The 144179-nt window shown below is 41.7% G+C and overlaps 4 protein-coding genes and 1 long non-coding RNA gene across 9 annotated transcripts; 2 read left to right on the top strand and 3 right to left on the bottom strand.

Moving 5' to 3' along the window:
• Positions 1-22384: 22384 nt before the first annotated feature.
• Positions 22385-40471, bottom strand: xirp2b (xin actin binding repeat containing 2b). 2 transcript variants are annotated; one of them, XM_024404838.2, is made up of 8 exons: positions 40234-40471; positions 39149-39277; positions 38190-38282; positions 37857-37914; positions 36155-36243; positions 25821-35745; positions 24023-24153; positions 22385-23612 (listed from the first exon to the last, which is right to left on the bottom strand). In XM_024404838.2, the coding sequence occupies exons 1-7, from the start codon at positions 40291-40293 to the stop codon at positions 24062-24064; spliced, it is 10446 nt and encodes a 3481-aa protein (XP_024260606.1). In that variant the 5' UTR covers positions 40294-40471; the 3' UTR covers positions 22385-23612; positions 24023-24061. The 2 variants fall into 2 exon arrangements, 1 of the variants encoding a protein (XP_024260606.1); XR_006082546.1 differs by lacking the exon at positions 25821-35745.
• Positions 40472-74533: 34062 nt separating this feature from the next.
• Positions 74534-107043, top strand: LOC112236229 (cysteine/serine-rich nuclear protein 3). 4 transcript variants are annotated; one of them, XM_024404817.2, is made up of 7 exons: positions 74534-74630; positions 74739-74804; positions 75563-75606; positions 99111-99290; positions 102446-102705; positions 103322-103618; positions 103927-107043. In XM_024404817.2, the coding sequence occupies exons 4-7, from the start codon at positions 99140-99142 to the stop codon at positions 105031-105033; spliced, it is 1815 nt and encodes a 604-aa protein (XP_024260585.1). In that variant the 5' UTR covers positions 74534-74630; positions 74739-74804; positions 75563-75606; positions 99111-99139; the 3' UTR covers positions 105034-107043. The 4 variants fall into 4 exon arrangements, with proteins under 4 accessions (XP_024260585.1, XP_024260598.1, XP_024260578.1 ...); XM_024404810.2 differs by having other exon boundaries at positions 74552-74804; XM_024404830.2 differs by lacking the exons at positions 74739-74804; positions 75563-75606 and having other exon boundaries at positions 74548-74630.
• Positions 107039-123432, bottom strand: LOC112236218 (polypeptide N-acetylgalactosaminyltransferase 3). Its single transcript, XM_024404801.2, has 12 exons — positions 122655-123432; positions 122247-122520; positions 121331-121906; positions 120436-120608; positions 118224-118373; positions 117543-117777; positions 117264-117381; positions 116867-117067; positions 109810-109941; positions 109486-109587; positions 109221-109373; positions 107039-109009 (listed from the first exon to the last, which is right to left on the bottom strand). Exons 3-12 carry the CDS (start codon positions 121828-121830, stop codon positions 108896-108898), a joined length of 1878 nt encoding a protein of 625 aa, XP_024260569.1. The 5' UTR covers positions 121831-121906; positions 122247-122520; positions 122655-123432; the 3' UTR covers positions 107039-108895.
• Positions 123433-125965: 2533 nt separating this feature from the next.
• LOC112224147 (tetratricopeptide repeat protein 21B-like) lies at positions 125966-142897 on the bottom strand. Its single transcript, XM_042320086.1, has 10 exons — positions 142692-142897; positions 134375-134532; positions 133585-133669; positions 133350-133448; positions 131307-131484; positions 128244-128303; positions 127916-128066; positions 126862-127057; positions 126261-126499; positions 125966-125990 (listed from the first exon to the last, which is right to left on the bottom strand). The coding sequence occupies exons 1-10, from the start codon at positions 142728-142730 to the stop codon at positions 125966-125968; spliced, it is 1230 nt and encodes a 409-aa protein (XP_042176020.1). The 5' UTR covers positions 142731-142897.
• Positions 140728-142148, top strand: LOC112236213. Its single transcript, XR_002951194.2, has 3 exons — positions 140728-141043; positions 141141-141214; positions 141366-142148. It is a non-coding gene; the product is annotated as an uncharacterized LOC112236213 (long non-coding RNA).
• Positions 142898-144179: the final 1282 nt, after the last annotated feature.

The raw sequence follows: 144179 nt of genomic DNA, 5'->3' as shown, positions 1-144179 counted from the left end.
GGGATATAACAATTGTTCACTTGCTGTGCTTTTCTTACGGAAAATAATGCCGTTTTGTTGCATTGCTTTGTTTATTAGTGTATTACAATGACAACACCTGAAGTCCCTTTGTCTTTTCATGGCTGCTTTTAGACTTCCCGTCATCTCAAGGTCACGGGTTCAGATGACTACATGAAAGGGAAAGCTTTGTGAAATCCCTAAAAACATGGTCACAAGGGAAATCAAGTCAATCATCAAAAGCCCTCAGACCCACTCTTCTCCTACCAGGCAGCTGGGACAGGGAGAGAGGCAGACCAATATTCTGCAAGTGCCCCATTCCCATATCGTTCTCCTTCAAATTCAGCATTTCCTCCATTCCTTATGAACATTTGCATATTTATTACTGAATGGAGACAGAGAACATACATAATTCTGTGGAAAATGTGATTACTAAATAAACGGTTTGCCAGTTATTCTAATGTGAAGTGAATCAATCAAATCAAAGGAAAACAAAGCAAGGTAAATAACGATCAATGATTTAAGCCTCTCTACATAATATAACATTTTTATCAGAGAGGACACACATTTCAATGATTATATTCTGCATGTTGTGGCTTCCTATTACATATTAACGATACATCTAAACTTGGATGACAAATAGCGTCTGCTCCAAGCTATGTTTACCGACTTCGAGTGCTGATGTAAACAACCAGCCAAACGATTCCACGGAAGCAACATAAAGTTAATTTACACTTTAGCAGATGCTCTTATCCAGAGCAATTTACAGTAGTAAGTGCATACACATTTGGGAATCGAACCCACAACCCTGGCATTGCAAGCACCAACTAAGCCACAATCAATGCCGTATCTTTGTCTATTGCCTTTTGAGTAGCAGTACACAAGCGCAGCGCTTCAGTCAGTTAGCAGCTCATCAGTATGCACTGAGAGGAACACCTGCTGCGGGGGTGTGTGTTTCCTTCAGAGAAGTAATGAGACCTGTGCAGGGATGATGAGCACAAAACCCAGGATGCAACAGCTGAGGGAGGGCCTGAGATGTTGTTTAGAGGCTGGGATGTATTCTGAGCCCATTTCTGCTGTGCACAGAGAGTTATTGCTTTGATTTTAAGACCACTCTTGCCACCACACCTCCCAATAAATTGCGTTGCCCACTATTGTAGCAGGGAGGTGTCAGAAATGGAACAGAAGTTGGCACAAGGTTTGTTTTCTATCTATTAAGCCCTACGCAGCTCTCTGAGCATTGATTGCACTCTCCTCGTGACGAGATATTGGGGCAGCTAAAGAGATACATACAGTAAGTAAGGGAAGTAAAGACGGGACACTAAACCTACAAATACAAGCACATTTCTTTTGCCTGTAAATTGCCTGTAAGTAGCCAGGCATGGAACGTTTCAACATTGTAAACCTGCATACTCTGCATAATGAAAATCAGAATTCCTAGACTAATCTTATAGTCCCATGTCCTTGGATGGCTTAGTAAATGTTTATATTATTTGAACGTGATCCAAGCACTGTGATGGATGCTTACAGCACAACTTTTAAAATGCATTCTAACCATATTCTAGATAAGGCATCTTCTCTGAATAATTGCACTTCACCATTTTCATTTTTAAAAACGTGTGCAAAGTAAAAAATATGAAAATAACATTTTTGAAATAGAAAGAACTTAACAGTGCAGTGATTCAGAGTAACACACAAGGCTTAACTGGGATTAAACTTTAATGAAATCACCATAAAATTCTAGATTGCGCAAAATAGATGAACCACTGAGAATGCAAAATACTATCTTGCGTACAAGATAAAAACTAAGCAGGTTATGTTATCAGAAGATGCATACTTCCTAATCGAGTTTTGGGACCAACTATGGAATCAATATTTGAGACCAGAGCTAATAATCAGTATAGTGAACATAAGCTCATAGAGTTTGTTCACAACTAGTGCCATCAAATTTAGTTAATGATACACTCAAACCGACAATATCAGGAAAATGAGTGGCGTCAAATTTAGTGAGTGATTACTTTCAAACCAACAATATCGGGAAAATGAGTGCCATCAAATGTATTGAATGATACAATCAAAATGACAATATCATGAAAATGGGTGCCATCAAATTTATTGAATGATACAATCAAAATGACAACATGAAAATGAGTGCCATCAAATTTAGTGAATGATACAATTAAAACGACAATATAAAGAAACATTTGCCAAAATGTGTAATTATGTCTGGATGCCAAAAACATGAAAGAACTGAAGATGTGTTTTATGAAACAGTACTCAGTAAAGACACAAATGATATATACTGTACAAGCATGGCAAACCAGTTTGAAACATGCTGAGATGCCTAAAAGGAGACTGGAATTTTAATAACAATGAGTCTGTGATCCACTTGACCAAGAGCTGTGGAACACCACACTCCACAATGACCGTGCCAGTGTGGTAGAGAGCAAGCAAATCCCCTCAGAGAAACCCCAACTATAGCTCCAGTGCCTCTACAGGAACGGGCTTTAAATATATACTGTACCACCCAAATGGAACAGGGGAAGGCGAAGTTCAGCAAAAGCTCTGCAGAAATACCCCGTCCTATCTTTCATCAAATACTAGCCTTGATTTGGTGAAAAAAGAACATCATGAAAAGGCAAGGGAGGATTCAACAAATATCCAACAGTATTACCCTGCTCAAACCTACTTCCTCTATATTGAATCTGATAAACCAAGGTTCTAAATGTGTTTTTGAATTCATAGGGCTGCAGATTTTCATATTGACAAACTAAAATGATTTCCTTGGCATTTTATTTTCCACTAGAAATTCTGCAGGGGTAGTGAACCCAACCAGACCCAACATTGGAAACCATTCCTTGGAATTCATTTCACAAGTCACATTCATTCATATTAAAGGTTGTGCGGTACCCTGCTTAGCCTGCTGGTGCAGCAAATGCCACGGTATGTCAACGCAACCAGAAGAATCAATTAACTACCACTATTACTGAAGTTGCAATCAATGCATCAATGTCAAGGAACTGGATTCAAAGCTGTAATTAAAACAGGTGTAAACTCCATAAGGTAGAAATGGGAATACGATAGTGTGTGTGTGTGTGCACACAAGGATTTGTTCACACACCTGTGTCTATATGTCCCACAGATGTGCAGGTTTTGTCAGTGCATGTGTGGCAAGAATGAGCCAGAGTTTTGACTTGTATTGATGTCATGGCTAAAGGGATGATGTAATCCATTCAATTGAGCGCAAATGGCAATGACAACGATTATTACAGTGGAGCTCTAAGGAAGATGGATGAGGTGCACAGTAGAATTGGTTAGATATCAAACCAATCCATTCCCTGGAGGGAATTGGACACCACACACACCACATCAAGGTTAAGGCATACCATACAGCACATGACTGACAGGGATGAAAAGCCAAAGGGAGAAAATGTATCTTTTGAAATACGCATTCCCCCTCTGTTGCAGTCATCAACAGGAATCTAGAATAAAATAGTAGATTTTATTTATAGCAGAGTGTCAAAACACTGGTTTAAATGTCCAATTAAGTCAAATCAAATCAAATTTTATTTGTCACATACACATGGTTAGCAGATGTTAATGCGAGTGTAGCGAAATGCTTGTGCTTCTAGTTCCGACAATGCAGTAATAACCAACAAGTAATCTAACTAACAATTCCAAAACTACTGTCTTATACACAGTGTAAGGGAATAAAGAAATTGTACATAAAGATATATGAATGAGTGATGGTACAGAGCAGCATAGGCAAGATACAGTAGATGGTATCGAGTACAGTATATACATATGAGATAAGTATGTAAACAAAGTGGCATAGTTAAAGTGGCTAGTGATACATGTATTACATAAGGATGCAGTAGATGATATAGAGTACAGTATATACGTATGCATATGAGATGAATAATGTAGGGTATGTAACATTATATAAGGTAGCATTGTTTAAAGTGGCTAGTGATATATTTACATAATTTCCCATCAATTCCCATTATTAAAGTGGCTGGAGTTGAGTCAGTGTCAGTGTCAGTGTGTTGGCAGCAGCCACTCAATGTTAGTGGTGGCTGTTTAACAGTCTGATGGCCTTGAGATAGAAGCTGTTTTTCAGTCTCTCGGTCCCAGCTTTGATGCACCTGTACTGACCTCGCCTTCTGGATGATAGCGGGGTGAACAGGCAGTGACTCGGGTGGTTGTTGTCCTTGATGATCTTTATGGCCTTCCTGTAACATCGGGTGGTGTAGGTGTCCTGGAGGGCAGGTAGTTTGCCCCCGGTGATGCGTTGTGCAGACCTCACTACCCTCTGGAGAGCCTTACGGTTGTGGGCGGAGCAGTTGCCGTACCAGGCGGTGATACAGCCCGCCAGGATGCTCTCGATTGTGTATCTGTAGAAGTTTGTGAGTGCTTTTGGTGACAAGCCGAATTTCTTCAGCCTCCTGAGGTTGAAGAGGCGCTGCTGCGCCTTCTTCACGATGCTGTCTGTGTGAGTGGACCAATTCAGTTTGTCTGTGATGTGTATGCCGAGGAACTTAAAACTTGCTACCCTCTCCACTACTGTTCCATCGATGTGGATAGGGGGGTGTTCCCTCTGCTGTTTCCTGAAGTCCACAATCATCTCCTTAGTTTTGTTGACGTTGAGTGTGAGGTTATTTTCCTGACACCACACTCCGAGGGCCCTCACCTCCTCCCTGTAAGCCGTCTCGTCATTGTTGGTAATCAAGCCTACCACTGTTGTGTCGTCCGCAAACTTGATGATTGAGTTGGAGGCGTGCGTGGCCACGCAGTCGTGGGTGAACAGGGAGTACAGGAGAGGGCTCAGAACGCACCCTTGTGGGGGCCCCAGTGTTGAGGATCAGCGGGGTGGAGATGTTGTTGCCTACCCTCACCACCTGGGGGCGGCCCGTCAGGAAGTCCAGTACCCAGTTGCACAGGGCGGGGTCGAGACCCAGGGTCACGAGCTTGATGACGAGCTTGGAGGGTACTATGGTGTTGAATGCCGAGCTGTAGTCGATGAACAGCATTCTCACATAGGTATTCCTCTTGTCCAGATGGGTTAGGGCAGTGTGCAGTGTGGTTGAGATTGCATCGTCTGTGGACCTATTTGGGCGGTAAGCAAATTGGAGTGGGTCTAGGGTGTCAGGTAGGGTGGAGGTGATATGGGCCTTGACTAGTCTCTCAAAGCACTTCATGATGACGGAAGTGAGGGCTACGGGCGGTAGTCGTTTAGCTCAGTTACCTTAGCTTTCTTGGGAACAGGAACAATGGTGGCCCTCTTGAAGCATGTGGGAACAGCAGCCTGGTATAGGGATTGATTGAATATGTCCGTAAACACACCGGCCAGCTGGTCTGCGCATGCCCTGAGGGCGCGGCTGGGGATGCCGTCTGGGCCTGCAGCCTTGCGAGGGTTAACACGTTTAAATGTCTTACTCACCTCGGCTGCAGTGAAGGAGAGTCCGCATGTTTCCGTTGCAGGCCGTGTCAGTGGCCTGCTGAAATAAGTAGTGATATTTTGAAGACATAAAAAATACTTGCACACATCACATCTCTGTTCAGATCATTTGTATTTTGCTAAATTAGTACCTTATAAACTGCTCATCCACCAATACTTACCAGGGGGTCACTCTAGACTGGAATTGATTGGCTTGTTCTTCTGTAATCAATAGGGCGCTAATGAATCACTCATATCGATATTTGTATTGAAATCAATGAAACGGGGACATTAACTGGGGCGACAAGAACCGTTGGTGCTCTTCTAACAGACAAACCTCAATGAACTTGGGTATACTACATGCAGTATACCAGTCAAATGATGAGAACCTGTAGTAGCCATTTAACAACTCACACGTCTGTGAGAAAATGTTTACGACAGACAGCCAAAATAAAAAGAAGGCAACATAACACTTTTTTGACTGGATAATTACAACAAATCACCACTTCACATCAGTTTCTAAATAGCGACAGGGATTGGCTTTCATTTGGGTGATAGCTTAATCCTCAAATCTGCAAATTCATGTGAGGCCTGAGACATCCCCGACTATAGAGAGGCGTAAATGACTAAAACACTGGTACTAAACCAAAGATATTGATCCGTTTCAAGTAATCAAATCAAATACATTTTTATACCACTAATTTCAGGTAAAAATTTAATTAATGGAACGGTATCAAACACATCAAACAAATGGAAACCACATGTTTGACTCCATTACATTTATTCCATTCCAGCCAATACAATGAGGCTGTCCTCCTATAGCTCCTCCCACCAGCCTCCACTGGTTGACACTGATGTCATGTACAGGTAACAGTATGCAACGAATGGGGTCGAGAAGGTCAGTGTGCAAAATCCAGACCTGAAAGATTGCCGCGAAAGAAACAATGTTTTGTAGATCAAAAACGTCAACAAAGGAGAGAGTTTTCCATGCAATTTGTTAACCTTTTTTTGATTCATGAATTCTGCTGGAGGATTTAGCATAGGTAGTTCGCTAGTGTTTGGTAGCTAACTAGCCTAGTGTTGGTTAGCTAGCTAACTTTTGTTGAGCCTATCTAGCCTAGCTAGCTAGTTACCATCTACAAAATAGACTTTCCATGAAATCTGTTTAGTTTTTTTGGATTAGCCACATGCTAGCTAGCCTGCTAGTTTTCTAACCTTGACTAGCTAGCTAGCTAAAGCTGGCAAATATGCTATGGTTGCTATTCACTAACTAGCTAGCTAACATAGGCTGGGCTCAATGGTCTTATCTTCCCTGAACCGTGTTCTTAGGGTATCCATTACTCAAGGGTTATACATGAGAAACACCCAGCATGTTAAAGTTAGCTAGCTACTTGCGTCAACACACTTTGAGTAATACAAGTTCCTTTATCATGTAGCTAAACACTAGCAAGTAATATTATAGCTAGCTAGATAAGACAGAAACTAGCTAGGTAGCTAGCTAGGCCTAGCTAGCTATATGCCTAAGCTATAGAAATTATAATGATGATAACTAGGGGTAATGTAGCCCTTGATCATGACTCTCAGTTCCATTGGACAAAGGCCTCTTCTGTAGGGAGGAGTTTTGTTTACAGCCGTGAACCCTGGTCTGAACATTAACAAGCATCGCTTGCGGTACGGTTTTGGTCGAATAAGGACATTGTCCTTCATATCGGCGAGAAATAATTTTCAAAAACCTAAGGTTAAATTGATACACACCTTTATAGGGTTAGGGTTAGGGGTTCCACAAGGCCCTAATAATTCCATGTTACAGTGCTTGTTTACGGAAAACAGACAGAAGACAGAGTGGACTAATTAGCTATCTGCGTCTCCGAACACCTGTGTGTAAACGGAAGACAGACGCCTCAAACGTGTTGACACTGAAAAATACTGTCGGCTGCAACTGTGTTAAAACCGGTTAAAACAGTTTACAGTAAGTGTATATTTTGCATTTTGGAAATTATTTTTATGTCATGTGAAAGTAAAGGGATTTATGTTTCTAGAACCGTATTGCAATTGAGAAGCAATTCACGTTTAGATGGAGTATTTGGCTGTTTTGACATCCAGGGCCAATTCGCCCTTTAAACAGAACATGTAAGTTCCTTGGACTAAGGAGTAACATTTAGGCTCCTTGATTCCAATATTGGGCTAGGGGTAATGTAAAGTGTCTATGTTAGATTGTTATACATGCTTTGTCTCTACCACATATTAACAATGGCACCGGAGAAGAAGGCTGACGTTTTACGCGTCCTCAACGGATTGTGTCTTTTGTTTGTTTTTGTTTGTAACGTTGCTGCTATCGTCTCTTATAACCAAAAATAACTTCTGAACATCAGGATGATCAGACGATTACTCACCACGTACTGACAGAATCCTTTTTTTCCCTTTAACGAGTCTGACGAGGCCGATGAGAATGATATACTACTTTCTCGGGAACAGGCCTATTCGGTGTCCTGTGTGAATTTAAGTGTGCTCTCTCTAATTCTCTCTTTCTCTCTTTCTCTCTCTCTTTCTTTCTTTCTTTCTTTCTTTCTCTCTCTCTCTCGGAGGACCTGAGCCCTAGGACCATGACTCAGGACTACCTGACATGATGACTCCTTGCTGTCCCCAGTCCACCTGGCCGTGCTGCTGCTCCAGTTTCAACTGTTCTGCCTTATTATTATTTGACCATGCTGGTCATTTATGAACATTTGAACATCTTGGCCATGTTCTGTTATAATCTCCACCCGGCACAGCCAGAAGAGGACTGGCCACCCCACATAACCTGGTTCCTCTCTAGGTTTCTTCCTAGGTTTTGGCCTTTCTAGGGAGTTTTTCCTAGGCACCGTGCTTCTACACCTGCATTGCTTGCTGTTTGGGGTTTTAGGCTGGGTTTCTGTACAGCACTTTGAGATATCAGCTGATGTACGAAGGGCTATATAAATACATTTGATTTGATTTTGATTTGATTTTGCTAGCACAGACTGGAATATGTTCCGGGATTCCTCCGATGGTATTGAGGAGTACACCACATCAGTCAATGGCTTCATCAATAAGTGCAACGATGACATCGTCCCCACAGTGACCGTATGTCATACCCCAACCAGAAGCCATGGATTAAAGGCAGCATATGCTCTGAACTAAAGGCTAGAGCTGTCGCTTTCAAGGAGCGGGACTCTTTTTTAATTTATTTTTTTTAAATATTTTTTTTACCCCTTTATCTACCCAATTTCGTGGTATCCAATTGTTAGTAGCTACTACCTTGTCTCATCGCTACAACTCCCGTACGGGCTCGGTAGAGACGAAGGTTAAAAATCATGGGTCCTCCGATACACGACCCAACCAAGCCGCACTGCTTCTTAACACAGCGCGCATACAACCCGGAAGCCAGCCGCACCAATGTGTCGGAGGAAACACCGTGCACCTGGCAACCTTGTTTAGCGCGCACTGCGCCCGGCCCACCACAGGAGTCGCTGGTGCGCGATGAGACAAGGATATCCCTACCAGCCAAACCCTCCCTAACCCGGACGACACTAGGGCCAATTGTGCGTCACCCCACGGACCTCCCGGTCGCGGCCGGTTACGACAGAGCCTGGGCGAGAACCCAGAGTCGCTAGTGGCACAGCTGGCGCTGCAGTACAGCGCCCTTAACCACTGCGTCACCCGGGAGGCCGGAGCGGGACACTTAACTCGGAAGCGTATAAGAAATCCTGCTATGTCCTCCGACAAACCATCAAACAGGCAAAGCATCAATACAGGACTAAGATCGAATCGTACTACACCGGCTCTGATGCTTGTCAGGTGTGGCAGGGCTTGCAAACCATTACAGACTACAAAGGGATGCACAGCCGATAGCTGCCCAGTAACACGAGCCTTCCAGACGAGCTAAACTACTTCTATGCTCGCTTCGTGGCAAAAAACACTGAAACATGCACGAGAGCACCAACTGTTCCGGAAGACTGCATGATCACACTCTCTGCAGTCGATGTGAGTAAGACCTTTAAACAGGTCAACATTCACAAGGCAGCGGGGCCAGACGGATTACCAGGACATGTACTGCGAACATGCGTTGACCAACTGGCAAGTGACTTCACTGATATTTTCAACCTCTCCCTGTTCTAGTCTGTAATACCAACATGTTTTAAGCAGACCACCATAGTGCCTCAGGGATGCATGTTCAGTCCCCTCCTGTACTCCCTGTTCACTCATGACTGCACGGCCAGGCACGACTCCAACACCATCATTAAGTTTGCAGATGACACAACAGTGGTAGGCCTGATCACCGACAATGACGAGACAGCCTATAGGGAGGTTAGAGACCTGGCCGTGTGGTGCCAGGACAACAACGTGATCAAGACAAAGGAGATGATTGTGGACTACAGGAAAAAGAGGACCGAGCACAACCCCATTCTCATCGACGGGGCTGCAGTGGAGCAGGTTGGGATCTTCAAGTTCCTTGGTGTCCACATCAACAAAAAACTAACATGGTCCAAGCACACCAAGACAGTCGTGAAGAGGACATGACAAAACCTATTCCACCTCAGGAGACTGAAAAGATTTGGCATGGGTCCTCAGATCCTCAAAAGGTTCTACAAATGCACAATCGAGAGCATCACTGGTTGCAGTGGTTGCATCACTGCCTGGTATGGCAACTGCTCGGCCTCTTTATTTGTTTTACTATTTTCTATATTGTAGAATAATAGTGAAGACATCAAAACTATGAAATAATACATATGGAATCATGTAGTAACCAAAAAAGTGTTAAACAAATCCAAACATATTTTTTTAAATACTTCAAAGTAGGCACCCTTTTCTCTTGATGACAGCTTTCAACACTCTTGGCATTCTCTCAACCAGCTTCATGAGGTAGACACCTGGAATGCATTTCAATTAACAAGTGTGCCTTCTTAAAAGTTAATTTGTGGAATTTCTTTCCTGCTTAATGCGTTTGAGCCAATCAGTTGTGTTGTGACAAGGTAGGGGTGGTATACAGAAGATAGCCCTATTTGGTAAAAGACCAAGTCCATATTATGACAAGAACCGCTCAAATAAGCAAAGACATACAACAGTCCATCATTACTTTAAGACATGAAGGTCAGTCAATCCAGAACCTCTCAAGAACTTTGAACGTTTCTGCAAGTGCAGTCACAAAAACCATCAAGCGCTATGATGAAACTAGCTCTCATGAGGACTGCCACAGGAAAGGAAGAACCAGAGTTACCTCTGCTGCAGAGGATACGTTCATTAGAGTTACCAGTCTCAGAAATTGCAGCCAAAATAAATGCTTCACAGAGTTCAAGAAACAGACACATCTCAACATCAACTTTTCAGAGGAGACTGTGTGAATCAGTCCTTCATGGTCAAATTGCTGCAAAGAATCCACTACTAAAGGACACCAATAGGAAGAAGAGACTTGCTAGGGCCACCACAGCATTCTGCAGCGATACGCCATCCCATCTGGTTTGTGCTTAGTGGGACTATCATTTGTTTTTCAACAGGACAATGACCCAACACACCTCCATGCTGTGAAAGGGCTATTTGACCAAGATGGAAAGTGATGAATCAGATGACCTGGCCTCCACAATCACCAGACCTCAACTCATTTGAGAAGGTTTGGGATGAGTTGGACCGCAGAGTGAATGAAAAACAGCCAACAAGTGCTCACCTTATGTGGGAACTCCTTCAAGACTGTTGGAAAAGCATTCCAGGTGAAGCTGATTGAGAGATTGCCAAGAGTGTGCAAAGCTGTCATCAAGCAAAGGGTGCCTACTTTGAAGAATCTCAAATATAAAATATATTTTGATTTGTTTAACACATTTTTGGTTACTACATGATTCCATATGTATCATTTCATAGTTTTGATTTCTTCACTATTATTCTACAATGTAGAAAATAGTAAAAAATAAAGAAACGCTGGTACTGTAAGTACTGTTTTATATATAATCTGAGATGACACACGTATGGTAGACCCCAGTCAGTGAGGTTGACCTATCTATATCTGATCTGTTTTTGTAAACTCAACCAAGTTAACCCAGATGGTACTCTTTTTGAGTGGAGATTTTGAAGATTGCGCAGTCACGGGTAGGTAATTAGGGCCTATTGAGCCTCCAACCTTTGTAATCTCAGACGCCCAGCGCATCTGCCAACAAGAGATTACAACCTTGTGACAGTTATACTGAATCGGATGCAGCTGAGAAGAAAATGAACACTAATTTGGGGAATTTAGTGGAAACCTTCACATTTGTAACAAGCATTTGTTGTTACACCTGTGTAATTACATGCTGCAATTACCACCAGTTACATGTTGTTATTACAGTGTAACTATGAGTTACTACAATTAACTACAATACTTGTTAATGTAATTACACATGTTTTACACTGTAACAAGGACACCTTCAAATGAATTGATACCAAATAATTTAATATTTAGATTTAACATGATAGTACATGAAGCACACTCAACTTACTTTTACAACAATGACATCTATATCTTGCTAATTTAACCATGGAGAGAGTTGCTCCTAAACACAATTTAACCGAGCGCTCTAGACTAGACCTTCCATTGTGACTGTGCAGCAGGCTGAACGTCGCACGTCTCTTCTAAACGCATAATCATATGCATGGCCATATGGGATTCATCTGGGCACGATTTGTTTAATAAACACACTATAAAAATTACTCAACTGCAACGTAATAGAATTTTGCCAAATTGCCATGATGAACACAGCCACAGAGTATGTAAGGGACAGTTCGAAAATGTGGATATCGACTGCCACTTCAGCACGCTTTTGTAGCACAGTCGATGCCATGCAGGGCTAGGGGCCATAAGGATGAGGGTTCGCCGACCACCACGGACGAGCCCACTCTCCCTGCCTGTTTCATTAGGCCTGCACTACGATCAGAGCCGGCTGCAGACAATGATCAGCTAGGGGGAAATACGATTTTCACCATTTTGTACCATATTTATAATTATATAAAATATAATCAACAAATGTTCCACCACACAACTAATAAACAAAGCATACTGACTTTGGCACTTCAATATCATGGTTTGCTGCGGTAGTTTGTTCCACTCAACAGCGCCGGTGTACAAAAATGTGTTCTTACCAGATAGACTATGAGAGTCTCTGGCTCTGTTATTATGCTGGTGGACATCTCTAACAAATGAAAAATTGCTGAATAGGTACCTGGGGGCTGAGTCCATGATCATTCTGTGGACCAGAACAAGTTGAAGTAATACTACTCTTTTTTTCTACAGATAGCCAGCGTAGCAGCCTAAAAAGCTCGACCTCCAGATGAGTATGAGGGGGGAGTTTAAGTACAATTCTTACAAGCTTGTTTTGGCTGGTCTGTATCTTATTCTTTAGGTGTTTGGGCCTGCTGGTGAACCATGATGTGCAGGCATAATCAAACTGACACTGGACTAGTGCATTTGCTAGGGTCTTTAGGGTGTCTATAGCTAGGCTTCCATCCAATTGGCGACAGATTATTAAAAAATCTGCATAAAAACAATATGCCCATTTTCCCATCAGAGTTGGATTTCCAAAAAATTGACTAGTGCACATAAAAATTACTTTTGCAGTTAAATTCCCATGTACCGTATATAAAATACAAGTTAAATGGGTTTTCATCTCATTTTCAACTCTAAACCTACTGATGATTTTGTCACAAAAAAATGTTGTGCAGGTATAGCCAATGTGCCCACTCTGGTATTGGCACGTCAGCCAGCAGCTCGCAGATACAATGTGGGTAAAGCCTACATGATGAGATTATTATGGACAAAAGTGCAAGATTATTTTGATTTGTCAAATGGCAGCCAAGCATCAATCATCATGTCACCAGAATAAGACCCTCAATATTTATAAAAGGAGCATCAAGCTCATCACCTTGCACTTTCACCACCCTGTGAAGTTCATCATAACTTATGGCATCTAGCCTAATAAACTGCACGCTTTCCCATGATGTCGTGACATTTTTTATACAACATGTACATTACTCCCATAAAAAGGTTGGATGTAAAGCCATTTTGAGGATGCTGGAATTAGATTTTGGACGGACGAGACTTTTGAAGAAGTCTTTGTGACTGGTTTGGTTATGCTACAATTAAAAGGTAATACATTTTAAAAGTTAAATGACAAATATACTGATAAAAATATAAATGCAACATGTAAGGTGTTGGTCCCATGTTTCATGAGCTGAAATAAAAGATCCCAGAAATGTTCCATACATACATATATTTCTGTCATATTTTGTGCACAAATTTGTTTACATCCCTGTTAGTGAGCATTTCTCCTTTGCCAAGATAATACATCCACCTGAAAGGTGTGGCATATTAAGAAGCTGATTAAACAGCATGATCAATACACAGGTGCACTTTGTGCTGGGGACAATAACAGGCCAATCTAAATGTGCAGTTCTATCACACAACACAATACCACAGATGTCACAAGATTTGAGGGAGCATGCAATTGGCATGCTGACTGCAGGAACGTTGACCAGAGCTGTTGCCAGACAATTCTCTACAATAAGCCAAACATCGCTTTAGAGAATTTGGCAGTATGTCCAACCGGCCTCACAACCGCAGACCACATGTAACCATGCCAGCCTAGGACCACCACATTTGGCTTTTTACCTGTGGGATCGTCTGCAACAGCCACCTGGACAGTCACCTGGACAGCTGATGAAACTGAGGAGTATTTCTGTCTAATAAAGCCCTTTTGTGGGGAAAAACTAATTCTGATTGACTGAGCACCTGCCCAGTCATTTGAAATCCATAGATTCAGGCCTAATTCTTTTATTTCAATGTACTGGTTTTGTTTTATACGAACCAGAATATATCAAATCTTTGAAATTGTTGCATGTTGCATTTATATTTTTGTTCAGTATATTTAGATTATAATATATATATATATTGAAGCGTTAGGTTCTAGGTGGGTCGAGGATTGGAAAGGAGGAAGAGCGTTAAACTTTACTGGGCCTGCCCGTAGCATACGTGGTCACATTATTATAGGACGACTTTGGAGAATGAGCATCTTCAACAGACGGCGCATCTCAGTATCAGAAGTAAAAATACAGCCAGACTGGCCTGGTACTGTGCCTTTCTAGACCTTATAAATTGACAAGAGTACACCTACAATTGATCCAAATGGAATTAAACATTCAATTCATAGGGCTTCAAATGCGCCGGTATTCAAATGACATTTTCACTGCGCCTAGAGTAGAATTTTTTACTCACTTGAAAACAATAATGCAATTATTCATTGCATTGTGGTGTTGTAGGCTAGTCTAGGATAATTGTATTGTCCCGAAACAAGATCAATAGGGGAGCTTTTTGAGCTGTGTGTCTCATATCTTCACTGTTATTACAATGTTGCATCTGGCCTCTCCGCTGCCTATGAGCTATTCCTATTTGTTCTTGTGGCTTCATATTGAAAATGTATGCAGGTTTGAATGCGTGTATGTGTTGTATGATTGCCAATTAAACATATGTCTTCTATAACCATACCAAATGTAACATATCATATTAATTTGAGTCTCCCGGATTTACGTTGACTATATTACATCTAGGCTGATATACATATACACAGCATAGACACTGAGTGTTCAAAACATTAAGAATAATGAGTTGCACCCCCCCCCCTTTTGCCCTCAGAACAGCCTCAATTTGTCTGGGCATGGCCTCTATAAGGTGTCGAAACCGTTCCACAAGGATGCTGGACTATGTTGACTCCAATGCTTCCCACAGTTGTGTCAAGTTGGCTGGATGTCCTTTGGGTGGTGGACCATTCTGGATACACACAGGAAATTGTTGAACGTGAAAACCACAGCAGCATTGTAGTTCTTGACATAAATCATTGCGCCTGGCTTCTACTATCATACCCTATTCAAAGGCACTTGAATCTTTTGTCTTGCCCATTCACCATCTGAATGGCACACATACACAATCCGTGTCTCAAATGGTCTCAAGGCATAAAAATCATTATTTAACCTGTCTTCTCCCCTTCATCTACACTGATTGAAGTTGATTTAACACGTGACACTCATAAGGTATCATCGTTTTCACTTGGATTCACTTGGTCAGTCTATGTTATGGAAAGAGCAGGTGTCCTTAATGTTTTGTACACTCAGTGTATATTGACCTATAGTAAAATTTTGCGCACAGAAAAGCATAGTGCAAATGGGAAGTACCAAAACAACTTGATATAGGGGAGGTGCGTGCAAGCATATGAGGCCATTTGGCTAGGATGGAATAAATTATATAGTACAACCTGCAAAAGAGCAAATGTAAACCGGGGGAAAAAGACACAAAACCTCCCCTGTGCCCAATAAAAAAACACAAAACCCTGCCCAAAACAAAAAAAAGGTATACAAACCCTTCTCTATTTTGGACCACCTCCCCCACCATAGTAAATTTCGAACTGTCTCTAACATTATGGTAACACTTTACATGAAGTTGCTCCAATACCTGTGTATAGGCGAACATTGCAATAACTTAATACCTAAAATGAGGGCCATAGGCATTCCTTTCTTTCAGTCTTTTTATCTTTGTGTATGTTGTACATAGGGAGGGAGATATAAGAGACATGACGGTATGAGATGAAAATGCCTCTGTATAACCAGGAGTAAAGCAGGAGTTCTAGAGCTCCAGTAGTTCTTGAGCAGTCAGAATAAAGAGAAATAAGCAACTGCTAGGTGGCCCCCAACCAAAAATAATAATAAAAACACGGTTGTGCATCAGCAGTTTTTCTCTCATTATGACAGTCACTCAATTAGCCCATGTCAGCTAAAAACGTTTTGATTGATAAAATAGTCTAGCCAGCTGGGCACATGCCCAGAATTGCAGGAAATTAGCTTCAAAACTGCAAAAAAAAAATCTCCACCACATGGCAAAACTTGTAGAATTGCATGAAATTAGTTATTAACTTGCTTAGGATCCCCAAAAGGCCAGGGCCCGCCCTGTACACAGCACATAGATAGATAGATAATAATACCTAGACAATAAGTCAATTAAACATGTCATGTGGCAGACAGGACCAGAAAGACTAGCAGATTCCATTTTTTTAACGAGATAATGATGTTTGTAATGCTTTTTCACTGGAGGCATGAGTGTACCAACAGCCAGAGAAAATAATGTTCCGTCTAAAGTCCCCTCCTACATCTTGACCTTAACATCCGAGGCAACAGACATTTGTTAGGCTACTATCAAGGAAAAAAATACGTGGAATACAAAATGAAAGCCCGTGTGTCAAGGTCACGACTACCATGTTCAAATGTGTCCCAACATCTTAAAGTGTTCATGTAAGTATGGTGGATTTGGCAACTCAAGCTCATTTCAGTATTTCGGCTATTGCTAAATAAAGTTAAATGCTTCTTCATACCAACTTTCTAGTCTAGACTAGTATGAGGGGACATTTGCGGCAATAAAAATCATCCAAAAACTGTTAGGCTGGTTTTTTTTTTATTACCATGGACAGTTCATTTTGAAGCAGGCTAGTCCATTATCATTATCAAAATATCCCCCATAATATAATAAGAGATGTGCCCAGTGCTGCACAGCTGAGCAGAAATCCTATTGATGGGCTCGCATCCATCGTAGGACACAGGAACACGCGGATCCTAAAGCTACACGGTGAATTTAATGAGTCAATGAACGAAATACCTCGAGACCGAATAAAAACAATGTGAACAGTAGCCTGTGAGGTGGTTGGGATTGTGAACGCAATCGTGTACCCTAAACATTAGGTTATGGTAAACTCATTAACATGTCATAATAAACGGGAGTGAAATCCCCGGGATAGGCTAGTAAACAGCTGATTAAAAAGCCCCGAAAACAATATAACAGACGGCAGAAACAAGCAAGCTGAGCTTACCTCTTTTATCGTCCCCATCCCATTCAGACTTCTGGTCCTGATGCGACAGCAGTACCTTGTTCAGCATCCTAAAGCGATGCCTATTTGTCTCGAGGAAACGTGATCGTAGAGCATGGAGCTGGAGCTCATGCGTTGGTTGACAAGAGACCGCTCCAATCAGAGTAATCCGATGGGGTTGTAGCCAATCCACTTGAAAGAAAGACAGCTACTTCACATACTGTAGCAAGGTGGATTGACGTTATAAGAGTATTTCCAGGCAACCCTATTTATTTATTTATTATTTTTACACATTTAGCAGAATTAGGCTACTGGCTATATAGCCCAGTTCTTTCTAAATGTAACACCAGAGGCCTAGTCTACTTGATTATGGCAGAAATTGTGGAATATTTTTTATGTATAGAATATGTATAGCTTTACAAAGACTAAAGACTAAAAACAAAAAACACAAAAATAATGGAAAAGTAATATCCACCTTGATTTCTTAACTTTACACATTTGGGGAGAAAACCCCCATACATTTATTCTCCGTAGCTACCCCAGTGGCAGCTCCGTTACAAAAAAAGATTGCAGTCAGAGTGCAGTATAAACTGCAGTATGCTGCAAATACTGCGTCCAAAATAACACCGATTCTTTTTTTTTACTGCAGTAATTTTGCATTGTAATTGCAGTTAGAGTGCAGTATATTCTGAAATTACTGCTCCAAAATACCACAGTCGACTGCAGTTACTGCAATTTTACTGCAGTTTCAAAACGCAATCTTTTTTTTGTAAGGGCCAGCATTACAGAAGTATCAGCTCACACTGTGCTCAAACCTATACAGGAAAAATGGCATGAATACAGCTTGCCTTCTTGGGAAAAATTCTGGGGGGGAAGAAAAAGTAGGGAATACTCAAAGCTGTGGGGGTGTTCAAAAAGCAGTTTGACGCTAATTGTCCCGAGTCTTGTCCTGGAGGCAGAACTGAGCGAGATATGCCGTCTGCAATGTCAAAATTGTGTAGTTTGTAAAGATTCATGAAAATGTTTTTTATTTTATTATTATTTTAAGGTTAGGATTCGGCATTAGGTTTAGCAGTATGGTTGACGTTAGGGTTAAGGCTTTTATGACTTTGTGGCTTTGACAGCTAATGACCACTCTGCAGAGCAGCTTACAGAACAAGATTCATGACGAAATACGCTAACCTGCGTTGAACAATCGAAAATGATTTGCACATTGACAGGAGTGGATGGAATAGCTCGACAGGGTGGAGTCCGCATTGTACGCATGCCTAAGGAGGTAGGATGACCTGCAACATTTGGTCGTAAGCCTATTTTAAATCGGTAGTTGCATGTATTTTAAGACAGGGATGTGATGAGCTATCCACATGCTTGTCTCACGAATGTCTTGCCTCTCTTGATTCCTCAAAATACTTTTAAAAAGTAAAGAAAATTTAAAAAATAAATTTCAGTGTGAATGGGATCTTAACTTGAACTTGTTTCTGGCACACCTGGGGATTGAGTTAAATTTCTTGTTCCACTTAATCACATAGGTTAACTGCCAACATGGATAAGGATTAAGTTAAAATTACATTACATGCCTTTATTTAAAGCCTGTGTTGTCTGGAGTGGATTGAACCATAGGTTCAACATAGTGTATGCAATTATTTTATTATAGTAGGCTAGTTATCAATCAGTTTATCAATCGATGTGATTATAAGCTTTATAGGGAATTTAAAAGATGCAAAACAAGCACTTTCCCACAGCAAACATTTCACCTGTCCGTAACAGCTGACCTACATGAGAGTTTCTTTGCAGCAGAGAACATGTTATTTGGGTTGTTAGGGAGTTACAGTACAGTATCAATGTGTTTGTAGGCAGGTCCTTCAGCAGTTACAGCTTTATTACACCAAAATGGCAAAATGTATGTCATATGTGCAGTCAAAAAGGCCCAGTGCAGTCAAAAACGTGATTTACCTGTGTGTTATATGTATTTCCACACTGTGAGGTTGGAATAATACTGAGATTGTGAAAATTATAATAATACCATTTTAGTGTAATTGTTTATATTTTATATTTAACCTTTATTTAACTAGGCAAGTCAGTAAAGAACAAATTCTTAATTACAGTGACGGCCTACCCCGGCAAAACCCAAACGACACTGGGCCAATTGTACACCACCCTATGGGACTCCCAATCATGGCTGAAAGTGATGCAGCCTGGATTTGAACCAGGGACTGCAGTAACGACCTCTTGCATTGAGATGCAGTGCCTTAGACCAGCGGTCCCCAACCACTTGGCCGCAGCAAATTCGCTTCCGGGCCACACAGAAAGGATTTTAAAAAATGTTTTAACCATTTTTTATCTGTAAAATAAAATAATAATGATATACAATTATAGGCTATTTGTGCAGTCATTACATTGAACTTGGTGCAGTCTGTTGGTCCTTTTCTCACCACTCTAACATCTCTGTCACACCCACAACAGTTTACAGATTTTGAACTTGAGTAATGCGAGTTCATCACGGTCTGCATGAGCTGTGTTGCCCGCCAACTTTGTACTAGCTAGCTATGTTAGCTGACATGAATAAAAACAAACAAATGTCGCCGGAGAGCTTCTTCAGAAGGAGTAAGGGAGATAAAAGGCCTAATGACGATGTCGATAATGCAGAGACAGCAGAGTCCGAGACTACAAAAAAAACGGAAAGCCTCATTCAATAGAAAATATGATGAGTCCTATCTAAAATATGGCTTTATTGCGACAGGTGACTCACATGCTCCAAGCCCCCTGTGCGTAGTATGTGGAGATAGGCTATCTAATGAGACAATGAATCACTCAAAACTGCTTCGGCACATCGAATCCAAGCACTCTGCACTTAAAGACAAACCTGTTGAATTCTTTGAGCGAAGAAAACGTGAAACAGAAGGACAGAAGCAAGTCTTGAAAGCCACCGCATCAACAAACGTGGCTACACTTAGAGTGTCATACTTAGTGGCTAGCCGTATTGCTAAGGCCAAGAAGCCTTTCACTTTTGGCAAGGAGTTGATTCTACCTGCTGCTAAGGACATTTGCCGTGAACTCTTAGGAGAGGCTGCAGCTAAAAAAATAGCACAGGTTCCTCTTTCAGCTACCACCGTCACTAGGCAAATTGATGAAAGAGCGGGAGGACGTTGAGGCACAATTGTTAGAGAGGCTTAACGAGTCGCGGCGGTATGCAATCCAGGTTGACAAATCTACCGATGTCGACAACAAGGTAATACTGCTTGTTTATGTGCGATATACATTTCAGGATGATGTGCACGCGGATATGTTGTGTGTGCTATCCCTGCCGACTGACACAACAGCCTCAGAACTATTCAAGTCTTTGGATGATTACATGTCAGGAAAATTGGATTGGTCATTCTGTGTTGGCGTATGCACAGATGGGGTTGCTGCCATGACTGGACGGCTGTCTGGTTTCACTACCCGGTTAAAGTGGTTGCGCCTGAATGTGAGTCTACGCACTGTCATTCACAGAGAAATGCTGGCTAGCAGAAAATGTCGCCTGAATTGAACCTTGTATTGGGATGATATTAAAGTTATCAATCACATCAAAGCACACGCCCTTAACTCGCGTCTGTTTGGGCAGCTTTACGAGGAAATGGACGCAGAGCACAAATGCCTTCTCTTATACACAGAAGTCAGAAGGCTATCCAGGGGGGAGGTCACTTGCCAGAGTGTTTGAGTTACGAGAGCCGCTGCAGAGATTTCTGCAGAGATTTCACTTACCTGTGCGACATATTCAACCTTCTCAATGAACTCAGTCTGTCACTTCAGGGGAGAAGGACAACTATCTTTAAGTCGGCAGATAAAGTGGCTGCAGTCAAAGCTCAACTGGAACTGTGGGGACAGCGAGTGGACAGGAGCATATTTGACATGTTCCCAACATTAGCATGGATTTTGGGAGAGACTGAGACGGGGCCATCTTTCTCCCATCTGGTGCGCGATCCTCTAGCTTCGCTGTCAACGGAGTTTGAGCGTTATTTCCCAACCGACAAAGACCCACGAAGTGCGAAGGAATGGATCTGCGACCCATTTGTGAATGTCCCAGGTGAATCGTCCATGTCCGGGCAGGAAGAAGATCAACTCCTTGAGGATGCAAATGACGGTGGCCTTAAAAGTATATTTGAGATAACTTCATCTCTGCCGACCTTCTGGATTAAAATCAAGGCGGAATATCCAGAGATAGCCACAAAAGCACTGAAAACGTTGCTTCCACTTCGATCTCTGCGAAGCGGGGTTTTCCGCAATGACGGCAACAAAAACGAAATCATGGAGTAGACTGGACCTAAGGAACACGCTTCGGGTGTCACTGTCTCCATTCACCCTTAGATGGGACCATCTTATTGCCGGGAAACAAGCTCAGGGCTCCCACTGATTCAGCGACAAGGTGAGTTGTCATGTTTTTATTACATATATGGTCATTAGAGAAAAATATGCACTTTATGTTTCTATAACATCATCACGTTAGACCTAATTAAACTAAAATGTTATGAAAAGCGTCTATACTAAACTTATAGGCCTAATCAATATTCTGCTCGTATCGTGACCCCTCCCCCAACGACCTATCTGGTAAATTATTGTCTTTACGAGACCGGTCTGTGGTGCAAAAAAGGTTGGGGACCGCTGCCTTAGACTGATGCGCCTCTCGGGAGCCCAAAAGCTTACACAGCTTTCGAAAAGACCACCTGACATTTAAGCATGTTTTGGTGGGATTGAGTTTTCGCCTTCCATTCTGACATCACCATGCGATAAATTAGTTAATAGACCAATAGGAAAAAGAGTTCCAGACCTCTCTGCCAATAACAACACATTTTCAGCTTTACCCTCCCACTCAGACCACTCCCAGACACTTGTAGCAAAATTCTGTCTTGAGAAATAACTCTTTGCTTCAGAAGCTATTTTGTTTCTTTTGGACCATTTTAATTGAAAACAATCACAGTAAGGTACTTAATTGTTACCCAGAAATGATTTGATATTGATATAAAAACGTTTGCATTGGACCTTTAATGTGAACAATGTTGAAATTCATGTGAAAGAAGGCGATTGAGACTGACCAATTCAATGATTTTATTGCCCATGGATCAGCAATAAATGTGAACGAATTGTTGAGTAACCAGTCTCTGCAAGGTAGTCTAATCTAAAAAAAATATATGTGCATTGCAAAATATGATATAAATGTCCAAAACAAACATGATTAATACCAATTAAGAGGATATATATTGTATATATTGTATATATTATAAAGAAAGTATTTCCAAGATAATTTTTACTAGGCTGCACACCAGGTGCTAGAAAAAGGTCAATTTAAAAATGTTGATATGTTGAAAGAAAAAGCCAAGACAAATTTATGACTGTGTCTTAGATATCTACAATACTCTCTCCATGGACTTAAACTAATTGATAGATGACTGAACAAGGTAAATTTAACAAATCAATTACCCCGAAGATGTGAGCCCCGTTGAACTTATCAAAATGATATTTTATAGATCAATTAAACGTGACTAATGTGGGTCAATTCCATGTGAAATACAGAGCTAATGTCTTCAATTATCAAACTTGAAAGACCAATGAGGTTGGCCTCCTGAGCAAATTTCTAAGCATAACATTTCATGTTTCTCTCTGTCATTCTAGTCATCTTTGCCTCTAACCCTAAGCACTTTCTGAACCATCTTCTTCCACTCTCACACAATATAAATATATACACAATTTCTACCATTCACATCTCCTTTCGTGTCTATTGCACTTGTACTTTTGTCCTTCAGTCTCAGACTTTTTCCAATTCCAACTGTCTCTTTGCCCTCATAGGTTGCCTTACCATCGACTGCTTGAAGTTTCTTCAGTTTTCTCTGGCATACATGATGCCTTTTTCTACCTGCCATGGTGGTGGAAATGCTCTCTTTCAAAGAGAGCTCCTGGAAATAGCTTTCCTATGTTGTTGTTTGGGTGACTTCGGGGAATTGTCCTGCGGAGGCCATGGCGGCTTAGTTAGTCCTCACCTACTTTAAATGATTTTTGTGGGGAGTGGGCTTGTAGAGGCCACACAACAGGTATCTTATTACTATTTTGTTTGTTCTCGTCATTTGATTTCATAAATTATTTTTCAAAGCTGTCCTTTTCAGTTGAGCCTATGCTGCTGTGAATTCCTCCAATCGAGTTGCTCTGAGGTGATGAGTCAGTGGTAAGTGTCTGTCCATATCCATTATCGTAGTTCCCTTTGGAGTTGTTTGTAGTGTGGTAAACAGCACAGATGTCCATGGAGAGAGACATAGTTGCCAAGGCTGGAGGAGACAGAACAAATTATTATTCAAAACAGTGAAGCTGATTCCACAATCATGTCAAACTTTTATTGCTTAATTTGCAAACAGAGTACAACATAATTGGTGTCCTGTGTGCAGACACAAACTGTAGGAGCAAAACCATTTTATTTTTTAACTAGGCAAGTCAGTTAAGAACAAATTCTTATTTTCAATGACAGCCTAAGGAACAGTGGGTTAACTGCCTGTTCAGGGGCAGAATGACAGATTTGTACCTTGTCAGCTCAGGGATATGAACTTGCAACCTTTTGATTACTAGTCCAACGCTCTAACCGCTAGGCTACCCTGCCGTCCCCATTCAAGCACTGCTTACCAGTTCACAGCTAAAATCCACTTACTTTGAATTCACCTTGGTTGGGTGATATGTGCTTTACCTTCATTTATTTTGGCAGTGCTCGCAGCAGAAACAGGATTTATGGAATTTTTTTCTGTCCGCTATTAGAGCTTCCATCGGCTAGACCCTCCTCTGACACACAGTGCAACGCTCCGACTGGGGAATTCGAGTCTGCCAGAGAAAAGTTATCATTCTAGTATTTTTATACAACATACACAATGACTCAATAATATTAAGAAATGTTATCAAGGCATAATTGTCATGATCATGCGTAGTATAAGCTGAGTGTACAAAACATTAGGAACACCTGCTCTTTCCGTGACTAGACTGACCAGGTGAATCCAGTTGAAAGCTATGATCGCTTATTGATGTAACCTGTTAAATCCACTTCAATCAGTGTAGATGAAGGGGAGGAGATTAAAGGAGGAGGTTAAAGAATGATTTTAAAGATTTGAGACATGGATTGTGTATGTGTGCCATTCAGAGGTTGAATGGGCAAGACAAAATATTTAAGTGCCTTTGAACTGGGTATGGTAGTAGGTGACAGGCGCACCGGTTTGTGTGTGTCAAGAACTGCAACACTACTGGGTTTTTCATGCTCAACAGTTTCCCATGTGTATCAAGAATGGTCCATCACCCAAAGGACATCCAGCCAATTTGACACAACTGTGGGAAGCATTGAAGTCAACATGGGCCAGCATCCCTGTGGAACACATTCGTGACATTGTCGAGTCCATGCCCTGACACATTTAGGCTGTTCTGAGGTCAAAAGGGGGGATGCAACTCATTATTCCTAATGTTTTGTACACTCAGTGTATATACTCTGTATATGTATACCAGCCTGGTCTCATAGACTAGATGTAGCATAGTCAACGTAAATCCGGAACACTCAAATAAGTATAAGATGTTACGATATGTTAAGACCGATGGTTACTAAAGGCAAAAAATGAAAGTAGGGTGGTTGGTTGTGTGGATGGGTAAGTCTAGCATCAAGTTCAAATCTCATCATGAACTACTTTAGCATTTTAGCTAATTAGCTATTTTTCAACTACTTACTACTTTTTAGCTTCTTTGCAACTACTTAGCATGTTAGCTAACCCTTCCCCTAACCCTAACCTTAACCCTTTTAGATAACCCTTCCCCTAACCCTAATCTTAACCCTTCAATTTAACTCCTAAACCTAACCATAACCCCTAACCCTTAGCCTTGCTAACGTTAGCCAGCTAGCTAGTTTTGCAAATTCGTAACATGTAGTACCTTTTTTTTAAAATTGTAACATATTATTTATTTTGCACATTCGTAACATATAATACAAAATGTAATTTGTAATATATCATATTAAATCGGTGATGGACATCCACAAATTAATACATATTGTGTCCTCGGATTTACATACAAAATAATACAAAATGCTCTGAGACTAGGTTGTGTATATATATCTTCAAACAAGTGCAATCACATTAAAGATGAAATCAAAAAAATTATTTTCAGAAATCTCAAACATTCTTTACTGATGGCAAACAGTATTGACCCAAACTTGTACTTTGTGTTGAATTTTATGGTCAAACATGAATGCTTGCATTTAAATAGGATGTGTGTGATTCTATTCCATAATGTCCCTCATGTTATCATCATATCATGCTTAGCTCTTGCTCTTTTTCCATGACTCATTCATTGAAGCATTAGTTCTTTGTCCATTCACAATAATCTCTCTCCATTTAAAATCAGGCACATGTAAAAATGTTAGGTCTCATTGAATATCAGAGAGGGCATTTTTACATGCCATTATATCCTGTTAGTTTCAAGTCCCATCATGCAGGCAGTACAACTGTCTTTACCAGTAACAACGGTCTTTGTTTGATGTGACACAACATGTGATGTTCTCTCCTCCGAAACACTGTAGCCGAGACTCTTGAAAACACTCTCACTCTCCATCCATGTTTTGTGGAAATTCCTCAGCAACTCTTCAGTGGAAGCCTCTTCCGGGGATTCAGACGGCGTCACCTCAGACCCCCTTTTTTTCTTTACCACGTCAGCATATGAGAAGGGGGCATGGTGGGTTATTGTGCTCTCTGAGTGCTGGGAAACAGTTGTGCTGCTCAATGATCCAATTGTCTTGTTGCCGAATTCATCTAAGCTTGAGAAATGCTCTGTGACTGACTTTTCAGAGAAGCCCGTTGGGTCTGCTGACATGATTTGCACTTCTTTCTGGGAAGGCAGGGGCGAGATCTGCCTGAAGCCCCTCTGTGTCTCCTGGGTGTTATCCTGCTTTGAACTATCTCTAGTGTTTTCACTCAGGTTTGACTCCAGCTCCTCCTGTTTATTTTTCTCCCCTTTGAAGGAGGGACTTTGCTCAACCATTTCAAAAACATTTTTAATAGCCTTGATGTCAAACGTTGGCATCTCTTGTTCTTGAATAACTGTATTTTCAGTCTCTGTATATTCCATCTCACTTCCACGTCTTTCTCTCATTGTGATAGGCTTTCTGACGTAAACTTTATCTTCCGGTGTTTCAAATTTGTTGACTAATCCTGACAAGTCCACCTTTGGAAGGTCCTCCTTCTCGTTCTCTTGGTTTTCTGGTTTGAGCTCCTCCATGTCTGGACCCAAGCGCTCGGGGATATCAATGGGATCCCTTCGGACATACGTCTTATTTACTTTAGCTTTATGAGCCTCTTCAAAAAACTCTCTCTTGTCTCTCACTGATGTAGTTGCTGCTAATGAGTTTGACATTTTTGAAGCTTCCATCAATTCTTTATCAGTTGACTTTGCAGATCCCACTATTTCAGCATTGTTCTCTGTGACCTTCTCAGATGTACTTTGTGTGTCATCCTTACTCTCTTGGTTTGTTGTTTTGTGCTCCTCCCTGTCTGGGCCCAAGTGCTCTGGGATGTCAATGGGATCTTTTCGCACATTGGTCTTATTTACCTCAGCTTTTTGAGCATCTTCAAAAAACTCCCTCTTGTTTCTCACTGACATAGTCACCATTGACGAGTCTGACATTTCAGAAGCTTCCATGACTTCTTTATCCGTTTGATGGAATGACTCTTTATCTGTGACCTTTACATCAGCCTTTTGAGCATCTTGAGTGACAATTGTTGCGTCTGACACTTCTGAAGTTCCCTCAGCTTGTGCCTCAATTTTGATCTGCCGATGGAATGATGCAGGGGATTCCACAATCTCAGATTTCTTTTCTGTGACTTGCATAGGAAGTAAAACTGGAGGCGGCGTCACCCCACGGGAAAGCTTGGCTGTAGTATCTTTTAGCCGCGCCAAGTTCTCTGCCCTAGAGAAGGTGGGAGAGGGTGTGGCCCTATTGATGCGTGTTGTAGGAGTTTCCGATTTGCGAGGGGGAGGTGTTGGGGGAGTGGCTGGTCTGTGCGTTAGGATAGGTGATGGGGTTATTCTCTGAGGAGAGTCAGTTCTCCGGGTAGATTCAATGGTAATAAAGGTTGGTGAGGGTGAGCGCATCCTTAGTAATGGTGAGGGTGAGCGCATGGATTTTACACTCAACTCTTGCATTTTGCTTTCATGTGATGTTGCTTTGCTTTCCACAACTTTCTTTTGACTTTCAACTTTCAAAGAGCCAATACTTATTTTATGTATCCTTTGAGTTGCACCACCAACAATGATCTTTTTAGAAGCAGGTTCACACTCATGCCTCTCCAGATTAGTGTGGATCCCCTCTAAACACATCAACTTTGCCTTTGCTAGTTTTTTCACATACGAAACAATTTCTGTAAGCTTTTGTATATTATGCTCAACTGCAGTTCCCTCTAAATAAAGATTTTCCTCAGGACCAATGAGCCACTGTGGAATAGTATTGAGCAGTGTCTTCACAGATTTAGAATCTATTTTTCCTGAAGCTCCCTCTAACTCTGTTATATGCGAGATTAACTCCTGGGCATGTTCTCGTCTTTGAGAATCCTCAGTGCTCTCTGTTGAGGGCCTCGCAGGTTCCTTTTGGGCTGACATGTTTGTCATTTTTCCACTTTCCACTTTGACTGGAACATTTCTGTACTCTTCCTTTGGTTTCTCTTGGATCTGTTGGCTTCCTGTCAACTCTTTCTTCTTTTGCGATGGCTTGACCTGCTTTTCTACTTTAACTGTTCCCTGTTGCTGGACACTTTGATGAACTTTTCTTTCAACTTTGCTTTCAGTGATAATAACTTCCTTATGTACCTGGATCTGCTCCTCTTGATGGGCTGTTTGCATCTCCTGACTTTGAGTGGAACTTTCAGAAAGAGATTTAGTTGATTCTGTGGTGGCAGCTGCATCTTTAGCTTTTGACTTCTTCTTCTTCTTCTTTCTTGCAGAAGTTGGAGTTGCTGGTTGGTTGTCTTTAATAGCAGGAGCTTTCTGACTGTCCTCCTTGACCTTGACGTCAGTCTGGGCATGTGTTTGCTCACTAGAAACCTTCAACTTTGTGACTTCCTTTACTTCCACCTTCACATCCTTCACCTGTGAAATGTTTTCCGTCTTAGTTTCATCTGGCTGTTTTGTTTCTTTTACTTCTACTTGCTTTTCTATCCCTCTGGCCTTCTTCTTTTTGCCTGATTTGACATTAGTTTCTGGGGTTAACTTTTCTACTTTGATAGGTTGATTAGCAACCTTCTCAGGTGCTTGTGATACAGAATTGTCATTTTTATTTTTGTCTTCTGAGGTTGATTTCGCTGCTTTGACATTTGTTTCTTGGATTCCCTTTACTGTGTCGGTAGGCTGGTCAGAAACCTTCTCGGGAACTTGGGATGCAGAATTATCCTTGTTCTTTTTCTCCTCAGATTTATGAGAACCTTTATTTTTTACATCCTTCTGGACGTCTGTTTTTGTACCTTGAGAGTAAACTTTGAAATTTTGAACATCTGCTTTTGTATTTTCAACCTTTTTAGCATCACTGGATAAGATCTGGACTTGAGAGTTACTTACAGCAGAGTGTGAGTGCTTGGCGGATGCTGAAGTTACCTGTTGTTTAGTTGCAGTAACAGTCTGTTGCTTTGTGGAGGAAATAGATGTGGTCTGGTGCTGAACTGAGACGACTTTGGATGTCTGATCAGAGACAATATGCTGTTTAGTTGCAGAAATAACCGCAGATTCAAGGAGATTTTTCCCATATACAGCAGAGATCAAAGTTGAAGGAGTATCTGAGATTTGCGCCTGCTTGGATAAATCAGATGATAGTGTGTCTGACTTAACATTAGTCACAGTCTTTTCAGCCACGTCTTGAGTGAAACCAAACGCCATGCTTTTTTTTGATTGCTTCATACCTGCCTCCTCAGTGGAAAGCATTTCAAGGGCAGCAGTGACTGACTCATGCATGAAAATGGGACTCGGTGTAGCAGGTGGTGTACTATCCACTTTCTGTTTTCTGTACTTTTCCTCTGCCTGTATTAATGGAGTTTTGAATTTAGTGGATCTCATGAAGGGAGGAGGAGAAGGTGGAGGAGTAAATCTTATAGGGGCGACGTAAACTTTCTTTAATGGTCGTGGTGATTCTGGGGGTTTTGGGATTTCAGACAAAACAGTTAATTCATTTTGAGTTTTGCTGATTTCCAACACAGATTTGTTGGCTGTGGTTGTATGTTTCTCCGAGGTTGCCTGTTGAATTTTCTGAATCTGACCGGTTGGTTCAAGTTTCGAGACTTGATGCAATGCAGGACCTTTCACCTTTTTGACCATCATTTTTGTGGCTTTTGCTGGTGATGGATGAGGTGTCTGGTATGGCATAGAGTCCAGTTCATGCTGTGAGGGAGGGGGTGGAAGGAAATCCTGTGGTGGCGGAGGGAAATGATCAGGCTCAGAGTCAACAGGTGGTGGGGGAGGAGGAGTTGGGGGAGGAGGAAGGTCCAAGTCCAGCCTATTGATAGAGGATGCTGGGGTTAGGGATGATTGATCGTCACATGGTGGAGGTGGGGGAGGGAGAGAAAGTTCAGACTCAGACAATGTCCGTGTTGGGGTATGAACATTTGTTTTCACTTTGGTTTTATCTAGTCTGATCATACCCTTTCGACTTGAATTAAGGTTACGGAACTTAGTCTCCAAAGTTTTAATGCCATGGTTTTGAGTGATGGTCGTGTGTTGCATTACTGTCTTTGATTGTTGAGTAGTCTGTGATTCAGATGCATTGGTTGCGGTTTGAGTTGAGAGGGATTGATTCTCTTGTGTTGAGCTCTCAGTTTTGGCCGAATTAGCTGTCTTTATTTTTTGTATGTTTCTCTGTGCTTCAATGCTTTGATACTTATTTTTAAGTGTCTCACTCTCAGCTTTGGTTGCAACAGAACATTCAGGGCTACCTTGCTGTGAACGCGATAGAGGGCTTCCATGCTGTGAGCGCAATGGAGATTTCACAGGGACTTTGACCCTTCTAGCTCCCACTCTGATTTTAGGAGCTGCACGCTGAGCTGATTCCAGCAAGGATTTGATTGTGCCTTTAACGTCACCCTTTATCACCTCCTCTTTCTCTGGTTGAGTTTGTTCCTCCCCCGTCTCATGCACCTCATGTGTCTCGTAGAGTGACTTAATGGACATTTTCACATCACCCTCGAAGCTGGGCCTCCGTGTCATTCTTGGAGAAGCTGGTGGTTCCAATAAGAGCTCAATAGTGCCTCTCACATTTCCCTGAACATCTATTTCCTGTTGACATGTCCTTCTGTCATTAGAAGCATCTCGTAAACACTGCTTTGCTGTATGAATGTTACCCTTTACAATCTCTTCCTTCTCGATCGCCCTGACTGTTTGCTTTGCCTGCTCCAGGGATTTTAAGGTACCTTTGATGTCTCCAGGAACTAAATCTTCGATGACAACTTCAACTTTGGAGGTTGCAGATTTCTCTAGGGACTTCAGTGCCCCTTTGATGTTGCCGTGGACAATCTCTGTCTTTTCCACCTCTTTGGGCCGTCTATGGGCACACTCAAGGTGTCTTCTGGTTTCGTGTATGTTACCTCTCACCACCTCCTCTTTCTCTACAACCACTGTCTGATTTACAGACTGAGACAGTGAGTTCATAGCTGCTTTCAAATCACCCCTCACAATTTGCTCTTTTTGTAGGCCATCCAGTGAGTGTGTGGGTTCGCTCATGAAAACCTTGACTGATTTCCGAACATCTCCACACACTATGTCCTCTTCAACTACCGTACGCTCAATTTGTGCTCGACTACTGCCAAGAATAAGCTTTGTCCCCTTTATATCTCCTCTAATGATCTCCTCTTTCTCTATCTTTTCAGGTGGAGTCTCATCTGGCTCTACCTGGAGTTGTTTGAGATAGTCAAGCGCCCCAGATTCAATGCATGTGGAGTAAAAGTTTACGTTTCCCTTTTCTGTCTCATCCACCTTTATCCTCATCTGCTCTTGGTTTTCTGGGTTGGATAGTCTTTGGAGAGCATTCCTTATATTGCCTTTGATTATATCCTCTTTGTCAACACTGATGTCCTCTTGTTTATTTAGGAGAGAATAAATAGTCATTTGCACATCTCCCTTCTCATCCTCTTGAAGGAGTATACCACGTTTAGCAGATCCTCCCTCCTTGAGAAGATTGTTTACAGCTTCCTGGATGTCACCTCTTAATATTTCCTCCTTTTCCACATTGATGCCCCTCTCTTGGTTGAACAATTGATGCACTGTTGTACTGATATTACCCTTCTCCTCTGACTCTACCACTACTCCCCTCTCAATTGTTTCCCGACGGTTCAAAAGATTCATCATAATGTTGTTCAGATCACCGCTGATAATTTCCTCTCTTTGGATCTCTGGAGAATCCGTATTCATTAGCTGGTATTTTGCCATTCTAACGTCCCCAATTTCATCTGCTTCAATGAGTATTCCTTTTGAATTCACAATTTTCTGGCTATAAAGTTCCTCAAGGGTTCCTTTGATACTTTTACCTAGGATTTCTGACTTCTCAACACTGTTCTCATTAAAGTCATGGAATGGAGTTGTTTCAAACAGCCATGTTGTTGTCTTTACATCGGCTTTGGGGATCTCCTCTTGAACAACTACTGTATTGTCCTCATCTACCTCCTTTATATGGTCAAGGGGATTCTGTTCAAAGAGCCACACTGATTGTCTAACATCTCCCTTTAGGACCTCCTCTTTCATGACGGTTTCTATTAAATTCTCTTCGCTCTGGCTACGTATTTTATCCATTGTTTGAGTTTCAAACATCCATTTGGCTGTCCTGACATCACCTTTTTGGATTTCACTCACATTAACTGTTCGCACAGACTTCTGTGACAGCTCATCAGATTCAAAGCGCTGTTTATTCATTCTAACATCTCCTCCTTGAATATCTTCAACGGTTTTAACTGACATTTTTATGTCCTCTGCAATCTTATCAAGAGGCTGTGTTTCAAATCTCCACTTGGCTGAAGTAACATCTCCTTTCTGAACATCCTCCTGTGTGACAGATTTGATTATATAGACCTCATCTGTATCCCTGATAGAATCAAGAGGCTTAGTTTCAAACAACCACCGGGACCCGATCACATCACCCTTCAATATCTCCTCGCTTGTGACAGTGGTGACCTCATGATAATGACCCTGTTTGTCTTGAATGGCATAAAGAGGCTGAGTTTCAAACATCATGGTGTAGTTCCTTACATCCCCTTTCTCTTCCTCTTCCCGGGTGATTTTCTGCAACTTTGTGATATTGGTCTCTGAGGACACCTCCTGGATTTTGTCCAAGGAGTAGGTCTCAAAAATGAAACGGCCTTTGTCCACATTACCTCCTTGTACATCCATCACAGTGCGGGTCTCCAGAGCCTCTTCTTGGGTATCATGTATGGCATCTATCGACTGGTTCTCAAAGAGCCATTTGCAGTTCCCCACATTTCCTTTCTGGATGTCCTCTGATTGTGTAGTTTTGAGCATTTGCATAACCTCCTCAGATGTTGAGGTCATGATATCAGAGGACTGGTTCTCAAAGATATACTTTATTCTATTCACATCTCCTGACTGAATGTCTATATCAGTAACCTTCTTAAAACTTTCATCCTCTCCTGTGATATTCTCGAGTTTTTCTGTCTCAAATAGAAAACGAGCCATTCGTACATCTTTGCCCTGGACATCTTCTTGATTTACTGTGCATGTTTGTAGAACAGTTTCGGTTTCATCTCGGATAGTGTCCAGTGCCTTTGTCTCAAACAACCACGTGCAGGTTTTTACATCTCCTTTGTGTACCTCCTCACTCTCATTTTCACTCTTCAACTCCTCCTTCTCGTATGGGACATTCATTAGTTTAGTCTCGAATAACCACTTACCGGTTTTAACATCACCTTTTACAATCTCAACACTTTCCTTGGTTGTAGTTTCCTCATCTTCAATATTGCTGAAGTATTTAATTGCATCAAGAGGCTGTGTTTCAAACAGCCACTTGGCAGTTTTAACATCACCAGACTCAACTTCTTTGGATATTCCTTTAATAATTTGGTAATTAGTGATACTTTCATCAAACTGGTCAATGGGGCGTGTTTCAAACATCCATTTGCAGCTTGTTACGTCTCCTTTGACAACCTCTTCCCGATGCACTGTTTTCACTTCATGGTAATGGCCAGAGCTGTCTTGCATGGCGTACATTGGTGTAGACTCAAACAGATGTTTGTTAGATTTCACAGAGCCACATGTTACACCCTCCACGAGTATCTTTTGAGATTCATCCCATCTGGTTAAGTCTGTGGTTTCAAATATTTGCTTGTAGTTTGAGACGTCCACTTTATCGATTTCCTCCAGGTTAATGGTTCGAACGACCTCCTTCTTTTCCTCTTTAATGTGCTCCAGGGGTTGACTTTCGAAAACCCACTTCTGGTGTCTCACATCCCCCTTCTCTTCATCAAGTCTCACCATTTTTTGTAGCTTCCCAACCTCAGCAAGGTCTTTTAAATTGTCAGCTGGAGCAGTTTCAAAGTAATGTTTAGCTGATCTGACATTGCCTCTGACAATTTCCGTCTTTGAAAAGGCTCTAACATTTGAATCGTCTTTCAAAGTGTCCATTGGCTGAGTCTCAAATACCATGCAATTCTTACGGACATCTGCATTGTAGCTTGTACCTTCCTCTTCAGTCAGATTTTCAAAGTTCACAGTGCGAATAGTCTCCTTCTTCTCATCTCTTATGTTCTCTAGTCGTTCATTCTCAAACATCCATTTTTGGTGCCTTACATCACCCTTCTCTTCTTCAGCTGCCACTACCTTTTTGAGCCTCCCTACCTCATTGATATCCTTCAAAGCTGCCTTGGGACTAGTCTCAAAGAAGTGTCTTGCAGATCTAACATTACCGCCAATAACGTCTTCGATAGTCGGGGGTCTCGCATTTGAATCATCTTTCAGAGAATCCATTGGCTGAGTTTCAAACGCTAAGCAATGTTTTCGGACATCAGCTCCGATTATCTCTTCCTTTTGCAGCGTCGAGCTTTCCCATTCATCTTTGTTAATGGAGTCTAAGGTCTTTGTCTCAAACAACCATCTACCCCTGTAAACATCTCCTTTGTAGTTGTCTTCCATGGACAGGCTACACACAAGTTTCACTGGGGCAGGGAGTCTATTAGTCATGTCCAGGGCTTGAGTATCAAAAAGCCAGGTTGATGTTCTAGTGTCCCCCTTCTCAGTCTCCACTTTGCGTATAGATGTTATCTCCAACATCTGGCCCGACTGTCCCATGAGGACGCATATAAACTGAGTCTCAAATGTGCTTGTGATCGTCTTCACTTCTCCCTTTATATCCTCAAGCGCTGACCTCAGACTCAGGAGGTGACTGTCATCAATGGTCTCAGTATGACCTAAAGTTTCCATGTACTGATATTCAAGCATGTATATGGTAGAGCTGCCATCTTCCTGGGTAAATACTATCTCTTTGGTTAGCTCTTCATCGCCATGCATTTTGTTCAGGGTCTCCATAGGCTGGTTTTCAAACAACCAGGCTGCAGCACGGACATCTCCTTTGTCTAACTTATTGAATCTGTTTCTATATTTAGTTGTAGCTATGTTGTCTGATCCCAACATGTCCATGGGCTTGGTCTCAAACATCCATGCTTTGCTTTTTACATCACTCCCAACAATCATCTCCTGTTCCATGTTTTGGTCGTCACCCTCATTTGAGGCATCGTCTTTGATGGCATCCAGAGGTTTGTTCTCAAACATCCAGCGCATTGACTGCACCTCCCCTCTGAGGATCTCATCCCATTCCAGGTACTCTTCTTCTGGGCTAATGCAGTCGTTGGGGCTGCTACCGTTATCCTCGTATATATACCTGGTCTCCCCCGTGAACTCCTCCTGACTCCCCTGTCGGGTGTTCTCATACTCAGCCACATCACTATACATCTCTATGTTTTTACGAACCTCAGGATGGATATGCTTGTAAAGGCGCTTCAACTCATACTGGTTTCTCTGCCTGGAGTATTCCTGTCTACTGAGTGGACGTTTAGAGGGGTAAGCTGATTCCGGAGGCTCAGGTGAGTAGTAGCACTCTACTGGCATATCTGGACTTTCTGATGGGACCTGCAGTAAGTCTGGAGGTGGAGGTGGGAGGTACTCTAAGTCTTCTGGAGGTGGCGGAGGGAAATATTCTGTATTCTCGTAGTCAACAGCAACAGCAGATGTGTCCTCTATTGCTTCAGTAGCAGAATCTTCCCATATCTCACTTGATGAAACATTATTTATCTCACTTGGTGAGAAATTCTGTATATTACTTGACGATAAATTGTGTATCTCACTTGTTGAGACTTGTTTTTGTGATACATTTGAGGCCCACTGAGACCTATTGATGTCAGCTCGGCCAATCTTTTTGGGAAGAAAATAATGATTGGGGTCATTAGAGGTCCCTGACATGTTTTCAGAAACAAAATTGAATGCAAACATTACATGTGTATATATAGCATGCCAACTCTTTGTTTGTCACTAATTGTCAATATCCAGTCTCATTGTTATTAACTGAGGGATTGGTGCCTGACATGGTTTAATAGAAGAATCTTGATCATTTTTAAAACGAGCTAAGAAAAAACATCTTATAGTGTTATTAAACAAGCTGTATTTACACATTAGCTACACTGCAACAAATTTCAATTCAAAGTTAATAACTTGTTTGGCAATGGTGATAAAAAGCAGAAGGATTTGTGTGTAATCTAAGCCAAAATGATGCAGTGTCTGTCCACTTAAGTAAAACGGGTTTAAGACAAGCATGTCCAATTACCTTCATTGGCTTGCTTGGGGCAGCTTCCTCGATGGTTCTCTCAAAATGATCTCTCAATTCCTTGGTTGTAAGTCTAGGACCTTCCTCCTCTAACAATGTCAAGAGGACAAAGCAACATGCAGTGCATTCAGAAAGTATTCAGACCCCTTGATTTTTCTCACGTTTTGTTACGTCTCAGCCTTATTCTAAAATGATTTACATTGTTTTCCCCCCTCATCAATCTACACACAATACCCCATAAACAGGTTTTAGACATTTTTGCAAATGTATATAAAAAATATTTAAAAAAATAAATATCACATTTACATAAGTATTCAGACCCTTTACTCAGTACTTTGTTGAAGCACCTCTGGCAGCGATTACAGCCTCGAGTCTTCTTGGGTGTGACACTACAAGCTTGGCACACTTGTATTTGGGGAGTTTCTCCCATTTTTCTTTGCAGATCCTCTCAAGCTCTGTCAGGTTGGATGGGAAGTGTCGCTGCACAACTATTTTCAGGTCTCTCCAGAGATGTTAGATCGGGTTCAAGTCCAGGCTCTGGTTGGGCCACTCAAAGACATTCAGAGACTTGTCCCGAAGCCACTCATGCGTTGTCTTGGCTGTTTGCTTAGGGTCGTTGTCCTGTTGAAAGGTGAACCTTTGCCCCAGTCTGAGGCCCTGAGTAGTCTGGAGCAGGTTTTCCTCTGTACTTGGCTCCGTTCATCTTTCACTCGATCCTGACTTGCCCCCCAGTCCCTGCCACTGAAAAACTTCCCCACAGTATGACGCTGGCACCACCATGCTTCACTGTTGGGATGGTGTCAGGTTTCCTCCAGATGTGACTCTTGGCATTTAGGCCAAAGAGCTTAATTTTGGTTTCATCAGACCAGGGAATCTTGTTTCTGCAGAGATGGTTGTCCTTCTGGATGTTTCTCCCATCTCTACAGATGAATTCTGGAGCTCTGTCAGAGTGACCATTTGGTTTTCTGTCACCTCCCTTACCAATGCCCTTCTCCCCCGATTGCTCAGTTTGGCCGGATGGCCAGCTCTAGGAAGAGTCTTGGTGGTTACAAACTTCTTCCATGTAAGAATGATGGAGGCCACTGTGTTCTTGGGGACCTTCAATGCTGCAGAGTTTTTAGTACCCTTCCCCAGATCTGTGCCTCGACACAATCCTGTCTCGGAGCTCTACGGACAATTCCTTCGACCTCATAGCTTGGTTTTTGCTCTGACATGCACTATCAACTCTGGGACCTTACATAGACACGTGTGTGCCTTTCCAAATCATGTCCAATCAATTGAATTTACCACAGGTGGACTCCAATCAAGTTGTAGAAACATCTCAAGGATGGTCAATGGAAACAGGATGCACCTGAGCTCAATTTCGAATCTCATAGCAAAGGGTCTGAAAACTTATGTAAATAAGGTATTTCTGTTTTTTTGTTATATACATTTGCAATAATTTCTATAAACCTGTTTTGACTTTGTCATCGTGGGGTATTGTGTGTAGATTGATGAGGAAAACATTTTTTAAATCCATTTTAGAATAAGGCTGTAGCGTAACAAAATGTGGACAAACAGATGGGGTCTGAATACTTTCTGAATGCAAGATTCATCCATCAACCTCATATGATTTAATTAAAAATAATTTGAACAGTGTTATTTATCTTAATGATGTGCATACTGTAAAATATGACGAACATAAACTGTAGTAACATCCTACCTGCTTCATTGTTATTGTTGTTTTCATAACTGGAGGCCAAGTTTTCTTCATGTGTGACCTGTATCAGAATGGCAGTCTATTAGGACAATTTCCACATGTAAAGCGAATCTGTGTTATGTAATGGCCATTAACCGAATGATCAAGCTTTTAGAGTTAATCCACTCTCTACTAGGTCTCTTGTTGTCAGCGTACTGACCGTGGTCAGTAAAGATCTTTTCTCTAATGAAAAAGTTTTTACAATTGTTAACACATATAAGGCATTAACGTCTGGGTTTTCAGCCCAGCTTCACTGTTGTGTGATGACTCAGAGGTATCCAGAAGGTCTACATGTACCTGTTCATCCTGATGGGAAATAGCCTGCTGAGAGGCTGGGATGACTTCCCTGGAGCTGCTCATCATTGTCAACTCAGAGTTCAATTCCACTTCCTGTGAGATCGAAGACATTGGCTATCACAGAAAGGCACACACGCACACACGCACGCGCACAGGCACACGCACACAGGCACACACACACACACACAGGCACACACTCAGACACACACACACACAGCAGGGAATGGCTCACACTCATTGACAGCCCAGCACAAGCAGCAGCGGCAGTGAGTTTAATTAATGCTCAAACAGTAGCAGATAGAGTGTGCATCACTGAGGACAATATGGAATAGAAGCTTGATAATTAGATGGCTTACTGCAGTTAAATTACACTAATCACAGACAAAGAGAGGATGACAGACGAGAAGGGACTATTCCATGGATGGTTCACCTTAATCAAACACAGTAGCTTCACCTTAATCAAACACGGTAGCTATCACAATGAATACAGGGACAAAGAATACTTCATTTGTTTCATGCCCCTTTTGTGTCTCTTCAGCTGAGGATTCCAAGCTATACACATAGTGGAAATTAAAGCAGTAGCAATGTGAGTGTGAAATTCAGGGGTTTTGACAGACACGGGGATCTGTATTCTTCTCCATTGCCAAGTTGGCCAGCACTGTCTAGCAGCGCATCAAATGAAATCTAACATCTGTACTTTAAGCCTTTGGAGATATATAATGCAGCAGCAGGCACCTCCCCAGCATTTTCAATAATTGACTATTCGCCCAGATTTGTGGTCGCTCCCTGAGTGAGTGACTTACACTCGGCAGGGGACGTAATGTGGGCAGGGACACAGTGGTGCGGATGGATGGATAGCTAGATTGTAGGCTGGGATTTAACCAGCGTAGGTCATACCACATCTGCGCGTTCCCCCCATGCACCGCATGCCTGAGATTAGCCTGCATTAATTACAGTACCTGCACCTCTCTGTGGCGGAAGAGGAACTGGGTGACGTTGTGCGATGTGGCAATTTCCTGGGTCTCGAATTGTGCCCTGATGCCGGCGAGCCCCCCAGGCACAGAGCAGACCTCCGACTCCTCCATGACCTAATGAAGCGGTGAAACATCATTAGCTGCCTGCATGTCTACATGGCCTGGGATCAGACTTATGCCTGACAGGCCTATTGAACTTGGGTTTCATTGCAGACTTCTGCAAATTCATAGAAAATACTGGAGCAGCCAGTACTGAGACTGCAGAGTGTTTACACCCACAGATGCACACACACACACATGCCCATTTCAATGTAGGCCTCCTGACACCATGTGGCATTATGTTTACACAATGGCAGAGCAATCTTTCTAGTTGCTTGCTTTTTGGGGGTGGTGCGTCACAGCATGTTGTCCAGGCAGATAGTTGTTTTGCCCACCCTGCAGAGTGGAGTTGACAGCTTTTGAGGTCTAAAACATGACTAATGGGATCCTGCAGGGGGCACAGATTGCCCATTGTGTTGCCTGTCTGCCCTTGTTTCCACTCTGAGCCCCATGAGAGGAGTCATGTTTCCGTGGGTCTGCAGGGCCACTGAACTCTCCCACTGGTCAGCTGTCATCACTTTCCACTAACATAGCACCACAAAGCCATCAGTGGCTTTCACAACAATCACAACACTTTGACTCTTTCTTTGCATGACTGCAACTGCATTAGAACAAGCTCGGAATTATCTACTGTGAATACCAGAATTATGCAACCTCATTCAAAATGTGGAATAAATTACTTCTAGACTGCAAAATCTAACGTCCCAAGTCCTTACAGTCACACTAAACATGGCACGGTTACCAGGGTGGGCATGACGAAACATACAATTAATCTAAAAATGATGTAGTTGGCTCATTACAATGGACACTAAAAATATATATTTTTAAAAATCTTATCACCTACATTGTTAGAGGCTTCTATGGTTAGGTATGTCAGTAAGTCAGCTAGTACGACCTAAAACTGGTCATTGAAGAATACATCCATAAATGTGTGACCATATCTTTATAATGTATTGTGCGTGTCTGCCTACCCCGCTGGAGAAGATGTTGTCATGCTGCTTGGAGTCAGCTGCCTGCTGGTACATGGCCATGGGTACGGTCAGTGGATCCTGGTGTCAGTGGATCCTGGTGTCAGTGGCTACTGGTGTCAGTGGATCCTGGTGTCAATGGATCCTGGTGTCAATGGATCCTGGTGTCAGTGGATCCTGGTGTCAGTGGATCCTGGTGTCAGTAGCTACTGGTGTCAGTGGATCCTGGTGTCAGTGGATCCTGGTGATCCTGGTGTCAGTGGATCCTGGTGTCAGTGGCTACTGGTGTCAGTGGATCCTGGTGTCAGTGGCTACTGGTGTCAGTGGATCCTGGTGTCAGTGGATCCTGGTGTCAGTAGCTACTGGTGTCAGTGGATCCTGGTGTCAGTGGCTACTGGTGTCAGTGGATCCTGGTGTCAGTGGCTACTGGTGTCAGTGGATCCTGGTGTCAGTGGATCCTGGTGTCAGTGGCTACTGGTGTCAGTAGATCCTGGTGTCAGTGGCTACTGGTGTCAGTGGATCCTGGTGCCAGTGGCTACTGGTGTCAGTGGATCCTGGTGTCAGTGGGTACTGGTGGTCAATATATCCTGGTGTCAATGGATCCTGGTGTCAGGAGGTCTTGTCAGTTGGTTCCTGTCAATGGGATCTGAGTCTTCAGAGTGAATCCTGTTCCTCTGAGTTCACAGCTTCCTCAGGAAGTCCTAACCTGGTAGTTACACCTGCGCTGCCAGCAGCTAAGGGAACAACCGTCATTAATTATAACATTTACCCAACAGTCTATGCTATACACAATCACATGGTTGGACTATTTCACTAGTAGAGCATTTAGGGCAATGTGTTGTCTGTGACCAGCCTTGCGTTGCCATGGGGGCGATAATAAGCTTGCTTATGAAAGAGGTGCATTACATGGAGTTGCAGAATATCAATTGCCCCACAAGCCGTCTGATCTCGCGGGTTTACATGGATATTCGCTTCGCAAAGCGCGTGAGATCAGGCGGCTTTGCAGAGCTACAATATCAACACCTCCCTCACCAGTTCCAATAGGGGAAACGGATTTAAGAGAAGGAGATCTATTTTGTAGCTACACAGTACATTTATAAAGGGAACAGAGCAATCACATCAAATCAAATCAAATCGAATTTTATTTGTCACATACACATGGTTAGCAGATGTTAATGCGAGTGTAGCGAAATGCTTGTGCTTCTAGTTCCGACAATGCAGTAATAATCCAACAAGTAATCTAACTAACAATTCCAACAAAAAAAAAAACTACTGTCTTATACACAGTGTAAGGGGATAAAGAATATGTACATAAAGATATATGAATGAGTGATGGTACAGAGCAGCATAGGCTAGATACAGTAGATGATATCGAGTACAGTATATGCATATGAGATGAGTATGTAAACAAAGTGGCATAGTTAAAGTGGCTAGTGATACATGTATTACATAAAGATGCAGTAGATGATATAGAGTACAGTATATACGTATACATATGAGATGAATAATGTAGGGTATGTAAACATTATATTAGGTAGCATTGTTTAAAGTGGCTAGTGATATATTTTACATCATTTCCCATCAATTGGCTTTCGACTGTTAACATACATTAAATGAGTGCAAACTGGCGACAATTGTTTTAATACAGCTGTAGACCTTACAACGAGTTTACAGTCCAATCCAAAGCACAGGGATGGACAGTATGTTCGCTTTATGTGCCATTCTGCCATTTGGCATTATTTTAAGGGAAGGGTACATACACAAACATCCACATGAATGACTGGCAACTGAGCTTTGAAAAGGCTTTCAATCTTTAAATCTAACATTGACAGTAGACTATAAATGTTTTGTTCTGTAATCAACATCGTGACATGGAGAGTGGTTGAAGTCATTCTGTGTTGTAACCGTTTCTTATACAGCGACCATGAGGGTGCGCAGGTGCTCTAGTGAATGAGACAGTCCCTCTCCAACACAGGAGCATCATTCAAATCAATTACAGCCATCCCAGTGGATGGTCAATTAAACAGTGGGAGAATAAAGATTTATGTTTGTCGGTGTGCTGTAAAACATGGTTATGGTAATGTTTCCCTGACACCCCAAACTGTTTATAACCCACACAGAGTGCACATTAGCCTTGGTGCTGAGCCAGCATGGACACCTCATGACATGTGATGGGGGCATACTTCAGCTCTGGTGGTCTGGTTTTAGGGAAGCATGGATGCACAGTTTCACGTTGCACTACAGAGGCACTAAAGATAATTTGGGGTTTGTGGAACATACAGCACCGTAAAAGCATCACTTTGGAATCACGTAAGGGACACTCATTAAGAGGAAAGTCCTAATTCATGAGAATTTCAGTTTTTTTTAATTGGCAGGCTGTATGAAGCCTAATCAGCATTAATCAAATTAAAAACAGATTCAACGTGCATTACACAAAGTTGGATCTCTGTACAGCCACAAATGGTTGCTTTCTCAAACTGAATGAAAAATGAAGAATACCGTCAGCAAAAAATAGACTGGAGATGATATTTCACTTACATAATATGAATTATGACAGGAAATTACAGATTGAATCACTTCAAATCAAACTGTATTTCATAGCTTTAAATGCTGTGAATAATATTTTTTTTATCTGAAGGATATGCATACTACCTTGAAGCCACAAATAGGCTAGTCACTGTTACACTTCTCTATTTGTGCTCTAAACATTCTATAAACGCATTTGAGACGATAAACGTTTGATCACCCAGGAGGACAATGAAAACCTAATGATAGGCATACATAGTCCTGCTGGGGATTGATGCTGTTGATAAGTACAGTATCATAGGATTGTGTGGACAAGACAGTGTTGGGGCAAAGCTGTAACTGACAATCTATTTTAGCCTAGAGGCATGATCAGCATGCTAGTGTAAACCTATCAGCCTGTCAAGAGGGATGGGAGCGGGACAAGCATAGCCACCTCCCAAAATAAGATACGTTTCGCCCTGGTCCAAAACCATAAATCCAGGTAGCTTCAACATACCTTGCGCCATTGGAAATGTTTTCTTATATCAGATATGGGAGAAAGTTCAATCTCTACCATTGCCTTTGCAACTGGAGGCCATGCAGCTATAGTGTTAATTAAGGATTTTGGAAACTTTAAAGGCCCAGAAATGTGTCAACAATCTTTGGATATCTTGTGACATGTTATGTTCAGTTGAGAGCTCACATAACAGGAAAGTGAAGTAATCTAGGCGCCAACTACCTGCAAAAATAAATCCACCCTATTTTAAACTTTGGAGTCCTGCAGAGTCGTATTTCTCAGTGAGAGCTGGAGACAAACTGGGAGGACAAGATTTTTAAAGCTTGGAAGACCCATTTCCAGAATCGTGACACTGTCCTGTTTTGGACTTACAGTAATATGTAAATAACATTTTTTGTGTGTCTGAGGTCACACCTACAATGTTCTTACCTCCATACATCAAGTGAGTTTAATTGTATTTTCCATTCAAAACTCTCAGTAGTCTATGGCAGTAAGAACCTTCTGAGGAACTGTTTTCAGACAGACAGGAGCCTTGCTTTTGGTATGCAGAGCTCAAAAGCTATATTGAACTCAGCTGTGGTCTATGACATCAGCACTTCTGCTATCTGCGATTATGAGACAAGGAATGACAGTCTGTCCACTTGGGCAATAAGGTCTACAGAGGCGAATCCAGTATTTTCCAGATAAAAATGCAGTTCACATTACTCAAGGTTAGCTTACTGTCTGAATCCCAAAATATTTCATTACAGTTCCACTGGCCCTTGGGAAGTTCTGATTTGCCTGTTACTTCGCAAGAAAGGACCTCAAAGACAATGTCTGGTCTGTGAGGAAAATAATAAGGCTTTCAAACAGCACAAGAACAAAACCTTGCCCCTCAGCTCTCCTTCTAACTACTAGTTATGTCCATGCATTAAATAACATAATCGAATACTGACACATAATGAAAACATGGGAAAGGAGAACTAAAGCACATTTTTATTTCTCCACTGCGAATATTAATTCAACTGTTCTGCTTCCTAACATCATATTAATGACTGAAATCAATGAATACTACATGACTCAGAAAGCCTATGATGTGCAAAAGTAGCAAACGGAGCCATTTATGCATGCATCAATGAATCACTTTTGAATGGCTTATGAACAACAACATTAGCTATGTAGAAGTCAAAGACCACCCAACCAACACAGACAAAGTTGCTCCAAGACGCTTCTCCACCTACCAGGTCTGTGAAAAATAGAAAAATGCAACTCAGTCGATAGAATCCCACAGGAAGGCCACTGAAACCCCTGGCCCGCAGGGCGTCTTTCCTTGCCACAAGTCAAATCCCTTTTGGCGTTGGAGTCCAGCTCCAGCAGTACGTGATCACCTCTGTCCAACGAGCAGACAGTGACAGCTGATTTTATTTTAGACCCCCCCCCCTTCCGTAAGATGGGCCAGAGGTGCTTTTTTTAGAGGGTGAGGCCTTGGTGCCTTCCATGTTGAGTCCGGGGAATCTACATGTGAATACTTCCTAGGCCACCCTCTTTTACAGCCTACTCTACTAATAAATCCGACCACTGCAGTTTCATCATCACAGATTCCATCATAGCTCACTGTCCACTCTGTAACTACAGCTGTCATCATGACCTATTTATACACGCCAAAAACATACACATTCAGTCATATATCTAATGCTTTAGGTATCTCTACCGTTCTACAGTCTTAAATTACCCCTCGCAGCATGAACTGCTCAATCCAAGGAAAGTGCTGCTCATTTGAATGATAACAGTTACAGTTAGAGAGAAATCGGACCCATGTGATGCGTCATCCAGGGGTTTGGAATGGGGTCAGCGGTGATGTAATGCCAAAGGCAGACATTGCAAGAGACACCTGAGGTTTGGAGAGCTCTCGCTCCTCTCACTCCTCTCATTCGTCCTCTTTAGCCCAGCTGGAGAGCAGCCGTGCTAGGCTGACTCTGCTATGCCCTGAAGGCCGGGGATGTGTGGAGGCCAGACGTGGCAGCCATGCATCACCGCAGGGCCCGTCTACCCCATGTGTAACCCACACCCGCCTCTCTATATGTCACCTGCCCTAAAGAACCCCGTCTGACGCATTCCTACCGCCGCCACTCTACACGGAAACCTAAGATCTTTCGAACACAACACTCTCCAATGAATCTTGATCATGGAGACAGCCTCAATTCATTTGACACAGGACGCTTCTCGTGGCTTGAGTAAATGTCCAAACAATAAGTCACATTACTCTTAAAGGGTAGGGAGGTGCCGAAGTTAGTTATCCATTCAATCTCAGTGAGTGAAAGAAACTGTCAATGTGAATACAATCAGCCAACTTTCAGGGAATTTATTGAGCCTCATCTTATTTTCATAGCGGCTCTTTTTATTCTGCTTGGAGTTAGTTCTCTGATCCATAACAGAGGGGTAAGTCATGCAGAGTGGTGGAGAGGAGGCAGCAGCAGCCTCTCCACTAGCAGAGCCTGTCAGGTGGACCCATTCCCATACCCAGCCCCTCACTGGAGAGAAGAAGTGACTTCCATCAGACACTAAAGCCTTGTTCACATTGGTTTGAAGTGACTCAAATCCTATTTCTTTGCATATCCTGAACAGCCAGAAAAGCACATGGAATTGGATATTTCAAGCCACAGATACAAATCTGATTCCTGGCCATGTGACATGTCTGAACGGTCAAATCTGATTTATTTGCCCTTGTGTGGTTTTTAGACTGTTATTTGGCATATCTTGTTGGTCACTAGCTACTCTGTTGACAGTTTGACAAGAACATGTGGTAGATAACTAGGTGTTAATTGTTTACAAACACATTAGTGAATGTGCTAGAGAGCTAAACAGCTAACGTTACCTGGCTAGCTAGTTGACTGGTGTGGCTAGCTAGCTAGCTAGTTGACTGGTGTGGCTAGCTAGCTAGTTGACTGGTGTGGATAGCCAAAAAGGACTCGTTTTACATTTTTCCTTTGAGGCTTTAAAAGTGTTCTTACACCATGATTTTGAACATTCAAATCAACTGGAAAACATCCATGGCAGTCATTGTTGTTACGTTAGCTTGCTACACAACTTTTGAGTGATAGGAAGCACGAGCACCACCACTAATCAGCCTGCACCACTGCTCACAAGCCCGTCATTACTATGACAACTAGCATAGCATGTCAGCAAATGACTGCTGTCAGAACACACACAAATCCGATTTGGTCACATGTAACTTGCTGTTTGGACAGTCAATAATCCAAAACGGATTTGAAAAACAAAACTGATTTGAGCATTAAGACACGCAGTGTGAACAAGGCTTTAGAACCTTTGCATATCACTGAACAGATGTCAAGCGTGCCAGGAAAGGAATAATGCGCTAACTGTTTCAGAGACAGTATCTTTCACTATCTCTGCTCCATGGGAGAAGCGCCATGCTGTCTTTCATTCTGGGCCCAGATACATGCTACTATGAGTTACTGTTTCTCTACAGACAGCTTTAGAATACAGTAGGTCAGAACCCTATACATACTGTAGGTAACAATACAGTCTGGGATTATGTAAGCGTACAGTATGTTTATATTAGCCTACCGGTAAGGACAGACAAGCACACTATGCATAATATCTTACATATGAAAACTCAGCAAACAATCTAAACTGGTCTCAAGAGAAACTGCAGCGTGAGCTCATTCATTGCCCTTTACTTAAATCAACAGACAATGTTTCCGATAAAGGAAAATGTTGAAATTCATATATTTGTCACTGCCTGCTGCAGAGAACACAATGTACAGTATCAAAATGCATTTACATCTTTCATAAAGGGACATTTTCTCTTCTTGAACGGCTCTTTTTGCTGAGCGTTGGGGATTGCATCGCAGAAAGAGACGTTCATTTGGCTCCTTGATTTGCATACTGCTACTGCTTTTTGAGCTTCAAACAAAGATTATCTGCAAAATGTTTTAAAAAAAAGAATTATCTGAAGACGGTGAATCGTCACTGCAGATACAATAAATAGTGGGGAGAGCACATCATTCTGGTCCACGCTCATTTTTGCACTACTGATCAAAAGTGTATGGTCACTTAGAAATGTCCTTGTTTTCGAAAGAAAAGCACATTTTTTTGTCCATTAAAATAGCATCAAATTGATAAGAAATACAGTGTAGACATTGTTAATATTGTAAATGACTATTCTATCTTGAAAAGGCAGATTTTTTAAATGGAATATCTACATAGGCGTACAGAGGACCATTATCAGCAACCGTCACTCCTGTGTTCCAACGGTACGTTGTGTTAGCTAATCCAAGTTTATCATTTTAAAAGGCTAATTGATCATTAGAAAACCCTTTTTCAATTATGTTAGCACAGCTGAAAACTGTTGTCCTGATTAAAGAAGCAATAAAACTGGCCTTCATTAGACTAGTTGAGTATCTGGAGCATAAGCATTTGTGGGTTCGATTACAGGCTCAAAATATCTAGAAACAAAGAACTTTCTTCTGAAACTCGTCAGTCTATTCTTGTTCTGAGAAATTAAGGGTATTCCATGCGAGAAAATGCCAAGAAACTGAAGATCTCATACAACGCTGTGTACTAGTCCCTTCACAGAACAGGGCAAACTGTCTCTAACCAGAATAGAAAGGAGTGAGAGGCCCAGTGCAAAATTGAGCAAGAGGACAAGTACATTAGAGTGTCTAGTTTGAGAAACAGACGCCTCACAAGTCCTCAACTGGCAGCTTCATTAAATAGTACCCACAAAACAGGCGAGTCTGGGATGCTGGCCTTCTAGGCAGAGTTGCAAAGAAAAAGCCATATCTCAAAGAAAAGATTCAGATAAAAAGAACACAGACACTGGACAGAGGAACTCTGCCTAGAAGGCCAGCATCCCGGAGTCATCTCTTCACTGTTGACTTTGAGATTGGTGTTTTGCGGATACTATTTAATGAAGCTGCCAGTTGAGGAACTATGAGGACTTTTTCCACAGTTTGTTATGTTACAGCCTTCTAAAATGTATTAAATAATTTTTGTTCCTCAGCAATCTACACACAATACCCCATAATGACAAAGCGAAAAATGATTTTTTGATGAGGTGAAAAAACTATTTAATCCATTTTAGAATAAGGCTGTAACTTAACAACATGTGGAAAAAGTCAAGGGCTCTGAATATTTTCCGAATGCACTGTACATATTTTGAAGGCCAGCTAAAAAATGTATTTGAAGGTGCATATCACCATCTGACATAATGCGAGCCTACATTTTGGGCTTTACATGAGAGATTTGCACGTTTTACATGGTCCTACAGAAGGTCGATTTTCAAGCATTTTGAATGTAGATCCATTTGGTAGCCAAATGACGCGGCTCTTTTACGTCAACAGAGCCAAATGACGCGGCTCACTGGAATGCGCATCACTATTTTTTTCTATGTGACAAAAAAAATGCCACATGCAAGGGAGACAAGAAAGGTCCAGGACCAAGATCTACAGTACACCGGGATGACAAATAGGCCTACAGTACACATCCTGTACCTTTCAAGAGAGACTAGTGAAACATGTCTTCAAGCTATATTTATATAAACAGACACTCGGTGAAAGCACAACATGTTCTCCTCTACTGAGCGGGTTTAAGAGAGTTCAGACAGAGTTAAGTCACAAAAGCCATCAAATATCATTGTCTGATGTATTTCTGGCACAATCTCCATTGCCTGAGAGAAGCACTTTATTACTTTTCCTTTTGTAATGAATTCTTTAAATGTATTGTAAGTCCTCCTTTGAGTCATCAAATAGCGTGTTTCAATCCGTACACGATTTAACTCAGCAGGTATTTGTATTATTGGCTTTTTATTCTTATTGTTGTACAGTAGGCTTACAGTTAGATGCAGACCAAATTATAAATGCAAGAAAATGTGCATTGAGCAGCATTTCTTCCTATGTAATGGTCATGTTATGGCTGCGAAACATCATCATATTCCAGCTAATAAAAAAAAACATTTGTTTGTTTAATGTGTGTCTACAAATAGTTATTTTTTCCTATTGAATGCTAATGTTCTCCCGAACATTCTAAAATTACAATGAGAAATGTAATCTACCTTTTCCCTGCTGTGCTTTTAATACAACAGTTTAATCATTGGAGAATCACGCAGAATGTTGCCAGTGTTAATTAAATAGCCCAGCCGTCAGACACGTCAACTGAAATGACTGTACCGTCACCAATTCTAACTGTAGAGTAATAACCAAGTGCTGTTACTGTTACCTGAATGTCACCTCTTTCCATTCTCTGGTTTATGTGAAGTGAGTGATGATCCTGCACACTGCAGGGAATTAGTCATTCCAGGGTTTCAGCGATAACACCATCTGCTGGTCTACAACTGACCCTCATGTCAGGAATCAGCATGCCCGTCACTAAGTGCCTAAAGCAGGCACTTCAGAGACAAATGTCACTGTCCGTGTCCAGCCTTGGCCTCTCTCCCAGACTGGTTGTCACATAGTGCTATTTTACTAGACTCCTCACAGCATCTGTACAGTAAAGTACAGCACTGCTGCAATAGAACTGCTTTTGATTCTGGCTCTAGAAGTGAGAGAGCCTTACTGTCGTTGGCTTTACTCCTGAGCTCATTGAACACTGCAGGGCAGGCAGACGAAAGATACCACGGTGGGGTGCATCCGAATGAGGTGAGATGCTATTAGATATGGAACAATAAATTACAAGGCGTCTTGGATTTTATCACACTCTTTTATCATCCGATAATACGACTGTGATTGACAGTGCACTATCTGTAATAAACATTTGAAAATGATTGACACCTCTGTTTTCAATACCTCACTTTGCCTTTTTCTAAAAAGTTTTAGAACACAGACCATTCCTCCATACAGAATCCTTCCAGATCCTTGATATCCTTTGTCTGCGCTTATAGACTGCCCTTTTCAATTGAAACCACAGGTTTTCAATGGGTTTCAAGTCCGGAGACCGTTGCAAAATGTTGATATTGTGGTCAACTGAAGACATGCTCTTTAACGTTGGTATTTTTTAAACCTCCCACTTTGGGCTGAATGTGTCAATGTGTAGTTCATACATGCGTAATCTATGAGCATAATTATTGTCTTACCTAAATTATCCATGAAATCCCTAGTTTTAAAGTGACTGTTTCCTAGAAGTTGTGCTATGCCATTTTCCCAAATTTTTGGGCCAGCCCCCTAGCAATTTGGATTTAAGCCAATGAGCTTCAGCCCCTCGCCATTTGAGTGACAACTAGCAAGAAGCACACACAGCAGAGCGAGAGAGAGAGAGAGCAATGACGTGGTGCACATACGGTATCTGTACATATTTTCCAGGACCACTTTTGTCTCCTGAGCACTACTTTCAGAAATACTGGCTAAAAAGTGGTGGCATCCTATTTCCTATTTAGTTCAGTACTTTGGAACAAAAGTAGTGCACTATGAAGGGTATAGGGTGCCATTTGGGAAACACTTCTCTGTTACACTGGTGGTCTGTTCCTCTGACCTACAGTTCTCCTAGATAGGCCATCCAGGCACGTCTCCCCAGAGAGATGTCTGTGATGTGCTGTCTGATGTACTGGCAGACATTTCTGTCCCAGAGAGAGATTGGGGCGAGGACAACCAAGGAGTAATGATGACAGTGCTATTCATGCTCCCTGTCTTAACAGCATACCCTAAAAATAATCCAAATCCCACTGCAAGATGGGTCTTTTTTGTATTCATATAAATTCCCCACACATTCCATACATAATTTGCAGTGAGTTTTGTGCGGTATGCCGTCCTCACTGTCTGAAACAGGATAGAAACATTTCACTACAACAGATCCATGGCAGCTGTATCCTAATTGCCACGGAGGAGAAGGTAAGTGACATCACACACAAAATATGCTTACTTCTTGTGTTTTGTATAAAAGCTCTTAGGGGAGCGAGAAGCTAAAGCTGTGAGTATATATTCCTAGCTGCTAATCAGCCCTACAGAGCACAGAAATACCTCTCTTTTGTTTTCAGAATTGTTTGCAAATCAAAATACGCCCCTGACTATGCTTCCCAAAAGGCTCTCTGGGGGATTAGGTAGAGAAGGGGGAGGTAGATAGAGCCAAACCTCTCTAACAACCAGCAAAGCACAAGTAACTCAAACCTTACTTTTAAAGCTTTGTGTGATGCCTGCCTGTAATCCCAAGCCCGGGAAGATCAGTAATGCTAAACAGTCAGAGGAGAGAAGAAAAAAATAATTGAAAGCCTCCCCCTGGATCAAATTATTGCCTTCCTTAGTTTCCTCAGAACGTCTGCTTTCCCTCTTCAACATATCTCAGAAATACACTGTGATCTTTTGTACCCCACACTGCAGCTCATAGCACATAACACAGATGGTTCCCCACTAATGCATTCTGTTGTCTTGCGGCGAGGTAAATAAAATATTTATGTTGAGCAAAAAACGGTTGTTTTTTTATTCTTCTTACTGACATATCAACGCTGATGCATATAGACGTGCTGCGTTTGAGGGCAGGATTAAGCGTGACGGATTTAAACGGGAGTTCAGAGTCCGGGTTTCAGGAACATATCCATATCTATGTTTGTCTCAGACACATTTAGGTCCCAGACGGTGTTGGATTACTGTAGAAAGTAACTGACTAACACCTAATCTGTCTATGCTTAAAAAGGAAAACATCTATACTTCCAAAAGTAAATAGCAATGTCATTTGCAGTAATTGCAGTAAACATTCCATTTGGCACTAAATCCAGTTTGTCCTCAAATAGCTCTAATACAGGATTCTGTTGAAATATACTGTACACAGACAATACACATAAACATCTGAGCTATCAGCAGCACAATTCATCATTCTACACTCATGGTGCAGCCACTATAGTTTCATTCACCCAACCCTGCCAATCAGTTATGGGGTAAAGCATTCCCGGCCACCACCACGCATCAAACAGTGTGGATCTGTCTGTCAGTTTTTCGGGTGTGCTAACTGATTTCCAATTGTGATTACCCAGATCAGCGAGACAGATTGAGATGTAACCTGTGCTGCTGTAGACTGTTGAGCACCACCGATGATAGGAAGACCAGGGATTTGTGTGAAAAGCAGCTCTATCTCTCCCTCCCAGCTTGGCAAAGCCGGCCTTTTGGGGATGCCTTATTTGAAAAAGCTGACGGACAGAGGCAGCTCATGTGTGACTGTTCAGGAGGAGTGTTCAATTCAAATTCCAGATCTCTTTCTCCCAGGCTCATCATTTTGTGCATAACTGCATTGCATGATCGTTTTCTGGATTGGGACGTTTTCTGTTGCAATCTCTGTCAAGTCTTTGCTGTTGATTAGCGTCAACTTTCTGCCTAAGAAGGTGGACATATTCAACAGGTGTCACGCCCTGGTCTTAGTATTTTGTGTTTTCTTTATTTATTTCTTCAGGCCAGGGTGTGACATGGGTTTATTTTGTGGTATGTTTGTGTATTGGGGTTTTTCGTAGGTTTTGGGATTGTGGCTTAGTGGGGTGTTCTAGCAAAGTCTATGGTTGCCTGAGGCGGTTCTCAATCAGAGGCAGGTGATTCTTGTTGTCTCTGATTGGGAACCATATTTAGGCAGCCATATTCTTTGAGTGTTTCGTGGGTGATTGTTCCTGTCTCAGTGTTTTGTATTCACCAGATAGGCTGTATAGGTTTTTACGTTCCGTTTGTTGTTTTGTATTGTTCGTGTTCATCTTTATTAAACATGTATATCATCAACCACGCTGCATTTTGGTCCGACTCTCCTTCGACGGAAGAAAACCGTAACAGGCCTATTACACGATCAGTTGGTAACAGTAAAACACAGACAGAAAAATAATGTCTTATGAATATCAAAGATGAGGACATTAAGCTTCAAGTACATATATTTCATGTGATTTACCTCGCCTCAAGTGTTGTCCATATTGATTCAGAGCTAAAACTGTCAATGTACATAAGTCTCTTTTTTGCATCTACATAAGCATTAACACTGGAAGAATACATCAGCGTGTGTATTCACAACACAGCCCCAATATCAAATCAAATCAGATTGTTATGATGCTCTATGTCTGTAATGTGATTATCCACTGCACCGAGGCAGCAGTTCTTTGTTTCTGTTGTGAGAGGACAAGTGCAATGGCAGGGGACCGTGGATGAGCAGTGGACCGCGGACCTGCTTTCTCACCAGGCACAGTGTGTGTGTGTGTGTGTGTGTGTGTGTGTGTGTGTGTGTGTGTGTGTGTGTGTGTGTGTGTGTGTGTGTGTGTGTGTGTGTGTGTGTGTGTGTGTGTGTGTGTGTGTGTGTGTGTGTGTGTGTGTGTGTGTGTGTGTGTGTGTGTTTGTGAGATGGTAATTGGAGACAAAGTGCACTGTCCGTCCGCCCTGATGACTGGATAAATGTGTAGCCAACACTGTAGGCTTTATCAAGAGGTATTTTCCTACATGCACCAGCCATGGAGCTGCAGACACAGCTCTGCCACTGTCTCAGACACAACAGAGTGCTGAACGCTGCACTGAACTGGCTTCTAGGGGTTTACCACCGTTCAAGCATGGGAGAGGGTAGACTAACCTGGCTTATGGGATTGTCTGAGTGGATGTCCGAGGACTGGTTGGGGCCTTTAGTGCTACAGTACATACAGTATATAAAGATAATGTGTTTGTTGCTATATCAGGGCCGAGACTGAAAAACAGCTTCTGTCTCAAGGCCATCAGACTGTTAAATAGTAATCACTAGCATGTTAGAGGCTGCTGCTTATATACATAGACATTAAAATCACTGGCCACTTTAATAAATGGAACACTAGTCACTTTAATAATGTTTACATATTTTGCATTACTCATCTTGTATGTATATACTGTATTCTATTCTACTGTATCTTAGTCTATGTCGCTCTGACATTGCTCATCCATATATTTATATATTCTTAATTCCATTTATTTACTAAGATTGGTGTGTATTGGGTATATGTTGTGAAATTGTTAGATATTACTTGTTAGCTAATCCTGCACTGTCGGGGCTAGAAACACAAGCATTTCTCTACACCCGCAATAACATCTGCTAAACACGTGTATGTGACTAATAAAATTTGATTTGATGTTCACCATGTCTCAATTATCTCAAGGCTTAAAAATCCTTCATTAACTTGTCTCCTCCTCTCCGTTGAGGATAGAAGTGACTAAATACAGTTGAAAAATGCAATGGGGAAATGTTTAGGCCCTTGTAACAGTCGCAATGGGAACCGTGCTAACTTACTTACTGGCTAGGGGGAGGCTGTATAATGAAACAGCCCGTGAATTTGGCAATGCTCTATGTTGGTCAATGGAGAAAGCGTACCCAATTGCAGAGGCCACAACCCTGGATTTGTTTACACGTGATCGTTTTATTGCATATATATGGAGTGGGGACTCGCGAGTCAGTCTCCGGTCTGCTACGCTGGAGCAGGCCATAAGTACTGCTTCCGATATGGAAGTCATCAGAGGTTTGGAACATAGTCACATAAACCCGATGCCAGGGTTCGGTGCGTGTCAACTCGTGATGCTCAAATGGAGGTTTTCTTGGTGTAGTAGAAGGATTTCGACAAGAGGTAAAAGGCTTGCACGCAGAGGTAAAAAGGGGCCAAGCCCCTCCCTCCAATAGACCAGCCGACCCGGTACACGTGACAAGCGTACCCGACGCTCTGGGATAAAGTGGGCTTGCTTTTGACCAAGGGAACAGAGGCCGGGGCGAAGTCTGCTGGGAATGTGTATGTAACAGTCATATGTGGCGAAACTGCCCCTACCTGCCGGGAAACTAGAGGGGGCATGCACGGCAGGCCAAATGCTCGTCCCCCTTCCTCCTTCTTCTAGACTGGCTTCTCGCTGTGACAAGAACACTTCCGGGGTCTACCTCAATACTAAACTAAGTTGGTGGGACACTCATCTACTAGTTGATACTCATGGGAGAATCATGGGAAAATCTAAAGAAATCCGCCAAGACCTCAGAAAAAAAATTGTAGATCTCCACAAGTCTGGTTCGTCCTTGGAAGCAATTTCCAAACGCCTGAAGGTACCACGTTCATCTGTACAAGCAATAGCACGCAAGTATACCACTCAGGAAGTGGTATACCACTCATGGGACCACGCAGCCGTCATACCACTCAGGAAGGAGACGTGTTCTGTCTCCTAGAGATGAACGCACTTTGGTGCGAAAAGTGCAAATCAATCCCAGAACAAAAGCAAAGGACCTTATGAAGATGCTGGAGGAAACAGGTACAAAACGATTAATATCAACAGTAAAACGAGTCCTATATCGACATAACCTGAAAGGCCACTCAGCAAGGAAGAAGCCACTGCTCCAAAACCACCATAAAAACGCCAGACTACGGTTTGCCACTGCACATGGGGACAAAGATCGTACTTTTTGGAGAAATGTCCTCTGGTCTGATGAAACAAAAATAGAACTTGTTGGCCATAATGACCATCGTTATGTTTGGGGGAAAAAGGGGGAAGCTTGCAAGCCAAATAACACCATCCCAACACGCGGGGTGGCACGGGGTGGCAGCATCATGTTGTGGGGGTGCTTTGCTGCAGGAGTGACTGGTGCCCTTCCCAAAATAGATGGGCATGACAAAGAAGGAAAATTATGTCGATATATTGAAGCAACATCTCAAGACATCAGTCAGGATGTTAAAGCTTGGTCGCAAATGGGTCTTCCAAATGGACAATGACCCCAAGCATACTTCCAAAGTTGTGGCAAAATGGCTTAAGGACAACAAAGTCAAGGTATTGGAGTGGCCATCACAAAGCCCTGACCTCAATCCTATAGACAATTGGTGGGCAGAATTGTTAAAGCTTGTGCGAGCAAGGAGGCCTACAAATCTGACTCAGTTCCACCAGCTCTGTCAGGAGTAATGGGCCAAAATTCACCCAACTTATTGTGGGAAGCTTGTGGAAGGCTACCCGAAAAGTTTGACCCAAGTTAAACAATTTAAAGGCAATGCTACCAAATACTAATTGAGTGTATGTAAACTTCTGACCCACTGGGATTGTGATGAAATAAATAAAAGATGAAATAAATCATTCTCTCTACCATTATTTTGACATTTCACATTCTTAAAATAAAGTGGTGATCCTTACTGACCTAACAGGGAACCCAAACCGGCTGCACGCGTGCGCTATCGTGCATACATTGATTTTGCCCCTTCTGCCGTCATGTAGCTCATGGGCAGCCCGTTATGCTTTTGTGCTGATTATCGGAGACTCAATGATGTCACTGAGGAAGATGCTTACCCACTCCTGAGAATTAACAATGCTTTTGACAGTTTGAGCAAGGCTCGCTGGTTCTCCACCCTCGACCTGGCCAGTGACCACAAGCAGGTGGAGGTGGACCCTAAAGACAGACCAAAAACTATATATTGTTTAAATTCATTTGAAGTTTTGGTTTATGCAACGCACCAAGAACCTTCCAGAGGTTGATGGACGTAGTCCTAGCAGATTCACATTTGGATGATGTTATCGTGTTCGGTTGTACCTTTCAAGAAAATCTCCTCCATTTGTATGAAGTTTTATCCAAGCTGTGCCAGGTTCATCTCAAGGTCAAGGCCTCCAAGTGCAATCTCTTTGTCTCTCAAGTACAGTATCTGGGCCAAATGTCAGCCGAAAGGGTGATGGCAGATCCAGCCAAGGTAGAAACTGCATTCCTAAGGACCAGACTGAAGTAAAGAGGTTTGTGGGGCTGGCGTCTTGTTATAGGCGGTCTGTGAAAAGGTTAGCTGAAATAGCCCCGCCCTTTGCACCAGTTTACTGAAAAAGGAAGATGGTTTCAACGGGGGGGAAACTGCCAGCGGTCATTCACGCAGTTGAAAGTTAACCTCACTACGGCACCAGTCTTGTCCTACCCAGACCCTCACAATACGTTTATCTTAGTTAATGATGCTAGCAAAGAAGGTATAGGAGCTGTACTATCCCAAGAGGAGGGAGGATTGGAGCATGTGGTGAGGTATACTAGCTGATCTTTGATAAAGCAAGACACCTGTTACGTGTTGTAGCATGTTCTTTGACATGCAAATTAATTAGCTAAGCTTGATCAGTGTTTGCAAACAGAGAGTGCGTGTAGTGTTCTCCTCTATTCTACGTAATTAACCAGGCTAAAGCCACCCCTGCGTCAATCTTCGTAACACAATAAGAAAATCAGCATCAAAATCCGTTACTTTAAGCATGGGCTGCATCATGGGCTGCATCATGGGCTGCATCATGGGCTGCATCATGGGCTGCATCATGGGCTGCATCATGGGCTGCATCATGGGCTGCATCATGGGCTGCATCTCAATCCACAGCATCCTCCTATGTCGGTCGTCCGCATCTGGAAGTTGGAAGGTGGCCGAGCTACAGTGGTGTTTGTCAGACCATGAGACGAAAACGAAAACGTCTGAACGGTTTGGCCTACAAAATGAATATGACCATCCTATGGAAAGGGGAGACTCTCACGAACAAGTGTCACAAGACTCGTCTGAACATAACCCGTACAAACAAATACAAACAATACAAACAAATGGAAGTATGGTAGTTTTGTGCCAACAAAAACAAGAGGTTAAATAATATTTAACCCCTTAATATGTGTCCAAAAAAAAACATTGTTTCATGTGTTTCTACGGGCTAAAGTGGTAAAGGCCAAATTAAATATTTTTTTGATACCTAAAATTCAAAATCAAATAGCGAAATGATCCATGGTATGACTTATTCAGTGCACATGGACACTTATCCACTGCCGTATTGCCATTAGCCACACCAACCGGCCCAACGGTTGGTGCAAACGCCAAACACCATGGGGGAGGGGGGGTCTAAGACTTTATTATCATGTGTGGGTCTCTGGACCGTGTGTAGGTTATTATGACTCTGTGTGCAGTGAATTTGAAATGGTTGTTCGATTGCGTTTCATTGGGCTAGGCCCGGTTTGCAGTGAGGTAGTAGCAGAACCTTGGATGTTCAGTTCTCTTTAACTGTATACCTCACTAGTGTGTGTAGTGTCACATTTTAGCACGTTATCACACTTGATAGCACGTGTGTCTTACACCTTCTTCAGGTCATTGCTGCACTTCTGATTGGGTTACAGAGACTGAAGGAATTAGGTGGGTCGCCTAGCACCTCATGCACGCCGTCTTGTGAAATTGTGTCGTTAATAAAGATCATTGTTTGCTATATCTGTGATACGAATGTGGTGGCAGCATCACGCTACTCTGCTCAATCCAGTACTTGCCCCACCTCTCTCGGGTTTTCTAGTGAGCTTTATTACAATATGTTCCACAAAGAAAACAATGCACCATATACTGTATAAAACCCCTGACTGTATTTGGCTAAGAAGCTGTATTGTGGTGGTCTGCGACAGGGTGTGCCTGAAGATAACACTTTTTGTTGGAATAATTCATGCTGAGGCAGAGAGCATATTGCTTCCTCTCACCAAGGATGTCTGGGTCTCACGAGGATGTGGGTGGATTAAAAATTCTAATTTGTGTGAAGCTTAGTGGCAGCACAGAAAACTCCTCACTGGAAAGAACCAAATGGCAGTTTGACAATGTGAGGAATGACCCGTTTGGATTCATGCAGGCAGGCAGGCAGAATGGGAAAAGGCTGGAAGTATGGGCTGGATGTTTAATTCAGAGTAGAGACATAAGGCTGGGTGCTGGAGGGTCAGTGCTGAAGGACAGAGTAGAGACGTAAGGCTAGGTGCTGGAGGGTCAGTGCTGAAGGACAGAGTAGAGACGTAAGGCTGGGTGCTGGAGGGTCAGTGCTGAAGGACAGAGTAGAGACGTAAGGCTGGGTGCTGGAGGGTCAGTGCTGAAGGACAGAGTAGAGACGTAAGGCTGGGTGCTGGAGGGTCAGTGCTGAAGGACAGAGTAGAGATGTAAGGCTGGGTGCTGGAGGGTCAGTGCTGAAGGACAGAGTAGAGACGTGAGGCTGGGTGCTGGAGTGTCAGTGCTGAAGGATAAAGTAGAGACGTAAGGTTGGGTGCTGGAGGGTCAGTGCTGAAGGCAAGAGTAGAGACGTAAGGCTGGGTGCTGGAGGGTCAGTGCTGAAGGACAGAGTAGAGACGTAAGGCTGGGTGCTGGAGGGTCAGTGCTGAAGGACAGAGTAGAGATGTAAGGCTGGGTGCTGGAGGGTCAGTGCTGAAGGACAGAGTAGAGACGTGAGGCTGGGTGCTGGAGGGTCAGTGCTGAAGGACAGAGTAGAGACGTGAGGATGGGTGCTGGAGGGTCAGTGCTGAAGGACAGAGTAGAGACGTAAGGCTGGGTGCTGGAGGGTCAGTGCTGAAGGACAGAGTAGAGATGTAAGGCTGGGTGCTGGAGGGTCAGTGCTGAAGGACAGAGTAGAGACGTGAGGCTGGGTGCTGGAGGGTCAGTGCTGAAGGACAGAGTAGAGACGTGAGGATGGGTGCTGGAGGGTCAGTGCTGAAGAACAGAGTGGAGATGTGAGGCTGGGTGCTGGAGGGTCAGTGCTGAAGGACAGAGTAGAGATGTAAGGTTGGGTTGCAGGAGGGTCAGTGCTGAAGGACAGAGTAGAGACATAAGGCTGAGTGCTGGAGGGTCAGTGCTGAAGGACAGAGTATAGATGTGAGGCTGGGTGCTGGAGGGTCAGTGCTGAAGGACAGAGTAGAGACGTAAGGCTGGGTGCTGGAGGGTCAGTGCTGAAGGACAGAGTAGAGACGTGAGGCTGGGTGCTGGAGGTTCAGTGCTGAAGGACAGAGTAGAGACAAGGCTGGGTGCTGGAGGGTCAGTGCTGAAGGACAGAGTAGAGACGTGAGGCTGGGTGCTGGAGGGTCAGTGCTGAAGGACAGAGGAGAGACGTAAGGTTGGGTGCTGGAGGGTCAGTATTGAAGGAAAGAGTAGAGATGTAAGGCTGGGTGCTGGAGGGTCAGTGCTGAAGGACTGGAGTATAGCATTAGCTTGGTCTACCTGTGTTCTTCATGGTCACCACACCACACTACAGGCCCTAGTTTTGTCGCACCAAGACTACTGTTCAGTCTTATGGTCAGGTGCCACAAAGAGGGATTTAGGAAAATATAAATTGGCTTAGAACAGGGCAGCACGGCTGGCCCTTGGATGTAAACAGAGAGCTAAAATGAATAATGAGCATGTCAGTCTTTACTGGCTTAAAGTGAAGGAGAGATCTACTTCATCACTACTTGTATTTGTGACAGGTACACCCATGCATACCCCACAAGACATGCCACCAGAGGTTTCTTCACAGTCCCCAAGTCCAGAACAGACTATGAGAGGCGCACAGCACTACATAGAGCCACGACTACATGATACTCTATTCCACGTAAGTAACTCATGCAAGCAGTAAAATTAGATTTAAAAAACAGATAAAAATATACCTTATGGAACAGCAGGGACTGTGAAGCAACACAAAACATAGACACATGAATAAAAACACATGATAACACTATACACACACGTACCCATGTATTTAGTGTTATAGATATGTGGTAGTAGAGTAGGGGCCTGAAGACACACAGTTAATATGTTGTGAAATCTGTTATGAATGTATTGTAATGTTTTAAAATGTATAACTGCCTTAATTTTGCTGGACCCCAGGAAGAGTAGCTGCTAATGGGGATCCATAATAAATACAAATACAAATAGGAGGGATTCAGCACATGTGAGGAGCGCTCTAGACCAGTCAGAGAGCTTTCCTCACCTCAATTAGATCCGTGGCCAAGCTTTGAAATGTAATTCAGAAATTATATTGGCAGATTTTTGGGAGGAGGATTACGACTTGGGAGGATGATTAAAATGACACATCTAATATTCCAATCTGACTCACATATTGTGATTCAAATGGTTTACCCTCTTACTTTACTCCGTCACACCACAGGAGATATAGAGCCATTAAAAAAAGATTTTGTGAATTAGTATCACTTCTTTTGCTCGATGTCTGACATGACTTGTAATGAGAAGACTGCACAGAGGTTGATAAACTATTTGGGTAGATATTCTACCTGAGCAGGCACATCATTCAAATGTAATGTCAGGTATGGCCTTCCCCACAAATCATTATGTTGAACAGAAACAAGGCAGACATATGGCTGTTCTGCCTACCCACACACATACATGCACAGCTGTCCGTGACTTACACCCTCAGGTCTCTGTAAAATAATCCCCCGTGACTTCACCCTCATCTACCAGAAGTTTGTCCATCTCTTAACTTTACCACAACATGAGGCCCAGCTGCCCTGAGGAGCAGTATAAAGATAATGGTGAGGCTAGGAACAAGACCATAACAGACAAATGTGTCAAATCCAGCTAAACGGGACACCTAAAAAAGGATGCATTCACACAGAGAAGACAAGTGACGTGTGGGCTGAGAGATGACTAATATCCCAACGTAACCATGTACCCAACTCGGCTTCAAAGACCTGTGACCAAACATATCTTAAGGTGTGAAATACACAGCAAACACAGCGGCTGTCAAGTAGACAGCAACACATGTTAGGATGAGCACAAGGTCCACATTGATAGTAACAGAACATATATTTAGCCTGTGCTTGTCCTATGACACACAGTCAAGCCTGAGCCTGACACCCAATCGCAGACCCTCAAAGCCACGACGGAAACTCAAAGAAATTATCTAAAAATAACTGTCTCAAGTGAAAAAAGAGCCGTGACACAAGCGGAGATCATCCGTTCATCCATTAAAACATATTTTACCCATGGGAATGTGTGCAAAGCTTTATTTAACCAGGTAGGCTAGTTGAGAGCAAGTTCTCATTTGCATCTGCGACCTGGCCAAGATAAAGCATAGCAGTGTGTACAGACAACAACACAGAGTTACACATGGAGTAAACAATAAACAAGTCAATAACATAGTAGAAAAAAAAGAATCTATATACATTGTGTGCAAAAGGTATGAGGAGTTAGGCAATAAATAGGCCATAGGAGTGAATAATTACAATTTAGCAGATTAACACTGGCGTGATAAATGATCAGATGAACATGTGCAGGCAGAGATACTGGTGTGCAAAAGAGCAGAAAAGTAAATAAATAAAAACAGTATGGGGATGAGGTAGGTAAATTGGGTGGGCTATTTACCGATGGACTATGTACAGCTGCAGCGATCGGTTAGCTGCTCAGATAGCAGATGTTTAAAGTTGGTGAGGGAGATAAAAGTCTCCAACTTCAGCGATTTTTGCCTTTCATTCCAGTCGCAGGCAGCAGAGAACTGGAAGGAAAGGCGGCCAAATGAGGTTTTGGCTTTAGGGATGATCAGTGAGATACACCTGCTGGAGCGCGTGCTACGGGTGGGTGTTGCCATCGTGACCAGTGAACTGAGATAAGGCGGTGCTTTACCTAGCATAGACTTGTAGATGACCTGGAGCCAGTGGATCTGGCGACGAACATGTAGCGGGGGCCAGCCGACTAGAGCATACAGGTCGCAGTGGTGGGTGGTATAAGGTGCTTTAGTAACAAAACGGATGGCACTGTGATAAACTGCATCCAGTTTGCTGAGTAGAGTATTGGAAGCTATTTTGTAGATGACATCGCCCAAAGTCGATAGTCAGTTTTACTAGGGTAAGTTTTGCGGCGTGAGTGAAGGAGGCTTTGTTACGAAATAGAAAGCCGACTCTAGATTTGATTTTGGATTGGAGATGTTTGATATGAGTCTGGAAGGAGAGTTTGCAGTCTAGCCAGACACCTAGGTACTTATAGATGTCCACATATTCTAGGTCGGAACCATCCAGGGTGGTGATGCTAGTCCGGCGTGCGGGTGCAGGCAGCGAACGGTTGAAAAGCATGCATTGGAGGCCACGGAAGGAGTGTTGTATGGCATTGAAGCTCGTTTGGAGGTTAGATAGCACAGTGTCCAAGGAAGGGCCAGATGTATACAGAATGGTGTCATCTGCGTAGAGGTGGATCAGGGAATCGCCCGCAGCAAGAGCAACATCATTGATATATACAGAGAAAAGAGTCGGCCCGAGAATTGAACCCTGTGGTACCCCCATAGAGACTGCCAGAGACCGGACAACATGCCCTCCGATTTGACACACTGAACTCTGTCTGCAAAGTAGTTGGTGAACCAGGAAAGGCAGTCATTAGAAAAACCAAGGCTACTGAGTCTGCCGATAAGAATATGGTGATTGACAGAGTCGAAAGCTTTGGCCAGGTCGATGAAGACGGCTGCACAGTACTGTCTTTTATCGATGGTGGTTATGATCATCAAGGCAAAGGGTGGCTACTTTGAAGAATATCAAACTAATCAAAATATATTTAACACTCTTATGGTTACAACATGATTCCATGTGTATTATTTCATAGTTTTGATGTCTTCACTATTATTCTACTGTCGTGACGTTGTATTAGTTAATGGGATGACTGTTGTTCAGCGAATGATTAAAGTTTCTAATTGCGTGATTAACTGAATCAAGCAATTATTAACTCATTAACCTGGGGCAACATGGGAAAACTCGTTTTTATTGAGTTTCTATTTCCAAAATTAACTCAAAGAATATCAGAATATCGATTTCTACAACAGCTGCTAATTAACCAGTTGCCTCTACCAATCTCGTTCTGAATGTCGTACAGCCCGTGAATCTGCACGGACCTGGGTCTCACCAATGAGTTCGTACCACACCGATCCTAGTTGAATATTTATTTACTAAAACGCTAAAATGATGATAAAAGATACACATAGACAAAACACATTTATAGGCTATTGATTAGAACTTAGTATAACGGGCCAACACACTATGGCGCGTGTTACCCACAATCGGGATTTCAAAAGAGAGAGAAAAAAATAAAGTACACAAGAGAAATATACATTTGGGTGAATTTGACAGCTATGCTATTCTAACCCTAGCCTTGCCCCAAACTGACGCTCTTATGGGTCAGAATATAATGATGTAATTACATGGGGATGACCTCCGAGGATTCTCTGCGTGGACCGTTCAACTGTTCGATGACGCACTTCCCTGATCGTCCTCCCAATGTCAGTGTCCTTTTGGCTTAGGAGTCTGTTCCCTCACCCTTTGTTCTGGAAGGGGTCTTCTGAGGACAGACAGATCTGTAACTCAGAGCTCACAGCATAGGAATGAAACCCTTTAGATACCACGATTCGATGGGAGATGGAGGCTAGGTGGTTCGACTTGAATTCACCCGCTTAGACACAGCTACTCATCCGTAGCTTGGGTAGAAAAGGATTTCTTTGTCTTCAAACTTGCGTTGCGTTCTGGGTTCGTTGACTTTTTAGACCTTGCTGCAGCTTGGGTCACGTAGTCCTCCTGTAAATTCTATACTCACAGGTTTTATACCCTTGGGTCAGAAGTGGGCGTAACCGCCTTTAGGGCAATTCTCTGGGCGTACCAAGTTAATGAGGCAAGGTCTAGATTTTATTCAAATCCAATTTTAGACAACTAACTTAACATTTCATCTTCATCATTCTCTTTGATTTGGATATTTTCCATACAACGTACAATGTATAAACATCAAACATATACTAGGAAAACTCTTCACATTACAATGTTTTCGTAATAACGTCCTCTATTAACCTTTAATAACAAAACAAAAATGACATACATTTTCATATTCCATCTATCGTCATGACCACCATTGTGGCTGACGGAAACCATTGTTCCAAAGTCCCTTTATTTCATGTTTAATGTTCTGAGGTTGGTTCTCCATAGTAACAGGACAAAGGAATTTGTCTGTGGCCTGAGATTTACCAGGGGCGTGAGGGGTCATAAAACCCCCCACATCTTCAGACCCCTAGATCTCTCCTCCTCTGTTGGGGTTGAGAGATAATCTGTAGGGCTGTGGTCTCCTGTAACCTGACCTGGTCAGGACAGTCATGACACTACAATGTAGAAAATAGTTTTAAAAAATAATTACAAAATGGCATTAGTAGGTGTGACCAAACCTTTGACTGGTACTGTAGCTGTGTGTCTCGTTGGAGTGTTGCCTGAAATGACTACTTATGTATAGGTACAGTACATGAAACAACATCTTCTCAGGAGGCCATGATGGCATGGGTGTGATACTGACTGTATCTGACAAAACCAAAAGGCTCTGTGCACTGCAGCCAGAGACTCACGAGGCCATCTCAGAAGAAACAATATGAGACTGATATGTAACATAAAAATGCCTGTCAAATCCTGCTATGATAAACATATTGACACAGGGCGACATTTTTTAAAATTATATATATATATTTTTTACAGATATTTGGTATTGGCAAAAGACTGGCAAACTTATTGACAAACAATCAATACATCAACTGCCACAGAACCTGTCTGTCACATTGTGACTTCATTTGCAAGAGCTCAATTTAGACAGTCTTTCAAGAAGGGGGCCCAAACCTCAAAGAGTCAGTCCATGGTATATAATAGAAAAGGTTGAGGAACATTGGATTTGCTGGTGTCTAGACTCTTGGCTGCCACTCTATGGTAGAGTCAAGTCATTACACTATACTGAAGACCGCCTGCAATGCATTGCAGAGAGCCTATACAAAATTCTCAACTATGAATCGAACATAACATAATCACACAACACCTTACAGTGTGGTAAGATCCCAACTATGGTAGGGATCGTTCAAAGTCATGTTCAAGCACAAATCTTTTACCTGCACTGCCATACAGCTGCTAGCTAGACAATGGCGAGCCTGTCATGGATCACACGGCTGTCATTTACTCACTAATGTCCCGTCACTCTGATCCATCAGCCATACACAAGGCTGACAAGCGACAAGATTGGCTTCCATTAGCAGAATAAAAAGCTAGTAATCATGCATGTCTTGCGATAGGACTGCCTTTCCAAATAAAATATATTTGTATTAGTGTAAGTCTATCTGCTTGTTGTCTCTTGCACAACATAACCGTCCAATAAAGCAAAGTTAAATCTGAAACATTAGAGTAAAATTCATTACCCAATTGACTCGGCTAAGGCTTTGTTGTATTTCATGTAAAAACAATGAGGCCTATTACCCTGCATTGTGTTAACAGCCGTAGCCTATATTACGTTACGAAGTCCAGCCGTGACTTTGTCAGGGGGGTACACAAATGACAGTGATGAAGAACATACTGACAATTTGATTGGCTTTTGAATCCCATAATCTACAGAATTAAATGTCATGAGTTCAGTCACAATGCCACAACTTGATCGAGTATAATTACCACCAGCGTGAGACATGCTCATTATTTATATCAGGTCACCTTGTTGCAAACGAGACCACAGCAATAATCTGATTCAGGATGAAAGTGAATTAAACAATCCCCACAGACAGAGGGGGACAAGATGGTGGCCGTAAAGAAAATGACAAGAGGGCATGTGTCATTAAAACTCATTATTTATAATACAGGGAAGGTCAAAATATATTACTCAAGCAAATTAGACACCGACAGAAGTGACAGACATTCATCCCAGACATATCAACTAGGTCACTCCTGGATAGAGAGAGTTTGTGAATGCACTGGGCATTCTAATCAGTGGTCACTGTGAGCCTTGCCATCTCACACAGTACGAGGATTGGCTTTTTCCTACAGGGGAGCAAAACTTGGTGCACGTTTTGGTCAGGGCAACATTACACTAGCAATTGGGGTTGCTGTTAGGTCTGTCCTAATCCTGCTCTTCTATCCCAAAGTTAGACAAATCAAGACAAGTCTAGTCCTCTCATAGCCACACGCTCACAATCCACAAAGTTAGTCAAAGCCTGACCTAAACTTTCACACTGCTATCAGATAATAGTAATAAGAGTTAAGGGTCACCCAAATCTGGAACAAAGTGGATGTCATGTTTAATGTTTTTAAATGGTCATATTACTGTATCAAGACGGTGAGTCATCCATAGATCCCTATTCGTATACATTTTAACGGAATCAAATGTCTTTGACTTGCAGGAATAATGTATTTTGAGTTTGAATCTTAGGCCATTAAAACGTATTTGTTCTTGAGGGCTGCAAATACACAGCATTTACAGGGCTGTGTTACTTGAATTCAATAATTCAGATATTTCTACAATGAACAAAAATATAAGTGCAACGTGCAACAATTTCAACGATTTTACTGAGTAACAGTTCATATAAGAAAATCAGTCAATTGAAATGAATTCATTAAGTCCTAATCTATGGATTTCACATGACTGGGAATACAGATAAGCATATGTTTGTCACAGATACCTTTTTAAAAAAGGTAGGGTCGTGGATCAGAAAACCAGTCGGTATCTGGTGTAACCACCATGCAGTGCAACATCTCCTTCGCATAGAGTTGATCAGGCTGTTGATTGTGGCCCCACTCCTCTTCAATGGCTATGTGAAGTTGCTCGATATTGGCAGGAACTGGAACCCGTTGTTGTACACGTAGACCCAGAGCATCCCAAACATGCTCAATCGGTGACATGTCTGGTGAGTATGCAGGCCATGAAAGAATTGGGACATTTTCAGCTTCCAGGAATTGTGACATGGGGCCATGCATTACCATGGTGAAACATAAGGTGATGGGGGCAGATGAATGGTGCGACAATGGGCCTCGGGATCTTGTCACATTATCTCTGTGCATTCAAATTGTCATTAATAAAATGCAATTGTGTTCATTGTCTATAGCTTATGCCTACCCATATCATAACCCCACCGCCACCATCGGGCACTCTGTTCACAACGTTGACATCAGAAAACCACCTGCCCACACTACGCCATGCCATCTCCCCTCTCTAGAGTGCCAGTGGCCATCGAAGGTGAGCATTTACCCACTGAAGTCGGTTACGACGCCGAACTGCAGTCAGGTCAAGACCCTGGTGAGGACGGCGAGCACGCAGATGAGCTTGCCTGAGACGGTTTCTGACAGTGTGTGCAGAAATTCTTCAGTTGTGCAAACCCACAGTTTTGTCAGCTCTCTAGCTGGCTGGTCTCAGAAGAAGCTGGATGTGGAGGTCCTTGGCTGGTGTGGTTACATGTGGTCTGCAGTTATGAGGCCGATTGGACATGCTGCCAAATTCTCTAAAACAACGTTGGAGGCGGCTTATGGTAGAAAAATAAACAAATGCTTTGGCAACAGCCCTGGTGGACACTCCTGCAGTCAGCATGCCAATTGCACGCTCCCTCAAAACTTGAGACATCTGTGGCATTGTGTTGTGTGACAAAACTGCACATTTTAATGCACCTTTGTAATGATCATTCTGTTTAATCAGTCTTGATATGCCACACCTGTCAGGTGGATGGATTATCTTGGCAAATGATAAATACTCACTAACAGAGGTGTAAAAAAAAATGTGTGCACAACATTTTAGAGAAATAAGCTTTTTGTGCATAACATTTCTGGGATATTTTATTTCAGCTCATGAAACATGGGACCAACACTTTACATGTTGCATTTATATTTTTGTTCAGTGTATATCGTAGGAGTAGCACCCAAGGATTTCAGACTGCTTTAATTCCCTCTGACATGACAGAAAGCACATTATTCAAACAAGGTATTATATCAGGATGCGAGGAAGGGGGGAAAAAATCACCCAACTCAATGAACCAGAGACACAACCTGCCACTGGTTAGACACCAAGAGAATGTTGCCTAATCATCACAAATAGGCTACAGTGAAATCATAATCATATAAATGAGTGCGAAAAATCTAGGCGGGTGGGTCCTCAATTACCTTGGATCATCTCATAGTTGTCATCATAAACCCCACAGAGACGTGGAGTGCTTTTGACTGTTTATCTCCTCACTCACTGAAACTGTTTTCAGTTTTTAACATTATCCAAACCTACTTGTGATGCGAAGGTGAAGCAGCAGTCCTTGAATGTTGAATGAAGATTGTGTGCGGTAATGTACTACTCGTGTACTTAAAACGGCACTCAGGCCATGTTTTGTTGAGGTAACGTCATCACTTGCTCAGGTTTTGACACTATCCCTAGTGCTTTTATGTCGAGCACTTATGATTGTAAAAGGTGGGATGGATGAAACATGAAAGAGGATATCATGTTTGCTGGTGTATAGCCTCTGCCGAGTCCCAAACATCTGGATGTTCCGGTTTTCAGCTGAAATGGAAAGAAAACTTCTGATTTTGGACGTAAACAAGGATACACTCCATCTTAACTCCTCCTCCACATCCACTGGATTGGTTGAACAGTGCAGAAGAGAACCTCCCCTGACAGTTTTTTTCCCCTTCTAGTCAAGACCAGTTTGCAGGGGATCTTCTGTTGAATCTGACAATTAATCTTAATGGTTGTACAGTTGTCTCAAATAAAACTGTGAAGGACCTCGGTGTTACTCTGGACCCTGATCTCTCTTTTGCCGAACATATCAAGACTGTTTCAAGGACAGATTTTTTCCATCTACGTAACATTGCAAAAATCAAAAGCACTAAATAAACTTCAGTTAGTGCTAAATACGGCTGCTAGAATCCTGACTAGAACCAAAACATTTGATCATATTACTCCAGTGCTAGCCTCCCTACAATGGCTTCCTGTCAAGGCAAGGGCTGATTTCAAGGTTTTACTGCTAACCTACAAAGCATTACATGGGCTTGCTCCTACCTATCTCTCTGATTTGGTCCTGCCGTACATGCCTACACGTACGCTATGGTCACAAGACGCAGGCTTCCTAATTGTCCCTAGAATTTCTAAGCAAACAGCTGGAGGCAGGGCTTTCTCCTATAGAGCTCCATTTTTATGGAATGGTCTGCCTACCCATGTGAGAGAAGAAAACTCGGTCTCAACCGTTAAGTCTTTACTGAAGACTCATCTCTTCAGTGTGTCATATGCTTGAGTGTAGTCTGGCCCAGGAGTGTGAAGGTGAACGGAAAGGCTCTGGAGCAACGAACCGCCCTTGCTGTCTCTGCCTGGCCGGTTCCCCTCTCTCCACTGGGATTCTCTGCCTCTAACCCTATTACAGGGGCTGAGTCACTGGCTTACTGGTGCTCTTTCATGCCGTCCCTAGGAGGGGTGCGTCACTTGAGTGGGTTGAGTCACTGATGTGATCTTCCTGTTTGGGTTGCCCCCCCCCCCCTTGGGTTGTGCCGTGGCGGAGATCTTTGTGGGCTATACTCGGCCTTGTCTCAGGATGGTAAGTTGGTGATTGAAGATATCCCTGTAGTGGTGTGGGGGCTGTGCTTTTGCAAAGTAGGTGGGGTTATATCCTTCCTATTTGCCCTGTCCGGGGGTATCATCGGATGGGGCCACAGTGTCTCCTGACCCCTCCTATCTCAGCCTCCAGTATTTATGCTGCAGTAGTTTATGTGTCGGGAGGCTAGGGTCAGTTTGTTATATCTGGAGTACTTCTCCTGTCTTATCCAGTGTCCTGTGTGAATTTAAGTATGCTCTCTCTAATTCTCTCTCTCCCTCTTTCTTTCTCTCTCTCGGAGGACCTGAGCCCTAGGACCATGCCTCAGGACTACCTGGCATGATGACTCCTTGCTGTCCCCAGTCCACCTGGCCATGCTGCTGCTCCAGTTTCAACTGTTCTCCCTGCGGCTATGGAATCCTGACCTGTTCACCGGACGTGCTACCTGTCCCAGACCTATTATTTGACCATGCTAGTCATTTATGAACATTTGAACATCTTGGCCATGTTCTGTTATAATCTCCACCTGGCACAGCCAGAAGAGGACTGGCCACCCCTCATAGCCTGGTTCCTCTCTAGGTTTCTTCCTAGGTTTTGGCCTTTCTAGGGAGTTTTTCCTAGCCAACGTGCTTCAACACCTGCTTTGCTTGCTGCTTGGGGTTTTAGGCTGGGTTTCTGTACAGCACTTTGAGATATCAGCTGATGTACGAAGGGCTATATAAATACATTTGATTTGAATTTGATTTTATCTAGATTCAGGCATTGCTTTTACTCCTACTACGTTAGGTTAGCTATAATGATGGTTTATAGGGAAAAAAAGAGCTGGACTATCACTCGGTAACAGTGGGCCTGCTGCTTTTATGCATGTAAATTACACACTTCCGTAAATGTTTATGGTGTCACAGAAAGAAATGGTGCACTTGTATTGAGACAAATTCATTCAGAACTCCACTTTGTCTCTATTTATTTTACGAGTGCATTTCAATTGAGACCTGCTCTAGAGACATACAATCCATGCATCTCAAGTTACACAAAGCTTTTCTTCAAAATGATCCAAATGCCATACCTCCATCTACATAAATGGAATAAATAAAAATACAAGTGTTTGATAACATGAGAGAACAACGTACTCACAGTTTGCTGTGCTGAGGTATTCTTCAGTCTTACCTCTGAAATACCTAACCTCCCTTCTCTTCTTGTTGACTTGGAGTTCTCCCTTAGCCGGTGTATTATAGGCAGTAGTGATGTGGGGGGGAAGACTATGCAGTTACATTTTGGGATATTACTTTTGACAATATATCATATAGTTGCAATAGTTGGCTGTACCTGCACCAATACAAACTCTCTTGTGCCTCTGCAGCAAACATATGGTGAGCAATATGTTTGGAACATTGAATCGCAATAAAATCACAATATCAAATCACAATACATATAGAATCGTGAGAATCGCAATATATATCTTATCGGCCCCGAAGTATCATGATAATATCGTATCATGAGGTCCCTGGCAATTCCCAGCCCTAAGAGGCAGTGGCCACTTGTGGTTTGGAGAGAGACGAGAGCGTTTGTGGTCGGGGCTCCTCTCACTTATGCAGGTTGATACGCAGGTTGATTGAATTTCCACCATTGGGAAACTGTATCGGCCTGGTCCAGGTACACAGGCTACATGTATGGGGAGGGAGGACACAGCTCAATACACTCCACAGGGTTCCACTTTCTTTAAAGTCTGAGAGGTCTCTTTCAACAGACTGAGGTAACTGACTGGCTTTGGACATTAAGACCTCTGAGCTTTTTTAGCCCAATGACAGTGCTGGGAGAATGCAGTGACAGTGAAATGGCCAATAGCATGTTAGTTACAGTAATAACCCAAACCTCTTCTACAATATAATCTACTACCCAGACACGGTTTCATCTGTGTCAGAGAATTACACATTACATCTGAGTAGTGGGATGACACTGGTTCCCTTATGGTTTTCCCTCATTTAAACCATTTATGACTACAGGATTCATCCAATTGAAACAATGAACTTACACAATGTAATAATGTAGTTCATAATACACAAATAGTCCAAACCAATTGGATGTTAATTGGTAATTTACAGTGAATGATACGTGTATTCTCTATTCAGGCCTCTTGTAGATGAAGTGCTCTTTATACAATAGTACAGGAAACAGTACTGAAAATGTAACTATTCCCCAGGTCGTTGCTGTAAATGAGAATGTGTAAAATAAGGAAAACATTTCAAAAATAATGATCACTGCATAATGAATGAGTACCGTAGCATATTGTGTATTTCTACACATCCCTGCTGCAAGTGAACTACTAGCATCATCTACTGTTCTTTCAGAGAAGCACATCCCCCACCCAGCTGCCATGGTGTTAGAGAGAGCATTGTGTACATAGCACGTGGGTGTGTACGTAATGCACAGGCTACTGCAATGCACTGAAATGCACAGGCTACTGCACACGTGTACCGTCTTTGACTTAGGATCTCAAAGAAGTCGGTCTTCTGAGTCCCTTCTTCCATAGCCCTGGGTGGAATTGATCAATAGAGGGTGTGCAATACTGTGGTAAACATCTCTCACACGTTGTTGAGAAAGTAATGTATCTTCATATAGTATCCACTAGATGGGAGTGTACTTCAGCAATCTGCAACAGTCAGAAACTTAAGTCAAGGCAAATCATGGTGGGAAACACGAGGCTTATGGTTTTGATAATTTCCCAAATACTTAACATAGTGTACACACACAATTTTGGTGTAGACTATAGAAACATTTCTTTCTAGGTCTATGTAATGTATACTTAATAGGGGAGAGTCCGGTAAATTGAGCCACCTTTGTTTCTAGGAAACCATACACAAAATGAATTTGACCAAATATTTAGGAAGATGCCATCATTTTATGGAGTCTGTGAGGGAAGAAACCATATAGAAAAAGTGGTACGCAAGTTAGGTCCGAAAAACGAGTTTTACCAACACAAATGAATGTATTGTGTTAGAGGTTTCATGATGCTTGTATCTAAACCAAAGTAGATCATTGTTCTATACATCAGTTGGGGGTCTCTAAAAGCTTCAATATGAGGTCCTAAACCTAGCATGCAAGGCATTATCACTGGGATATCACTGGGATATGAGGTAACGATAGGGCCTGGCCAATGCTAAAAGTGATTTTAAAAAGTGTTTGTTAGGTGTTAAGCCTGTGTTAATATGCAGAAATCTCTCCCCCATTTTCCTAAAATTCTAATAGTTCATTGTAATTTCAGTTTGACAAAACAAGCAATAAATAGTGTTGAGAATCATTGTACCATCTAAACCTCTGTGAAATATATTTTCAATAACCAAAAATATTGTATTTTCAGCTGTTTTAAGATGGTGGACAAAACCGAAAGTAAAAGCAAAAACGAAAGTTAAGAACAGGAAGCATAGAAATAGTGCACATAGAACATATATTCCGCTTTTCAGACTTGCTTTCAATGGGAATGACAGATCTATAACTCACATTTCTATTTTAATTTGGTCGGGTCACCCCAAAGGTTATAGTGCAGATTTAAAAGATGCTTAAAATTATTAAAAGACAAAACGCGATTGGGGTTGGGTTGAATTGAGTTTGGGAAATAAAGATAGACATGGTTTTAAAAAGGTAGTGGTAATATTTCATTAAGTACAGAAATGTGTAGGTGGCTTAACTTACCCTGTCCCATGGCTAAACTTACCCCATACCGGGATAAATTGTGCCAAGAGACCACTTTTTTTGGGACAAGCTATGTTTCCAAACCTGTCATGTTTACATTATGTCAGGGATATGCAACATCCTGAAATATACACATATCTTTGGTAGAAAGAATACTATATTTCCGTTGACAGAGTGATGCTGAATGTAAAAAATAGCTAATTGTACCCCACTCCCCTACAATGTTTTGTCAATAACATAATACATTGAGCATTAAAACAGAGAAGATGGTAGTGACTATATTCATAGGTTATTTATGAATACTTTACATTGAAATTAAATGTGGTAGGAGAACAACACCATGTGATTATTTTTAATTGTCATTTATAAACTAATCCCGTTCCCAGACACTTCCGTGGGACGAAGTTATGCATACGCCAAGTTCGACACCGTTGACTATAAAATATACAATTGTATCCAAGTTGAGTGTATAAACGCCATATTGCCATTGGCTATAGTTGCTAGCATTAATGCACATTGTCTTCCCAGCTTTGCCTAAAGTAGGCAAACCCGTGTACAAAGGTTTGAGAGGACGATTCCTGATTCCCTAAACCATGTGAAATGATTGGTTAAGGGGAAGTCACGTTGCTGATGTATCTGTCAGACCGATGCTGCACCATTGTTCCAAGAGAAACCGGAAGAACTGCCTATTAATGTGCACTGTGGATGTGACACGACTGTGCCAGGTAGGCAAATCTGAAATAGTGTTCGCCTAAAAAAGCTTTTTTATGAATGGAGTGAATGACATTCTCAAAAAAAAACAAAAAAAACGTATAATTTAGATGCTTAATTAGGCTACTCAGAGAGAGGGACGTCATTGAACAAGCAGGCGTTGCAACGGCTGAAACATGAAATGAATGGTAAGTGCCGCAACTTGAACCTCATTATCCTTATCAATCTGGCATAGAGTTAAATCATGTGTTTGGTTACAGTTTTCATTGACGGTATGATCTGTGTATATATTGGGGCATATAATTGAATATCGTGTGTGTGTGTGTGTGTGTGCGCGCGCGCGCGTTTAAATGCATGCCTGTGTATGTTATTAATATCTGTACATACACATGTGAACCCAAGTAGCTAAAATGCTCCCATGCAGAGCACTGAGATTTGGGAGAGGGAGAGGCTGGCTCTCTGCAGAGTCCTCCTGGAGAACATGTATCTGTGTCAGGCATAATGCACACTCTACTCCCTCTCTCTCTCTTACTGAGAGGGTGAGTGCAGAAAGAACACTGCCAATCGGCTACTACCATGATTTTAATCAACACACATTTTCAGTATATTTTTTCCTATAACAGAGCTTGCTGGCATGACAAGAGACATTTTCCATGTTTAACTGAGCAATTTATTCATTTACAGTAGTTATTTTTAACGTTGCTGTGACTATTATTCAAAGGAATAATGAAAAACACATCATTTCCAACGGGTCAATCTTTACAGACCTTCCCAGTGAAAAAAAATATGTAAAGCACCATATTCTCTGTTACCTGTATTACCTTGAGTTCATTGGTGGTTATATTTTATAGTCACTTTCAACCTGATTTTTATGTGGCACTGCCTCTGGAAATAATAGTTGACTCTAGGCTCATTTACATCTAAATTCATTTATTTTCTTCCACAGAATAGAGACAATTTGCTACAGCATACCTACATCTTTTATTTAAGGTAAGACTAGCTAAGTATATTGTATCTCTCATTTATACTGTCTAACATGTCATGTGTTTCAGTGGAATGCAGAAATGTGATGCCACCTGCCTTTGGTAGAATTCGTTGGCTCTGAGAATCAATTAAAAGCTTTGCACAGCTGTTGCAGTTTTGCTACAAAATATCTCAACAAGCTATCTTAAGATTTGATCTTGATATTCAGAGAGAGAACTGTGTTACAGTGTCTACTCAACAGTGACTGGTTATGAAGTAGAAACAATGATACAGTAGTCAGGAATTGTTAGACAAGGCACAGCTTCTGGTATATTAAATGAATACAAAACACATTGTAACATCTATGATATGTGCATGTTGGCTGTTATTCAGTCATGATCATTATGAGATTATACTAAGACATTAGGTACTCAATACATGCAGCAATGTGTCAGAATCTACAGTACATGAAATAATTTCCCAATGGCTTTTGATGCGGGGAAACACCCAGTGGCTTACATTATAGGGCCTTGTTGATAATAGGCTCAAAAGGTAGTCCTTGATGGTGGATGTGCCTTTTATTTTCTTCAACAGACACAATACAGGCTTTACCAAGCAGTAGTATACGTCAGTATGATGAGTGCCATTTTAAAAGACCAAAAAATGTGTGCTTTTTGCGGTCGGTTCAGTTTCGGTTACGTTATTAAAAAATAATATATATTTTTTAAATTTCAGTTTTGATACTTTTTTTGGCTTATTAACCATCATTTATTTACATTACTTTACTAAAATATTTCAGTTGTTGTGTATATTACATTCGTTTTATTTTATGACTTTATTATTTCATTCCAGGTCATCATCTCGTCTCTATAGAGCTGCTGCCTATGCTGACAAAATCAAAATGTTTGTAGTTCTTCAAAGTAAATGAGGTATACTTTTATGACTGCTGAATACCAACTATCAATCACTTAGATCATGTATTTTCAGGTAGAGTTACCTCGCGAAGCAATTGCTCTCTATCCCTCTCAATCTCACGTTCTTCTCTCTTCTCTCCGTTGCCACACAGACCGGACAAGTAGGAATGCAATGGATTATGGGCATTATAGTCAATTACCACATTTTCTGCACTATACTATGTAGAATATTGGCCTGTTGGAAACTATAACTCATACATCGCCTTGTTCAGGCTTGATCTGATTCATCTCTAGAGAAACTGTGCATTGAGCTCAGAAAAAAAGCTAAATAGAATTTCAATATTTTAATCGACGTCGGTCAATTAGTTGTTTTAAAAAAATGAAAAATAGCATTAGATTTGAGGTATAATTGCAAGGCTGATTATTCAATGCCTTATCAAAATGGGTTAGATGGCAAAGGTCATGTAATTGGATGTCAGCATTGGCAGCAGCTGGGAAGGCACGCTGTGCCAGTAAAGCAGTGAACTGGGCTTGAATATGGCAACGTGCCTCATTATCCAGCACTACCCTCTTTGTTGTCCCTCAACCATCCTCTTTTGTCAAACAGGAAGGAGCCACTGAGACAGCAATGTGCAGCACACACACACACACACACACATTCCAGCAAAGAGATTGATATCTGTGAGGCAAGAGTGGAGCTCCTTCTCTTACCTTGGCTGTGAATTTTGTATATCCAATCGGTCAGCAATATAATTGAATTAGTACATGTGACATAGTTAGGGGACATTGAAACATTCACTAAATGTATTTACTGGGTGCTAGGCTGGATCATTAATCTGGTACATTGAATCTGCCATGTGTTGCTATTACATATTGTAGCACAGATGGCTTGGGCTCTGTCACATTGAATGGGGTCCAGTAAAGATTCACAGGGAAGGTGGCACGGCTTTTAAAGATAACCGTACAGAGTAGAATCTCCCTGCATGACTCCTGCGCGGGTGAGTAGTCTTCACACGGAGGTTCACATTCAGCGCCAAATCAATTTGGCATCCTTTTATGTGGAAATGACAGGGATTCATGCTTGGCTTTAAAGTTGACCTGCAGCTCCATTCATAGTGACTTGTAAAACGGGCAAAAAGGTCAAGCTAGAAGATTGTTTTGGGTAGGGAGTAGCTTGTGCTTTAGATCACCGGTTCACATCTTGTTTATCAGTTGGAATGTTCTGCCCTGTAGGAAGCATGTCTGTAGGCTGAACAGGACATTGTCTGTTTATTGTTCAGGGAACAAAATCACAAAAAAAACAATTACACTATTTTTTAAAAATCTATCTTGGAGAAACAATGATTTTTATGATATTCTTATTTTCTTTCTCACCTGAAGGCTTTAATGTCTCAACTAAATGTAACACCCCTCTTGCAAATGGAAGACCATGTCAATCCATTTTATCGACTTAATATGTATTCCAGTATTGAATTAAGTCAAACAGCACAAATATCAACTCATATAAACAGAATAATTGTCTCACTCTCAGAAGGAATGTTGGTTTCTAATCTTAATGTCTATGATGTGACGAGTCCTTGAGGGTCTTTGGTCTGGCTCTGTGTAGGCTAGCGAGGTTGTTCAGGGTTTGGCTGGCTCCCATGAGATGTTGCCATGGCACCAATGTGGAAAGTGCTTTCTCTCTCCTGCTTATTATAGGTTGACTTGAAATTGTTTTTTTCCCCCTCCATTTTATTTAGATGAGCTTAAAGTGATGGTTCTATTTATAAGGAAAGGGAAAGGGGGCTACCTAGTCAGTTGTCCAACTGAAATGTGTCTTCCGCATTTAACCCAACCCCTCTGAATCAGAGAGGTGCGGGGGGGGCTGCCTTAATCGACATCCACGTCTTTGGCGCCCGAGGAACAGTGGGTTAACTGGCTTGCTCAGGGGCAGAACGACAGATTTTTACCTTGTCAGCTCGGGGATTTGATCCAGCAACCTTTCGGTTACTGTCCCAGTCTATCTATGTCTTGTAGTTTATTTTGTGTCACTGGAAATAAATGACTAAGATCTGACATTAACAGTTAGTTGCTGGAGCCCAGCCCACATAAACATATTGCCCTGGAAATCCTGCATTTTACTACTGTTAGTAACTCTGAATGTGATAGATACAGTACCATAATTATGCCAACTTTAACCTATAACCATAATTATGCTATCTCATTTGATGTACTCTCATTGGTAATGGGCCTGCATACTTATCAAGACTTGTTTTTGTTTGGAAGTGAATTTTTCTCAATTTGTTTTGATTCCATGGAAAATTAAGAGCACCTCTTTTCCTGTTCCTACGAGTTTGGGGATGTCACATTTCTCTGAATAAATTCTCAACAAATGATTTCCAGCATGCAGTTAATCTGCTCATTATGCCTGCCATCACTATGGCAACCAGTTTTAATGTGGCGAAAAACTCTTTAGTAAATTGACTACCATTGTGGTATATGTTTTTATTTTGTCAGATCATTAGTCAGAAATAATGTAATACTGTCAAATTAATATATTTTTTTACAGTACATGTGTGAATCACCAAGGGTTGATTTAATGTAACCACATAATTAAAACAATCATTATATTTATGTGAGTATAACGATATGATCATATTTTTGCATCCCCCTGCATTCATGGACTGTATTTGATTTCCATTTACAGTAGATATTCTAGTGACAAAGAAAATCATGTGAGTAAAATGATGATGTTTTGTATATGGATAACTGAGTTTGTCTGGTGGTGATGACTCTATTTCTATCTCCGAGGCGGCTTGCGGGAGTCTGTATCCGTTAGGATGAAGTTAGTTAATTAGGCTAAATTTAGCCTCCGAAATGTGAGAGCTGCATATCGTTTTTAGCCTACAAAGGCGATATGTTTTCATTTGGTCTATTTAGATTATTTATAGTACAAATAACATATATCTTCAAGTTGAAATCTTTATTTCTTGCTCTCTCATTTCAGATGAATACAATTAGATTTGCACTGTCCACCTACAACTACAGTATAACCTGCTTCATGAATTTTCCCAAATAACAGAGCTAATGTTTTGCATGTGAAAATGCTTGAAGATCTCAACAGATAATACTATATATAAATCATAAGAATGTCTGCCTAACATGGACCAACACCACCTTGGCTCCCTCTGCTTGTATGAGAGATGAAAGCATCTATGTCTCTGTGAGGTGCCTTGGCAGTTCTGTCTCTGCCAGAGCTAGGGCTTATGCAAACTTTTAGGTAGCTTGGGAAAATGCATCCATAAATAAAATATGCTTTTATGAATAATTTGGCTGAGGATTGTGATTGACAACTAGGGTGAAAGTACCCGATTATGCCTCCACGGTGCATGACTGGAATTACACCAACAAGTTTAGCTGTTTTTGCATCATTCGGTTGACTAATTATGGCAGACAAAAGGGATTGATATACAGTGAACACCTTCCTAATATTGAGTCCCCCCCCCCCCCTCCCAATGTTGACTCCAATGCTTCCCAACTGTCCTTTGGGTGGTGGACCATTTTTGATACATGCAGGAAAATGTTTGAGTGTGAAAAACCCAGCAGCGTTGCAGTTCTTGACACAAACTGATGCGCCTGGCACTTCAATATTTTGTCTTGCCCATTCACACTCTGAATGGCACACATACACAATTCCTGTTTCAATTGTCTCAAGGCTTAAAAATCCTTCTTTAACCTGTTTCCTCCCCTTCATCTACACTGATTGGAGTGGATTTAACAAGTGGCATTAATGAGGGATCATAGCTTTCACCTGGATTCACCTGTCATGGAAAAAGCAGGTGTTCTTAATGTTTTGTATACTCAGTGTATGTTGTCGGACTAATGTCAGATGAATTCATGTGCTGCTTCTTGCAAGCATCAACTCAACACAAAAGTATCAGCTTTTGCCTTTTAGTAATACTGTAACATTTTATAAATGCATGTTTAAAAGAGGAAATGTGAATTAATAAAATGACCTGCTTTTTTTATACACAAATTGCCTTCGAAAATAACCAAACAATAACCAACCATATTGGGTGCATACAACATAATGTTATTTTATTTACCCATCATTGAATTGTACTGACAACATCCTCCTTAGCAACTCTGAACTCATATTATTTGGAGCTGTATGTCGATGCATTATCGATGTTATGAAATGGAACAGAGCAGCCCAGTTTGATATAATATCACCCTAAACATCCTAATGCTTGGCATTAGCCTCTATCTCACTTATCCCTGGACCTGCATTGATAAAAGACAGCGCTGGCGTTTCCTCTATTGTTCTGTGAGGAGGGGGGATAGATCAATGGTCCCTGTGCTAGCTGCAGCAGGCAGGCAAGCTCCCTCCGTGTACAGCAGTGGGCTGGTCTGACTCCCTCCTTTCCTTTCATGTGTGTGGAGCAGTCTACAGCCTCAGGCAGCTGCAAGTTAACAAATGTACAGAGCGCATTTCGAAAGTCTGATTTGCATAAGTCTGTAGATGTGCTACATTTCCTTAAATGGATTCCTTTGTGTTTAATTGGTGTATGGTTCCTTGTGCATGTGACTTTCCAATTCTCTTGGACTCTTTGTTGTTCTCCTCTCAATTTAATTTGACCATGATCTGATCATGGATGAGTAAGATGTAGATTATATTATTGTGTTATTGGTGCCTCAGAAACGTTGAGTGTTTGAATATAAATATGCCCTCTCCACCATATTTAATTATTTCATAGTTAAGTATGCAAATGCATGTCATTCGATTTTGTGTGCGGATTGATATACCGAAAGCTTGGGAAGCTTGGGACTACAAGGTTCTATCTGCAAAAGATTATTCTGAGATAATTGGCTTTAAAGTTCCGAACCCTCATTGATTTGAATGGTGTCAACAATTTTTCTATCTTGTATTCTTTTGAATTTAACAACATGAATTTGGGTATTTAGAGTACTATATAGAGGAGAAAATTGAACAGAACAAGGCTATGTCAATAACTCAATTTTGACAAAATTGCCTTGAGCATTCTGTTATTTCTGAACCCATGATTATGAGAGAGAGAGCGAGTCCCCTCTGACCCCCTCACCAAACATATTCCTCTGTGGCCTTTTCATGTATAATTTATTTTTAAACAGTGCCATTGAATGTGAAATCCATCAACGTTGTGTTTATGTTCCCTCCGCCATCGGTTGCAGGAATCCTCCATCGACATCATCTGTAGATCTATAATCATCCAGGCCACAGCTTCTCCTCAGGGAGCCCAGCTGAGACCCTGCCTGCCTCTAAAGGTTGCTGTTTATGGCCGTGCCTCACACCAGTGATTTATGAGGTTAAGCCCAACCTCGGACTGCTAACATGGCAGAAGATCTTTAGTGGTTTAGGGTTCTTCTTCTTCACTGTGCAATCTCATTGTATGGCTTTAATGGCCCTAGTCGCCCAGACAGTCTGCCTATTGGCATATAGCTGAATCTCCCACTAGACAAAAATCAGCCTAGCCATCTGGGTTGCGTGGATGTTTGCACAGTGCTGTATGATGACAATTAAAACACTAGCACTTTGGAATGAGACGCCATATTGAGTGTTAGCTGAGACTGGCGAGGTCCTCTCCCCAGGCTTCAGAGAGAGAGAGCGACAGGAATATGTCCCAAATTACACCCTATTTCCTATGGGCCCTCATAAAAGTAGTGCACTATGTAGGGAATAGGGTGTCATTTGGAATGTAGGCTGTGGTGTCTATAGTCGGTTCCCTTGTCTCTAGCTTCACAATATCAGAAATACATTGCCCACTCCCTGCACCAATGTCCATTATCAACCTGGTCTCAGAGCATTTCATATTATTCTGTACGTAAATCCGAGGCATGTTGAGTTTCGTATGGTATGTATTCATTTGTGGATGTCCATCACCCAATTCGCATGATATGTTTAGCATTACAATTTGTATTATATGTTACGAATTTGCTAAATGTACAATATGTTTTGAATTTGCTAAACGTATATGTTACGAATTCTAGCTAGGTGGCTAACGTTAGCTAGCTCACTAACATTAGCGAGGCTAGGGGTTTGTGTTAAGTTTAGTAGTTAGGGTAAATGGTTAAGGCTAGGGGAAGGGGAAGGGTTAGCTAACATGCTAAGTAGTTGCAAAGTAGCAAGTAGTTGAAAATGTGCTAATTAGCTAAAATGATAACCGTTATCTGTGATGAAATTCAAACTTGCAACCTTTTGGGCTGTTAGACATTTGCGTTATACGCCTACCCATCCACCCCAACCAACCACCTTCCTTTCGTTTTTTACCTTACATAACCATCTGTCTTATGTAGCCATACCAAACGTAACATATCATACTAAATTGAGTGTCATGGATTTATGTACAGAATAACACAAAATGCTCTGAGACCAGGTTGCTCCTATTGTATTGTATTGTATTTGTATTTATTAGGGATCCCAATTAGCTGCTGCCAAGTCAGCAGCTACTCTTCCTGGGGTCCAGCAACATTAAGCCAGTTATATACCATTTAAAATGTTACATGACATTACTTTTCACAACACATCAATTGCGTTCTCTCAGGCCACTACTCTACGTTCCAATATCTACAATACAAAATCCATGTGTAGGTGTGTGTAGAGTGCATGTCTTATCCATGTATGTTTGTGTGTCTGTGCCTGTGTGTTTTCTCTTCACAGGCCCTGCTGTTCCATAAGTTGTATTTTTAACTGTTTTAAAATCTGATTCTACTACTTAAATCAGTTACCTGATGTGGAATAGAGTTATGTAGCCATGGCTCTTTGTAGTACTGTGCGCCTCAGTCTGTTCTTAACTTGGTGATTGTGAAGAGACCTCTGGTGGCATGTCTTGTGGGGTATGCATGGGTGTCTGAGCTGTGTGCTAGTAGTTTAAACAGGCACCTTGTGGCATTCAGCATGTCAACACTTACAAAAACAAGTAGTGATGAAGTCAATTTCTCCTCCACTTTGAGCCATGAGTGATTGACATGCACGTTATTAATGTTAGCCCCCTGTGTACGTTTAAGGGCCAGCCGTGCTGCCCTGTTCTGAACCAATTGTAATTTTCCAGAGATCCCTCTTTGTGGCACCTGACCACACGACTGAACAGTAGTCCAGTTGCGACAAAACTAGTACCTTTAGAACTTGCCTTGTTGATAGTGTTGTTAAAAAGTCAGAGCACCGCTTGTTAGCTACTGTTGTATCAACATGTTTGGACCATGACAGTTTACAATCCAGGGCTACTCCAAGCAGTTTAGTCACCTCAATTTGCTCAATATCCACGTTATTTATTGCAAGTTTTAGTTGAGGTTTAGGGTTTAGTGAATGATTTGTCCCAAATACAATGCTTTTAGTTTTTGAAATATATAGGACTAACTTATTCCTTGCCACCCATTCTGAAACTAACTACAGCTCTTTGTTAAGTTTTGCAGGGATTATAGTAATGAGTCATCCACATACATAGACACACTGGCTTTACTCAAGGCCATTGGCATGTCATTAGTAAATATTTTAAAAAGTAAGAGGCCTAGACAGCTGCCCTGGGGAATTCCTGATTCTACCTGGATTCTACCTGGATTATGTTGGAGATGCTTCCATTAAAGAACACCCTCTGTGTTCTGTTAGACAGGTAACTCTTTATCCACAATATAGCAGGGGGTGTAAAGCCACAACACATATGTTTTTCCATCAGTAGATTGTGATTGATAATGTCAACAGCCGCAGTGAAGTCTAACAATCTTTTTATCAACAATTTCTCTCAGCCAATCATTGGTCATTAGTGTAAGTGCCGTGCTTGTTGAATGTTCTTCCCTATAAGCGTGCTGAAAGTTTGTTGTCAATTTATTTTACAGTAAAATAGCATTGTATCTGGTCAAACACAGTTTTTCCCAAAAGTTTACTAAGGGTTGGTAACAGGCTGATTGGTCGACTATTTGAGCCGGTAAAGGGGCTTTACTATTCTTGGGTAGCGGAATTACTTTTGCTTCTATTACTTTTGCTATTCCCTCCAGGCCTGAGGGCACACACTTTCTAGTAGGCTTAGATTAAAGATATGACAAATTTGGAGTGGCAATATCGTCCACTAATATCCTCAGTAATATTCCCAGTTGTCAGACCCTGGTGGCTTGTCATTGCTGTTAGACAGCAATACGTTTTTCATCTTCTTCCACACTCACTTTCCAGAATTCAAAATTACAATGCTTGTCTTTCATAATTTCTTAATTTAAACTTGGATGTGTAGTGTCAGCGTTTGTTGCTGGTATGTCATGACGAAGTTTGCTAATCTTGCCAATGAAAAAATCATTCAAGTGATTTGCAATATTAGTGGGTTTTGTGATGAATGAGCCATCTGATTCAATGAATGATAGAGTGAGTTTGCCCAAAAATCCATTTAAGGTGCTCCAAATCCTTTTACTATCATTTGCTATCATTTATCTGGTTGCTACTCATTACACACCACAGACCCCAACATATTATTTACATCAACAACATAGGAATCACTACAAAACTTATTGTATGACCTCTTATACACTATATTAGGTCCAGCCTTTGGAACTTTGGTTTTCATAGATATGGCTACTATATTGTGATCACTACATCCGATGGATTTCGGATACTGCTTTAAAGAACAGTTCTGCAGCATTAGTAAAGATTTGATCGATACTGTAACGTACGTTGTTTGAAGGGGATCAAGGCGCAGCGTAATTTGTGGTCATCATATTTATTTCAATGAGAACCAGCAACAAAATAACAAAGTGAAACCAAAACGAACGTACCGTTCCGTAGGCTACAAGAGCTGTACAAAAACAAGATCCCACAACATAGGTGGGGAAAAAAGGCTACCTAAGTATGATTCCCAATCAGAGACAACGATCGACAGCTGCCTCGGATTGAGAACCACACTCGGCGAAATACAAAACATAGAATGCCCACCCCACATCGCACCCTGACCTTACCAAGTAGAGAAATAAAACGTCTCTCTAAGGTCAGGGTGTGACACATACATGTTGATGATTTAATTCCTGTGCTGTTTGTAACTAACCTGGTAGGTTGACTGATAACCTGAACCAATTTGAAGCTTTTTCTTGAGTGGGCAGCTTGATGAAAGCCAGTCAAAATTTAAATCACCTATGCAACAGCATCACCACTACTACACTGTCAAGGGATCTAGAGAGACTGTGCATATGATTTTCAATAGAGTAAAACCTGAAATATGGGCTCCTGCTAATGCTTCTTCAGCCCTTGATAAGTTTAAAACGATCAGCAAGAAGCACAAACTCAAGGTGGAGATGTGCATGTAGGCTTTAAAACTATGTGCAGGATAACACATATTAATCAGATACAATCTCAGTCACAGCTCAGCCAATCCACACAATGTCGCTTCAAGATTTAAGATAATTACACAGAAATGCCTATTTGACCCTGTGTTTATGATGAACAACAGGTATGTGTTTATGGAGGAAATATGACTCTAGGACATTATTATTAGATATTCACCAATGCATGAGATATGTGAAATATATTTATTTCAAAATGTTTCTTCAATTATATTTCCTATTTTCTAATATCATGTCTTGACTGAGCATTCTGGGTCAGACATGTCATTAGCATATGACCTCAATACAACAGCACAGCTTGGGCACAGATTATTAAAATATATTTTTTTGTATGTTTATTTTCATGCCTGCTGTCACAAACTTGCTTCATCAAAATCAAAACTCCTTTTACAAATCAGACAATATAGGTCAATAGCCGTGGTGCAATGGTAGTGTTTATAACAAAATGCCATCTCTCTAGCTTATGTTTTGCATTTTTATGTAATGTAGCTGCATAAAGTATGTGATACCCATAAGAGAAGGATACAACAGAATACAGATAAGTTACTGCATTCCATTTAGAAAATTATGGATATTTAGTTAGAGAAGAAGTAAGGGGAAAATAGTACGGAGTAAAAGTATACTGAATAAAAATATAAACGCAACATATTAGGAAATCAGTCAATTTAAATAAATGTCATTAGGACTTAATATATGGATTTGACATGACTGTGCAGGGGTGTAGCCATAGGTGGGCCTTGGAGGGCATAGGCCCACCCAGTGGGGAGCCAGGCCCAGCCAATAAGAATATGTTTTTCCTCACAAAATGGGCTTTATTATAGACATCTTATCTTGGCAAAAGAGAAATGCTCACTAACCGGGAAGTAAAACAAAATGTGCACAAAACATGGGACCAATACTTTACATGTTGCATTTATATTTTTGTACAGTGCATTCGGAAAGTATTGAGACCCCTTGACATTTTGTTACATTACAACCTTTTTCCAAAATTGATGGGGGAAAAAAACTATTTAATAAATCTACACACAATACCCCATAATGACAACGCAAAAAAAGGTTAAAAAAAAGAAAAGCTGAAATATTACATTTACATAAGTATTCATACCCTTTACTCAGTACTTTGTTGAAGCACCTTTGGCAGCGATTATAGCCTCAAGTCTTCTTGAGTATGATGCTACAAGCTTGGCACACCTGCATTTGGGGAGTTTCTCCCATTCTTCTCTGCAGATCCTCTCAAGCACTTTCAGGTTGGATGGGGAGTGTTGCTGCACAGCTATTACCATGTCTCTCCAGAGATGTTCAATCTGTTTCAAGACCCGGCTCTGGCTCGGTCACTCAATGACATTCAGAGACATGTCCCCAAGCCACTCAAGCATTGTCTTGGGTTTGTGCTTATGGTCATTGTCCTGTTGGACGGTGAACCTTCGCCCCAGTCTGAGAACCTGGTCCAGAGCGCTCAGGACTTCATCAACGATCTCTCTGTACCTTGCGCCGTTCATCTTTCCCTCGATCCTGACTAGTCTCCCAGTCCCTGTCGCTGAAAAACATTCGCACAGCATGATGCTGCCGCCACCGTAGGGATGGTGCCAGGTTTCCTCCAGGCGTGATGCTTAGCATTCAGGCCAAGAGTTCAATCTTGGTTTCATCAGACCAAATAATCTTGTTTCTCATGGTCTAAAAGTCTTTAAGTGCCTTTTGGCAAACTCCAAACGGGCTGTCATGTGCCTTTTACTGAGTAGTGGTTTATGTCTGGTCACTCTACCATTAAGGCCTGATTGGTGGAGTGCTGCAGAGACTGTTGTCCTCCTGGAAGGTTCTCCCATCTCCACAGAGGAACTCTGGAGTTTTGTTAGAGTGACCATCGTGTTCTTGGCCACCTACCTGACCAAGGCCCTTCTCCCCCGATTGCTCAGTTCAGCCGGGTCGCCAGCTCTAGGAAGAGTCTTGGTGGTTCTAAACTTCTTCATTGAAGAATGATGGAGGCCCCGCTGTTCTTGGGGACCTTCATTGCTGCAGTTTTGTTACCCTTCCCTTGATCTGTGCCTCCACATAATCCTGTCTTGGAGCTCTACAGACAATCCTTTCGACCTCGTGGCTTGTTTTTTGCTCTGACATGTACTGTTAACTGTGGGATTTTACTAAATCATGTCCAATCAATTGAATTTACCACAGGTGAACTCCAATCAAGTTGTAGAATCATCTCAAGGATGATCAATGGAAACAGGATGCACCCGAGCTCAATTTCGAGTCTCATAGCAAAGGGTCTGAATAATCATGTAAATACGTTTTTTATTTATACATTTTTCAAAAATGTCTAAAAAACCTTTTCATTATGGGGTATTGTGTGTAGATTGATGAAAACATTTAGTTTGAATCCATTTTAGAATAAGGCTGTAACGTAACACAATGTGGAAAAAGTCAAGGGGTCTGAATACTTTCTGAATGCACTATATATTCTCACTAGATTTTTATGCTGTGTGCTATTTATCATTCATAAATGTCTTTTTTATTTTGACAAGTCACCAACTCACTATGCCTAACCTACTGTCATTGAAGTATCCACTGTTATTAAAGCAGTAGAGCAATGCTGAAAGAATGACATTAAACTTGCATGTCTTGTGATACATCTGGTCCAGCTTGAGTTGATTTACTCTAATCTTGTGTTGGAGAGCTCAGCAGCTCACAGATCGCTATCAATATGCATAACCGTTGGGCTTGTTCACAATGTGCACTGTGGCTGGTATGTTAATCACTTGTAACCAAAGCAGCCACGTCTCTTAAAGGCCAGAATGACTTCTCGCTGCGTTTACAATGTATAAAAACCTCCTTCAGACTAATATGGTCTCATAAAGGATTTGTTACAGAAAACATATGCTAGTTAACACAAAGGGATCTACTGTAACACAAAGGGATCTACTGTAACACAAAGGGATCAACAAATAGGCTCAAAAACCCGACCCCAAGGCAACACAGTGACCAGGGTCTGGTTTCAATTATGAACTGTTTTGGCATAAAGGACTAATCAACATAGGGATCAACTGTAGCCTCCTGTCAACAGAGGTCCTCTTCAGTCCTGTATAATAGCTACATGACTCAAGCATCGTGGTTCATGTCGAAGAGCCGTAGGTCAAAGTGCAAAGGTGACATGCCTCACTGTAGATACTGTAATGGTCTGTCTGTGGTTGGTGAGTTCATCCTGTGCCAGGACTTGATTTAGGCTACTTGTCACAGCAGAGTGGAAGATAAGTCCTCTGGGAGGAGGAGAGGAGAGGGTAGGAGGAGGGCAGCAGAATCTCTGTCAAGGGAAATTTCAGTAGGTTCAGCGAGGACACATGTGAAGCAGCAGACTGCCACTACCTGGGAGGAATGGCAGTTGGGTTTTAATGGTTCATCAATAAAACAATGTAATCCCGTCACACTGTCAAAAAACATGCTCGTCACACTGAAACTGTTCACTAAACATCGGCATTTGACAGATGCACTGGTGGATTTAATGTACATTATGCACTGTGTATAAGGCACTGGCACAATTTGTTTACATGTCTTCATCTTGGAATACACATTTCCTCAGCAGAGGAGTAAATAGAATGTGTTTGTGCGTGTAATGAAGTAGATTTATTGACCTTTGTTGTAACTTTGGCTCTGTATGTTTGTCTTTTGTCTGCAATCAGCCACGTTAGTGATTGTGCCATGCTCCTTAATACAGCACTGCTCCAGCGTTGATTCTATTTCCCTGCTGGCTGTAAAGCAGTAGATTAGGCCAAAGCTATTGGAGGAAGTGCAGTGCTTTAATTGAGTGTGAGAATGATATCATTCCTCTTTCACTTCACTGGCCGTGGCCTCACTTACAATCACCAGGACTTCCTGGGATAGGAAGTGGTTGTACTGTAATCACTTCAATGGGGATAACTATTTCATAGATATACAGGCTGTGGGTCATATACTGTAGCATTCACTGTGATCCCTATGATGGTAACTTAAGTTTAATTAGCTTGTATGTGGTAATTCCCTTTTGTCTGAGGCATACATAATTTTTTCCGTGGATAGAAGGTTTTAAAAAAAGCACAAAGAATGTTCTCATGCTGGATTTGTCACTACTTGGAGATTTTGCTTCTAATGTCAATGTTGTGAACCACACAATGTTTTCTCCTGCGGTTTTAAGCCTTGTGCCCATTCATCGGACTGGGTTATTGTGCTGTGCCTGAAATCAAATCTTTCTCTTCTTCTCCCTGCCCCTCTCTCTCCTCTTCATTCTCTCACTCACTCGCTCTAACTCTCTTCCCCCTCCCCCTCCCCTTCACCATTCTCACTTCTTCAGCATCTCTCTCTCTCTCTCTCTCTCTCTCTCTCTCTCTCTCTCTCTCTCTCTCTCTCTTCCCTCCCTGGCTCATGCTGGTAAAATGATCTGCAGACAGCAGGAGCAGAGGCACGCCTGACTCTCTCTCAGACATACCACCCATGTGATCTCACAGGCTGCCTCCCTCTGCTCCAGTCAGGCTCCAGCCTTTCAGCCGGCAGCAACTAATGAGTCTTTGTGTGGCTAGGGTGAATAAGAGAGAGAAGGAGGGAAGGGAGAGGGAGAGTTAGAGAGGCACCTATTGTCGTTTAATAATAAAGGAAGGGAGAGGGAGAGTTAAATATTGTCATTTAACAATAAAGCATATGGTACCGGCAGTGGCCGTCAGGGCTGGGAAATTTACAAGTCTCTGTGTGTCTCCCTCTCCCTCCCTCTCACCAGGTTCTCATGCCCTCAGAGTACTGGGGTCGCAGCAAGTCAGTGGACTAAAGCAAAATGGGAGCCTATCATTTATTATGTTTCACTTCATTCTAAGTGCTTCATTTAGATTTTGCTCCCAAGTGTCACGTTAAGAAAGGGGGCCAGAGGAGTCGGAACACGCCAGTGGACACAGGTCAGTGGTTTCTTTCAGGGCTGGCACAAAGTGCCCTGTTATCTTTTTTTTTTTTGCAGGGCTGATGTGTGACGACTTGCTACAGATGCCGGGGCTTGTTAGTATTGCTTGGGAACGAGAGCTTTCGTTGTGACTCTCTGTATGGCAGGTCTGCAGCGTGAGGCTTGTGTGTCACCTCTGTGTACAGTGATAGATGAACCTTACGGGGAACATGATCTGTTTTGATTCAGAATATGCGTGTGTCACGTAGGGCTGTGGATGCAGTTCATAAAGGAATACAGTTGGTTTGTACAGTGCATGTGTGTGCGCTCAGTGAAGCCAGCACAGGGAGGGGCTTTTGCAAGCAGACTTTTGCTGCATTATTTCCACACAGCATTTTCTCTTGCACCGTGGTGTATGCCCAGCCTAGCCATGATTAGTTGGAACACAACAGTGGAGGAGACAAAGAAATGTCGAGGAGGAACTAGCTCTGCTCTCTGGCTTGTGCTGCTAAGCCCCGAAGAAGTGAAGTCTGCTTGCATGAACCACTGAGTTGCATTTGATGTCATGCCTATTCACTGTGTTAAGGAGATGATACCCTATCCAGATTGGATCGGTCTATTTTAGGACAGCTACAATATGAAATAAGCGTAATCCTTGTTCGTACAGAAAACGATATGCATTGATTTGGATTTTGAGTGTAGCTATATCCATCTTATTCAATTTTTCTTAATTGTGTGCCTCAAACCTTCCTCTTTAAACTATACTGTGATAATGTGTTGTCAGATGTAGTCATACTATGATATTTATGTTTCACAGACATGAGGACTGGAGCAGAATCACTTTCAGACATGAAATCACTATTTCTGCTCATATGTTGGCATCGCCATGGAAACCACTTTGGCCACCATAGCATATTGCAGCATCTGCTGAGGGCTAAGAATACGAATGGATTTCCAACAATGGGGAACTAATTAAAATGATTACAAAATAGACTTGGGCCATCCCATGTGGAAAATAGAACTAAATTGTCTGTACTATTTTGTATTCTTCCTGAATTACAGTGAGGATTGTCCAGCTGCCCATTATGACAACCGTAGAAAAGGAGGTACTAAGTAACTAATGCATTTAAAAATGTCATTCCATTGGTTATAAGCTACATAAAAATGTAATTCCATTGGTTATAAGCTACATAAAAATGTAATTCCATTGGTTATAAGCTACATAAAAATGTCATTCCATTGGTTATAAGCTACATAAAAATGTAATTCCATTGGTTATAAGCTACATAAACATGTCATTCCATTGGTTATAAGCTACATAAAAATGTCATTCCATTGGTTATAAGCTACATAAAAATGTAATTCCATTGGTTATAAGCTACATAAAAATGTAATTCCATTGGTTATAAGCTACATAAAAATGTCATTCCATTGGTTATAAGCTACATAAAAATGTAATTCCATTGGTTATAAGCTACATAAACATGTCATTCCATTGGTTATAGGCTACATAAAAATGTCATTCCATTGGTTATAGGCTACTTAAAAATGTCATTCCATTGGTTATAAGGCTACATAAAAATGTCATTCCATTGGTTATAGGCTACATAAAAATGTAATTCCATTGGTTATAAGGCTACTTAAATGTAATTCCATTGGTTATAAGGCTACATAAAAATGTCATTCCATTGGTTATAGGCTACATAAAAATGTAATTACATTGGTTATAGGCTACATAAAAATGTAATTCCATTGGTTATAGGCTACATAAAAATGTAATTCCATTGGTTATAGGCTACATAAAAATGTAATTGCATTCAGGCAGTCTCTGATAGCTGTATTATTTGTGCAACCTTTAATGCTAAATGATGAGGGCCAGTAACCATTTTAGACTGATTCAATATTTCATCAACGGTACCAACAGGAAACGCTGATATGTTTTGGTTCAAAATATGTAGAGATTGTTTTAATCCTCCGTGGAAGCTGGCCAAGCTACAGTGGGGTTTGTCAGAACATAAGACACCCTGAAAATGTGTCTTCTCACAAAAACGTCTGTGGCGTCCGAACCGTTTGGGCTACAAACTAATATGACCACTCTATGGATAGATGAGGCTCTCACTGGACACCGTTACCGGTCGAAACATTTTTATGGAAGTACGGAGGTAGTGTGCCCCAAAATAAAAAAGGTTAAATATGTGTGTTCCCCCCCAAAAACAAATAATTAGCTTTCTTATATATAGGAAATACACGTTAAATCCATATTCTTCATGATTTATTTTTTATCTGTCTGTTTTGCCATTTATGAATGTGTTATTCAATGAGTTTCTATGGTCTATAGTAGTAATGGTTTAATATTTGTTTTTCAATACCTACAGGGGTCCTAAAATTCAAAACCAAACAAACAATTCCATATGTTAGCTTTAGTGTATTTGAATGATTGGTCTACTGTGCAGAGGGACAGACAATCATTAAAATGGGTGTCCTGGTGCCAAACATTGAACATTCCACAGCGCTAAGTACTGTAGTTTACGTTGGATCTCCTCCAGGTGCAAGCAGACCCATGTCACAGTACAACCACAGACACTCGGGAACAATGGTCCTTTGGCAGCGGCGTGATTTTTCTCCAGGTTCCACCACACTGGATGCGTCCCAAATGGCACCTTATTCCCTATATAGTGCAAAAGTAGTGCACAATATAGGGACTATAGTGCCATTTGGGATGTATGTGATGGTAATGCACTACATAGGGGCGCATACACTGTCCTTAAGGCAGCAGCAGTATTTGCATGTGTAATGAGTTGATAGCAGAGAGCGGCTCCAGATGAATGGGCACGTCTCTCTGAATGGAACTCCACCACAAGCTGCTCAGTCTGATACTGGGACTGAGACTGAAGCTGAACACTGTTTCTTTATTTCCGTGTCAAAGACGAGTCGGAGAGTGATGAATAAAAAAGTATACCAATTACATTTAAGGACCAAAACATTGACAGCTGTGCCATACAGATTGCAAAATAGTTGGGAAGAGATTTCAGATGTATTTCAGATGTAAAATGTATTTCATGGCACATGGTTTATGAACTGATACACAAAACGAAGGCAGATTCAAAACTTAGTTTTTCCATTGAATTTATCATACAAAATTCTTGCAACCAATATAATGTTATATATATGGGGGTACAATTATCCCAGCTCTGAATATTTTGCTGTGAAGAGACAGAATCATTAGATCATTTGTTTGGGTACTGTCCATATGTAGCTTGTTTTTGGTCACAGGTTCAGGAATGGCTGAAGAATTGCAACATTTACCTGGAGTTAACTCTGCAAATAGCACTGCTGGGTGATCTGAAAAGTCATAGTCAATATATCAATAATATAATAATACTCTTAGCCAAAATTGTTATCTTTAATTCACAATCTGTAGAAACTATGAGAATAGAAAGGTTCAGAACTGACGTGAAACATCACAGTTGAAAAAATATTTGACAAAAATAAATCAAAACTGGATGATGTTTAAAAGATGGATGGGAGGTGTTGATGGTAGCTGAAGGATGGGACTAAAAACAAACAAAAGATAACTATTGTAAAATATACTGTGTCCATTAAACAAATATAGTATGTATAAGCTGGAAGTAAAAGCCTAAGTGGTGTTGTCAATTAGTTTACTCCAATTAAGGGAGCGGTGGTAGGGTTAGGGGAAAATAATAAAGGAGGAAAAAATTATATATATACACACACACAGTGGGGCAAAAAAGTATTTAGTCAGCCACCAATTGTGCAAGTTCTCCCACTTAAAAAGATGAGAGAAGCCTGTAATTTTCATCATAGGTACACTTCAACTATGACAGACAAAATGAGAAAACAAATCCAGAAAATCACATTGTAGGATTTTTAATGAATGTATTTGCAAATTATGGTGGAAAATAAGTATTTGGTCAATAACAAAAGTGTATCTCAATACTTTGTTATATACCCTTTGATGGCATTGACAGAGGTCAAACGTTTTCTGTAAGTCTTCACAAGGTTTTCACACACTGTTGCTGGTATTTTGGCCCATTCCTCCATGCAGATCTCCTCTAGAGCAGTGATGTTTTGGGGCTGTTGCTGGGCAACACGGACTTTCAGCTCCCTCCAAAGATTTTCTATGGGGTTGAGATCTGGAGACTGGCTAGGCTACTCCAGGACCTTGAAATGCTTCTTACGAAGCCACTCCTTCATTGCCTGGGCGGTGTGTTTGGGATCATTGTCATGCTGAAAGACCCAGCCACGTTTCATCTTCAATGCCCTTGGTGATGGAGGGAGGTTTTCACTCAAAATCTCACGATACATGGCCCCATTCATTCTTTCCTTTACACGGATCAGTCGTCCTGGTCCATTTGCAGAAAAACAGCCCCAAAGCATGATGTTTCCACCCCCATGCTTCACAGTAGGTATGGTGTTCTTTGGATGCAACTCAGCATTCTTTGTCCTCCAAACACGACGAGTTGAGTTTTTACCAAAAAGTTCTATTTTGGTTTCATCTGACCATATGACATTCTCCAAATCTTCTTCTGGATCATCCAAATGCTCTCTAGCAAACTTCAGGTGGGCCTGGACATGTACTGGCTTAAGCAGGGGGACACGTCTGGCACTGCAGGATTTGAGTCCCTGGTGGCGTAGTGTGTTACTGATGGTAGGCTTTGTTACTTTGGTCCCAGCTCTCTGCAGGTCATTCACTAGGTCCCCCTGTGTGGTTCTGGGATTTTTGCTCACCGTTCTTGTGATAATTTTGACCCCACGGGGTGAGATCTTGCGTGGAGACCCAGATCGAGGGAGATTATCAGTGGTCTTGTATGTCTTCCATTTCCTAATAATTGCTCCCACAGTTGATTTCTTCAAACTAAGCTGCTTACCTATTGCAGATTCAGTCTTCCCAGCCTGGTGCAGGTCTACAATTTAGTTTCTGGTGTCCTTTGACAGCTCTTTGGTCTTGGCCATAGTGAAGTTTGGAGTGTGACTGTTTGAGATTGTGGACAGGTGTCTTTTATACTGATAACAAGTTCAAACAGATGCCATTAATACAGGTAACGAGTGGAGGACAGAGGAGCCTCTTAAAGAAGAAGTTACAGGTCTGTGAGAGCCAGAAATCTTGTTTGTTTGTAGTTGACCAAATACTTATTTTGCAAATAAATTCATAAAAAATCCTACAATGTGATTTTCTGGATTTTTTTTTTCTCATTTTCTCTGTCATAGTTGAAGTGTACCTATGATGAAAGTTACAGGCCTCTCTTATCTTTTTAAGTGGGAGAACCTGCACAATTGGTGGCTGACTAAATACTTTTTTGCCTCACTGTATATGGAATTGGAAATGATGCAGACAATTACATTGATAGAAGCCACAATCTATTTGCAATATTAAAGCTGTGTTTTAGAAGATGGCATCCCACATCATGTAGTAAGAGAACCAAAAGCCAGACTGTTGTCACATACACTACATCAACTGTGTTTAGGGACATATTAGACAAAATGCATCAAAAATAATTGCAACTTGATTACTGATATAAGCAATGGCTGGCTGAAGACATGTTGATGGACATATGGAGAATGATTTGTGGAGGAAAGGCAGCAAGTTCCAACAACCCATTGTTTGACAGTTACAATTCAACACTTATTACAGTAGCCTAATTTGGCACTTACAGTAGTATTTGTGCAGTTGACTGATGAACCAGGTCTTGTTTTGATTTGTTTAATTACTCCATCAGTCAGAGTTTAATGGCTGTCACTGGCGGCTGTTCTCCACTGGCCTCTGTAGTGGCATTGGGGAGGATGAGTGACTCGGCAAGGTGTGCATCCCAAATGGCACCCTATTCCTAATGGCAACCTATTCCCTATATACAGTGCCTTCAGAAAGTATTCACACTTTTTTCCACATTTTGTTGTGTTACTGGCTGAACTTAAAATGGATTCAATATAAATGCTGTGTCACTGGCCTACACACAATACTCCATAATGTCAAAGTGGAATTATGTTTTTAGATTTTTTTTTTTAAAACAAATTGATTAAAAAAATGAAAAGCTGAAATGTCTTCAGTCAATAAGTATTCAACTCCTTTTGTTATATCAAGCCTAAATAAGTTCAGGAGTAAATATTTGCTTAACATGTCACATAAGTTTCATGGAATCACTCTGCAAATATAGGGTTTATCATGATTTGTTTAATGACTATCCCATCTCTGTACCCTACACATACAATTATCTGTAAGGTCCGTCAGTCGAGTAGTAAATTTCAAAAACAGATTCAACCACAAAGACCAGGGAGGTTTTCCAATGCCAAAGTAGGGCACCTATTGGTAGATGGGTAAACATTTCCCTTTGAGCATGGTGAAGTTATTAATTACACTTTGCATGGTGTTTCAATAGACTCAGTCACTGCAAAGATACAGGTGTCTTTCCTAACTCAGTTGCCGGAGAGGAAGGAAACCGCTCAGGGATTTCACCATGAGGTCAATGGTGACTTTAAAACAGTTACAGTTTAATGGTGATAGGAGAAAACTGAGGATGTATCAACAACATTGTAGTTACATGACAATACTAATCTAAATGTAAAGAAGGAAGCCTTTACAGAAAAAATATTCCAAAACATGCATCCTGTTTACTAAAGTATAACTGCAAAAAATGTTGCAAAGAAATATCCTGAATACAAAGCGTTATGTTTGGTGCAAATCCAACACAACACATCACTGAGTATCACACATCACTGAGGACTAGGTGACTAGGACTAGACATTTTTTTTAGGATTAAAATAAATGGAATAGAGCTAAGCACATGCAAAATCTTAGAGGAAAACCTGGTTCAGTCTGCTTTCCAACAGACACTGGGAGACAAATTCACCTTTCAGAAGGACAATAACCCCAAACACAAGGACAAATATAATACTGGAGTTGCTTACCAAGACGGCATTGAATGTTCCTGAGTGGCCTAGTTACAGTTTTGATTTAAATTGGCTTGAAAATCTATGGCAATACTTGAAAATGGGTGTCTAGCAATGATCAACAACCAACTTGACAGAGATTGCAGAATTTTCTAAATAATCATGTGCATATATTGTACAATCCAGTTGTGCCAAGCTCTTACAGACTTACCCAAAAAGACTCACTGATGCAGTTCGCTGTCAAAGGTGATTCTAACATGTATTGATATTGTATTTTTTAGATATTTCTGTCATTTATTTTCAATATATTTGCAAACATTTCTCAAAAAATATTTTCACTTTGTCATTATGGGGTATTGTGTGTAGATGGATGAGGGGGGAAAACAATATTATTTCACCCATTTTGAATTGACTGTAACACAGCCAAATGTGGAATATGTCAAGGGGTATGAATACTTTCTGAAGGCACCGTAGTGCATTACTGTTGACCAGAGCCCTGGTCAAAAGTAGTGTGCTATATAGGGAATAGGGTACAATTTGAGATGCAGCCAGGGCCTTCCTCAGTTTCTATGAACCTGGGAGCTATTAAACACTCTGACTTCAGCAGCACATCCCTCTGGGTGCTCCCACCGGTCCATTTGAACATTTTCACGTTCTTTCTTCTATAGAGGGTATAACCATGTCAGTCATAATATCCTCCTAACCACTATAAACTATCTTCAGTCATGCCCCAGATTGGAACCCCTCTAGGGAGCACTGAATGTGCAACATTACACATTTTACAAAATCACTATTTTACTTATGCACACACATGCGCGCGCACGGCCACATGCGCACACATTCACGTGTGCATGCACACACATTCAGGCATATTTAAATTCACTGCCTATCCCAGAATAAGTAAAGCCGTAGTCAGCCTTTTTTTAAATTTCCCATAAGATGGAAATTAATTAATTTTGAAGCCAAGGGATATTTTCAATCAGTAGCCGGCTGGATGCATGCATTGTGTTTTTGAGGTGCAACAGCAATTAAGTACAGTCACATTATGTTTTTAGTTTGCATATGCTGCTGTGGGCAGATATTACAATCCTGCTTTGGGCGGAAACGTCTCATTGAATTTTTGCCCCATGTTGTTGTTTTGTGATAAAAAAATATTCAGGCAGTGTTTTTAGAAATACCATCATGAATGCAGGGCAAAGTAAGCAAAATCTCACCCCAGTGTCGTCGCTCAATCAAAGACAGCAGAGTGAACAAGGTAGACACGTCATGCAATTAGCATCCTTCGCCTCGCATCCCGAGCTCCTTTGTGTCAAGGTGATAAATTGCCTGGGGACCATCGGGTAGGTAGTGACGGGGGGGTAGCAGGAGGGGTTGTTGTGTTCTTTGGCTCACTGCTAATTGACTGTGTTGAGGAGGACTGTGGAGGCCGGCAGGGCCTAAGCTGGGCATTAAATAATGTGTACCCTTCCTTGTGCTGGCTGTTGCAGGTGCAGCGGCGGAGACGGAGAGGAGGGCCATGAGCGGTATACTTAAGAGGAAGTTTGACGAGGTGGAGGCGTCCTCCTCGCCGTGCTCCTCCTTGCAGGAGTCTGATGACGAGGTCTCCTGCAGCGAGAGTGGAGACAGTAGTGACAGTGTCAACCCTTCAGCCTCGGGCCCCTTCACCCGTGAGCGCGCACACACACACACACACACACACACACACACACACACACACACACACACACACACACACACACACTGCTCTCTCCCGCTATACATATACTCAACACTGATACAGTCTGACACGAACAGACAAAAAGCTACATGCATTATTCATATTGTAGTTTAGTGAAAGAGACTTTTTGAATGAAGCATGTGTCATTCAGATTATACTTCTGTATCGTAATTGTTGCTTCTAAAATGGATGTTGAGTGTATTAGGAAACAGCATGACAATAACACGTCATTGTGATGACTTGCTGAAGCACAATTACAACCCTCGGTTAGCAATGTCATTCAGATAACTCGGTTGAAGAGGAAATTCAAAAAGCTGCATCAATGGGTGTGCTTTAAAAGAGGAGAAGAGATGCAATCCATGGCATTGTGCGAGCTGAGCTGGTGTCTGTGTTGACAGCAGAGTAGCCATGAGGACGGCTGGATGGACTGTGCTGGTGTCTGTGTGGACAGCTGAGTAGCCATGAGGACGGCTGGATGGACTGTGCTGGTGTCTGTGTGGACAGCTGAGTAGCCATGAGGACGGCTGGATGGACTGTGCTGGTGTCTGTGTGGACAGCTGAGTAGCCATGAGGATGGCTGGATGGACTGTGCTGGTGTCTCTGTGGACAGCTGAGTAGCCATGAGGACGGCTGGATGGACTGTGCTGGTGTCTGGAGCTGGAGCCATGAGGATGGCTGGATGGACTGTGCTGGTGTCTGTGTGGACAGCTGAGTAGCCATGAGGACGGCTGGATGGACTGTGCTGGTGTCTGTGTGGACAGCTGAGTAGCCATGAGGACGGCTGGATGGACTGTGCTGGGCTGGTGTCTGTGTGGACAGCTGAGTAGCCATGAGGACGGCTGGATGGACTGTGCTGGTGTCTGTGTGGACAGCTGAGTAGCCATGAGGATGGCTGGATGGACTGTGCTGGTGTCTGTGTGGACAGCTGAGTAGCCATGAGGACGGCTGGATGGACTGTGCTGGGCTGGTGTCTGTGTGGACAGCTGAGTAGCCATGAGGACGGCTGGATGGACTGCTGGGCTGGTGTAGCTGGGCTGTAATAAAGGGGAATGAATGCAGCGCCGCAGCAGCACAACAGTCTCTCATTAGGTGTTGCGTCAGCAGGCACAGCACAGCGCAGTACAGCACAGTACAGCCTGATGAATGAGCTGATGCTCTCTAGTCTCTAGCGTTGTGGTGTGTCTGGCAGGCTCTGAGAAGCTATGAGTTGAGTAAATCTGTCATCGGAAAGGCTTCTGTCAGTTTGGCAGGTACCTCTGATGGTGCCACTGATTTAAAAAAAAAAGAAAAGACCTGTGTTTTAGATGGCCTGCTTTTTTCTATGAGCAGATCTGTTATTGGTAGGCAGCCTGGGGGAAAATGTGTGGATTGTCAGTGGATGGTTCCTCAGGTGACAGATCTATGTTGTGTGTTGGTGAAAGACGGATACATCCAGTAACCCTACCCTGGTTTATTGTGGGTGTAAGTGACAGGGCTCCTCCCTGTGTTGTGTTTACATGTGCGTGTGTGCCAGAGGACAGGCTCATTGTAATGGCTGAAAAGGGAATAAATGTAACAATATCAAACATTTATTCCATTCCAGCCATTACAATGAGCCCCTCCTCCTTTAGCGCCTCCCACCAGCCTCCTCTGGTGTGCACGTATGCGCTTGTGTAAGTCCATAAGTGCGCACGTGTTTGGGGGTGGGGATGGGGGCGAGGAGATCAGGGACAAGGGTGCTGTTTCCCCAGACTCCTGAGCCTTCTGGGTCAGCTGCTGCAGATAAAGGCAACCAGGAGGATGTTGCTTTAAGCCAAGGGAATCAGAGAGCAGTTCATGCAGCAGAGCACACGGCTCCCAGAGCTTCTCCTCACTAAAGAGGTGTCACACTGTGTCAGGCGTGGTGCCGAGATGTACAGTAGCATTGTTGCCTGGAGAATACAGTACAACTCCGTCTTGGGCTGCGTTAGTGTTGGAGAAATAATCCAGCCCCTCTCCTTGTGTGACTGCTTTTAGAGGAGCAAAACCAAGCCTTGGAATTTCTGAATCTGAATCGGGAGGTCTTTGACGAAGGGCTTCTATGTATTCGCTCAGATTTATTGTTAGAACTACATGGTCATAGCAACCCTAATATCACAAGTCACTAGAATATGGCCGAACAAGAAATAGGAAGAAATACAGAGATATCGAACTCTGTTACGTATTGCAAGCTTGAAAATGACCTCTGCATGTAATTGCTTTCTCATTCAGTAAAAACACATGGATACCCTAAACAAAGTCTGATAAACCTTTTTTTTTGGGGGGGGGGGATAAAGCGAAACTCCCATCAACAAGGCCAGACTGGCGCTGCCATGCCTGTAATGAATGCATTGTCCTTATGGCACAGGGTGGAGTGCTGCTGGAACCAGATGGTTCCCATTTGTCCTGTTTTTCTGACATCAAGTGAGCGCTGGGAAAGCTGTGCTCAACCACTCCAGATCTGAGCCAGGAGGGGGATTATTTATGCTCTCTGTCTTTGCTTTCTTTTTCATCCTTCCTTCCCCCCCTCCTTCCCTTCTTCCCTCCTTCCCTCCCTCTCATAGAACGGTCCTTTAAAAAGCCACACGTAGTACTGACATGCCAATTGGCAGAGTTGGGATGATGAAACACTGCTCTACTAAGCTGGGTTGAGTTGTCTGAGTGTTAGCAAGAGGACTCCCGAGGTTCATTAAAAGTCAAATTAAAGCAGGCATTCAAATCCTGCAAATCGTAAGCAAGCAGACTAGCGTTTTATCTTGTTATAGTATGGCTACACACATACTGTACACCACTGAGAGCACATGGTGAGCAACAACATACAACTCTTTCCTATGTACATGATTCCGATTTTAAATAAGTGCTTTCTCTTGAAACAGTGTATGCTGTATGCTGTCAAGGTGGTTAATCTAGCCTTTTCTCATACTGGTGATTTCACATTCTCTTTCTTGATTTAAAATGGGCTATTCTTTCCACCACATCGAACTGGTTAATCGTTCATCCATGTATGAACCAATAACCCTGCTTTCCCTATTATTTATATGTATGAAGAAGTGGGCTATCACCAGCTTTCCTTTCACCATCTTCTCCCCTCGTCTTTTGACTCTGTAGCTGATTCTATACTGAAGAGGGAGAAGCGTGTGAGAACAAGGAGGGTACATTTTGACAATGTGACGGTGTACTACTTCAGCCGGCGCCAGGGCTTCACCAGTGTGCCCAGTCAGGGGGGCAGTACTCTGGGCATGTCCAACAGACACAGCGGTGTCAGGCAGTACTCCCTGGGAGAGTTTGCCCTGGAGCAAGAGAGAATCCACAGAGACATGCTCCGAGACCATCTGAAGGAGGAGAAACTCAACTCCATGAAACTCAAGGTATTGGTTCGAATCCAGGCTGTATCACAACCGGCCGTGATTGGGAGTCTCATGAGGCGGCGCACAATTGGCCCAGCGTCGTCCGGGTTTGGCCAATGTAGGCCGTCATTGCAAATAAGAATTTGTTCTTAACTGACTTGCCTAGTTAAATAAAGGTTAAATAAAAATAAAATAAAGAAATACTTAAGCAATAAGGCCCGAGGGCGTTTGATATATGGCCAATATACCATGGCTAAGTGCTGTTCTTAAGCATGACGCAACGTGGAGTGCCTGGATACAGCGCTAAGCTGTGGTATATTGGCCGTATAACACAACCCCCCCGTGGTGCCTTATTTCTATTATAAACTGGTTACCAACATAATTACAAGAGTAAAAAATGGTTTTGTCATACCCGTGGCATACGGTCTGATAACCCACGGCTGTCAGCCAATCAGCATTCAGGGCTCGAACCATCCAGTTTATAAATACAGTTATGACATATTGTGTCCTTTTTATAAATATAGAATGTTATATGTTTCCAACTGCTCACTCTGTGTACTCTTCCGAGAAGCAGCATGTCATTGGTTTCAGCTGGTTCAAACCGGACTAAATGTGATCCCTTCTCGTTTGTTTTCAGCTGACTAAGAACGGTACAGTGGAGTCGGAGGAGGCCAACACGCTCATGGCAGAGGACATCTCGGATGATGACATTGATCTGGAAAACACAGAGGTGGACGAGTACTTCTTTCTACAGCCCCTCACCACTAAGAAGCGCCGGGCTCTGCTGCGGACCTCGGGGGTGAAGAAGATTGACGTGGAGGAGAAGCACGAGCTGCGGGCCATCCGGGTGTCCAGGGAGGACTGTGGCTGCGACTGCAGAGTGTTCTGTGACCCAGAGACCTGTGCATGCAGCGTAGCAGGAATCAAGTGCCAGGTAAATCCCTGGGTAGTCTGACCATACTTGTACACGCTCTCATATTGACACAGATGTGCCACACTCTATCCGCTCTGGAATTAAGCCTTCTATGCGGCCCCTAGTCTTCATGCAAATGCATGTCAATAGAAGGGTGATTAAGCGATCAAATATTTTAGACGTTGTTGATGAAAGTACTGTATCATTGAAAAAGTACTGTATCATCTACAGTAGCTTATCTGATATTGCCAAAGTATTACATTCATTAATCTATTACATGCAAACTGCAGAATATATGGTCATATAACCCACGGTGGTCCAATCTACAGGTGGACCGCATGTCTTTTCCCTGTGGCTGTACCAAGGAGGGCTGTAGCAACGCGGCCGGTCGGGTGGAGTTTAACCCCATCCGCGTGCGGACCCACTTCCTGCACACCATCATGAAGCTAGAGCTGGAGAAGAGCCGCGAGCAGCAGCAGGCCTCCCCTGCCAACGGTTACCATGGCGAAAGCAACGGCTATGGCAACCCGCTGGTCCAGACCCAATACTCTCTGTCAGACCCAACAGTCCAACAGTCTGCCATCATGCACCTCCAGACTGCTGACGACATGGACGAGCCTCTGGATGATGAAGACGAAGATGAGGATGATGAGGAGAATGAGGAAGATGACGAGGATGAAGAGGACAGCAGCAGTTTATGCAGTGGACTGTCTGACTCCAGCACTCAGAGCTTGGCGAACAGTGACTCTGAGGAAGAGGATGGCGATGAGGAGGACACGTCGGAGGACTTTGAGAATGGAGTCAGCAAGCCGCCTGTCGCCAACACGGAGGTTGCCCCCCTGTCCTCTGTGTTGTGTTACTCTGATGCCATTCTGCCACACGACAACCACATTGAAGACCACATAAATGGAAACTCTTATTTATTCAGCTCCCCAACAGATTATTATCAGTTGGAGACTCCCAGTGCTGTTGCCTCAGCCAACGGGACAGCCAGCCAACCCAGTGAACCCTATAGAGAGGTCTTATCATTCCCACACACAGTAAGCACTACTAACGGTGCCGTGCCACAAGAACCATTTAACATGGCCGTCGACATTGCAGAGCAGTACACAGATTACCCCCGCCAGGCTGAGGAACAGTACGCCAATCAGCGCTTCACCCTGACCAATGGCACAGCAGCAACCACAGCCATGGGCTGCTGCACACCTGACCTGGAGAACAACATGGTCCCGTCTAAAGGAACATTCCCTGAGCAGCCTGGGGGCCTCAGCCAGATGGAGTTCCACAACAACTACCTGAACAATAAGAAGTGTTTTGTGGCAGAGCAGCCAAAGGAAGTGTCTAGCGTTAATGGTCTGTTTGAAGGGCCTTCTTTAGCAGTCAGCACAAAGATCCCTGCATTAGCAGAGAATCTCCCCCAGGTCGCACCAGTTTAGTGGGCCTAACTCACCTGTCTGTGTAGGCTTCATGTTGTCTTTTCTTAATGAACAAGGCTGACCAAGTGTTATTTATGGAGAATATGGCCTTTTAATTGGGAGCTCAACTTACCAAGTCATTTACAAGACCATACATTAGATTGACATTATTTAGCTGCAGGTTCCATGATGAGAAACATTTCAAATGAAACCCCTGATTTCTAGTATTCTAAACTGCGAGATGGAATCAGTCAACAAAAACTGAAAGCTGTACGCCCGTGCAATGTATCTTGTCATTTTAAAGGTAAAGTTTTAAGGATATATTGTGAATGGGAACTTTTCTATGTCTATATGTCAAATGTGCAAAAAATGAATTGTCCCCAGTTTATTTATTGGTTCTGAAGTACGTGTATACTTATAAATGGTTTGATATTTATAAATGCATGTTATTTTGGGTCTTTCAAATGGCATTTATGAGAAATTGACCATGTTCAATTTGGGTTTATAAAATCTGTATTAATGTACTGTACAAACCTTTATTGTGTTGTCGCCTGTGATCTTTTACATTGTTTGGAAAAGCTTGAAACGGACTACAACGTTTAGTTATTTATTTGGAATTGTAATGCTAAGAGCATTATTTCATGGGTGACGTTGAAGTCTAAATGATTCACAGCTGTTTGCACTTTTGTGATGGTGATATACTAAGGCGGCACTATGACCTTCATTTCTCAAAGATCATATACAACTATCCAATCAATAAATACTATTTTATGGGGCCTCATTTCAAATACATGTCAATATAAAAATATGTAGCTCTTTTAACTGAGGACACTATATTGCTGAGTTGGACAGGGGAATGATTTCAAGGACATATTTAGCTCCACATTCCATTCTCGTATGACGACTGACCGTAAATACATGAGATTGATGTTTGTGTCTGCACAAACATTGTGTGACGCAATTATTGAACGGTGCAATGGTAACAGGAAATGCAAAATGAAACTTACACGTGGAAGTGTTTACGACAGCTCAAACGATCACTACACGTCATAGTCTTGAGAGCCACATCAGTGTTGCGCATGAAATGCAGATCTCAGTTACTGTAAAAAAAATATCTATATATAAAAAATAAAAAAACATGAGGTTGGACAATCAAAGGTTAAATCACACCAATGATTCATATCAGCACCAAGTTAAGAAATGACTGATCAGCACAGGTGATTGGTAGGAAAGTATAATTAGCCAAAAATCTGTAAATAACTGTGACCACCTTCAAATAACTTACAAGTAAAGGCCATTGAACTAAATTCTTCCAGATATGTATTGCTTTAACTGTTCTGAAATGCTAGGGACAGCAATGACTCCAAACAGCCTTTACAATTAAATACCAACATTCCCTCACCATAAAAAAAGAGTGGGAACCCCTGCATGTATCCTTGTCCTATTCGAAGCCTAAAGTGGGAGTAGTCACCCAACATGCTCATACACTCCTGTATGTGATTACTACTTGATTTAAGTTTCTGCTCCTGACTCCTCACTGAGGTGAGTAAGAATGTTACCACCTCAGTGGCAAAGTAAAGTGTATCCAGCTGTCAGGGAATCAGTGTCACTGTATTAGTATGACTTAGTATCAGTGCCAAAGCATTTAAGAGAAGGCTAAATACAGTGACATTGTATCCAGTTGAGTCATTCTGCTGTGTGTATGATTTTCAGTGCTTATTATGAATGATATTTAAATGTGTATTTGTGGTATACTGAACAGTCTGTATTGAATAAAAACATGTTTTGGTCTTAAATTTCACTTGTTTTATGATGGTTGTGAATTGTACAGCTCCATATATGCCTGATTTCATTATGTTGGTTACTATCATGTTTGCTTCTGTGAAACAATCTTTTTTGCCCAAAATGGTATAAATGTTTCAATATGTGTTTTGGTTTCTTAACGTTAGATAAAGCCAAATTGTTTTGTTTTTGTTGTGTTTCTGCTTTTTAACAATACATCAATTGGAAATAAAATGAAACCATGTGTTACTTCTCTTCATATGTTTAATGATTTTAGCTTGAACTCTTTCTGTAAAAAAAAAAAAATCTGCTGTACGTGTGTTTAGAGAAAGGGTACACCTGCAATAACTGAAGGCCCAGTAAAAATTATGGACAGGGATGCGTCAAGGATGAATTATTTTGTGCACAGCGCCCTCTCCTGTTGAACATAAGAAATGAAAAACCTCAAGTATCCAAATAGAAAACTCAGTCACGAGGGCATTCGGTTCTAGGACCAGGCATATCCCTAAATTCAACAAAATTCTAACATTCCATTGTCAGTTAACACTGACACAAACAGTTTATACAAATCTATCCCACATCCTTGGATCAAAACACTGATGTCTGTGGGATACCGGGAACTCAGACTTGAATCAAAACTACAATCATATATTCCATGTTGTAAACAAAGCTTAAAATGTTTCCCTTTCTTCAGATCCCATGAACATTATACAAAAACATGTAAATGCATTTTATTCTAAAGAAAAATGTTTTTCTAAATGCGTTGTCAAGCATAGAAAAATACATTACAAAGAACTAAACTATCCAAAAGTACCTCTTGTTAAGATGTGTCAACCTTACATTATTCCCTGACATCTAAAACATTAGTTTACTTTATTAAATGTTTTGTTTAAAGTACCTGGGGGCTGGGGCCTAAGAAAAATCCAGCTATTCTTGTAGAGATAGAAAGTTACATTTTTGGGGGGTATGCAGTCAAACTGTACACAACAGATTGTTTCAAATACCACCTCTGTGACTGTGGAATTGTGTTTGAAAATGTTACGTTACTAAAGCCTGTCCCAGAAAGGTAAACATACTTATGATTAAAACACCTCTGAACGCCCCATCAAAGCAATACGGAGAAGCAAAAGAAAAGATTACTTATCTTGCAAATACCAGATTATTATGAATTTGGGATGCCAAATATAACAGTAGCACACAACTCAAGCCCCTTGGTTAAAATGCAACTTGAGAATTTACATTTAAATCATAATTAGCTGTTCATAAAGTACAGCATATACACAAGATAACCAGAGGCACTCTATGGACAGCGCCTCTGATCCTCAATTGGCTTGTGAGGAAAACCAGCTGGGTGAGAGGGGAATCAGACCCTCTAGCGGTGTTAAGGGAGAATGCATGTCTAGTACCTTCCTGATATAATTACTTTGCATAACAAAAAGAGGCAGTAGTGGTAGATATTGAATAACCTATAATACAAACATTTCTTTTAATACAAAAGTAACCCTTGACGAGTCTTTGGTGCATACAGTCTTAGCTATTCTGTTCATGCAAAAGGCACGTTCACTATTGCATTGTTTGAGATTCCATTTTGCTGTTGGTTTTCACATATCTACTGCATTAATAAATTATTCAGTGTAGGCAATAAAGAACAAGCCTTTGTAATTAAATAAAATCAAATGGAATGTTGATTTCCCTCTGGAGTAAGACAGAAACAGAAGAGACAAAAGACAAGTGGAAATCTCTTCATTAAGTACCCATCCAAAGTCACTAATTCCAGTCCCAGGTAGTGCCGTCAATCCACAAGCAGCGGTTGGCTTGAATGGCAGAAGAAAAATAATCCCTTAACCCAAACCGTGATAAAAATAAAAAAGTGTATTCCTTTTTAATTCTTCAGTATCAGTTTGAATGCTTCCTTCCCGAGGTTGCATATTCTCCTCAAAATCCCCAACTTTCCAGCAGCAGTTCTTCTACATTTAAAAATAAATACACATTCAATTTGATAATATGTTTAAAAATGCACGCCAATTGCTACTTGTTCTAAAGGTCCTAGAATGCCCAGGGCACACGTCATCACTAGTGCCGAGGTCCATGTGTCATGTCCTCAGACAAAGAGCCACAGTTGGTATCTGTCTGAGGGGTTACAGGCAACCAAGGAGGGGTGCTCATGACGGGCACTCAGACACCGATTCCATCCTGGGATGAAGAATAACTGGTTCTACGCAGAGAGAAGAAACAGATTAGTCACCAACATCCTCAGTAGGAAATAACTAACATCCACGTCTATGGTGAAGATAATGAAAGAGAAGCAGGCATCATCATCCCCAACAATTTGGTATTATTTCACAGTCAAAAGGATGAACCCCAGGACTTCAAGTAGAAATCTTGACTGAGCCCATTAGAGTAGAGATGTGCGTCTTTGGTCTCACCTCCCTTAACTCCCACTTCTGTTCTGCTCCTACAAATGTGATGCGGCCTTTATACTGGCAGTCTTCCAGCTTCACGTCTGCCTCCGTCCCATGCAAACACAGCTCCTTCTGAATATTGTGCCGGATCTCGTGATGGGTCGAGTACTCAAAATACTGAGGGATCACAAAGAGCTCGATGAGTCATCCTCTTGATTTCAAAAGTGACAGACAAAGTACTTAATTCCTTCATGACTGAACCCAGTCACTTTATTCCCTTCCCTCTGACCTGGTTTCCTCCGAGTCCGTGGCATGGATACAAGATCAGCCGCTTCCCTCCCTCGTTGTTCTCCCCTGCATCCAGACACGAGTCTTTACCTACATTCTTCACCTGGAGGCACAAGGAAAGGGATTTCAGTGAGCCACACAAGCGGTTCAAACAAGCACAGCTGCGTCTACCTTAAGTGGTGCGAAGCTGCTCACTCCCCTGGCCTGGAGCCCTCCTCTGAGCCCTCTGGAGCTGCTAAATGGAAACCCACTGTGGCCAGACATACTGTATCTCTCTGTGGTCAGGAAAGAGCCTAGGAGAGGGGATAATGACGTAGGGGCTTACCGAGCCAAAGTGGAGTGGGTTGAGATCGGGCATGAAGACCTCTGGATACACGTTCTTCAAATACCAGGAGAAGCTCTTGCACTGCAGCCGCTCCCGGAGGTCCACACGCTGCGCGACATCTCCGAAGGCCCTCTGTGGAAACAATTCCAGGCAGCAGCCATTAAAGAGGGGAACTTTCTTAATTACTCACACTACCCAGGCTTTGAACTGGGAGGGAAGCCTCCATTACCACTTCCCCACAGCCCGTCTAGCGCTGGAGCTCCATGGTTGAAGATGGCGCCGAAGAGGATGGCTGAGGTCTTACATGCTAACCAATTGTGCTATTTTGTTAGTTTGATTTGCGTTGTTTGTAACTTCTTTTTTAAACTTATTCTGTATATAAACGTTGCTGCTACAGTCTCTTATGACCAAAAATATCTTCTGGACATCAGAATTGCTACTCACCACAAACTGGAACAAAAACTTTTTCCTTTAACGAGTCCGACGAGAAGGATGTACTGCTCTCCAGGGAACAGGTCCAGATCCCCATCATTTGCGTGAAGAAAAGACGGAGGAAAAAGGGACGCAGATCGGGCTGCCTTCTGAGAATCCGTAGGCGAGAGAGTAAACTCCCACCCATCCTACTTCGCTAACATGCAATCATTGGAAAATAAAATTGATGACCTATGATTACGATTATCCTACCAACAGGACATCTTATGTTTCACCGAGTCGTGGATGAATGACGACACGGATAATATAGAGCTGGCAGGATTTTCCATGCACTGGCAGAACAGAGAAGCTAGGGGTGGGGGATCTGGGCAATGTCTAATATTAAAGAAGTATCGAGGTATTGCTCGCATGGAGTACCTTATGATAAGCTGTAGACCCCACTATCTACCAAGAGAGTTCTCATCTATATTATTTGTAGCCGTCTACTTACCACCACAGACCGATGCTGGCACTAAGGCCGCACTCAACCAACTCTGTAAGGCCATAAGCAAACAAGAAAATGCTCACCCAGAAGCGGTGCTCCTAGTGGCCGGGGACTGTAATGCATGCAAACTTAAATCAGTTTTACAAAATTGTCAAGTGCCACCAGAGGAAAATAAAAAAGACTCTATACCACCTTTACTCCATACAAAGAGATGCATACAAAGCTCTCCCCCGCCCTACATTTGGAAAACCTGACCACAATTCTATCCTCCTGTTTCCTGCTTACAAGCTAAAACAGGAAGTACCAGTGACTCGCCAATTACGGAAGTGGTCAGATGACGCGGATGCTACGCTACAGGACTGTTTTAGTAGCACAGACTGGAATATGTTCCGGGATTCATCCAATGGCATTGAGGAGTATACCACCGCAGTCATTGGGTGCGTCGACAACGTCCCCCCCAGTGACCGTACGTACATATCCCAACCAGAAGCCATGGAATACAGGTAACATCCGCATTGAGCTAAAGGCTAGAGCTGCTGCTTTCAAGGAGCGGGACGCTAATAAGAAGTCCCGCTATGCCCTCAGATGAACAATCAAACAAGCAAAGTGTCAATACAGGATTAAGATTGAATCCTACTACACCGGCTCTGACGCTCATCAGGTGTGGCAGGGCTTGAAAACTATTATTGTTGGAAACCCAGCAGCGAGCTCCCCAGCGAAGCGAGCCTACCAGATGAGCTAAATGCTTGCCTCAAAGCGAGCATAAAAGGCAACACTGAAGCATGCCCGAAAGCACCAGCTGTTCTGGATGACTGTGTGATAACACTCTCAGTAGTCAATGTGAGCAAGACCTTTAAACAGGCGAATATTCACAAAGCTGCAGGGCCAGATTACCAGGACCTGTACTCAGGGCATGCATGGACCAACTGGCAAGTGTCTTCATTGACATTTTCAACCTCTCCCTGACTGAGTCTGTAATAGCAACATGTTTCAAGCAGACCACCATAGTCCCTGTGCCCAAGGTAGGAAAGGTAACCTGCCTAAATGATAACCTCCCCGTAGAACTCATGTCGGTAGCCATGAAGTGCTTTTAAAGGCTGGTCATGGCTCATAACAGCATCCTCCCAGGCACCCTAGACTCACTCCAATTAGCATACCACCCCAACAGATCCACAGATGACGCAATCGCACTCCACACGGCCCTTTCCGACCTAGACAAAAGGAACACCCATGTGAGAATGCTGTTCATTGACTACAGCTCAGCTTTCAACACCATAGTCCACACAAAGGTCTTCACTAAGCTAAGGACCATGGGAATAAACACCTCCCTCTGCAACTGGATCCTGGACTTCCTGACGGGCGACCCCCAGATGGTAAGGGTAGATAACAACACGTCTGCCACACTGATCCTCAACACTGGGGCCCCTCGGGGGTGTGTACTTAGTCCCCTCCTGTACTCCCTGTTCACCTACAACTGCATGGCCAAACATGACTCCAACACCATCATGAAGTTTGCTGACGACACAACAGTGGTAGGCCTGATCACCGACAACGATGAGACAGCCTACAGGGAGGAGGTCAGAGACCTGGCAGATTGGTGCCAGGACAACAACCTCTCCCTCAATGTGAGCAAGACAAAGGAGATGATCGTGGACTACAGGAAAAGGTAGGCCAAACAGGTCCCCATTAACATCAATGGGGCTGTAGGAGAGCGGGTCAAGAGTTAAGTTCCTTAGTGTCCACAACACCAAAGAACTATCATGGTCCAAACACACCAAAACAGTCATGAAGAAGGCACGACAAAACCTTTCCCCATCAGGAGACTGAAAATATGTGGCATGGGTCCCCAGATCCTCAAAACGTTCTACAGCTGTGCCATCAAGAGCATCCTGACCGGGATTCATCCAATGGCATTGAGGAGTATACCACCGCAGTCACTGGGTGCGTCAACGATGTCGTCGACCCAGTGACCGTACGTACATATCCCAACCAGAAGCCATGGAATACAGGTAACATCCGCACTGCCTGGTTTGGCAACTGCTCGCCATCAGAGTGCAAGTCACTACAGAGGGTAGACCTATATAATAGGCGCTGTCAGAGAAAAGCCATAAAATTGTCATAGAACAGTCTATGACGTGGGTGTTTTATCAAATGGCCACCTTGACTATTACTTTTACCCCCCCCACCATCCATTTGTTTGCACACTGCTGCTCGATTTCTTTTATATATGCAGTCACTTCACCCCTACCTACAGTTGAAGTCAGAGGTTTACATACACCTTAGCCAAATACATTTAAACTCAGTTTTTCAAAATTCCTGAAATTTAATCCTAGTAAAAATTCCCTGTCTGAGGTCAGTTAGGATTACCACTTTATTTGAATTTTATTTTAAGAATGTGAGATGTCAGAATAATAGTAGAGAGAATGATTTATTTCAGATTTTTCTTTCATCACATTCCAAGTGGGTCAGAAGTTTATATACACCTAGTATTTGATAGCATTGCCTTTTTAAATTGTTTAACTTGGGTCAAACGTTTCAGGTAGCCTTCCACAAGCTTCCCACAATAAGTTGGGTGAATTTTGGCCTATTCCTCCTGACAGAGCAGGTGTAACTGAGTCAGGTTTGTAGGTCTCCTTGCTCGTACATGCTTTTTCAGTTCTGCCAACAGATTTTCAATGGGATTGAAGTCAGGGCTTGGTGATGGCAACTCCACTACCTTGAATTTGTTGTCCTTAAGCCATTTTGCCACAACTTTGGAAGTATGCTTGGGTCATTGTCCATTTGGAAGACCCGTTTGCGACCAAGCTTTAATTTCCTGACTGATGTCTTGAGATGTTGCTTCAATAAATCAACATACCTTTCCTCTCCTCATGATGCCATCTATTTTGTAAAGTGCACCAGTCCCTCATGCAGCAAAGCACCCCCACAACATGATGCTGCCACCCCCATGCTTCACGGTTGGGATGGTGTTCTTCTGCTTGCAAGCCTCCCCCTTTTTCCTCCAACATAACGATGTAATTTCTGCCAAATAGTTCTATTTTTGTTTTATCAGACCAGAGGACATTTCTCCAAAAAGTATGATATTTGTCCCCATGTGCAGTTGCAAACCGTCGTCTGGCTTTTTTATGGCGGTTATGGAGCAGTGGCTTCTTCCTCGCTGAGCGGCCTTTCAGGTTATGTCGATATAGGACTTGTTTAACTGTGGATATAGATACTTTTGTACCCGTTTCCTCCAGCATCTTCACAAGTTCCTTTGCTGTTGTTCTGGGATTGATTTGCACTTTTCGCACCAAAGTAAGTTCATTTCTAGGAGACAGAACGCATCTCCTTCCTGAGTGGTATGATGGCTGCGTGGTCCCATGGTGTTAATACTCGCGTGCTATTGCTTGTACAGATGAACGTGGTACCTTCAGGCATTTGGAAATTGCTTCCAAGGATGAACCAGATTTGTGGAGGTATACAATTTTTTTCTGAGGTCTTGGCTGATTTCTTTTGACTCTCCCATGATGTCAAGCAAAGAGGCACTGAGTTTGAAGGTAGGCCTTGAAATACATCCACAGGTACACCTCCAATTGACTCAAATGATGTCATTTAGCCTATCAGAAGCTTCTGAAGCCATGACAACATTTTCTGAAATTTTCCAAGCTGTTTAAAAAGGCACAGTTAACTTAGTGTATGTAAACTTCTGACCCACTGGAATTGTGATAGATTATTTCACTTATTAACTGTCTGTAAACAATTGCTTGAAAAATTACTTGTGTCATGCACACAGTAGATGTCCTAACTGACTTGCCAAAACTATAGTTTGTTAACAAGAAATTGGTAGAGTGGTTGAATAACTAGTTTTAATGACTCCAACCTAAGTGTATGTAAACTTCCGACTTCAACTGTACATGAAAATTTACCTCAAATAACCTGTACCCCCGCAAATATCATCGTTATTGTTATGTAATTGTGTTACTATGTATTTTTTATATATTTAATTTTTATGTATTTATTTATTGTTATTTTAAAAAAAATCTTTACTTTAGGTTATTTGGTAAATATTATCTTAACTCTTCTTGAACTGCACCGTTGGTTAAGGGCTTGTATCTAAGCATTTCACGTTAAGGTCTACACTTGTTGTACTCGGCACATGTGAAAAATAAAGTTTGATTGATTGATTGACTTGATGGGTGACGGCTCGAAAGACAGCACCATGTATGGCAGAGTTTCAGTCTACCCAATCCCGTTTCAAGTCATTTGCACGCACCAAAACTATTTTGTACACATACAGATGTAGAATCTTAATTTGATCCTCCCGTTGCAGGAGAACTTTCCTGCAATGCTCATAGTGTATTTGAGTATTAAAAAGGCTTCCGAATTTCGTTATTTTCCTGCTGTAGCAAACTGGCTCAAATTAAGATCCTAAATCTGTACATAAGACAACTCAGCTGAAATACCATTGCAAATGATGAACCCTCTAGTCCAGAAATGTCTGCCTTTTCCCTCTCTTTGCTTCATTTAAATTCATTCATGGAATCAACCCAGCGTTCAACATTTCAAAAGAGTGCAGAACAGACATTACTCAGTTATTGATTCACACACAGTACAAACGCAGAGTATTTCAAGGAACTGAGAAATCTTCTCCAGACAGGCTTTCAGTAATGAGAGCGACAGTGACGCAGATGATATAAACAGCAGTGTGTGTGCTGATAACTGCTGTAGCTGTGCTCCCTGAAGCTATTAGAGACATCCTGCCTGTTAACAACTATAACCTACTAATAGCCTTGAGCACAGAAGGTTTTCCTCAAATGGATTTCTCTCAGTCACGAAGGATATTAGTCAATTCTTCTTATTTCACATCTCATACAATGTCCATTGCACTTACTGTACAATGGACATCAAAATTGATGTTCCCTTCTGGAGAATGTGTTTGCATATGTGACCTTGTTCAGACTTTGTCCAGACTATACGTAACCAACAGACGGCCTAGGCCCAGAGTGTGGCACAGGAGGCTGCCGAGGGGAGGAAGGCTTATAATAATGTTCCCTTACAAGTGGGATAATAACTAATCTGCAGTCAGACTGAGAACATCAGTATGTCCAGAGCAAACTGCTACTGTGAAAACATTACTGTTGGGCAGGGGTGGGCAACTTTGCTGGCGGTGGGGCCTACGACAAAAATATAAACTGAGATAAAAATGTCAATGATTTCGTGCAGTTCTACATATTTTGCCATGGTGTAGAGAAACTGTTGCAGTTTTAAAGCAAGTTTGCTGCAATTCTATACATTCTCCCATAAAGTGGAGAGAAAGGTTAGCCGTGTATAATAGGATATCTGAGTGAGACTGACTAACAAAATCAATGGGGGCCACCTGGCCGGTAATTCGACCATGAAAACAAGTTTAGATATCTGCCCGCTAAACTAACCTTCCAATCTACAAAATGTTTGTTGACATTGACTAATTGACAGACTATCAGAGACTGATATAACAAGATGAAAACTGCTGATGCTCAACCAAATTTTGAAATTGCATCTTGTGTATTCTACCATTCTAAACAGTAAGTTGTTCAGTCATTTATACATACATACATACATACATACATACATACATACACACACACACACACACCACATATATATCTCTCACACACTATATGTACAAAATTATGTGGACACCCCTTCAAATGAGTGGATTTGACTATTTCAGCCACACCGGTTTCTGGCAGTAGAATAGTCTTACTTAAGAGCTCAGTGATTTTCAACGTGGCACAATCATAGGATGCCACCTTTCAGTTTGGGGAAGGCCCTTTCCTGTCTCAGCATGACAATGCCCCTGTGCACCAAGCGAGGTCCATACAGAAATGGTTTGTCGAGATCAGTGTGGAAGAAGTTGACTGGCCTGCACAGAGCCCTGACCTCAACCCCTACAGCAGGGGTGGTGCAACTCAATATTAATTCTTAATTGGTATACTGTAAATAAATAAAATACACACACGGGGGCCTTCAAAAGGGGGACCAGACGCGAGTTACCCATCCCTGCTGTAGGGGATGGATTAATGGTTTTAGAACGCCTGTCCTATTTCTGGGGTTATCAGCCTGCCTATCTGAGTTTAAATGTACAAAAATATAACAATGTCACTCAGAAATACCACATACGTCTTTGGCCAGCTGTGCAGCTTGTTGGTTGCGTCGGTAGAAGATTTCCTTGTAGTCATCCATCCAGACCTCGGCCAGCCGCACCTGGTTGCGTGCGATCACCTGGGTGCCCTTGGGGAAGGTGTGCGGACTCTTGGTGCGGAACACATGACCCACGATGGAGCAAGGGATTATTTCTAGCTGACCCCCACACTGCCACACCTACAGACAGGCAGGCAGACAGACGGAGGTAACACACCCAGCACTGTTAGAAATACTAGGCATGATGACTATACTGTAACCGGTATTGCTGCATAATATGAAAACAGGATGAATCACTTACAATAGCACTGATGACACCCTAACACATGCTGTTGTCCATCTATCTATGTAGAAAAGCAAGTGATCCCTTTCTTACTCTGAAAGACATTTCGATATTCTCCCCTCCCCAGATTTCCATTTGCTCATCATAGCTTCCGATAAGATAGAAGTAGTCCTTGGAGATAGAGAAGAGTCCCCCAGCAAAAGTTGGTGTCCTGTGAAGAAAAAGAATTCCACTGAATAGAGGTTCCAGATCTTTTTTTTCTCTTTTTTTTTTACACTCAGCTGAGGAATAGACCATTCACAACCACCTATCAAGGAATACACAGAGGTGTTTGACATGCCTGAAAGTAGGCATTCACATAGTTCTTCTCACTTGATAGGATAAGTCTCATCCTTTCTCCGTTGTTTCTCGTGGTCCGGTAGACTCTCCCAGCCAAAGGACAGGCCCCAGTCAAAGTTACCACGGTTGTGGTTCTGTCCGTATGGCGAGGGCTTCATAAACTCAAAGGTGTTGAGGTCAATGGTTGTGATGTCAGGACTCACTACCGCAGTGTAATTCTCTGCTATCCTGGCCAGTAGAGGCTCCAGCCAGCCATTGAAGCATTCACCTGTTGGATACGCATTCACCATCAGCCGAACAATACGACCACTAAATAGCATTGCATTTTAAATGTGAAACACTTTATCGACAAAGAACATGGAAGCCTGTGGTACAAAAGCAAATCACTTTGAGAATATACCTAAAATACCACAAGTTAAATCACCTGTGAGCTGAACAAATAAATGTAACTCATTTGATATTTTACCAGGCCACCTGGAAGCAGCCACCGCAAAAACAGAAGACATGTTACAGTCTAATAACAATAATATGTTGTGTGCATTACTGCCTTGCCCTAAACAGCATGTGAATTTTGCTAGTATTCTGAGTATTAGTGTGTAGGTGGATTAACAAATGTCTAAAAGGCTGAGCTGTTCTGGTTGTTCCAGTCTGATGACTCAGCTGTTTTGACGTCACTGCTATGGTGTGTGCGTGTGTGTGTGTGTGTGGACTAACAGTGAGCATCGAGGAAGGTGAGGATGTCTCCAGTGGCCACAGAGGCTCCCAGCAGCCGAGCAGTGATCAGGCCCTTTCTCTCCCGCTGACGTACCACGCGCACAATGTGCAGCCGCTTCAAATACTCATCCAGCTCCTCTTTCAATGCATCTGTGAAAGGAAATTAGCCAACTGCATTAGCTGTGGAACTGCCAATCTATAAATGGACAGTGTCAATCAGGTTGAATACGAGAGGACTTACTAGAGCGACCTACAGAAAAAAAGCTTTAAAATGTAAAAAAAACAATAAGCAAAATACAATGAAATGATCAGGTCATTTCATCTTCTGCTAAAATTCCTACCTCAGTGCAGTGACTGTTTCCGGGGGAGTAGGCCTCTACCTCAACTTGGCCCCCCAGTGTGGAAGCTTACACTTCAACGGAGTGAATGAAAGAGTGAGTGAGATGCCTGGCTTTCATCTAATAGCAGGCTATTCCCAACAAATGACAGAGTTTTGAGTGTCACTCAGTGGGGTTGCATTGCCTGCGGGGAATCACAGGTATAATATTGCAGATAGTTTTGGGGTTATATCAAAAATAATGGTTTGCAGAATTTCTAATCCCTCCATTTTATTTCAAACCTACCACCCCTAACTGCCAACAATACACCTTCTACTGCTATTTACAGCTATCGTCACTCACATATACAGTACTCTCTAATCTTATTTACAACCCTCAGTTGTCTCCATACTAACCCATCTCTCCCGGTTCACTAACATTTGACTATTTCCTTTAGCAAAACATCCTGGGGAGTTCCATGTCATATCAGCAAGCCATGAGACCCACCATCTCAGATGTCCTGAAAACATTTCTGTAGTTAGAAACAGACAAGATAAGCATTTTGGAAACATTTTATTAAACTAGAATTTGATATCTGAGAATTTAGCTTATTGATTGCACACAAATTTGCCATTTTAAATGTACAGGATTCACATAATGTTCAATAATTATAGATAATTTCTTTGGATTCGTCAGTTCATGTCTTTCTCGTTTCTACAAAACATTTTGGTCCAAATTAGATGTTAGGTACAAAAATTATTTAGAAAATAATCACCTAATAGCAGGAACAGCACCATCTAGTGGTCAGAACCAGGATGTAGGATGGGACATAAACCAAACAACTTCAATGACTAATTTCACTAAACAGGGGAAAGAAACTCACCAAATTCACTGAGAATACATTACATAGGATGAAAAATCAATGCTCTGAGCTGCAGCTCAGCTAGTACTTGTCAGACACAGAGAAGTGATACTATATACTTGTTGTCGGGATGGGATTGGCATGGTGTGTGTGTGTGTGTGTGGGGGGGGCTTTTGAAAATGTCTTTAGATTCTTCATAAAAATTGTAATAAAGTATACTTTCACCCCTTTTTCTCCCCAATTTCATGGCATCCAACTCGTAGTTACAGTTTTGTCCCATCGCTGCAACTCCCCTACGGACTCGGTAGAGGCGAAGGTCAAGAGCCACGTGTCCTCCGAAACACAACCCTGCCAAGCTGCACTGCTTCTTGACACACTGCTCGCTTAACCCGGAAGCCAGCTGCACCAATGTGTAGGAGGAAACACCGTCCAGCTGGCAACCGAAGTCAGCTTGCAGGCGCCAGGTACGCCACAAGGTGGTGCCTTCATTCGGGAGGCCCGCTTCATTTCTAACTCATTGTTAGAAAAAAGTTTGGTCCAAATCGGATGTTAGGTACTATATATGGATCCTATAAATTAAAATGGCAAATTGTGGTGTTATCAATTAGCTTAATTTCTCAGAGATAAAATTATATTTCAACAAAATAATGTTGCATAAATGCTAATCCTATTGGTTTCTAATTACAGAAACGATTTCAGAACAATCTAAGATGATGGTGTTAAAATCATCTTTCTTATGCTTTTTGGAGGTGGAATGACCATCCTATTTTCCCTCGGCCTTGTTTCCCTCAGCCTGACGCCTGTTTACAAGAGCAAACTCTGACTCAATTCTCCACAGACTAGCTAGTCCCTCTTAGGAAGGCATTCACTAGCAGTGCTGCTTCCTGCTATAACCCCCTCCACAAGAAGCCAGGGCGCCAGCCTGCACATTTCATGGCACACCAGTGGGCCGCCAAGCAGGATGCCTGACTAAAATTAAAAGTGAGAACACGGTGGTCCTGCCATCTGCCTGGCCGGCTGGTTAGTTCCTTACCATCCACACTGGCATCGTCCACCAGGATGATCTCCTTGAGGAAGATGGCAGGGGAGGTGTGGAGGACGCTGTACACCGTCCTCAGCAGAGTACTCCAGCCTTCGTTGTGAAACACAATGATCACGCTGGTGGTCAGCAAGGGTGGACAACGCTTGAATGTTTGCTCGATACATCTGCGAAAGAAAATAACAAAATTAGGTGGTGTCTTTTATGGTCCCTGGGAGGGCTTTCAGTGCAGGGCTGTGGCTGAAACATCTGAAGTCCTCCCTTAAAGGGATGCATGTTTCAGTTGTGTCATTGGGATATGAGACTCCCTTGAAAATGCAAACAAAATCAGACACAGTCCCCCAGTCACAGTTACTGGGCACACATGCTGAAACAATGTTTCAGACAGAAAAACTCTGGAGTGAAATTTTCCTCAATAACTAAAAGAAAATATCAAAGACTTGTTTGGGTTAAAACCATCATGTCCGTTGGAGACACATTATATAATGTTGTTTTCTCCTTCCTTCTGTGGTCATTCAGTATGTGACTTTGGTTTCATACTGAGCCACTGAGACAAGACATATAAATATATGGAAACTGAATCCCTCTACAGAGGAATGGTTCTATTGAACACCACACGGTGGAGCTGCTATGTGATGAGGAGAAACCTCCTTCGAGATGTTCGCTTCACATTAGATTGTTTTACAACAGAACCTATAATGATAGAATTTTCATAATAAACAGGGCCACTGACCCCAAGATTTACTAGACATTTTTACATGTCCATGTTGGTTTGAACTGAAGCATATGCCACTGCGGCAATACATTTTAGAGCATGCATATGGAAACAACTGTGAAAGCTACCATAACAGCACAAAAATGGCTAGTTAATTATTGAGAAATAACATACTCCGGTGGTCTGGTGTCAGGGCCCAGGTCACGGCTGAGAGAGATGTGGTCACTGGCGTAGAGGTTAAAGCAGTGTTTCTCCTCTCCCCGATCCTTCTCCTTCTGTTCAGCAGGGCTCAGTTTGTCTGTGTGAAAGGGCTTCCCAGAGGCTCCGGGGTCGTTGGGGTCCTGAGGTGGACGCTCTAGGACTGGCCTCAGCTCAGCAGCCGTGTACGTCCCTGACAAACAGGAAAAGTCCCCTGCAGTCTCCTGCTGGCGCACTGGGGCTCTGATCTGCATCTTTGGCATGGCATCCCTGAAGTTATTGACGGCCCCCATCACCATGCCCAGCACGGCATCCCGCTTGACCGCTATCTCCTTCAGCCAGGGCTCTTCTTGTGTGGGACTTTGGCTTACTACCTCACGTTGTATAAGGAACAAAAATGTGACAAAGGTAAGGGCCACTATCACCAGTTTCAAGGGGTGTAATCGCCTTCGGAAAACTCTGCGGAGACCACTCATTCTTCTGGAGATGGGTGGGGTAGATTTATTTGACACAGCACTTCACCAAACACACAGTCAGTTGCAAGGAGGTAACCTTAAAAAGTTAATTAGAAAGAAATGTGACAAATGTGCCAAATGAACAGAGGCAACAAGCAAGATCATAACTCAGTCTCACATGCATGGAAAAAAAACGTTTTTCTTCAAAGCTGTGAACAGAATGAACTGTTACATGCTATTTCAATTATGAACTTCCACACGTGAAAGCAGGAAAGTAACAAGATATGTGATTTTTTGGCTCTTGTACTTTGTCCATTAAAAGAGTTGGAGAAACGTTTTACTGTCTCCTAAACGACAGGATAGATCAGGCTACTATACAATGTACTCGTCATAGCACTGCAGTTTAACATTCTTTTCGGAAAAATAATGTGACTTACCTGGACATTACATAATACGGATGGGAACTGCAATCAAAACCCTTGATGAAAAAAAGTCAATTAATTTATGTCAAGAATATCGCTAAAAGAAAATCCTCTTCAAAATATGCGGATTTCCAGATAAATTGTTGCCCCAAAAGAATAGAGTCGGTACAGTTGTGGAGCGTTTCTCAATCTCTCCAAACTACTTCCGTCTCGTTGGATCCAGGTGCGCTCCTTTCAGGTAGAGGGTGGAACCCTTTTTAGTTGGCACATGTACGTAGAACGGATCTTTCTGTCAAACCCCAAAGCCATGCAATTATTACATGAGTGAAACATTGCAAAGCAGCAGGCATTCTGAGAACAAATTATGAATTTGTCATTTGGCACATAAAGTATGCGTCTATTTGTGTCAGTTGCAAAACTCACTTTGATTTACTCCAGCTACAAAGCTAGACCTCTCCGTGTGCCACCCCCCCCCAAAAAAGTATTATCTTGCAGTCACTTTGTCTCAGGCAATATTGGAAATAGTCGACTCTGCGGGATAGGTCTGATCTAATAATGGTGTCAATTCTTAAAATAATAGGATTTGTTCAGCCAGCCATTCATTGAGACGGTTGCTGGGTTACAAATAGCGGAGGAACGTATCCTATACCTCTCTCATAAGCACCGCATCCAATCAGGCTACTTAGAAGAATAACAGAATGTCGCCTACATAAGACGCGGTATAGGTCTACCCTTCAGAAATAAGTGAGCATAGCTGTATATTAATTTGAGCTATGCTAGATTATGTAGCGTGTGAATGTCATGTATAGTCATACAATAAGAGAGCGAACTGTCGGTCAAATATTGAATGGTCAAATATTCAAGCAAAACCGGTAGCTACAGAATAACTTATCAGATGGCTCAGTAAAGAGCATTACACGACGTTTAACGTTGAGGTTTACACTAGAATCAAAGTCCAAGCTTGAGTTTTTAGCCTGAAGAAAAGGAATGACTGAAAATGTGCCACTCGCCGAACATTTTGGACTCTGCGACATATCCCAACATATTCCTGTTTGCCAAGTCACCCTGGCAGATGGTATTCATAAAGTGTCCGATGCTTGAGGGGGTAAAGAAAAGACGTGGACGCGGTAGCCATTCGGGGGAGGAATACTCCGGTGCCCAGTTAGGAGTCTTGTCAAGTAGGATCAACAAGTGACACAATTCACCATGTCTGTTCTCCTCTCCTTCTTGGTACTTAGCCTACAGCACAAGCTCAGAGTTGTGGAAGTGACCTTTTGTATTAATACAGGAATGGTCTATAGTACATCTTCTAGTTGAAATAGGCATATATGAATAGTAGAACAGCCATTCTCTTATATGTCCATAACTGAAAAAGTAAAAACTAAACAGTTACTGTTGGAATATTCATTCTATATTCTTAATATCAACTCTTTACAAAACATGAAGTTACTGCATACAATTTCCATTAGTGTGTGTGCATGCAGTGTTGGGGAAGCTGCTCTGAAGACATAGTTTACCAAACTACCAATTACTTCACTCTGGAAGAAGCTAATCTACATTAAAGCTACCCCTAAGAAATATATAGTTTACTGAACTAAAGTTACTTTGAAAAAGTAGTTCACTCCATCCAAACTACTTCATGAAAAATGATCAAATGTGAAATGTCATAGACTACAAATTGCAAGAACACATCACTCTGGAGTCAGATGTTTACATAATGCGTAATTTAGCCGATTAAACACAAAAAAAATTGAAAATTAGGCAGGTCTGATTACGAATAATAAAAGAACTCTTGCCTTTTCAACTATTTTTGCAAAAAATAGTAGTGTGTAGTTCCACTAGTTACATGGAAAAAAGGAATTAACTACTGAAAACACTACCAAGATTTGAATTTAGTTCAACTACCACCAAGCTAATTAAATTACTAATTGAACTACATGTAGTTCACTATTCCCCATTACGGTGTGTATGTGAACCTTTCAATATTATTTCTCAATACACTGGTAATTGGCATAATGTACATGCTGTTCTTATAACTTAAACTTCATAGATGACTTTTCAAATACTATTGGAAAGAAAACCATTTGAAAGACATGTTATGGGTCATTAACAAAGCTCAATGGTCATTAGGCTACTGGTACATTAAAATATGCCAAGTCTCAGTAAATATACACGTATTTGCATATCCAAGAAATACATTTTTCAGGACACTAAGTCAGCGTTAATATTTTGGTTCTATTTTGTTATGACACTCCAGAAGTGGACTTAATCAGGGCAGATTGTGGATAAATTAATTTACAATTTTTCTTTCTGTAAAATACTAAAGACATGTACGGTGTATGTAAAAAGCATTTTTGGAAAATGTTTCTGAAGAAAACGTTCTCTAGAATAAATAACTGACAACATATCAACAATTCCCTCTGGGCAAGTCTCGAGAATATGGGTGCGTTCATATATTCACTCTGGCTATTTACTCCGATTTCAGAGCACTCTCGTCTGCATGTGCCAGAGCACAGAATAACTGATGAATTTTACGAACGCTCAACACGTGCAGAATGATTGATGAATTTTACAAATGCTCAACATCCGTTGAATATGGCCGGTGTCAGTAAACGTCAGCAAAAAAGCGTAATTCAATTATTGCCAGCAGTAAGATAACAGCCTAACCAGCTCTGCTAGGGCGATAGAAATAGAGTGAGATGTTCTCTCATTTATGTTCAGGGTACAACACTGGACATTTAGCCATCTAGCTTGAGTGCTTGACTGCAATTATGTCTGATCAACCCTACTCCTCGGCCAGAAGTATCCAGTGTGCGCCCTGAACGCTCTGAATTTAAGAATGCCCAGAGCACACTCTGGCACTCCAGTGTGAATTTACGAACGTACCCTATATCTAAGGATAACCACACAATATTTGGTGAATGTAGATGCTTCTGAAGCTGAGGAAAGTGAGTTGGTGTGTGGGAAGAGTCTTACTTCCGGGAAATGGCAGTAAAGACAAATACATTGAATTTAGACTACCAAATGCCAAACACCTACTTAGACCCAATTACCATCTCTTCAAAGTAAGTTACTACATATAGTCCAGTTTGTTCAAATCTCAATAATATTTACTTTTAAATGAGGTGCAATTCAATGTAGTGAGCTTTGAAATTATGGATGTCCTGTATGTCAATTTTAAAGTGGTTAAAATTCCTGACATTTTTATGATGTCAGTATGATAAACTAAAGAAAATATACATTTCTATCAAGACTGACATTTTTATGTTTACTTTTTTGAAAATACTAATATTAATGGACCAAAATACCAACAAATCTCAAATTGATTGGTAGATGCTAAAATGTCATTTCAGCCAGTGGTGCCTGGCCTCAGTGACATTTATTGCACAACAATATATCTTTCTTCATTGAGTGTTGCAACAGAGTCACTGTTTTCATTGTATTGCAAGAAAAACACATGGTAAAAATAAGTCTATAACAATACGTGTTTTGTATTGTAGTCACATGATTATTAAAAGCACTGTTTGTCATCTCTCCAAAATTCCCTTGATACATGATGAGAAAAATATCCTTCCATAATAACTTCCAAATACTTAAGAATAATAATGCATGTCAACAAAAAACATCAAATGAGATCAAACAATCAAACACGGTCTCTCTCTCGCTCTCTCTCTCTCTCTGTGTGTGTGCCGAGACCACAAAGCTGTCAGAGCTTTGTCCAAAGATGTCCTTCCTCATCCTTGGATAATTGGGATGAGCCTCCAAAAACCGAAAGAAAACATGAGCATATACAACATTTCCTTAAACATACCTACAGTGGGGTTCATAGTTCCGCGCTGCATCCTGGAATGCCTGCTCCTTCTCCATAATGTATTCAGAAGCTTTACAGCATGAAAATGAACAATGACCGTTACTGTGATTGACAAAAATCCAGTCTGATTCGTTTTGATCAAGGGTTTTACAGTATGGCTCTTCGCTATGCAGCCAGATAATGTAATAAATACCATTTTACTCCCCCCACCCACCCACCCCCCAACATTGACCTTATTATGGCAAAGACATCTTTTCAAGAGGTCCCCGCCCATGTCATTTTTCCCTGACTGGATGTAAATGTTGGCCAGAAGCAGCCAGATCTTCTCAAGCTCGTCAGTGTCAACAATGCTCCAGTTCATCTTAGCTATGCGTTTGAGCTGGTTCCTGGCTCGAGGGGTTTGTTTGAGAATCATGCAGGCCCTCGCCATGGCTAGCAGTGCAGGCACATGATCCTTCTAAATTAAAACAGGGAGCTCTGGTTAGTTGAGTGTTGTTTTACAGTCAATCACATCTAACATGCCTTTTGAGTTCTATTAAGTAGACAAGGGTATGCAAAAAATGCCAATTGGAATGTTTCCTTGTCAGCAATAAGGAAAATTAAGTTGTGCAGTCTTACACAACTTCTCTTACTATGGTAAAAACGACTTACCATAAAAAGGGAAAGTCGCTCAATAGATAAGCTGTTAAGAAAACCTCCAAAGTCAACCTCAATAAAGTGTTAAGCAAAGAGAAAGCCTGAGATAATGCATCCAGTGAGGTTAGAGTTGCTCTAAGGGTGTGTATGCCCACTCATGTACACCATCTGGAGTTGACTTACCTCATTGTTCGCAATCTCTGTGAAAACATTCAGGCCTTTCTCAACATTGGTTTTCTGCTTGGTGGCCAGAAAGCAGTAGTTCTCTAGGATCCGTAGTTGGACGTGTCCACTGGCTGTGTGGGGCTTTAACTCCTTCAGGGGATTCTCTGCCGTCCTCACAGCAAGCTGCTCCAACTCCTGCTTTTCAGTGGAGTTCCTGAGCATAGATGAAAATGGAAAATGAAGAGCAGTTACATCAATGACAACTTGACAGCCAGATAAATGAGCAAGGATAATATAAATTTACAGATGTGTTTTAGCTAATGTTTTAAAAAAAAATATTTTTTTTTACATTGAGCTCCAAAAGTATTGGGACAGTGACACATTTTGTTGTTGTTTTGGCTCTGTACTCCAGCACTTTGGGTGTGAGATGATACAATGACTATGAGGCTAAAGTGCAGACTGTCATCTTAAATTTGAGGGTATTTTCATCCATATCGGGTGAACTGTTGAGAAATACAGCACTTTTTGTACATAGGACCCCCCCCATTTTAGGAGACCAAAAGTATTGGGGCAAATATGTCTACTTGTGACTCTACAAACTTGTTGAATGCATTTGCTGTTTGTGTTGGTTGTGTTTCAGAATATTTTGAGCCCAATAGAAAGGAATGATAAACAATGTATTGTGTCATTTTGGAGTCACTTTTTCACTCATATTTATTCCTCTGTAACTTTCTCAGTCATCCTTATTACCAATTCATTCAGGATTATCCATAATCATGATAGCATCCACATGAATGTAGAAGTGTTTAGAAACATATTCTATTCTTATTTATAACAAAAGTGACTCCAAAACGACACTCACCATGTCAGTTCTCAAAGACTTCTCCTCCCATAGTATCGTCGTCTGGGTTAAGACAGACCCCCATCGTTGTCTTTCCAGGCCTTGTTGAAGTGTCACAACCTATCATGGGGTTCACCTGTGTACCTGGGCACCAAATACAACCTCATTATTAAAAACATACCATTCTAAATAAATGTACATGGATTCAATAAATATTATTCATATACTTACCACAGATAAAGTAGTTTGCAATAGTTAAACCCAGGGTCAAACTTGGCCCTGGAGGATTGTTTTTCAGCCATCTCCAGAAACCTAGGAACTTCCTCTAACTTCCCAGATCTCCTCAGCAGGTCGATTAGACGTGCCAGTGTTGGGTAGTTGTCTAGCAGGAACATATGGGAAAGACATTACTTCCCGTCCAGGGGAGGTCAACTCAGCAGTGTATATTTACATTGAGGTTCTTAAGTTTCCTTTTAAAGATTTGCAAATCTCCATTTAAGTTCTATTTCAGTGGGGAAGTTGTGTATTCAGATCCAGGAGTAACAGAGCCCTGTCACACCTGGTTTGCGCTCCTGTAGCTGCTGAAAGTGGGAAAAGAACTTGCTCATAGTGCTGCTTCCTGAAAGTCAGGTCAGCCATCATATACGAGGAATGAGAGGTTCTATGGCGCCGGAGGGGGTTCTATGGCGCCGGAGGGGATTCTATGGCGTCGGAGGGGATGGCTGCCGTTTTACAGGCTTTCTTCCCCCCCTCATTGTTTGTAACTAATGTTGCTGCTACCGCCTCTTATGACCGAAAAGAGCTTATGGACATCAGAACTGCAATGACTCACCTCGAACAGGACAAAGATGTTTTCTTTATTGAGTCCAATGCGAAGGATATAGTGCTTTGTCAAGACAAGGCCCAAATCCCCCATCATCAGCGAATAGAAAAGACGGAGGAAAAGGGGGAGGAGGGCGGGGTGCCTTGTAAGAATTTGCCGACGAGTAGGTAAACCACCACTTCCCTCCGTACTATTGGCCAACATGCAGTTATTGGAAAACAAACTGGACGATCTCCGATTAAGACTATCCTACAAACGGGACATTTAAAAACGGTAATATCTTATGTTTCACCAAGAAGTGGCTAAACGACGACACAGATAATATAGAGCTTGCTGGCTTCTCTGTGCATTGGCAGGACAGGGCAGCTACATCTGGTAACACGAGGGGTGGGGGTGTGTGTCTATTTGTCAATAACTCTTGAGGTAAGTCTCGAGGTATTGCTCCCCTGAGGTAGAATACTTCTTGATAAGCTGTAGACCAAACTATCTACGCAGAGTTCTCATCAATATTACTCGTAGCCGTCTATTTACCACCACAAACCAATGCAGGGACTAAGACAGCACTCAAAGGGCTGTATAAGGCCATAAGCAAACAAGAAAATGCTCACCCAGAAGCGGCGCTCCTAGTGGCCGGGGACTTTAATGCAGGCAAACTTAAATCCGTTTTACCTCATTTCTACCAGCATGTCACATGTGCAACCAGAGAATAAAAAACTCTTGACCAACTTTACTCCACACACAGAGATGCATACAAAGCTCTCCCTCTCCCTCACCCTCCATATCCTCCTGATTCCTGCTTACAAGCGAAAACTAAAGCAGGAAGTAGCAGTGACTCGCTAAATATGGAAGTGGTCAGATGACGCGGATGCTACACTACAGGACTGTTTTGCTATCACAGACTGGAATATGTTCTGGGATTCATCCAATGGCATTGAGGAGTATACCACATCAGTCACCGGCATTGACGATGTCGTCCCCACAGTGACAGTAAAAACATTTCCCAACCTGAAGCCATGGATAACCCGCAACATCGGCACTGAGCTAAAGGCTAGAACTGCTGCTTTCAAGAAGTGGAACACTAATCCGGACGCTTATAAGAAATCCCGCTATGCCCTCAAACGAAACCATCAAACAGGCAAAGTGTCAATACAGGACTAAGATTGAATCCTACTACACCGGCTCTGATGCTTGTCGGATGTGGCAGGCCTTGAAAAATATTATGGACTACAAAGGGAAAACCAGCCGCAAGCTGCCCAGTGACGCGAGCCTACCAGACGAGCTAAATGCCTTTTATGCTCGCTTCGAGGCAAGCAACACTGAAGCAAGCATGAGAGCACCAGCAGTTCCGGACAACTGTATGATCACGCTCTCCATAGCCGATGTGAGCAAGACCTTTAAACAGGTCAACATTCACAAAGCCACAGGGCCAGATGGATTACCAGGACGTGTACTCAGGGCATGTGCAGACCAACTGGCAAGTGTCTTCACTGACATTTTCAACCTCTCCCTGACCGACTCTGTAATACCTACATGTTTCAAACAGACCACCATAGAACCCATGACCAAGAAGACCTGCCTAAATGATTACCGCCCCGTAGCACTCACGTTGGTAGCCATGAAGTGCTTTGAAAGGCTGGTCATGGCTCACATCAACACGATAATGCCAGAAACACGAGACACACTCCAATTCGCAAACCACCCCAACAGATACATTGATAGCGCAATCTCAATCGCACTCCCCACTGCCCTTTCCCACCTGAACAAAAGGAACACCGACATTATGTGAGAATGCTATTCATTGACTACAGCTCAGCATTTAACACCATAGTGCCCACAAAGCCTTATCACTAAGTTAAGGACCCTGGGACTAAACACCTCCCTCTGCAACTGGATCCTGGACTTCCTGACGGGCCGCCCCCAGGTGGTAAGGGTAGGCAACAACACATATGCCACACTGATTCTTAACACTGGGGCCCCTCAGGGGTGCGTGCTTAGTCCCTTCCTGTACTCCCTGTTCACCCACAACTGCGTGGCCAAGTATGACTCGACAACGATGAGACAGCCTATGGGGAGGTCAGAGATAGGACAACAACCTCTCCCTCAATGTGAGCTAGACAAAGGAGCTACTCGTGGAAAAGGAGGGCCGAACAGGCCCCCATTAACATCGACATTGCTGTAGTGGAGCGGGATGAAATTCCTTAACTTTAGTTAATTTAGAAAATATTTTCTCAACTCTGTTTCTTGAACTGCACTATTGATTAAGGGCTTGTAAGTAAGCATTTCACATCTGTGGTATTTGGCGCATGTGACAAATACAATTTGATTTGATTAATCAAGTTTTACAACAAGATTTTCAAATGGGACTCGACAGAGATGGCATATACTAACCAGTTTTGCATCTTCATTGACCTGGTCACTCTTCAGAATGACACTGCATTGCTGTTGGCAGCCATTTACATAATCTAGAGTAAGGTACAACCGAGCCAGCTCCAACATCACCTACTAGCAATGAAAACATTAAAAATTAAGCTTTCTTAACCGATTATCTTCTAACATCGTAATAATATTATCCTTTCCTATGAGCACATGTAGTAATATATCTGGCCGGGTGTGAAACATACATTCACCCCCAAAAATGTCACTTATTTATATTATAATTTAGCGGATAAGATAAACTATCGTAATAAGCAAATGAGCAAACTATACAAAAACAGCACAGAACGGAGACAGAAAGAGATGCTAGGGATTCACAATTACAGCTGCAGAGAGCACACACTTGAAGGCTTGATTCAGCTGCACCGAACTTGCTATCCCTCTCACAATAGACAAGAGCTTCCTTGTAGAATTTCACTGCGCTCTCATAGCCTCTAAGACTTGTGTAGTGTTTAGCGATCTCGGCACAGATCTGTGCAGCGAGCTGCTTCTGCATAGGGACGGCGTCTGGCTGCTCCAACACCTTGGCCTGTACATCCCAGGCCTAAAGGTCAGCACAAGGCTGGGTTCACGTATATCTAAGCAATAGCAATGTTGTGAATTATGCGCATATCTTGGGTGAGACCTAGACACATGAACATAATAATATATTTCAGTCATTTCAGTTTCTCTCATTCTGTGCCTGGTCCTTTATTAGGTGATACACAGGATGTTCATGGACCTGGCAGGGAGAGGCACCCAGAGTTATTCGAGGAGGGGTGTTCCCATTACAGTTTCGTTTGATCTAATATCACATTCATCTGGAATACTGTTCTTACCTCAAAGTTGTGGCTGAGGCAGAACTCTAGAGACTAGGAGGAGAGCTTGTAATTGCCTTGTTAGAGGTGGATCTGTTCCATGAGCAGGTAGGCCTCAGCATGGGAGGGACACTGGTCCAGGCAATATTGGAGGCTGCTCTGTGCAGTGTCAATGTCACCTAAAGGACATCAGCATTGCCATCAAACCTATTGTTGTCATCCATGTTGAGAACCCCTTGGCATGAAAACAGAGCAGAATTCTGTCACATGCAATACAGTTGAAACTCACCTGACTGAAACCTGACTTTGGCCAATGGCAAGCCACCCTGAAGGAGTCCAGGTACTATCTTGACCACAGTGTCCAAAACAGAGGTTTAATGCTGGAGCTGAGCGGCAGGAGGCTGGACAGTAATCTCTATAAATGGATCCATAGATGTGTAGAGCCCCTTCGCCAACTTTCTCCCCTCATCTACTGTATATCCCCTTACAATTTCTACACTGTCTGAATAAAGCATGAACTTATGTATTGAACAAATGTATCCACACACATCCCCCTCCAGACTGACCTTAGCAGGACAGAGTTCTATGTACTCCGTGACAATCTCCAGCAGGAAGTCAGGGTCGAGCTTCTCAAAATAGTTCCACCACCAGCGGCAGGCCCTGCAGTGTGTGTGTCCACTGCATCGTTCAGCGGGTTGACTAGGGTAGCTCTACTGGTATAAACAGTATTGTTTATACCACAATCGTACAGCAGAATGTGCATCCCAAATGGCACCCTATTCCCTTCATAGTGTACTACAAAAGCAATGCATTTGGGACATAACCAGAGAGTATCCTCTGGACCAGCAGAGGCCATAAAACTAAAGACTCACAGAACCAGCTGTTACTCAGAGGTTACTCATTCAGGCTGATGTCACTGTAAATGGCTTAACAAACACAGAAAATACCAAGAATTACTCAACAAAAAGTTGTGCAAAAGGCTACTGGGCTTTACTTTATTTCCACATAGTGGATAAGAATGTAAAAAGTGTAATAGGGTTACTTTGGCTTGGCCTTTGAACTGGATTAAACAGAGTAATATCTTTCCTCTATCAGCCTTAACCCTGATTTCCCGATAGACTGCTGGATCTCTATGAGAAACTCCAGCTGTTGCTCTGCATCCTCTAAGTGTCCCTCGATCAGCTGGCACCTGATAATACCTGGAAATACAGATAATGTGTAAGTCATTTAAAAACGGTTTAATATTAGTTAATAGATTTCTTTCATTTCTCAACTAAGCAGTAAATATTATCCAATTTTGTATAGGTATATATTTATTTATTTTACTAGGCAACTCGGTTAAGAACAAATTCTTATTTTCAATGATGGCCTAGGAACAGTGGGTTAACTGCCTGTTCAGGGGCAGAACGACAGATTTGTACCTTGTCAGCTGGGGGATTTGAACTCGCAACCTTTCGGTTACTAGTACCTCATGTCACACATGGCATGTACTGGTTAAGAGACTGTTGCAATGTTACAAGTGTGAAGGGAAGGGGTTCGACATCTCTTCAGAGGTGTAACCAGTGTCTTTTATGTAAAATATGTTTATTGCAAACCATCAAACACGTCTTACCACCCATGTGAAAGCGAAGGGCATCCTGTAGAAAAGCTCTGGGCTGTGAGGCTCTTGGGTGTCCAAGCTGCTGATGAGATTTGAGAGCTGGTTCACTGACTGCCAAAAACGAAAAAGGGTATCCCGTTTGACCACATACACATCATGAAAACAGTCACCCTTCACAATTAGTTGTGTGGCAATGGGTTACAGTGTAATCTGTTTCCCATGTTAGCTCGTACTGTTTGAACTTTACCTCTGTGATGTCTCCCTCTCTGCATAAGGAGGGAAAAGTGAGCATTCTCAGGGCTTGCAGGTTGTTTTTATCCTTCTGCGAGAGTCTGGAATGGGGTAGGAAACATCACATTAATGACCAACACTGTTTGTTTGATCCTAATGAAAACTTGGTGCTGTCAAAGTTTTATATGAGTTTTTCCCATGATGGCTTATGTGACAGACAAGGCTGGAGCAAAAGTAGAGAATACAATCTAAAGGAAGAACACAGAGTTAGACAATGAGAAAAAAAAGAGCAGGACTGTGCACTGCATGTGTCCATCCCTGTTCACAAAGCTACGGCTCAGCAGGGCTAAACCAGTGGCTCTGGTTTTGGGCTTAATTCCCTTAGAAACAGGCTCCACCTGAGTGATCCTCCTTCCTGCAGTTCATAGAACCTGGAGGAGTGCATCCTGGGAAACGTGTAGCTCTAGCGCTTCAACTCAAAGGCCTTTTTATATTCTCTGGCTCTGGCCAGGGTCCAGCGGGCGAGCAGTCAGGAACAATGGTTCAGTCATTATGCACTGGTTCCAGGCATCACGCTCCATTTTCATTTGCACTTGAATACGGACCCACTTGCAAAGGCTGACTGGCTCGTTCTTTACATGGCTGCTATTGATTGGCCAAATCCAGCAATGAAAGTGTTTATTTGATCCAAACAAATCTTTATAAACTACAAATTAAGCCAGCTAATATTTCCAGTATCATTATTTTAAGTTAACAAGAAAACCACATTTCTAGAGCAAAAACACCTATGAGATGGGATACTTCACCTCTGTGCTGCGCCTACAGTTTTCTTACAGTCCTGCAGGGTCAATAGAAGCTTCATATTCTTAATAAAGGCAGGGAGAAACCCAGGGAAACTAACAGTCACTTGGTTGACTGCCTCCAAAGCTCCGGAATAATTCTGTTGATACTCATAGTAATGTGCCTGAAACAGACAAAATATCACATCATATATGGACATGTCGAGGGAAAGTCAAACGCATTGTTGTACATCTGTTTCAACAGAAAATTACTCTACAAAAATAGCAAAAGGAAGCAAGCTAGCATTAGGTCTCACTGTATTACCACAGGTAAGGCAAAATTATCCATTCAATATATGGTTAGATATGGTACAAATTGAGACACAGATTGTGTTAGTGAATAATAAACTCAGTCATCCTAGTAAGGATGTGGGACACAGAAAATCTAGCACATTGAAGTACAGTAACTAAGCGCCACATGAAATTATGAGAAGTGACAGAGAACTCAACAATGTCTCCAATGAGTTGTCCCATGTCATTTCAGCAAGCCATGACACCCACCATCTCAGATTGTTCTGAAATGGTTTCTGTAGTTAGAAACAGGTAAGATTGGCATTCCTGAAACATTATTTTGTTGAAATGTAATTTTATCTCAGAGAAATTCATTGATTAAACCCAAATTGGCTATTTAAATTTATAGGATTCAGATAACATTGAATAAATATAGTACCCAACATCCGATTTGGACCAAACTTTTTCCTACCAATGAGTAACACATAAGGAATCCCCAAAAACTGTAAGAAGCCACCCACAGATCCCCCACACCCATTACACCCCAACAACCAGTATACTGTACAGTATCATTTCTATATGTTTGACAAGTAGTATGAAGCGGTGACTTGGAGTCTTGCATCTCCATACTATGTCATGTAATTCCCTGTGAATTTGGTGATGTTTTTCCCCCCCTGTTCAGAGAAATTAGTAATTCAATTTGCTTGCATTATTTACCATGAAGTAGTGTAACAGTACCATAGTTTGACCACTAAATGTCACTGTTTCTGCCATACCGCCACACTATCCATTTTGCTGGTCTCTTGTGTTTACTCTTAGGGATAGGCATCGTCAACGGGATTGTAGAGAAATAACAAATGTTGCTAAATATAAGTGTCTTATATCGGCTGAAAGCTTTAATTCTTGGTAATATAACTCCACTGTCCAATTTACAGTAGCTATTACTGCGAAAAAATGCCATGCTATTGATTGAGGAGAGCTCCTAACAACAAAACACTTTTTTCACCACGATAGGTTTGATAAATTCACCTCTAAAGGTGAAATGTGTACTTTCATTCTGAAATCCTGCTCTGATTTATCATCCAAAGGGTCTCAGAGATAACAGGAAGTGCCATTTTGTTAGATGAAATCCTTTTTCATATCCTAAAAAGGTCCATATAGCATGCACGATTGATTTTGTATTTCCACTCATTCAATTTGCAAAGAAAGGAATCTGTGGTAATCTAACCCTAAACGTTGTTTCAACCAGTCAAATCACATTCATTACTTATTCCTCAGAGATCCTACAACGTAACCAGACTTCACCATATCATTAGGGGTGTAGTATATCTTATAGGACACCATATTTGAGAGCGACGCTTTCATGGCACGCCGATGATGCGGGCGGTCTTCACTTGATCGACTGTAAATTTGTCAAATAGGCACCAATCGGGGTCAAACATCGCTAGCTAGATAGCCTATGAGCTGGACTTTACGTATCTGTCACAAAATGTAGCTGCTAACCTTGTGCGACAGCAAGCCTTTTCCTTTTGTACAATTCTTTTTGAAAATGTTGAACTTATAACATGGCTACTAATACTTGGAAAGCTAAATCACAGTCCAAGTATACAGATTTGATCATATTCTTGCAGAAAAATGGAATATGAATGCGAATGTCTCCTTCATGATTTCCCCAAATGTACCTGGGGACTTCACACTAAAAGTCATGTAGTTTGCTCATACTTCGAGTTATCCGTCTGAAACATTGCACATACACTGCTGTCATCTTGTGGACACCATCGGATTGAGTGAAGTAGTGTGAAACCACCAGAGTGATGGCTAGATTTGGGACCTTTCTGTTGCATCTCAAAGATGGTGGTAGAACCAAAACGGTTAGTTTATTCTTTGTATTTTCTTCTACCAGATCTGTTGTGTTATATTCTCCTACATTCCACACACTTCAAAGTGTTTCCTTTCAAATGGTAGTTACATTTGGGTATGTCATTTTAGGCAAACGTTTTTTTAAAAAGGGGCTATCCCTAATTATTAAACAGATCACAACATTTCCTTTGCAACTTTGGGTAAAAAAAAACAATAGATTTGCTCATGATGACAATCATTTGTGTGGTCATCCTCACAAGTCAAGCCAGTCCTCCATAAAAGCAAATGAGTTTGTCCTTCTAATATGCTTAATCTGTCTCCAGGAAATGGCCCCTTTGCATGTGGTTTATTCGCTTCAAAAAAGGGATTAGTTACTGTTAGACCATTCCTGGTGAACGAGCAAACCATTAGGCTACAGCAGTTCTAATGGTTTAAATGTTAAGGTCTCTAGTGGTCTTCAATGGTAAAAGGCCCAAACACACACTGTGCCATATTTTGCAATTGTAATGGTATTGGTTTGTGTTGGGTTTAATGTTGAATGTCACTAATCACAATACATATTTTCAAAAACATCTGACTGCCATACAATTCATTATTTTAGTAGCTAGACTGTTTCTCCATCAAAGTTTAGAGCATGGGGAAAGTTTCAAATGACAATTGCATAGGGAAAGCCCTCTCAGAGAGCAGCTACTTGTTGGACTATACAAGGAGAGTTGGGTTGAAGCATTTGGTAGCTATGAGAAGGACAAACTGAATTGCTTGCATGGAGGACGACCACACAATTTTATTTCATAATATTGGTTTTCTACCCAAAGTTGCAAAGGAAATGTTGTGATATATACGGTTGAAGTTAACATACACCTTAGCCAAATACATTTAAACTCAGTTTTCACAATTCCTGACATTTAATCCTAGTAAAGATTCCCTGTCTTAGGTCAGTTAGGATCACCACTTTATTTTAAGAATGTGAAATGTCAGAATAATAGCAGAGAGAATAATTTATTTAAGCTTTTATTTCTTTCATCACATTCCCAGTGGGTCAGAAGTTTACACACTCAATTAGTATTTGGTAGCATTGCCTTAAAATTGTAAAACATTTCGGGAAGCCTTCCCCAAGTTTCCCACAATAAGTTGGGTGAATTTTGGCCCATTCCTCCTGAAAGAGCTGATGTAGGCCTCCTTGTTCGCACACGCATTTTCAGTTCGACCCACTAATTTTCTATGGGGTTGAGGTCAGGGCTTTGTGATGGCCACTCCAATAACTTGACTTCGTTATCATTAAGGCATTTTGCCACAACTTTGGAAGTATTCTTGGGGTCATTGTCCATTTGGAAGAAACATTTGCAAACAAGCTTTACCTTCCTGACAGATGTCTTGAGATGTTGCTTCAATATATCCACATAATTTTCCTCTCCTCATGATGCCATCTATTTTGTAAAGTGCACCAGACCCTCCTGCAGCAAAGCACCCCCACAAAATGATGCTGCCACCCCCATGCTTCACGGTTGGGATGGTGTTCTTCGGCTTGCAAGCCTCCCTCTTTTTCCTCCAAACACAACGATGGTCATTATGGCTAAACAGTTCTATTTTTGTTTCATCAGATCAGACATCAGAAGCTTCAAAATCCATGACATCATTTTCTGGAATTTTCCAAGCTGTTTAAAGGCACAGTCAACTTAGTGTATGTAAACGTCTGATCCACTGGAATTGTGACACAGTGAATTATAAGTGAAATAATCTGTCAGGAAACAATTGTTGGAAAATTTACTTGTGTCATGCACAAAGTAGATGTCCTAACTGACTTGCCAAATCTATAGTTTGTTAACAAGAAATTTGTGGAGTGGTTGAAAAACGAGTTTTAATGACTTCAAGTGTATGTAAACTTCCGACTTCAACTGTATAATAAACACAAGAGACCAGAAAAATGTATAAAAGAGTGTGTTGTTATAGCAACAACAACTGCATCTAGTGGTCAGAACCTTGTACTTTCACACTACTTTATGATAAATAATGTAAGGAACTTCAATGATTAATTTCTCTGAACAGGGAAAAAAATATCACCAGATACACAGGGAATACATTACATAGTACGGAGAAACAATACTCCAAGCCGCATGATGTGTGGGGGGTTCCGGTGGCTTTTAACAAAAAAAAATTATTACCTATTGGCAGGAAGAAGTTTGCTTCAAAATGGATGTTGGATACAATATTTATTGAATATTATCTGAATCCTGAAAATGGACAATTTGGGGCCGATCAATTAGCTTCATTTCTCAGAGATCAAATTGTATTTCAACAAAATAATGTTTCAGGAAAGCTAATTGTATCTGTAACTATGCACAGATATGATTTCAGAACAATCTGAGATTGTTGGTTTCAAAATCCTCTTTATCATGCATTTTGCGGTGAAACATTTATTCTCAGCGCAGGTGCCCTTCGTACCTTCCCATCAGAGCAAAAATGTCTGCTTTCTCTTTCAAGCCTTCGTCAAAGTATTTCCCAGCCTTCTTCTCTATGCATCCTTACCAGTGGTCAGATCTGTTCAGCCTGGACTTCAAACAAGGTTCGGAATGTACACTCAGTGGGCCTACATATTGCACACCTTTTAGTTTGTCCATTTTCGTCTCACACGTTTTTACATTACATTTGTAAACTTTAAAATTTCAATAGCTTCTTGGTCATGTCACCTACTGGACTCAAAGAAGGTTCCGAATGTCCATCGACGACCCTTATGTATTGCACACCCTTTAGTTTGTCCATTTTCATCTCACACATGTTTACATAAATTTTTCAAACTTTAACATTTCAATAGCTCCTTGGTCATGTGACCTACTGACTTCAAGCAAGGTTCAAAAGGTCCACTGACTATATAAGGGTAGCTACTATAGTAATTCCATTGTACTGGATCTAATACATATTAGCATTTTACATACATTCATAAGTGTAATATTTTTTTATGACATACTGTGAAAAAATCTCTTGACTGCAGGCCTACACCCACTTTCAGACATGCACAGAGCAGACTGAAAGGGGAAGGGTAGCTCTTGACTTGAACCACAGGGGTTCTCTGCAAAGAGAGAGTAATCCAAAAGGCACAGACACACCCCTTGACATTCAATTGGCACCCTTGACCTGTATGTATTCTCTCCTTATTGGTCTCTGTGGTGCTTAGTTAATGGGAACTCCATTGCCAGCCCCATCGTAAAGTTTTTACACAGTCTGGCAGTCTGACTAAAATACCAGAGGTATGAGGAGAGACATCCTCCTTTGTATTTATGGGAACAAATATTTCCTAACACTTCGGATCCTATTCTTGGACAGTTATAAGACACAATGCGTTAATGCAAATTTAAAAATAAAAAAAATACTAATTACTGTCTATGAGTAACCTCAACCTTGTGGGTCTGTGGGTGTTTGGGCTAATAAAGTGCCAACTCAATTCTACCAGTGACTAGTCTCTCATGCCCCTATGAATGGGGACACAGGGCAATAGTGTTTAATCTAAACCAGACCTTTTTTACTGGAGTACACTAAGCCATAATTGGGGCTCTTTTCTTGACACACAGTAACAGTTTACCAGATAAGAAGTCAAGAAGATCAAAAAGTAAATTGGTGTAAGGGTGTATTGCGTCCTGTGCTGGCCCCATTGTCATATCCATTCTGGATTCTGAGTGGTAAAATCATAGCTGAAAAATGCCTCTGTGTGTATACTGTATGTGGGAATTGCTTATGTCTGTCCTACATGTAGTGTTGATACATGGAATATTCCTCAACTGCATATATCATAAATTGCTATTGCAAATAGAAGTATTATGTTCAACAACTGACATTTTCAGATATTATTTTGACAAACACACTTCAACACACTTTGGTGCTTACAATTCATTCTCTATTGTCATAGACTTGATGGGCACTGTCATCTGTGATCTATGTGATATGACTTTCTTTGAGCACGTACTGATGAAACTGTCACTTAATATTTTTTTCTTAAAGTCTACAAACGCTCTACATTTATTCACTCTGACAGGATTGGATCCTATATGCTACTTTTATTATTCTCCTGTAAATGGTTCAGTGCCTATAATGTACGCTGTGTGTAGAATGGGGCATAAAGGAAATGACCTCTACTAGATTATAGTGATAAGGAAATCAGCATACAGTTTTGGCCTGTGAATTAATTTGCCTATAACTAATCAGAATTCCATTATGTTTACATAAAAAATAGGATACTTCAAAATGAGAAGATCCTGCCATGGAAAAGATGACTGGGTGGACATGAAGTGGAAAGGAGGGGAAATAACTCACACCATGCAGCAGGACACCTTCAGCTGTGGGGTCTTTGTAATGCAGGTTTGATAGTTATATTTTCAATAATGAATGGTTAGCTGTTATGTGACAATTAGGTCCATTTTTTTTAGAGTAGATTGCCAAGGAAGTTGCACAGAACTTTCCCAACATCCCCTCCCAAATTGACATAGAACCTTCACAAAACCACATGGAGCAACTGCGAAAAGAAATGGCTGAAGGATATACTAAAAATGGCTGGTATGTAATGACATTTAATTCAAAGTAAATGTAAATTCTTTATTTTTATGTAGTTGTGTGGGACAGCCATAAATTCAGTTCATGCCTATGATTTCAGAGTTCAACAAAGCCAACAACTGCTTCATGTGTACCACTGATAAAGAACCTGGATGTGGGCCAAAGACTGACTGGGTTAGTAACTTTATTTAACATGTTTATAATCTCTTGACAACAGTGACGGCATGTATGACAATTTATGGTACAACACAATGGATGGCTAATTCGTCATACTGCATTGATATTTGATAATATTTATAACGTGTTATGCTTTGTTTTGTTTTAGATTGAAAGTTTTGCATACCAACGGGGAGGGGGTTCCCATGTGCTGTGCCTAGGAATGAAGACAAGAGTTCAGAGTGAAGAACACAAACTGGAAGTGCTGTCTTTGTTGTTGAAAGTGTATGCTATACCCCATCCACACTGAAGAGGCTCTGAAATGTACATCAACCAGGGATAAAGAGAAAGATAACACTGAAATGTTTTGTACTTATTTAAAGGTAAGTGTCTGTTGACATGTTGGAAAAGATTACAGGTCTACAATTTCTGTTTAATTTGTCAAATTTAAATTTTTATTCATTGATTTTCTGGCCACCACTACTGTGGTTACATGTTCAGTATATGTATTGACCAGCTAACCCACTGCAGCCTACCTCACTAGCTCACTGGCCAACCTTGCTTTGGACAATTAATAGCATGACTCTCGAACTTTGCCCTTTTCCTTTATGATTGATATTAACGATGAAAGGAGATATTATCTGTCTCTCTCCTATTGTGTACTGCTGTTAAATACAGTGGCAAAAAAAAAAGGTAAAGTAAGTACTTAGAACAACCAATTATTATAGATAAATATTCATGAAAAGGGTTAACACAACACTGGACTGAACCCCCTAATTTTCAAACTAATATTAATATACAACAATATAGAAGATACATGACGAGAAGTTATGCAATATGGGTGTATATCCACTGCATGCTTCTTAGGTGTGTAACTGACATGACCAAGGAGCTATTGATATTTTCAAGTTTGAAAAATGTATGTAAAATTGAGTGAGATGAAAATGGACAAACTAAAGGGTGTGCAATGTGTAGGCCCACTGAGTGTACATTCTGAACCTTGTTTGAAGTCAGTAGATCACATGACCAAGGAGCTTTTGAAATTAGAAAGTTTGAAAATTCATGTAAAAACGTGTGAGATGAAAATGAACAAACCAAAGTGTGTGCAATATAGAAGGGTAGTCAGTGGACATTCTGAACCTTGTTTGAGTCAAGTAGGTAACATGACCAAGGAGCTATTGACATTCGAATGTAAAAAATAAATTTAAAAAAGTTTGTACTTTGTTTACACTCCCTAACTAATTCAACTCGGAATACAAAATGCTGCTCACATTTCCACGTTTAGTAGTTTTGGAAAGCAAATTAATGTCCAAATCGTGAAAATAATACCTGCGCAATGTGTGCGCAATTTTTCAACATCTTATTTGAAGTCTGTGGTTCAAGTGGTTTGAAAGCGCGAATATCCAACTTGAAACTGGTTTTTACCTCGGTTACTTTTGTGACATATCTCAATCAGTGAATAGAGAATTAGCTATGGTGCAACACGTCAATTTACCAGAGTTGACTCTTCATCCTCTGTTTCTGCCATGACCATGTTTCACTTAAAACAGCAGCAATGAAGTAGATGGTAAAAGTCTTCACTGAATACCGCAGCCACCTTAACAATCAAAAAGCTAGAAACAACCAATTCTAGCTACATTTTCGCCATTTTACAAAAACTAGTTAGCGTCTTTCGTTTACTTGACAACCACCGCCGCCATTTTCAAATGGTAAAGGAAGTTGAAAATTAGATTTAACACTAATGTTTCACAAGGTGGCGCACCAAGCAAGCTAAATGTAAAATACTGAACCACCCGCATGCTTGTGCTTGTGGTGGTTTAGCACGGTGGCTGTGAGAAGAGGACACTTGTGGCTACTTTGTATCGGGGCTACTTTGTATCAGTGGTGAACAGAACTCCCTTTAATATGTTTCCAAATTTCATAGTTTCTTTGAAAACATTCTTTAGTCACTCAAAGTCACTGAGTCTTTGTCTCGTGAGCTAAAATTACATTATTGTAAATACTATCGATGAAATCATAAAAACATTTATTTGGGATGTTTCTCTACCAGAAATGTATGGCCAAAACCCAGGCACCCTGTTAGGGCTGGGAATTGCCATGGACCTCAATAGTTGATATTATCTCGATACTTAGGTGGCAATATGATATGTTTTGCCACTCTCACGATTCTATATGTATTGCGATTTAAACTGTGATTTTATTCTGATTTGATGTTCCAAACATATTGCTAGTGGTGGAAAAAGTACCTAATTGTCATATTTGAGTAGAAGTAAAGATACCTTAATAGAAAATGACATAAGTCACCCAGTAAAATACTACTTAAGTAAAAGTCTGAATCTATTTGGTTTAAAATATACTTAAGTATCAAAAGTAAAAGTATACATAACTTGCAATTGCTTAAATTAAGCAAACCAGACTCACACTTGTCTTGTTTTTATTTATTGACGGATAGCCAGGGGCACACTCCAACACTCAGACATAATTGACAAACATAGCATTTGTGTCGTGAGTCTGACAGATCAGAGGCGGTAGGGTAGACCAGGGATGATCTCTTGATAAGTGATTGAATTGGACCATTTTCTGTCCTGCCAAGCATTAAAAATGGAAGAAGTACTTTTGGGTGTCAGAGAAAATGTATGGAGTAAAAAGTACATAATTGTTTTTAGGAATGTAGTGAAGTAAAAGTGGTCAAAAATAAGTAGTACTTGAAAGTATTTTTACTTAATTAACTGACTTGCCTAGTTAAATAAAAGTTTTAAAAAACTGAGGAAAGGGTTTGAATACTTGAATTTTTTGAATAATTACTTAGTTTTTTATTTGCAAAAATGTATAAATGTATAAAACCTGTTTTTGCTTTGTCATTCTGGGGTATTTTGTGTAGATTGATGAGGGGGAAAAAACTATTTAATACATTTTAAAATGGGGCTGTAACATAACAAAATATGGGGAAAAAGGGTCTGAATACTTTCTGAATGCACTGTAC

Source organism: Oncorhynchus tshawytscha, linkage group LG03 (genome assembly GCF_018296145.1).
Source record: "Oncorhynchus tshawytscha isolate Ot180627B linkage group LG03, Otsh_v2.0, whole genome shotgun sequence".
Lineage (NCBI taxonomy): Eukaryota > Metazoa > Chordata > Actinopteri > Salmoniformes > Salmonidae > Oncorhynchus > Oncorhynchus tshawytscha.
The sequence above is the reverse complement of the archived record's forward strand: the minus strand, read 5'-3'. Positions and strand labels throughout refer to the sequence as shown.

Coding starts and splice junctions, on each gene's coding strand:
- xirp2b (XM_024404838.2), bottom strand. CDS start 40,293: ATGGCCATGTACCAGCAGGCAGCTGACTCCAAGCAGCATGACAACATC. Junction 38,283..39,148: donor TCCGCCACAGAGAGGTGCAG/GTACTGTAATTA, acceptor TCGATCTCACAG/GAAGTGGAATTGAACTCTGA. Junction 36,244..37,856: donor CAACAATAACAATGAAGCAG/GTAGGATGTTAC, acceptor TGACATTGTTAG/AGGAGGAAGGTCCTAGACTT.
- LOC112236229 (XM_024404817.2), top strand. CDS start 99,140: ATGAGCGGTATACTTAAGAGGAAGTTTGACGAGGTGGAGGCGTCCTCC. Junction 102,706..103,321: donor TCAACTCCATGAAACTCAAG/GTATTGGTTCGA, acceptor GTTTGTTTTCAG/CTGACTAAGAACGGTACAGT. Junction 103,619..103,926: donor TAGCAGGAATCAAGTGCCAG/GTAAATCCCTGG, acceptor TCCAATCTACAG/GTGGACCGCATGTCTTTTCC.
- LOC112236218 (XM_024404801.2), bottom strand. CDS start 121,830: ATGAGTGGTCTCCGCAGAGTTTTCCGAAGGCGATTACACCCCTTGAAA. Junction 118,374..120,435: donor GGACGATGCCAGTGTGGATG/GTAAGGAACTAA, acceptor TTCCTTTCACAG/ATGCATTGAAAGAGGAGCTG. Junction 109,010..109,220: donor AGAAGTGGGAGTTAAGGGAG/GTGAGACCAAAG, acceptor CTCTCTGCGTAG/AACCAGTTATTCTTCATCCC.
- LOC112224147 (XM_042320086.1), bottom strand. CDS start 142,730: ATGGTCATGGCAGAAACAGAGGATGAAGAGTCAACTCTG. Junction 131,485..133,349: donor CCTTCGCTTTCACATGGGTG/GTAAGACGTGTT, acceptor GCTGACCTTTAG/GCCTGGGATGTACAGGCCAA. Junction 128,304..131,306: donor TGAGAGGGATAGCAAGTTCG/GTGCAGCTGAAT, acceptor CCTGACTTTCAG/GAAGCAGCACTATGAGCAAG.